We start from the raw sequence: 144179 nt of genomic DNA on the forward strand, positions 1-144179 counted from the left end.
TAGGATAAAAATGTGTAAGTCTTATGATTTGCATACTACTGCTTTCATACATGTAAATCACAAGAAGAAGCTTTATTCTCTCAGCACAATCATGGATATCTGTATCACATTTGCTGGAAAATACCTGGCAGAGTTAAAAACTGCTCGTTCATGGACCTTCCAACACTGCTGATGCACTGAGTATGTTACTCCAGAGTGTACTGACTGAATGATTTCTAGCTCCTTGAATGCTTGCAGAGTCTCCGTCAGGAGTTGGAGAGTGCACATATATAGTTATGGAGTGTGCAGAGTGACTTCTTGAAGACAGTGCTTGTACCGAGTGTTTGAGAGGACCTTCTTTTTGTGGTGTGTTTGTGTGTTTAGGCAGATGTATATGTATTTCACTTAAAGTTGGAGTGTAAATATGATAACTTGGGAAAAGTTGTACTTTAGCGATAAGGTCAAAACAAAATTAATGTTTTAACTACAGAAATACCTACTTCCAAATTCATGATGTGCAAGGGATTCCCAGTATGTAATTCATGAAAATGCTGACACCCTCCAGTATATATTTACTTTATATATATAAATATAATTATACAGATATTTGTATGGTACCCTAATACTCATGATATACTTTCATGATACACATCAAAGAATTTTCAAGATACTGTATTCTTACAGTATCTGCAGACCTGAACAGGGAGTGGAAACTGAAACTGTAAAGAGAACAATATTGACACATGATACAAACAAAATGGAGTCTTGTATCTTATACAAAAAAATACCCACTCCTTCACAATCTGTTGCCGACTTTTATCTAATGTATTTATATGTACAAACCCATGAATTCTCCTTGTGTGACCAACTTTACTGACAGAATGAAAAAAAATAGGTATGGACAGGAAGTGTATGATCGAGAGAGGAGGCAAGTTATACTCCTACGTATAAATAAATGGGTACAGCATAGAAGTAATCTACTGGTATAAATAATATACATCTTACAATAATGAAAAGCTAAAAACCTAAAATTATTGGAATGTTATATGTCTGTATCACAACACAGGGAACATCAGCTACATTAATGCAGCCAATACACACCCAAAGAATAATTCAGGTTTTAGCTGAAGTCAGACTCACATGTTCAAACTTGGCAATGATGTACAACTCTCTGATGCTGTACTTAATTTTTCTCTCCTAGCTAAATGGGAACTGCATGTAAAGGTAACATCCTGACATTAATCCTCTCATGGTCAGAATAACTACAGCTTTCTATTTTTTGGCCTGTCATAAGATTGTCGCTATTAGCCTTCTGATGGTCAGGACAACTCTAGAACTCTATTTCAGCTAATGGCAGACCATTTTATTCAGCTGTGTGAGTACCATAATGCGAGCCTTAGTGTTGAGAATGGTACAAGGAGGAGGGACCATGGAGGAACCTGGTGGACTGAAGACTGAAACATCCTAGGCAGATGTCATAAGTATTTAATGCAATAAGTTACTGATTGTGTATGGAGGAGGTATGCGAGATTATCATGAGGTATTTTTGTGGGTCAAGTGGAACAAATGAAAGTTGAATACTGAACTGGAGCATGACAAAATTAGATACCTAAGTAAAAATTATGATGAAAGGATGTCATAGATATCAGTAAAAAAAAAATACTGATTAAATAAATTAAAAACAATACTGTTCTGGGACAGGCACAAAAGATATATAAATAAATAAATAAATAAATAAATAAATATAAAACAGGTTACTGGTATTAATGTAACATGACAGCAGTCACACTTCTCCAAGCACAGGGCAGGGAGTGGATTCAAACCAACGTGTTAAGACTGAGTTATTTATATTAAAAAAAAAAAAAAAAAAAAAAAAAAAAAAAAAAAAGTTCCACCACACCAACAACTCTTCCTTTTTTGAAAGCACGGGAGGCAGGTGCTGTTTGGCACTTGTTAACCTGTTAATAATATATGTACATAAAAATATGTGCCACAGAGGGCCAACTAATGATTAAGTATTCTGCACTATACCTTTTTGAAACCTATTATTTTAACCTAAACACTGGATGGTTTTGAAGATACAAATCTCACGACTATATACATGTACTATGTTTTGCAAGATATAACTCTGACAGGATATAGAAAAGTCTAATCAAAAGTAAATTTCACTATATACTTCCAGTCTGTAACTTCTAGAAAAACTTCGCGAGGCAATCACTGGCAACCAGATATGGTGATTAATGCCCATATGGAATGACAGAAGTCTTTTGTTTCCAATATCCTATTAAACCTATTCTTATTATAACCTATAACTACAAACTTGGAAAGCTAAGGCCTATACTGTGGCTTGGAACTTCATGCATAACAATGTCTTCATGGTATACTGTTGTCGTGAGGAAATGTTCAGCATGGAATTCACTGGGTAACGTACAAAGTTAATAAATGCTAAAACTACTGGTGATTATGATGATGATGATAAACCACATGATAGTTTAGATGAAACAGGCACATCAGCTTCTTCCTGATTTTCAAGTGATTAAGTGACCTGCATTTGAACTGCAGAAAGTGTTTGTAAAATTCTAATAATTACTTTCAAGTATCTGGACAAATTACCAGTACCAGAGCCACTTTACACAACACGAACAGGTATAGAGATCAAAATGATGTCCACAGCAAATCAATTCAAAATCTGCTGTATGGTCGAATAAAAAACCTAATTTAAAACTGGCATATACACTGTATATGTGATATTGCTGTTTTTGGAGCATAGAGCATTTCCACAATATCGTAACCCAGATGCTCGGTAAAACAGCTTTCATTGTCATGTCACTGGTCAAACTAATGCCCAATACCAGGTACCCTTCAGTAACACCACCTGCATTATATGACTGTCAAGTTGCAATTGACATTATCTAAGTAAAAAACAAATAGCTACTACGTTAATCAAGCTGCCATTATACTGTGTGTCTTCAACAAAATGGAGTATCTTGTCTAAACTCTGAAACATCATCCATTAATTAATATACTGGCTGGTGAACAGCTGTCAGAAGCTCAGATCACTTATCACTGAGGCACACATGCTGGTTGTTTCTAGCACCTACACTTTTCCAGCAACACTATCTATATCACCAGCTAGTTAACTGGATTCAACTGATACAAAAGGAGAAGACTTCACTTGTGGCAACAGTTCAAGTGGTCCCATTTTCTCAGTGTGAAAAGCCTACCTAGTCCCCTACAGACTGGTGTAAGGGAACCCTGTTGGGCGCACTTGTGTTGGAGCCTGACCTGGGGCAAACATCCCTGGTTGCATGCAAGCCGAATAGAGTGGCTGCTGCGTTTGGAGGTTAAGAGGAAGCTGCACATGTGAATAGGCTGGGTAGTTGGTACTGATTGGAGCATGGGGCATAGAGGCAGGTACCCCAGGATGAGTGTTGGGGGGTACTGTGGCTGCAGCAGGGGCAGCAGTAACAGGTGGCGTATTTCGGGCATCCTTTGGGGGCTCCTGTGGTGGCTGCTGGGCCTGCTGCTGCATTACCTGTTGAGCACCTGTTTCAACTCGCTGTTGTTGTTGCTGATCTTGCCTCTGATTCTGTTGTTGCTGTTGCTGCTGCTGTTGTTGTTGTTGTTGCTGTTGCTGTGCTTGCTGTTGCTGCTGCTGGGCTTGCTGCTGTTGCTGCTGCTGAGCTTGCTGCTGTTGCTGTTGTGCTTGCTGTTGCTGCTGTTCCTGTGTCTGTGCTGCAGCATTCTGTGCTCCAGTTGTATTGTCATTATCATCATCATCATCATCACTTTGGCCACCTGAACGCTCTGCCTTCTTGTCCATCCGGAAGAATTTGACATTAGGGAACTGTTCTTTCATGAAGTGCCTAAAGGAAGAATAACCCATCACCTTCACATCTGGTTCAAAGTGTTCACAGTATTCTTTATAAGCATTGTGTATTTTCTTCCGGGTAATATCTGCAGGTAGATAAACTGGAGGTGATTTTCCAGATTTGTTTGGCTTCTTAGGAGTGTTGGTATTTGGGGAGTATCTAGCTATGTAGCTCTGGAGGAAGGCTGCAGCATGCTGGTAAGTGTCAAGGGGGAAAGTATTTGGAGGCTTCTTGCCATGGTTGCCATGCACCCTAGGAGTCACTCCATTCACCATTACATGTTTCCTGATGGCTTTAAGCTGGTAATGTGTGCAGTTCTCCAGGTAAAGAAAGGCATCAAGGCATACTTTCTTACCCTGGAACACGTAAGATGCCCTCAGTCTCTTTCTTTCCTTATGACGTGAAGTTTCCTCTGGATTGGCAAGACAAGCCATTGTTACTCCCATTAAATACATGTCATGTTCATTTTTTGTTAGCTCTGCAATATTCAGTCGGTGACGAAACACAAACTCTGGGTTCATATTTTTAAAGCAATTGTCTCCCTCACACTCACAACCCTTCCCAAAACGTTCCCTCACTTGGTCACTGTTTTCCTCTAACTTTGTGGGGTCAATGCCCTCTGCCAACAAGTCTGCTAGTTTTCTCTTCTTCTTAACTTCTTTCTTGATCTTAGGTTTAGTCTCCTGCTCCTCCGTGATGTCATTAGTGTTTAACGTAGTATCTCCCTCCTGGCTCTGCAGGTCACTCAAAGGGTAGCTAGAGTTCATTCCATTCTGCCCATCTGGTGATTTAAAAAATTTATCAAAATATAATAAATGAATTCCTTCCAACCTATACTTTAAGATTCTGACTGTACGCTGTAAACAGTCCTCATTATATAAATACTCTTAAACTGTACAAACTCTCGAATTCTAAAATCGGACTTCTAAAACCTATGTTTTCCAAAATATATTTTCATGCGAGAGGGGGCTTCTGATATTGCCTGTCCATGCACAATCAATGCATTTTTGAAGACAAGGCTATTTTTTGTGGACACATGTAAGAAAGATAATAACTATTAATAAAAGGAACTTCAATGAATTAACTGCTAATGGTGCTGTAGACTACAAATTATTTTTTCTCATTAGTTACCATCATGATTTTACACCAGAATTCTTCCATTCTCTGTAAAGCTTTTGCATCCAAGCATTTCCGATTTGAGAATTTGTACTGTACCATACCATAAGCAAATTAATAAATGAATACAGCAATGCTAGATAAACTCCAGTGCAATGCTTCCCTATGATTCAAATTTCCAAATGTTAAATAGCCATTTATGTCTTACGATAATGTCCAGGAAAAAAAAAAAAAAAGGGTAAATTTCAAGAAAATCAGGAAAAGAACTAATTGTGAAACGCTTTATCCAGATCCATTCGCACTGGGGAGGGAGGAAGAATCTAATTAAACTGTGACAAATTTCTTAAAACCATAAAATATCACTGGAAGATGTGTCTGTTACCCTTTGATCTTTGATATCAGTTCTGATACACACATACACCTACCCAAAATTGCCACTTGGCATTAGTGTTTCAAAAGATCACCCTCAAAAACCACTTAGCTATCTCCTCCCTATTTATGTTATCATCTCACTAATGGAGTTAAAAAAAAAAAAAAAAAAAAAAATTGCCATGCTAGCCTCTTCAGGGTCTAAGAATCTGAGGTTGGTACTAATGTTAGCTATTTAAATTACAGTTCCAAATCACCTCAATATTTTCATCAGGCATGTCTTCTATTTTCAAAATGATATTACACAATTTATTGTAGGACAAAAGATTATGTAGTAAACTGGTCATTATCTGACATCCCAAAAAAGCATTTTCCCCTCCCATTATCAGCATCTTAAATGAGTAAGCCTAATATTGTGAGGGATATTTAAAAAAAAAAAAAAAAAAAAAAAAAAAAACAGAAGAATCCTAGAGGTTATGAATCATATTCTTTTCACTGGTATACAAACATCATGGGTCATATCCTAGGTGGCTCTGGCGATTCTGTTACATTTCTTCCTTTGCAATATTCTGCACATTACAACTCAATACCCTTCAGTACTGTATGTCAGTGATGCAAATCAGGTTGATATAAAAATGATATACAGTACATAATGTACATGAGACTATTAAGGTGCAATGTGCAGACCATTAAAGAAGAGGTGCTAGAGCCTCCTATGCCACCTACAATACAGTCTCCCAAACAATAATATGGGGCAATGATATGACAAGAAAAAGTATCAGCATGTGTTGGTGGTGGTGTCTTACCTATATCAGTGGTGGACCATATGGAGTGCTCTAAAGGTGGAGGCTGTAGCTGTGAGAGTGGGTCAGCTGTCATATGTGCCAGCTGTGGGGGTCCTTGTGGTGGTGGCTGTTGTTGCTGCTGCTGCTGCTGTTGTTGCTGTGGTGGTGGCGGTGGTGGTTGTTGTGGCTGTTGTCCATTAGGTGGTTGCTGGTTGGTGGTGGCATTACTCTGGGAGGTTGGTGGGTTGACTGGGGGCTAGTGAAAATTGCACATATTAGCCCCTTCAATCCCATGATGTACCTTTTGAGTTTTAGTGTAGAAACTGATATACTACAGAAATTCAGTGTAGAAATGAAATGTTTTTATAGTGCAGTTAGTGTAGAATACCCTAATGAGAAGTGTATTGTACTAACATACTTGTGTCATGCTGTGTTTTAGTAAATGATGTAAGAATTAGATAATGTTAACCCTTACTATCCTATGATGTATTTTCTGGTTTATTCTTGCTACTGTCAAATGATTTATTTACCTTAGAAATTAGAAAGAATAAAATAGAAAAACACCACGGGACTGAAGGGGTCAAAGGAAATGTCTATGAGCAGCAACATTCTAACAGCAGCCTGGATTGACTTAACATGCAGATGGAAATTAAGTGATGGTTCCTGACGCAGATGCTGACTGGTATATTGGTGAATGGAGATTCTTAAACAGGTGGAAGAGTTTAAGCACCTTGGTGCAGCAACAGGGTAAAAGAAGTGTAGAATGGTTAAAGGTAGGGAGTTAAGGTCTTGATAGAAAACAAAAGAATGAGTATGGAGGCAGCAAGAGTATGAAGGTGTGACTGTGCCCAGACTAATGTACAGATGAGAAACTTATGAATGACGAGTTTGAAAAATCCAGTGAAAATACAGTAGTAGGTGCCTTGAATAAAGATAAGAAGTACTGAAATTTCTAGAAAAAATTTGAGTACTATTCTGACAAATGGGTAGAACAAGTACATTTAACCTTTCAATTGTGCTATTAGGATTCGAGGGGACCTCTGTGGTGGTGGTGGTGGGAACAGATTTTCAAAGATCCTAGTGCAGTAAGATCTCCATTATCTGTTGCCACAATACCTTGCCTATTGCAATATCCGACATTTTCTGCTCAGCTCTTCTGAAACAATATCCGGCGAAAATAGGCAATATCCGGCTCTGAAACTGGACGTAATTGGGGGTACTATGCATTTTTTGGTGGTAATGTTTATCACTGGGCTCAGATCCAACTGGTATACGGACAGATCCTGCAACATAGCAATACACACTAACCAATCACAATGAGTTGCAGAAGAAGCCCACCTGCATGGAATGCTAACTGTCGTTTTTTGCAATGTATTCAACTACTATTTGTTATATCAAAATTCTGCAAAATCCATGAGAAAGCTCATGACATGTAGAGGTGTATGGTATGTAAGGAGGACTACTGGGCCTTGGGAGCAGACTGTGAAACCTATGCCCAGAGCTGGAAAAAAAAAAACGACATATGCTTAACTCTTGGAATGTATTGCCAAAATTTGCACTAGGCTGGTGGGAAGTTATATAAAGGTAAGTTTTATTCCTGAACACTTTATTGTCAAAGCATTTCTGTACTTTTTTATGTGTTTTGCATAACTTACCTTATAGCACAGACATCAGCGAAGATTATGGTATACCATTTATACCAATATTTCCAATTTCCGGTGGCATATTTCGCCATGGAATTTTTTTTGAGCCTCAGGAGCAATCACTCATCACAAATAACTGATTTTCAAACCATCTTCAGGTTTTTGTTGACTTGTTGGTCATGCATTGTTTTCTTCATGTTTAACATTAATATGGATAATCCTATGTGTGTTCTGATGTCTCAGTATGACAGAATGACCGGAAAATAGTGCCAAAATTAGGAGGGGTACTGTACTTATAACAGTGCATAGGTTGGGTTTTTTGGTTTTCAATGTTTATTTTCATGGTTTTCTTTGTGTTTAGCATTACTTTGGATATTCCTATGTGTGTTTTGATGTCTCATTATGGCAGACTGACATGAAAACAGCGCCAAAATTAGGAGTACAGTACATTCGGTCACAAAAGTATCGGTGCACAACATGCGTGAAACATTTGGGACCACAGAACAAAGGTCACTGAAATATTAGTATCCGACCTACCACACGTTGGTAGCCCTGATGTTGGGAGGTGTTATATATCGCCAACTAACAATATCCTCTTGCAAACATATAGCAAATGTAATGTTTATATAGACACACACTGATGATACACCATCGCAGGAAAGCCTGGGAAACATACAAACACTCCAGGAATGTTTATGGAAGACTGTCTCCTGAGGCTTCCCAAGCTCTATCACACAACGACTCTCTCAACGACACCTTTCGTAACTACTTTACACACATGCAAATCAATCACGAAATGTCACTGATTAGAAAACTACAGGTCTCCTCAAAACCATTTCACCAGTACATCAGAAATAAGAAAGTAGGTGCACCCTCAGTAGGCCCCATAAGATTGGACAATGATGTGTTAACATCAGACTGTACTCAAATGGCAGAAACTTTTGCTACACATTTTTGTACAGTTTACTCAACTCATGCTCCTCACGCTCCCTTCCCTCACCAAACTTTTGAGGGTATCCTTGACACAGTGACCCTATCCTTGCAAGAAGTGAGAAATAGGCTCGCAGCACTGGACCCGAACACCAGTATGGGACCTGATGGCCTCCACTCCAGTCTTCTGAAATATTGCCCAACCTTAGCCTTACCCTTGTTTTTGATATTTCAAAAGTCAGTCACCATTGGTAAATTGCCACATGATTGGAAAAAATCCATTATCATTTCTATATTCAAGAAAGGCTCTCGACACAAACCTCTTAACTATAGGCCTATTAGCCTAACCTCTGTCTGCTGCAAAACCCTGGAAAGATTTATTACAGAGGCATTATACAACTACCTTGACACTAATGGAGTGTTGTCAAATGAGCAGTATGGATTCAGACAGGGTAGAACTGTAGATGACCAACTGTTACTCGTGTATAATGATATTACGGCGTGGGTGGATGCTGGGTATGTTGTGAATGTTGTCTTGTTTGACTTTAGCAAAGCCTTTGACATCATTAACCATTCGATACTCACTGACAAGCTGAGGCTACTTTGGGTCAGTGGTTCCTTGTTAACTTGGATCTCTGACTTCCTGTCCGGCCGCACCATGCAAGTGTCCGTGTCCGGCTGCGCCAGTTCCTCAAGGAATGTTCTCAGTGGTGTTCCCCAGGGATCTGTTCTAGGCCCCTTGCTCTTTCTGGTATATATAAACTTTCTACCCTCATACATATGCTCCAAATGTAAATTCTTTGATGACGACATGAAGATTTACCTCAAGTTGCGCCAAAACACTTGTTCCACATTAGCTGCAGATATAAGTACATGCCAGAAGGACATTGATATGGTCTACAATGTCGCTAAGTCCTGGGGTTTATGTTTCAATCTTGACAAGTGTACTGTTCTGCGATGTCAGAGAGGCCCAGTAGACTGGAATTCTATTGGCGCACTTCAGTACCATCACATGAACAACACCAGCCTCTCCGTAGAAACTACACACAAAGCCTTGGGTATCTTGGTTGACAGTTCACTGAAATTTCATTCGCACATAAGAAATACTGTAAAAATGGCAGCAGGCCCGTCAAATAATTTACTTAAGTCCACCCTCTGTCGAGACCGAGATCTTATGTTGACTTTATTCAAATCCCACATCAGACCCAACATGGAGTTTGGCTCCACTGTATAGAACACAGGCTACCACAGAGATCAGAAGCTCCTGGAGTCTGTACAGCGCAGATGGACTAAGCAAATCAATGGCCTGTCTGAACTCAGTTATGCTGACCGTCTGAAAAACCTGGGCCTGTATTCTGTAAAAGGGAGACTGATCAGAGCTGACCTCATTAAATGCTGGAAAATCTTCCATTGTCAGTCCCCAATTGCACCGCCTGAGCTTATTTCTCTTCCTTCATTAACTCACACCAGGGGCCATAGATTCAAGGTGGCCAAGCCCCGCACTTCAGCCGAGTGTAGACGCAGGTTTTTCAGCATCAGATGTATAGACCTCTGGAACTCTCTTTCAGATGATGCTGTTAGCGCTGACTCAGTTGCATCATTTAAAAAGTCCCTCCACTCACAACTAGGTCACATCCTGTTCGACTATATTGAATAACTACGACTCTTAATTCGAAGTCCTTCAAGTAGTGCAACTACCGTGCATATGGCACAAAACTCAGCCTCTAATCAATAGTCTATTCTGATGATGATGTATACAGGAAATGGGGCTGGCGTGCCAGCAGGTATGGGCTGCCCTACTTCTTGAAAAGCAGATTCCTACCGAGCCATACTGTTAATTGTAGTAGGGTAACCAACCAGGTGAGTAAACCAGGTGAGCAGTTGTTTGAACCTTTTCGGTAGGCATCGCACCCCCTGTGCACTGATACTTTTTTGATCTAGTGTACATACAGTAGTGTATAGGTCGAGTGTTTTTTGGTTTTCAGTGTTTTTATTTTCATGATTTTCTTGGTGTTTAGAATTACTCTGGATATTCCTATCTGTGTTTTGATGTCTAAATATGGCAGACTTACTTGAAAACAGTGCCAAAATCAGGAGAGGTACTGTACATACAGTAGTGTATAGGTCTGGTGTTTTTTGGTTTTCAGTGTTTTTTTTTTCATGGTTTTCTTGGTGTTTAGCATTACTTTGGATATCCCTGTGTGCATTTTGATCTCTATGTATGGCAGACTGACCTAAAAACAGTTCCAAAATTAGAAGGGGTACTGTACATACAGTAGTGTATAGTTTGGGTGTTTTTTGGGTTTTCCTATGTATGATCTGGTGTCAAAATATGGCAGAATGACCGGAAAACACTAACAAAATAAGGAGGGGTACTGTACATATAGTACACTGTATAGGTTGGGTGTTCTTTGGTTTTAAGTGGTTTTCCTGCATGGCTCTCTTGCTGTTCAGGATTACTTTGGATATTCCTTTGTTTGTCTGGATGCCTGAATGACTGGAAAACACCACCAAATAAAGCACAGGTACTGTACAAATAGGTTCGGTATAGGTTGGAGATTGGGCATAAGTAGGGTCTGGGTATGGTACTGAGTAGTGTTCATTATCCGGATGTTACCACTACCCGGATATGCCTTTGGCTCTTTTATGTTTGGATAAATGAGGGATTACTGTATATATACTGTGTGTATGTGTGTATATATATATATATATATATATATATATACAGTGGGCTCGCACAGTGCGCGTCACCGCAGTGCACGATTCGCCTTGTGCACGAGTGACCAAAAATCATAACCAAAAACCCTTTAATGCACGAGTTTACCGCACAGAATGCGAGGCAGAGGCAAGGAGTGGCTCAAAAATGACATTTTCTACTAATGTGCGACCACCCCTCACAGAGCGCATCACGTGTCGTCATGTTGATGCGCCAGATAGAGTCAAGTTGAGCAGCCTAGCGTGATGGAAGGCAGGACTGAGCTGTGTATGTCAAACATTAGCAAGATCCTTGCTGCCATGGATAAGCTCAAGGAAGAGGTGAAGGAACAGGAAGTGAGCAACCTAAGAACGGAGGAACTTCTGGTTGGTATCGACAAACTCTTCCGTTTCTACACAGACAGGCACAGGGAAGAAATAAACAAGAGAAGACAGACGCTCATAACAAGCTACACACAGCGGGCTCAAGTTGGTGAAATAGCGGAACCATCGACATCGTCTGCTCCTGTTCCTGTTGAGGATGAAGAGGATGCAATGTCAGAAGTGTCAGCATTGGACTTTGAAGGGTTTATGGCCGAAGTGAGTAACTTTGATGCTCCTGGGGAAGGTGATCAAGAGGCGTCTGCGGAGGGAAGTGTTGGTGTGGTGGGGAGTGCGGCGCTGTATGTGTTGCCGCGCCTCGGAACCCCTGTTATTTAAGGTCATCAGGCCTGTTGTCTACTGTTGTTAAGGTGACTACCCATATTTTTGTTACTGTAGCTATAGCTTTAGTACAATGTCTGAAACATATGACCTTTATTATGTCTCTAAGGGCCAAAAAATGTCCAGGTATGAGGGGGTACCATCCATATGTAATTATTCCCATAAGATTATGTATTCCTAGTACTGTATGCGAATTCCCAGTGCGCGAGCTCGTGCACCGCCCAATCTCTCGCACACTGTATATACATATATATATATATATATATATATATATATATATATATATATATATATACACACACACACACAAATATTTATATATACAGTGAGTCCTTGATATACGAAAGGGATAGGGACCAAAAAAAACTTTCATAATTCAAAATTTCGTATATCGGAATTATTGTCCCCACTGAAATATAAATATAAATGAGGGGATGCGTCCCAGGACCCCCTCGGACCCCCACCTAAACTTCACCCCCCCCGTTATGAAGTAGGCAATACCTGTATACAATTGTAGAGAAGGAGGTGGCCATATTCTTGTACATCTCCTTTTTCTTCGTCACAGTTCCAATGGTGGAAACAGCAAGGCCTAAAGCACGCCCATTCTCCAAGACTCCCTGCCCCTCCTCGTGGGGTCTTATAATTTCCAATTTCCTTTTCAGAATTAGAGTACGGTGCTGCTGTTTCTTTGCAGCGGGCTCCTCCAATGCTGGAGATGATGCAGGGCACTTGGGAGGCACGGGGAAGCAATACGAAAAGGTGAAGGGCTGCGAAAATATCCTCACATACAGTGAGGCTATGAGAGGAGGAGGGACATGGACTCAACTGAAAAGCACGTGAAAATTTGTTTACAAGAGAGGGGTTAGTTCGTTTTCTCTCGGCATGAGAGTGCGGCGCTATGCACCGGGCCCATTTTGAATTTTTCATACAGTATTCCATTAACCTCATCATAGTTGCCGGCCTTGAACAACACTTCACTGTTTAGGTGTGAATGACGTTGAGTTAGGGCATTATAAAAAACTGCGAACAATTACGGGAAGGGAACGAAGGTCACTGGTGTGTGTACATGATCCTACTCTACCATCCCATCAGTCAGGCGTTCTCTTCACTCCACGCTGATGTTTACATGCTTATGTTACAAGTGCCTAATTCTGAGTAAGTTTCTTTCAGCAAGAGAACATAATTTACCACCCTCAAAATAGTCAGAAAAATACAGTATAGAAGACAAACTAGAGGAATATGAACTGAATTGGTATGGTCTTTAGGCTGTATGCTTACATGAAAGATTATGGGTGTTACAATTTTAAGAGACGATATGGAACAAAAATGTTTGCTAATCAGAAAAAAATTACTCTTTCGTCCCACATGTTCTCTTAGGTTAGCATTCAGTTCCACATTCTTCGTTCGGTATCACTCTTCCCAATATATTTTGGACCAACTGAGCACAGTTATTTCTGCTACTTAGAGTTAGTGTACATTTACTGCTCATTCTTTGTTTGTTCTTATGTGTATGAGTGAAAGAGAGAGGACTGATACAAACAATGATGTATTCCATTATCGCTTTCATAGCTGCTGGCCCTTAACAACGCCTTACTGTACTGGTTTCAGTGACGTTGAGTTAGGGTGAGCTAAAAAAAAAAAAACTGTGAGCAATTATGGGAAGGGAATGAGGGTCACTGGTGTGTTTCCACGACCATGCTCTACCACCTCAAGCAGTCTGGCGTTCACAGTTCACTTCGTCCCAGCTGTTTTCAGTCAATGTATACATGCTGATGTAACACGCATCCTAATTTTATTAATTCTTACACGAATCATAGCAAATCACAGGATGGGTTTGGGGGGGGGGGGGGAAGCCAAGTGTGCCAGACAAGTCTTTTCACATATGTAAGAAAAAGAAATTGATTTTAGAACTTTGAAAAAATGGTCCCAAGGCCGACCACGGGAGCACGCAAATATCTGAACCCACAGCCATTAAGGGTGCTAAACATATGTTTTACTTTAAGCAGTAAAAGCACCTTACCAAATCAGTTCTTCCTGATAGTCTGTTATATTTTTCAGATTATTTCTGGATTGGTAAATAGAGCAAACGTTTCTTATTAAATCTATTTCCCCGTCATTTTCAGTTGTTCTCGTGTGACAACTCTTGTTTATTTCGTTAACATAATGGCGGCAAGGACTGTTCTTCCCTAAGTGTTTAACTAAACCTGGCCTAACTGAGTTTATCTGTACCTAATAATTTTAACCTAACCTAACCTCCAGTTGGGAAACAATATCCACCTATGAGCACGTTGAATTTCTTCCACTGCGCTGGAAACGATCGTAGGGGAAAGTGACGATAATAACAGGGAGGAAATTTTTCAGCAAGAAAAAGTAATTTGCCAAACTGAAAATTGTCAGAAAATAACAGAAACAAGCTGGAGGATTATGCATTGAATTGGTAAAGTCTTTCTGCTGCTTCAAGTGTACAATGAAAGACGCAAGTATCTTCCCGAAGTCTGACGAATATAGCGTGGAAAAATAGAACCATTTGAAACACGCACTAGTAGAAACGGGTTTCATTGTACAGTATTTTGCCTGGTGTAAATTTTCTTCAGACTGAACTAGGATGATAGTTGTGTCTTGCACTGTACATTTACCAGTAAATAAATCAATCTAACTACTGTATTTCCAATTTCCTCTCAAGAGTGAGAGTACGATGCTGTTTCTTCTTTGCACCTGGTTCCCCGGATGCTGGAGATGATGCAGGGCACTGGGGAGGCATGGTGAAAATACGAAAAGATGAAGAACAGCGAAAAACAGCGTAACGTACAGCGAAGCTGAGAGGAAAGGACGGATGTGACTCGACTGGGAAGCACATGAAAATGTGTTTACCAGAGAGGGGTTAGTTTGTTTTCTCGCCACAAGCGAGCACGGCACTGTGCAGCGTGCCCATTTTGAATTTTTCGTATTTCCTCTTGTATCGTTTTTCGTACCATCGAGACAGATATTTTCGTATTGTGGAATTTGTCCTTCATTTATCGCTTTCGTACCATCGGAAATTCGTACTTTGAGTTTTCATATTTCAAGGACTCACTGTATATATACACACACTGGTTTCTGGAATTTCAATGGGCATGGGTACCTAAAAATCACCGTGAAATTCAAACCATCAAAATTTAAACTGAACTTCTTATGGGAAAAATTAGTCTGGGTCCGGGGCTTCCGAATCTAACTATGTAAAATCATGATTTTTTGCTCACACCCCCTGTAAACTTTATGAACTATAATTGTGGCTAAGTAACTGTAGTTCTGCATTGTATTGCCATACTGTCAACAAGTGTATACTTGGTGTATTTCTGCCCTTTCCTCTACTGCCTCCTTTGACTGCAAAAGATTTAGAGGTGCCAGGCTGCTCTTGTCCATTACCACTGCTACCCAAAGAACCACTCTTGCTTGCCATCTTGAAACAGGTAAGTTGCGACAAAATACAAAATACATACAACTAAATTGCAGTGAAATGCATGTCCACACGTGGAGGGTACAGGCTGAAAGTGTGGCACTTGGCTGGAGAGGGCTGGCTGATGGCAGGACAGTCGCAAGATGGCCGCCGACAACAGAACATCACCTTGCACATGGCTCGTTGTTGTTGGTATCTACTCCCATCTGGGAGCTCTTGTCCTTGGTATAACTTTAGAAGTAACCAATGTTACCGATTTTTATTATATTACGTCCCTGAACTATTCTAACCAAGACTTACCTTTTAAGCCTAGTTTGAGTTGGGGGAGCTAATTTTGTAGGGGTTGTCATGTAGTGGCTTAGGTTAGGCTCTCTCTCAGTAGCGGATGAATGTCACGCCATATTGGCTGGTGCAGGCGTTTGCACTCGGTCTATGTCAGGCCCTAGGTTAGTTAGGTTAGTTTGGGTTAGTTTAATGCAGATTAGTGTGTTTTCAATTAATTTTGATCTTGATTTGGGGGGATAAACCCACTTTTGGAAATCTTACTTAAAATTACAAAAGGGGGAATTTCCCCCCAAAATGAAGGTCAAAACTACTTAAAACACGGTATTTTGCATTGGAAACCATAAAAATAATAATAAAAGAAAATGTTGGTTACTTCTAAAAATTTACCTTGTCCTTAAACAACGACTTTATTTTTTTCCTCAGTCTCTATTGTTCATTTCTATGTTGCTCCTTATATTCAACTTTACTGTACTTCTCTTCGATTCAGTATTTTGCCTACTGTATTTGCTACCACCTGTAATTTATTTTGTTTTAGTATTTCTATTATTGATTCTTTTCTTTAATTTCTCGTTATATCTTCGAGTTATTAAAGTTTTTATTTAATAATATTGTAAGTATAGTTATAGAATGACGGGGAATAGTCCAGGGTGCGAATTGTCCTGACGGGAAATCGTCCATGTTTTGATGGTGAATTATCTGATGGCGAATTGACTTGATGGTAAATTGTCTCGGAACCTTATCATCGTGTGCTCCACATATGAATAAAAGATGTTGATTTTCATTCTCTTCTTGACACGTGGCACATACGATGTTAGGTTAGGCTCATACTTTTCTTATAATTTTCCTTCATTTCTAGCATTTTGGTTTGCATAAAAAATATTATCTTTGCTTGTTTTGGTTGGAGTCTGGCCCTGAGATCACATGTCACATATGATATTAGGCTAGGCTCATACTTTTCCTTATAATTTTCCTTCACTTCTAGCATTTTGGTTTGCATAAAAAATATTATCTTTGCTTGTTTTGGTTGGAGTCTGGCCCGGAGATCAAGCCACATATGATGTTAGGTTAGGCTCATACTTTTTCTTATAATTTTCCTTCACTTCTAGCATTTTGGTTCGCATAAAAAATATTATCTTTCCTTGTTTTGGTTGAAGTCTGGCCCTGAGAGCATTGAAATGCACGATTTTGCATCAAAACGCGAGGTAGGCAGACCACTCCAAAATGCATCAAAATTTGATTCATCGTAATCTAAACTGTTGAAATTCGAGAAACCACTGTATATATATATATATATATATACACTGTATATATATATATATATATATATATATATAATATACAGTATATATATATATATATATATATATATATAGTAATCCCCTTACTATCTGGACGCCCACTTTCCGGACACCCTACTTACCGGACATTGTGGGCCTGGACCTTTGGAACCCAAAAATGGCCCCCCCCAAGAAAAAGAAAAAAAATCTGTTTTTTGTCCCAACCGTAATTTGAAATTGCTGAGCGGCGCCGAACAGCTGCTTACACCATGGCCCCTTCACCCCTTCCTTCCTCCCCCCTCCCTTGTCAGGGTTGCCATTTGGTATTTTTCATTACCTAATGTGGGCCAATTTGGTAATGAAAAATTCGTTTGGTAATGAATCAGAATAATGCATTACCAAACGGATTTTTCACATGTATGAGGAGACACAGGATGGAGATGGTGGATTGTTTGCTCTCTCTGATTAATCTGCTAGCCAACATAGCATGAAAATAAACATGATATTAATTATATGGAGAGTGATTACATGTATTTCCACTTGTATTTATAATTAGTAAAGAATAAATGCTAGCTTTACTATCTATCTATCTATCTATTGCCAGACGCCTCAATCCCGTTTGGGGTGGCCACAAACAAATCGCCTCCAAGTCGCCCTGTCCCCCGCCATTTACGAATTTGGTAATGAAAATTAAGGAGTTTGGTAATGTGGCCGAGTTGTGATCTGGCAACCCTGCTTCCCCCTCACCAACAGTTACTGCCTAACTTCGATTGCGAGCAGATGCTTATTGCAATGGATGCCACACGTGCACGTTTTTTGTGAATAAACAGTGAATAAACTGCAATACCATGCCACTAGACCACACGGGAATTTACAGTGTTGTGCAGTGTCAAGAAATTAGAATTTAGAATGCAAAGGATTAACTATGGAGTGCAAACTGGCAGCTGAAACTGGCTTGGTGCAATTAACAGAAAGTGCAATGTTAAACAATTATAACTCACAGTGCAAAGAATTACTGTAAGTGCAACACAACACTGGATTACTGTACGTGCTTCAAGAACATTTTCACCACTGCCAAAGCCTTAGAGAAGACGGCCACAGACGTGCTGTAAGTACCCTGGCTGAGATACAGTCACTTCCAATTTCTCATTCCTTGGTTCCTTTTCATTTATTTCATGCTTTAGTGGTAGGTGGTGGCGACCATCATCCACTCACTTGATGCAGTGCTGTCTACTTCTTCCTTAGCCTTTATCTTTCTTATTCTGTGTCTCCCCTCCTCTCTTCCTATTTCTCCCATCTGTCCTGTCACTTCTGATTGCTTTTCTTTCCTTTACAGGTGGCTTTACATTGAGTGACAAGCCAAATGGTTTCCTGTAAGTCAAGAAACCATTAACAACGCTGGGTGGTAATCATATAACCAAACCAAACGTGTTCCCTATGTGTCAACAAGTGGGTTGGTGGAGGGTTAGTGCCCCTCCCCATAAAACAAATAACTCAAAAGTCAAATGGTCACCCCTTACGGGATTATGGCGTCTGGCAACAGACAGACAGATTTATGTCCATTATTGATGTGAATAGGGTCTTAAACAGGTTTAAATAGGTGCTATGCATGTCCAGTAGGGAGTTATTGAGGTGACTTTCAAAGTTAGGCTGGGTTAGGGTCCTTCAGTACAAGTCCAGGAGGCTGGAGCCCACTATCCGGACGGGACCACTTTCCGGACATGCCTTTGGCTCTATTTCGTCGGATAGTAGAAGGATTACTATATATATATATATATATATATGTGTGAGGCCCCACGTGCAAGAGTATACCCATGCACCATTTTTTTAAAGTGGCAGAAATCGCGTTTAAAATTTTTACAACTTTGAAGAATGATACCGCAAAAACTATTTTACCTAGGATAATGGTGCTTACATCATTTTAAAGTTGATTGTCTCTACTTTATCCAAAAACTTTCTAGTAAAGGTACTATTGTTTTTATACAAAACAAAAAAAATTCGACATTAACATACAATGCGCTACTTTTATCATAAACTAGTACCCCAGGCCAATAGCTAGTGAGTTCCTTTATGTTGTAAGATGAAGTTCAATGTCTGTAGAGTGGTTAGTTATGAATTTGCCTGGGTATTGTCATAAAAAGTTTTATAAATTTTTCAAAAAAAGTATCAATACACAGCATTTTTTTTTTTTACCTGGTCCTCGTTGTTCTGTGTTTTTATGTGAACAATAGATATTTTACATTTATTAAATGCAATAACAAACAAAATAACACCAATAATACTAGGAATAATGATAATTTACATTAATAATCTTATTAATGAATACAGTGGTTGCACTTGATAAAGGGTGGCGATTAAACCCAAGGTTATATCTATGGGTTTTCGCCCTTATGTCTTGGGTCATACATCACGTCCACCAAGTCCACATGAAAGTACATACTCTGAGGGACTGTGGGATAGCATTAACTCAATCTTCGACAAGGTGGTGCATTGGTATATTCTTGCATGAGGGGCCTCATATATATATATATATATATATATATATATATATATATATACTGTGTATAAAATGGCAGTGTGGAGGAGGAATGGCAGTTGTTTAGGAGTGCTGTGGTGGGGCATGCAGAAGAGGTGTGTGGTGTGAGACGTGTGGGTGGTGGTGTAAGAAAAGGAAGTGAATGGTGGTGCGAGGAAGTAAGTATGGCTGTTGCTGAGAAGAGATGTGCATATGAAGTGTGGCTGCAGAGGAAGGATGAGATGTCATATGAAAGGTATAAGGAAAAGAGGAATAGGGCGAGAAGGGCTGTGCGTGATGCTAAAGTGGCAGCAGATGAGAGGTGGGATAGGCGGCTGACAGAGAATTTTCAACAGAATAAGAAAATGTTTTGGAAGGAGGTGAAAAGGGTGCGAAAGGGAGAGTCTGGGAAGGAAGAACGAGTAAAAGCAGAAGATGGAAGGATGTTAATTGAGATGGATGCAGTAAGGAAGAGATGGGCAGAGTATTTTGAAAGATTGTTAAATGTAGAGGAGGAGAGGGTGGCTGAGATTGTGGCGGATAGAAGGGTGCAGGGAATAAATGTGTTGGGAGAGTTGAATGATTCTTTGATCATGAAGGAGGAAGTGGAGAAGGCAGTAAAGGAGATGAAAACAGGGAAAGCTGCAGGTATGGATGGGTGTGCTGTGGAACGCCTGAAGGGTGGTGGAGTAACTATTGTTGACTGGTTAGTAAGATTGTTGAATGTGTGCTTTGTGAAAGGTATGGTGCCAATTGACTGGGCAAGTGCTTGTGTGGTCCCGTTGTATAAAGGCAAGGGTGATAAGTATGAATGTACTAGCTTTAGGGGTATAAGTCTGTTGATTGTTGTAGGTAAGGTGTATGGTAGAGTGTTAATTATGAGAGTTAGAGAGGGTGCAGAGAAAGTGATTGGTGATGAGCAGTGTGGCTTTAGGTGAGGGAGGGGATGCGTGGATCAGGTGTTTGCTGTGAGACAAATGTGTGAAAAGTATTTAACAAAAGGCAAGGATGTGTTTTGGGCATTTATGGATTTAGAGAAAGCGTATGATAGAATTGATAGGGAAGCTTTGTGGACTGTTTTAAGATTGTATGGACTTGATGGTAGGTTACTAAAAGGGGTGAAAAGTTTTTATGTAAACAGTAGAGCGTGTGTAAGAGTGGGAAATGCTGTGAGTGATTGGTTTCCCGTGAGAGTGGGGCTGCGACAGGGATGTGTGATGTCGCCTTGGTTGTTTAATATTTACATAGATGGTGTTGTAAGGGAGGTGAATGCAAGAGTTTTAGGTGGAGGTCTGAGTCTAGTGAATGTTGATGGTGGAGAGTGGAATCTGAAGCAGCTGCTGTTTGCAGATGATACTGCACTGGTGGCTGATTCAGAGCAGAGATTGAGACAGTTGGTAGAGGAGTTTGGAAGGGTGTGTGAAAGGAGGAAATTGAAAGTAAATGAGAATAAGAGTAAAGTGATGAAGTGTACGAGGTTGGTAGATGGTAGGGGGATGAATATAGTTTTGAATGGCGAGTTGCTTGAGGAGGTAGAGTGTTTTAAATATCTAAGGTCACATGTTGCTGTGGATGGAAGAATAGATGCAGAAGTGAAGTTTAGAATAAATGAAGTAGGAAAGGTGCTGGGAGGAATGAAAAAAATGTTTAGATGTCGTTCGCTTAGAATGGATGTAAAGAGAAGGCTGTATGAGGGTGTTGTGGTACCGACTGCGTTATATGGAGCTGAAACATGGAATATGGGTGTAGCAGAGAGGAAAAGTTTGAATGTAATGGAGATGAGGTGTCTGAGGAGAATGTGTGGAGTGACGCGTATGGACTGAGTGCGAAATGATGAAGTGCGAAGAACTGGAGTTGTTCGGGAGATGGCTGGTAGAGTTGAGCAGAGGGTGTTGCGATGGTTTGGGCATATGGAGAGAATGGATAATGAGCGATTGGTGAAAAAGATAACTAGATCTGATGTGAGAGGTGTAAGGCTGAAAGGAAGACCACGAATGGGATGGATGGACAGTGTGAAGAGAGCGCTGGATGCGAGAGGGATGTCTGTTGAGCAAGGAAGAGTGGCTGTGCGTGACAGAAATAAATGGAGAGAAATTGTGAATGAATAAGTGATGACGCAGCCCTGAGGGGCTATTCTCCCGCATTTGGTCTGATCAGCTAGTCAGGTCAGGTGCGGGTAAGGGGATGGGTCTGTTATGATGTGGCAGGGGTAAACCAGTTCTGCTGTTGGGCCCTGCTGCGGATGTCACTGATTGCATTGCACAGTTGACCCTTGTGCAGTGTGGTGCGGTGAGGATCTGTCCGTTCTCCCCTTTGGGGCTAAGATGCGAATGTATGTGTTTGAATGAATGAGTAAATGGGGAGTGTGTCGTCCTGTCTCGGCTACCTCCCTTTCCTTGGGGGAAGCTGCCTAGGTATATAGATAGATAGTGTATATATATATATATATATATATATATAATATTATATATATATATATATATATATATATACAGGTATATATTTTATATGTATATATAATATTATATATATATATATATATATATATATATATATAATATATATAATTAATATTATACCAGTATATATATAATATTATATATATATATGTGTATATATATATATATATATATATATATATATATATATATATATATATATACATACATATATATATATATATATATATATATATATATATATATATATATATATATATATATATATATATATATATATATATATATATATATATATATATATATATATATATATATATACTATCTATCTATCCACTCATACGCTGATGACTCCACCCTTCACCTTTCCATTCAGTTCCCGCAATGCCCATCTCAACAGTTACTTCAGCAAACAAGGGATGAGGCTATGGCACACCTAATGTCTGACTTGGCTCGTATCTCTGATTGGGGTAAAAATAATATGGTTGTTTTTAATGCATCTAAGACTCAGTTCTTACACCTATCAACCCGACAAAATCTTCCACAGGTATACCCACTAATGTTTAATAATATTCAGCTTAATCCTGCATCATCCTTGAACATGCTTGGGGTTTCATTTACTCGGGACTTATCTTGGAAAGATCATATTACATCTCTTGTAAAATATGCTTCCAAGAGATTGGGTGTGCTAAGCCGACTCCGCTCTTTCTTTACCCCTGCACAATTGTTGACTCTATACAGAGGTTTTATCCGCCCCTGTGTGGAGTACAACTCTCATGTGTGGGGAGGCTCCCCACATACAGCTCTTCTCAATAGGGTGGAGTCAAAGGCTTTCCGTCTCATTAACTCTCCTCCTCTTACTGACTCCCTTCAACCTTTGTCTGTTCACCGCACTGTTGCATCTTTATCTCTTTTCTATCGCTACTTTAATGGTCACTGCTCCTCTGAACTGTCTGCTTGCATTCCTCCACCTCTACGACGGGCGCGTGCCACCCGTCTGGCAGCAAACTCTCATCCCTTTTCTGTCCAACTCTCTAATGCAAGAGTTAACTGTTACTCCCAGTCTTTCATTTATGCAACAGGTCAGCTCTGGAACTGTCTCCCTCTGTCTGTATTTCCTGCTGCCTATGATCTCCAGTCTTTGAAATGCAGTGTGTCCAGGCATCTCAAAATGATCGGATCTTGAATTTGGCTCTCTATTGTATTTTGTTTTTCTCTTGGAGGGAACTGTTACTGCGGGCTCATGGCCTTTGGTTCCTTCTTCCTCGCATAAAAAATATATATATATATATATATATATATATATATACTGTATACAGTAAAAGTCCAATATTTCGGCATCCAATTCCCCGGCAAATCTGACATTTCGGCAGTTTTGAGAAATAGTCCCATTTACGAAAATCTCCGATCGTTCGGCAGATTCTCCGATTTTTTTCGTCAGTCTTGAAATTGTCCATGAGGCTCGCCAGCTAGCTACCCGCCTTTACCCGCCTTAGTGAGTGAGATAGTGAAAGTGATGGAACGAGTCTACCACTGCCATGAAGCTCAGAGGCTAGCTCTTTCTCCTATAGCATAAAGAGAGGACAAACATGTAGTGAGTCTAGCATGGGAAAGAGAATCTGTTTCGCCATTCTTCCGAGTTGTTGCCGTGCTGCTGCCGACTTCTCTTGATTCTTCTGTGTGCTTTGTGAACTTCATACCGAAATCCTCTGAAATTACTATTCGAGTGTGCTGTAAGCACCGTAACATCAGACAGGAGCTTTGTAACACCTGAGTGGACCAGCCGTGTGTTGTGAACAGTATAAACATCTGCGTGCTTTGAAAATGGCCTCCACGTGTGGAAAGTTAACTGGTGTTAGCAAGAAGCGTACATATAAGATGTGGACTTCTTCCAGCAGTAGCAGACTCCAATCAACCCCTTCTATTGTACATATGTAAATATGGAACCTACTATAAGTTTAGGTAAGTGCATGTGAACTTGTAGGCCTACTGTACCATTACATTTATATACAGTATGTTCACTAATTTCTTTATTTTTCATATTCATGTATAGTACTGTATTCATTACAGTATTGTACAGTATCAAACAGTATACAGTACTCTCTCCAAACACATTTGTAATGATATGAGTAATGATGATAGTGTTCACCGAAACATATAAGGTACTGAGTGGGTAGGGTTTTCGATAATTCGGCAATTTAGATATTTCGGCACTTGCCTGGTCCCATAGATGCCGAAAAATCGGACTTCTACTGTATATATATATATATATATATATATACACTATACAGTATATATATTATTGGTTGGATGAGAGCAGTTGTATTAGGTGGCAAAAATATGCACCTAATGCGGCCACTCTCAGCCACCAACTCCTTGTTGGACGGATGTGCAGGTGCATTGTCCTGAAGGAGGAGGGCCTTTACCTGGTCGTGCGGGATTCCCAGTGTGTTCGTCTGGTAATGGATGACCTCCTTGACGAAGCATTGGTGAAACCAGTCTTTGAAGATTTTGGCTGTGAACCAAACCTTCACAGAATGGTACCACATGACAGGAAGGACATCCATCACCCTATGAAGACACCAAGGCTGCTTTGCACGGCCAACAGTAACGGGCTTGAGCCGGTGCATGCCGTTAGCATTTGCAGAACACAAAGCAGATATCTGTTGCTTGCAAAGTTTGCAGCCAGGTACATGCCTTTCCATCTCCTCTGCTAGTGTTGTTGGCAGCAAGCAATAGAACAGACCAGTTTTGTCTGCACTGTAGACTTGACTGAGAATGAGGCTCTCCCCATCGATCAAGCCCTTCACCTTCTGCTGAAACTCCTCTACTCCCTCCTTGTTGGCATCCAGAGCTTTGTCATGAGCCTTACGGCTGGTAAGTCCAAGGTGCAACTTGAATGCAAAGAGCCAACCCTCAGATGCCTTGAAGTCTGGGATGTCATGTAACCTTGCGAACTTCTCGGTGGCAGCCTTCAACTCCGTACCATGCACCAACACACCAGCAGCACATTGTTGTCGGTACCAAATCAGCATGGAACGGTCGATTTCTGCAAACCAGGGAGTGTACAAAACCTTCCTCTCCATGTTACATTTGGTCTTCGATGCGAAGTCAGTCATGTACTGTGTGAGTTTGTCCCGGGATTTCTTGGTATCAAACAAGGTAGAGCAGGGCAGGTTAAATTCGTGGAGGATGCGAGACGTCGACCATCTGGCGTCCACCTTCTCCAACATCTCCCTCTTCTTCTCCATAGTCAGAACCACTCATTTCCTCTTCTCGGGTGGCGGGGCCATCATCACACACACGAGTAAGAGGCAGCAGAGGAAAAACAGGGCCTGCACGAGGTAGGGCACCACCACAAAAGCGAGCATGTGGGCGGCCATGGTGAGGGGCGTGCACTCATGACGATGGGTAGGCGGGAAATGGGGAGGAGGCAACATCGCCCTGCTGGACGTTAACGGAACTACGCAGCAAAACATAGCTGGTCAGTGCCGCACGCCAAGTTCAAATTACAGTTGAAAAAAATTTGGACTTTTTTTTTTTTTTTTTTTTTGCTTTTTGACGTTTTTTGGTCATTTTTAGGTTCCAAAGGCACGGGCCCAAAATGTATGGACATTGGGGTGTTCGGTTACTGGGTGTCCAGATATTATAGGGATTACTGTAAAAAAATATATATATATATATATATATATATATATATACTGTATATATATATATATATATATATATATATATATATATATATATATATATATATATAAGTAATCCCTCTAATATCCGAACGCCCAATATCCGAACACCCCCACTAACCGGACATAATCGTCCTGGGATCCAATACTGTATTCCCAAAATGGGCCAAAAACCGCAAAAAATTCGAAAAAAATCTGACTTTTTTCCCACCCGTAATTTGAAATTGCCGCTGGGCACCAAACAGCTGTTACACCATGGTCCCTTCACCCCTTCCTTCCTCCCCCCTCCCACTTCCCCTGCCAGGGTTGCCATTTGGTATTTTTCATTATCAAGTGTGGGCCAGTTTGGTAATGAAAAATTCGTTTGGTAATGAATCAGAATAATGCATTACCAAATGGATTCTTCACATGTATGAGGATACACAGGATGGAGATGGTGGATTGTTTGCTCTCTCTGATTAATCTGCTACCCTACATAGCGTGAAAATAATCAACATGGTGTTAATTATAAGGAGAGTGATTACATATATTTCCACTTGTATATATATGGTAATTAGTGAAGAATAAATGCTAGCTTTATGAATTTGGTAATGAAAAGTTAAATTTGGAAATGAAAGTTGAGGAGATTGGTAATGTGGCTGTTGCGATCTGGCAACTCTGTTACTCCGCCATCATCAACAGTCACAGCCTAACTCTGATCGAGAGCAGATGCTCATAGCAGTGCAAGCCACAGGTGCTTGTTTTTTGTGAATAAACAGTGAATAAACTGCAATACCTCACCACTAGAACACACAGGAATTTACAGTGTTGTGCAGTGTTAAGAAATTAGAATTTAGAGTGCAGAGGATTGCCTGTGGACTGCAAACTGGCAGTTCAAACCAGTCCAGGAACCAGGGACTTGTAAATACCCAGAATGTTTAATATTGTATAAATTCACCTCTAGAACCTCATTTTATGGTTCTTTTGCATTTATTTCAGTCTTTTATGTCCCTTATTGTTGTGATTTGGGTCTTAAATAGGTGCAATGCATGTCCAGAGAGAGCTGTAAAGGTGTTTCTCTGAGTTAGGGTCCATTAGTACAAGTCCATAAGCTGGGTCCCAATATCCGGACAGGACCACTATCCGGACCTGCCTATGGCTCTATTACGTCGGATATTGGAGGGATTACTGTATATATGTATGTGTATATATATATATATATATATATATATATATATATATATATATATATATATAGTATTTTTTTTTTTTTTTTAATGTGTCCGACTCTGGGCAAAGGCTTCAGGGCCTATATCTCAGGGGCAGTAGCCTATGCCAAGGCTCAGCAGTCCTCCTACAGCTCCACATGTATACTGTATATCTATCTATCTATCTTTATATATATATATATATATATATATATATATATATATATATATATATATATATATATATATATATATATATATATATATATATATATATATATATATATATATATATATATACACTATATATATATATATATATATATATATATATCTATCTATCTATCATCTATCTATCTATATATATATATATATATATATATATATATATATATTTATATATGTGTATACACTATATATATATATATATATATATATATATATATATATATATTTATATATGTGTATACACTATATATATATATATATATATATATATATACTATATATATATATATATATATATATATATATATATATATATATATATATATATATATATATAGTGTATATATTATTGGCTGAAGAATGTAATTGTAAATGTGTATAAAGGGAAGGGTGATGCCCTGGAAAGAGGAAATTATAGAGGTATAAAGCTTTTAGATCAGATAATGAAGGTAATGGAGAGAGTTTTAGAAGGTATGATTAGAGAAAGAGTGAATATTGATGAGATGCAGTTCGGGTTTATGCCAGGTAGGGGGACCATTGATGCCATATTCATTGTTCGACAGCTTCAGGAAAAATATATTGGTAGGAGAAGGGATCTTTATTTTGTTTTTGTTGATTTGGAAAAGGCCTTTGACAGAGTCCCTAGAGAGGTGGTGAAGTGGGCAATGAGAAAGCTTGGCTTGGAGGAGTGGCTGGTTAGGGTGGTTATGGCCATGTATGTGGGTTCTCACACCCAGGTGAGAGTGAATGGAGATTTGAGTGATGAGTTTCCCATGAATGTTGGTGTGCATCAGGGGTCAGTCTTGAGTTCCATGTTGTTTATCATGGTACTTGAAGCCCTTTCACGTGACTTTAGAAATGGACTCCCGTGGGAGTAGTTGTATGCTGATGATTTGGTGTTGACTGCAGAGAATGAAAGGGAGGCGAAGGAAAGGTTTAGGAAGTGGAAAGATTGTATGGGGCAAAAGGGTTTAAGGGTACATGCAGATAAAACAAAAGTGATGATATCTAGGGTTGGTGGCGGTACTGTCAAAGACGAGGGAGAGTGGCCATGTGCAGTTTGCCACAAGGGCGTGGGAAGTAATTCCATCTTGTGCGGTGTTTGTGATAAATGGGTGCATAAGAGATATAGTGGTATCAGAGGTAGACTGCGAGATAATGCTGATTTTATGTGTACGGCGTGCCGGGGTGAGCAGGTGGAGATCGTCAGACGTGAAAGGATTGAACTTGCTGGTGAATCTCTTGAATGTGTGGAAGAGTTTTGTTATTTGGGAGACATGTTGTGTGCTGGAGGTGGGGCTGGAGCTAGCTCTGTGGCTAGGGTGAGAAGTGGTTGGAAGAAGTTCAGGGAGCTCTTGCCTCTCCTGACATTGAGAGGGCTCTCCCTACGTGCTAAGGGGTCTTTGTATGCAGCATGTGTTAGGAGTGTAATGCTGTATGGCAGTGAGACCTGGGCAGTGAAGGAGGAAGACATTCGCCGGCTCAGACGTACAGAAATGACAATGATTAGGTGGATGTGCAGTGCGTCCCGTCGTCCAAGGCCTGGAGGGGCTGGGTTTACAATGGAAGAGTTGAGAGGTAGGATGGGACTGGAGTGTATTGGTGTTGTGATGAGGAGAGGTAGATTGAGGTGGTTTGGACATGTGGAGAGGATGGGGGATGATAATTGGGTGAGGAAAGTGAGACGTGTTAATATTGGGGGTGGGGTGATGAGGGGTAGACCGAGAAAGACATGGGACGAGGTCATTAAGTGTGACCTTAGGGTTAAGGGACTGAACAGGGAGGCTGCAATGGATCGTGCAGCGTGGAGAGCCGCCATTAGGTGACCAAGGCCGACACATGCAAGCATATTGGAGCCTTTAAAAAATAAAACGATATATATATATATATATATATATATATATATATATATATATAGTACATATATATATGTATATATATATATATATATATATATATATATATATATATATATATATATATATATATATATATATATATATATATATATATGTACACTCAACCCCCTACTATCGCGCGTTCAGCTATTGTGTTTATCTGCTATCGCGCACACATCAAATGGACAACCATACATGCTATCACGCACCCCAAGACCGCTATCATGCGTTGAGTTTGAAGACAGGCTAAGCGAAACTTATTCACACGGTACTTCATACGAGGTTTGCCGAGGATACGATGGCTAGTCGGAACGGTAACGTGGTAAAATTGCTGACGATACCACGTTTTGGAATGCATCTGAACGGATTCCTGCCAAGGATACGACGGGCAAAACAGTGAACAAAACCCATTCGACCCGAAAGAATATATCGTACTACAGCACTGAAATTTAGCCTAACACTGAATACTTATTAATACCTGTACTGTACTTTAGACTAAATATCAATTGTTTTGAAACCCATATAAAGAGTTAATATTTCCTATGCTGAGAAAACTGTGATGTCGATAAAGTAATCACATGTTTACAACTGAGACGGGGCCCTGGCAACAGTATGAGGAATGTGTGTGATAGCGTGCAAGTCTTGTTCCACTTAAATCTTCCTCGGTCGTTCCTGTTACGATGTACCGTGTGATACCCCCTTTAGCTGTGGACACTAAGAAATCATGGAGACAGCTAAAGAGATCTGGCGGCAACTAAGCCACTCCCAAGCCTCGGAACCCATCAAACCACCCAAGCCTTAATCCTTATAAAAGTTTGATGGCCTTTTATATTGTTTATTTATTCATTATACTGTAATTATTAAAATAATAATGCTTTATTTCATGTTGGAGGAGAGATTGGCAGGAAATCGCAGGCATAAAGTGGTTAAAAGTTAGAAAAATGGGCCACCGAAAAACCAATTAGTTGAGTGTGTGTGTATATATATATATATATATATCTATAAATACAGTAAACTCGCTCCGAACACGTTCTCGCCGAACGCACTCGCAATTATACGCGCTTAGTGCTGGGATACATATAAGACAACGTCAGATTAAACAACCATTATGAAAACTATAAATTTACACAAGAGAGGCCTTTGAAAGGCCAAATCCTCAAACATCAGCTCAGCACGCACGGTTTGTTTTGATCACGTGATGTGATTTGCTGTACTGCTTTTCCACAGTACTGTATTTGTAAGTTAAATATTTACAGTACTGTTCTGGTAAGTTTATGTGCAAGTTAAAGTACTATTAAATAACGTTCAAGCAAGAAATAGTCTTATAACCAGTTTATCTGACAGGTGTCAGAATATTGCCTTTTTTATTTGTTTGTTAAATATTTGCTGTACAGCTGTACTGCTATTCCACAGTACTGTATTTGTAAGTTAAATATTTACTATTCTAGTATGCACTTGTAAGTTAAAGCACTTAAAGAAAGTTAAAGCATTAAATAAAGCCTTGTAACCAGTTAACCTGATTTATATGATTACCCACAATCGGTGGGTTCCGAGACAATTCGCTGTCATGTTAATTCCCCATCAAAACATGGACGATTCCCCGCCAGGACAATTCGCACCCTGGATGATTCCCCGTCATTCTATAAATATACTTATATTAATTAATCAATACTTTTATAAATATACTTATTAATAATTTAAATAAAGCTTCTCTCAAATAAACGTACATAAACCTTCACCAAAACAATTACGTAATTCACTGTAAGCAGTTCGAACAAAGTCTTAAACCCAATTGTTTTTTCATATTTTCTGTTTCCTTATTCAATCATTTCAACATCATCCACATCTCCTTCATCATCCAAACTAACGCTAGTGACGTGAAACAAGCCCGCTGTGTTTGAATTTTCGGATAGATTTCAGATTTTTGTGGTTAATCGAAATGAGAACGTTTTAGTAAAACTTATGGTTAATGGCATATTACGATTAAAAGAATTTCGGATAAAAGAGACTCCACAGTATATACCCTGAGCTACACTTGACAGGTGAGAGCTCACTTCACCCACACAAATAATGCAGTCTAAGCAGGGTCTTGAACTTGGGTCAGCTGAACTGGGAGTTGAGCACTCTATAAACTATGCCACAATGTGTATTTACCTATTTGTATTTACCTATTTGTAGTATACAGGAATTGAGCATTGCTCGTGTTGTCCTGTCTCCATATCCACATTTATCAAGTCTACCTTTACACACATGAATGTTTTTCTCATGCACCACCTCTTTGTCTAAGTCGTTCCAAATATTTAAGTATTTACCTAATATACCTAATTGTGTGTGTGTGTGTGTGTGTGTGTGTGTGTGTGTGTGTGTGTGTGTGTGTGTGTGTGTGTGTGTGTGTGTGTACGCACGCGTGCTACTTGATGGATCTGAATGGAACTTCCACCATGAGTTCGTCAGATAACTCTGAAAGTCTTCCACTACAAACATTTTTGTCATGATCTTTAACGCCAGGGCAGGGGTGGGTGTCAGCCTGTCTCACCATATTACAATTTCTTAGAAATGCAAGGTCTGTCCAAAAAGGAACCAAACTTATTAAACAGCACACCAAATAGCTGGCATAGTGTGATCAAGATGGGAGTGCTGTGTAGCTGCAATTTTAAGCTTTAGTCTAACACTACCCACACTATGCAATGGTACGTAGTCACTGAGGTCCATGCACTTACGTGAACGTGTTTTTGTGACGGATAAATAACCTGCATGAACAACTAACTCACAGACAAACAGCCACCCCTTAGAGGATCATGGCATCTGGCCGTAGACAGATAGATAGACTTCTTAAGTAATTTACTTCTAATGACAAATAAAATACCCATATTATATTTAACCTTTAACCCCTTCAATCTGGATATGTACCATTTACATCATTCATGCAGTATCCAGACTCCTGGAGGGAGGGGGGGGGGTATCCGCATGGGCCATATCCGGAGAGTAGGGTGGCTGGGGGATGATAGCCATCTCATGCTTTGCCAAAAAGTCAAGGATATGGAGCGATGTGTGAGCAGATGCATTGTCAACATGCTGCATCCAGGTTTTGTCTGTCCACATCTTAGGCCTCTTCCTTCACACTGCCTCTCTCAAATGCTGCAGGATGCCCATGTAAAACTCTAAACTAACTGCCTGACCATGTGGAACAAACTCGCGATGAACGATGCCCTACCAATCAAGAGAGATGATCACATTTCAGCAACTCTGACGTGCTTCTTTTTGCCATGGTGATGAAGTTTCAACCCACTGTGGCAACTGCCTTTATGTTTGGACATCGTAGCTGTACACCCACATTTCATCACCTGTTATGACATTTTTCCAAAAGTAAAAGTTTTTCCCAAATTCAATAAGAAATTCTCATAAACACATTGCTCTTCAAGATCCTTCACTGTTCAACTTGCAACAAATTGTCAAGTGCACTAAACACACGTTCACTCAAATGCATGGACCTCATTGATTAAGGGATGTGGCGTGACACAGCTAGTATTTGACTAAAGCTCAAACACGTTGCTACGCAGCACTCCCATTGCGATCATGCTATGTCAATTTGTTGGTGCGCTATTTGAAAAGTTCGGTTTCTTTCTGGACTGACCTCGTAGTGAAAGGAGAGCAGATTGGCTCTGATATCTTAGTGCATGTTGTACAGTCGACAAAAAAAGTATCACACAGGAAGGGTACGATGATATCTGAAATGATAAATATAGTTCATGAATTCTCAAGATTTATCTATAGCCATCTTAATACACATATAACAACATAGACTAGAAAATGTCACAAACAGGTCATATGTATTGCACCCTTAAGAATGCATGTTTATCAACATGGGAAAAAAAACATCATTAATTTTCCAATAGCCATCATCCAGTGTCTCAAACTGTTATGCGTTGTGTGCACTGATACCGTACTTCTTTATTTGAGTGTACAATGAATGTAGTACAGTATTTGGGGAACATGACCCTCCCCCCTCCAATGATTCTTGGGGGGGTCAGCCCTCCTCCCCAAAATGAAAATGATCAGAAATAGGGGAAAGTGAGCACATGGGCTTCAAGGAAACTTCTCAACTCACTTTGTTTGGTTCCTTGATAATGTCTCTGCTATATAAAGCAATTCATCATTATATTTAAGGGGGATCAGTCCCCCTCCAGAACAAATACGGGATAAAATATAAGGGAAGTAAGGCAGATACAGACTGCTTTAATATCTTAGTACATGCAGAATGGGACAATGTGGATGAAACTCGTTACGCTTCATATACCCTCTGAAATACATTTCATTCACGTGTACCACCACTGTGATAGTGTGGCCTCTACATCGGGATGATAGATTCTTCTACGTCATAGTAATATTATTTTGATGGTAGGTGGGGGTGCCCATCATCCACTCACTCAATGTAGAGGTGCCATATGATCTCTACACTGAGTGACAAGCCAAATGGTTTCCTGTACCCAGGAAACCATTTACTACGCTGGGTGGTAACCATATAACCGGGGATTCGGGCAGGGTTAAGTGTCCCCCAGATTCCCCTATCCAAAATCACTTAATCATGGCGGTCGTTTCAGAGAGCCTCAGAGGGCCCTATACCTGCCCAGGGCCCCAACCAAATGGGCAGACTCGGGTGGCCATGTGGAATGTGAGAGGTGTGAATGAGGAGAGCAAGAGGGTGGAAGTGGCAAATGTGTTTAAGAGTGCGAGATATGCCGTGATGGCATTGTGTGAAACGAAGATGAAAGGGTGCGAAGTGGAGGAGTGGGAGGGTGTGAAATGTGTAAGATCGGGAATGAATGGGCGAGGAAGATGCAAGGAACAAGTTGCTTTGTTGATGAATGAGGTATGGCAGAGTGGAATGAGAGACTACAAATGTGTCAGCTCGAGGTGTATGTATGTCAAGTTCAAGTTTGAGAAGGTGAAAGTGGCAGTGATTGTAGCGTATGCACCGTGTGAGGACAGGAGTGAGAGACAGAAAGACAGGTTTTGGGATGAGCTGGGTGAAGCAGTGGGAGAAATGCCCAGGAGTTATAAAGTGATTGTGATGGGGGATATGAATGGAAGAGTAGGCACTGGTCCTGAGGATGACATAATGGGTTGCTATGGAGTACCAGGAGAAAATGATAATGGGAATCGACTAAAGGATATGTGTCAGGAGAGGAGGTTGTGCATTTGTAACTCATATTTCAAACACAGAGATGCACATAGATATACATGGTATAGAGGAAACAGGGATCGTGTTGAAAGAAGCCTGATTGATTACGTGCTCGTAGAGAGGTCGATGATGGGAATGGTTGCTGATACGAGGGCTGTGAGTGGATGATGTGGTCTGTCAGATCATATGATTGTGGTATGCAAGATCAAGTTGAGAGGAGTGAGGTGGATCAGGAGAGAGAGAGAGAAACAGTCAAGGAGAAAGACTGAAAATTGAGAGGCTGAGGATCAAAGAAATGGCAGATGAATACAGGACCAAAGTAGAGAACGAGTTAGAATTAATGAATTGGAATAAAATGGATCTGGACAGACTGTGGAGTGCATATAGGGACTGCTTAGTTAGGAATGCTAAAGCGGTGTGTGGTGTGGCAAGAGTAACAACAAAGAAGAAAGGTATGGCATGGTGGGATGAGGTGCAGAGAGCAGTGGAGGAAAAGAGGAAGAAGTGGCTAAAGTGGTTACAGGATAGGGGTTCAGTTGACATAAGAACTGAATATGTTGAGAGCAAGACGCACGTAAAAAGACTAGTGAAGAGGAAAAAGAAGGAGGTAAATGAGGATCTAGGAAGAAAAATGAATGCGAACTACTCTGAAAATAGAAAGTTATTCAGGAAAGAGGTGCGGAAATGTAGAAGTGAAAGCGGAAAGAAATGGGATGGTGTGAAGGATGCAGGTGGTAGATTATTAACCCATGGAGATGAAGTAAGGACCAGATGGAAAGAATATTTTGAAAGCCTGATGAATGGGGATAGAGAGAGCAGAGCAGCCGTAAACATGATTGGTTTTGGGGGTGTGCAGAGAAGGAATGCAGTGCCAGGAGACGTGACACTCGCACAGGTGAAGAGTGCTGTGAAGTGGCTGAAAAATGGGAAAGCAGCTGGGGTTGATGAGGTGTATGCAGAGATGCTTAAATGTAGTGGAGAGAATGGAATGAAGTGCTTGTTGGAGATATGTAAGAAGGCATGGATGAGTGAAACTGTGCCTGCAGAGAGGAAAAAGGCTGTGATTGTACCCCTGTACAAAAATAAAGGTGAACGAAGTGAGTGCAAGAATTATTGTGGCATAAGCTTACTAAGTGTGGTAGGGAAGGTATATGGAAGAATTATTATAGAGAAAGTAAGAGAGATATCAGAAGTCCTAGTGAGTGAACAGGGTGGCTTTAGGAGCGGCAGAGGATGTGTGGGCCAAATAGTTGCAGTGAGACAGATAGTAGAGAAGGCTTGTGAGAAGGACCATAAGGTGTTTATAGCATCCATGGATCTGGAAAAAGCATATGACAAAGTGGACAGAGAAGGATTGTGGAAAGTTTTGCACATGTATGGTGTAGAGGGTAAGCTACTAGGTGCTTCAAGAGTTTTCATGATGGGAGTGAAGCATGTGTCAGGGTTAATGCGCATCTAAGTGAATGGTTCACAATCAGTGTGGGCGTGCGACAAGGTTGTGTGATGTCCCCATGGCTGTTCAATGTATACATGGATGGGGTGAAGAGAGAAGTGAAAACACGAGTAATGGAGAGAGGGATGGCATTGGTAATGAATGGTGATGGATGGAATATTTCAAATTTGTTGTATGCTGATGATGCAGTACTGCTTGCAAGTACCAGACAAGAACTTGGTAGGCTAGTGCAGAGTTTTGCTGATGTCTGTAAGCGTCATTCCTTGAGAGTAAATGTAGAAAAGAGTAAAGTGATGGTTATTAAGAGAGAAGGTGACTCCCAGTGCAATGTAATAGTGAATGGAGAGAGACTGGAATTGGTGAGAGTGTTCAAAAACCTGGGTTCAGTGATAGAAAAGAGAGGAAAATGTGCAAAAGAAGTTGAAAGTAGAGTGACACAAGGTAGAAAAGTAGCTGGTGCAATGAAGGCCTTGATTAGAAACGGAGGCTTGAGTGTTGCAGCTGCACAAGGCTTACATGAAGGAGTGTTAGTGCCAAATTTAACATATGGATGTGAGACTATGGTGTGGTATGAAAATGACAAGTCAAGAGTAACAGCAGTGGAGATGGGACTGCTGAGGAATGTATGTGGAGTAAAGAGGGTGGATAGGATAGGAAATAATGTGATTCGTGAAAGATGCGGAGTGAGGAAGTTGGTGGACACCAGAATTGAAGAGAGTGTACTGAGATGGTATGGTCATGTGGAGAGAATGGATAACAATAGAGTGGTGAAGAAGGTACTGTATACCTGAGCGAATTTGAAGGAGGGAGGAGGCGAGGTAGGCCAAGGAAAAGGTGCAGAGATATGGTGGATGAATGTGTGACGAAGAGAGGTTTGGAAATCGATGAGGCTAGGGAACTGACAGGAAATCGAGCTGGCTGGATGAATTTTGTGATAAGTGCATGATCAGGGATTTTTGAAACCCCTTTTTAACGTGGCAGCGTCTGGATTGACTCTGTCGGATAACGTGGCAGCGTCTGGATTGACTCTGTCGGATACGATTATGTGAAGTTACAGAATGTGGTGAACGTTTTTGGTGTATCCGATAGAGCCAGGATTCCGGGGGCTTGAATGATGAGTGAATGGAAGTGTGGCCCATTGGATTGGGCAATTTTGGGCTGTCTGGACATTGCTACTCCTCACCCTGCCCTTGGGCGGGAAAGGAGGTCCGGATGATGATGATGATGTAATTCTTTCAAACTGACATGTATATAACAGGGATGGGAATGTAGTTTCCATGATTTCTCCGAATGAACAGGAAGAAACTACAATCCACTTTCTCTATATATCTTTCTATACGAGGTGCCAAGTTGCAGAACCAGCCAAGTGTCATAAACAAGAAACAGAGAGTATTGTCGTCAAAGTTTTGCAACTTTCAAATGCAATATTTCATCAACCAAGCATGCTATTAAGTTGGCTTTGGTCTTAAAATGTAGATTAAAGTGTTACATAGCTAGGATCAATTCACTTTCTCTATAAATTTTTCTATATGAGGTGCCAACTTGCAGAACCAGCCAAGTGCCATAAACAAGAAACAGAAAATATTGCAGTCAAAGTTTTGCAACTTTCAAATGCAATATCTCATCAACCATGCAAGCTATTAAGTTGGCTTTGGTCTTACAATGTAGATTAAAGTGTTATGTAGCTAGGATGCAAGGATTACTGACTATCTCAATAATTTCTTAATACAGTACTATCAAAGTTTTAACAGCACTCATCATATTCTGCTTCCTTTAGGACACATTCAGCTCCCAGTTTTCAGGATTCTGCTCCTTTTTCATAGGTGGGAGGGTGTATGGGACATCGACATAACTGTTATTGCTCATCAATATGCAGTAATAATCACAAAAACACCGAGAGGTAGGAAGGTAATCCTAGGTATACAAGTGAGGGGAGGCTGCAAGGGAGAGCATGGTGAGGGAACTGTAGGCATGCAGTGACTGGCTGTGACCAGTCTACAGTAGATGGTACATACTGATATGCATGATTGGCTGCAGGCTGCCACGTGGCCTGAGCAGTAGTCAGTGAGGTGGGGTGGTGCGAATGGTGTTTGGCGGTAGAGAATAAGAATTTTGACCATGTTAACACTTGCATCATTAGCTCTGCAGATAAAGGGATAATCGGGGAATATGGTGGTACACTTGGTAAGTTCTGCAACTCGGCACCTCATATAATACCTTGGTAGGAGAATAACTGTTCTTTAACTGATATAAAGTAAAATGTACACCCACGCACTATTCTGTACCCCCCTCGGTGGAAGGAAGTGGAAGTCAGGATTAGAGAGAGGGCAGGCGAACAGACAAATGTGAGAGGTAGTTGGAACCGAGCTATGAGGTGAATAGTGAGAAACCTAATGGCATTGGATTCGAAACATTTCCATGCTATTCACCCGCAAAACATAAAGCATTCATAACATACATAGCCTATATTATAACATAGACTACTATGTTATCATGGTGTCCTGTGAAACTGATCCAGACACGACCCATCTGTTTTGGATCTTCATCGTACAAATAAAGCACCGAGCCCATTGTATATAAGCTGCGACTGGTCATTATCACTGCAGTGATAATTTTTGTGAACATGTTATTCCTGGATTGTCTATAGCTATAATAAAGAATGATTGTGAATTTAATGCTGATTCCCACAGTAGCTGTGCGGATGGTCATAAATGTCGCAGTTATTTTATGTGGACGAATAAACCACATTGTGATGGGCAGCGGAGAGCATTCACCAATAATTTACTATAACAAGATGAAATTAGATGCAAACAACACAAAATATTATGAGACAAAGAAGATACAGCTGTGGTATCCTGCTACGCCACGTTATCCAGGCCTTCACCTCATATGCGCATTATTTTCCTTCAGTCTCTGCCTCTTTTACTACTCTTACTTCCGGTATCCTCGTACTGTGAGCTGTCATATTCCTTAGGGGGTTTCTAGTCGTCTGGTCTTATAATCCCTACTGTATTACATTATTCCTCACATCATCACTCCCACACAAACAATGTTAACTCAAGACTGCTGAATCTGTTACTACAGTATCATTACTGTATTGGCACTGCCACTGCTACTGTAATCCCCCCTTTTCCCATTGTGTCTAATATCCCTCACAATACTACTACAGTAAAAGTCCTATTATTCGGCAGCTGATTGTTCGGTAGATCCAACATTTCGACAGTTTTGAGAAATAGTCCCATTTACGAAAATCGCTGATTGTTCGGCAGATGTCCGGAATCATCTCGGCAGTCTAGGAAGTGTTATCTGTGGCTTGTAGGCCTAATGTTTCATTACACTTCTGTATGTTCACTAATTTCTATATTTTTATTCAGATTCAGGTATAGTACTGTATTGATTACAGTATTGCACAGTATCATACACTACAGTAACCATCCCCACCAAATTAGCGAGGGTTACGTTCGAAGCCCCCACGCTAATTCTTGAAATTATTTTATTCTTGATGCTTTCCTGAAAATGACACCGGTAATTGAGTAGCCCATGACCCACTGACACTGTAATGCATTAACCATAAATAAATGTTGCTTGTTAAATCAGTTTCCCTGTTGTTTTTAGCTGCACGGCTGTGACAGCTCTAGTATTTTTATTCCTCAGCATAATGGTGGAAGGGACTGTCCTGTTTAACTGAACCTAACCTAACCGAGTTTAACTGTACCTAATAATTTAACCAAATATAACCTAACCTAAAGTCAGAAAAATACTTAAAAATAAACTGGAGGAATATGAATTTCTAAGGTCTCTCTGATGAAAGTTAAACGTACATTTAGTGCTCATTCTTTTGTTTGTTTTTGTGCTTAACGTGAAAGAGAGAGCATTGATGCAAACAGTAATATATCCCATTAACCCCTTAATAACCTCCGGCACTGAACAACCTTTTACAGTACCGATGTCAGTGATGTTAAGTTAGTGTGAGCTATAAAGAAAACTGAACAATTATGGGGAGGGAACGAAGGTCAGTGGTATGTTTACATGACTACGCTACGATTCCAAGCAGTTAGGCGGTCGGTTAATCTCAGATGTTTTCGCCCATTTGGTAAATACACCGTAACTTTATCAGTCTTTCCGTGACTCATAGCGAATCATAGCATGGGTTTAGGAAGCTAAATAACACATTGCTAGGTGAGCCAGACGATTATCTTCCCATCTTTAAGAAAAATAAACTGATTTCAGAAGAATGGAAGAACTTTACGTACTCAGAGAGGGATTTAATTTCTTCCATTTTCTTATAAGATGTGAAGATAATCGTCTGGCGCACCTAGAAATGTGTTATTTAGCTTCCTAAACCCATGCTATGATTCGCTATGATTGACTGGAGAATTGATAAAGTTACGGTGCATTTACTAAATGGGCGAAAACATCTGAGATTAACTGACCCCCTGACTGCTTGGAATCGTAGCGTAGAGTCGTGCAAACATACCAGTGACCTTCGTTCCATTCCCATAATTGTTCACAGTTTTTCCATAGCTCACTAACTCGACATCGGTACTGTAAAGGGTTGTTCAATGTCGGAGGTTATTAAGGGGTTCATGGAATACATTACTGTTTCCATCAGTACTCTCCTTTGACATGTAAACAAAAAAACGAACAAAAGAGTGAGTGCTAAATGTAAGTTATAACCTTCATCAGAAAGACCTTACCAATTCAGATCCCTTTACTTTATTTTATGCAATTTTCCGACTATTTTATTTTGTTTGGAAAAAGTACTGTATACAGTACTCACTCCAAACATATTTGTAATAATATAAGTAGTGATGAGTTCACCAATACAAGTAATGTACTGAGCTAGTAGGTAATATTCTGTATCAATTCGGCCATCCAGGAAGTGTTATCTGACTTGTAGGCCTACTGTATCATTACCCTTGTATATGTTCACTAATATATATATATATATATATATATATATATATATTTCAGATTCAGGTATAGTACTGTATTGATTGCAGTATTGTACGGTATACAGTACTCTCTCCAAACACAGTTGTAATACCATAAGTGGTGATGACAGTATTCACCAATATATTTAAGGTACTGAGTGGGCAGGTTTTTGATTATTCGGCAAATCTAATTTCTCGGCATCATCCTGGTCCCATAGATGCCGAATAATGGGACTTGTACTGTACTGTGACCCCTACTACTACTACTCCACCATAAATCTGTATAATAATACATATGATTGTCCTTATGTTTGTTTATTTGCTAACCACATTGTCCCTGTCCCACCACTACTCCAGTTGCACCCCCCTCTCTCCTACCCATCATCGACTCTACTCCTCCTCAACTCTGAAACCACATTACCCCTCACCTCATCCTTGGGTCACCAGGCCTGTTGTTCACCCTTTACCAGTGAATATACATGGCATGCATTAATATCTTACTTCTATGATGGAACACATTCTATCCATTTCCCCTTTCTCTGAAATATCCATTCTAGGAGATTTCAATGTTCACCACCACCTTTGGATCTACTCTCCTTTCACTGATCCACCTGGGAACAAGCCTACATCTTTTCTATCCTTAATGACCTAGAGCAGCTTGTACAGCACCCTACCCGTATCTCTGACCGCCTTGGAGAAAGCTCCAAGATACTTAACCTCTTCCTTATAACTAATCCTTCTGCTTACACTCTCAATCTTTCCTCTCCGTCGGGCTCCTCCAATCACAACCTTATTACCTTAACCTGTTCTATCGCTCCGGTACGGCCTGCGGACCCTCTAAAGAAATATCGTCTGTGGCACATTGGAGCTGCAGACTGGGAGGCCCTCAGGCAATACTTCTTTGATTTTCCATGGAATGATTATTGCTTCCATGGCTGGGAGCCATCTGAATGTGCCTTGTGCATTATGGAGGTTATTCTCTCGGGCATGGAAGCATACATTCCCTTCTCATATCCTCTGACTAATGCAAGAAAGCCTTGGTTTAATCACGCTTGTTCTAATGCTGTCCGCAACAAGGAAAGGGCCTATAAAAGGTACCTGAGCTTACCCACCCCTGAATCACATCTTGTTTATGTTTCTGCCCGGAATCGTGCTAAGGCTGTTCTTCACTCTGCTAAAAATAATTTCATCCGTACTAAATGCTCTCAACTCTCCAACTCAAATTCTTCCCGCTCCTTCTGGCACCTTGCCAAAAACCTCTCTAACAACTTTACCTCATCATCCTTCCTTCCTCTTTTCTATTCTGATGGCTCTGTAGCTATTTCTTCTACTGATAAAGGAGATCTCTTCACTCAGACCTTCTCCTCCAATTCCACCTTAGACGATTCCAGTTATGTTCCTCCATCACTTCCCCCCTCAGACTTCCTTATGGCTGACATTAAAATTTCTTCAGCTGATGTATTTTCTGCCATCATTTGCTTCAGTACTAACAAGGCTTATGGGCCTGATGGAGTCCCTCCTGTTGTCCTCAAGAACTGTGCTTACACCCTGCCTAGGTAAACTCTTTTGCCTTTGTCTATCAACTTGTACCTTTCCTTCTTGCCAGAAGTTTCCTCTCATTCAGCCAGTCCCAAAGAAGGGTGACCATTCCCAACCCTCTAACTATCATCCAATTGCTTTAACATCCTGTGTCTCAAAAGTTTTCAAGTCAATTCTTAAAAAAAAATTTTTAACGCATCTTTCCTATCACAACCTTATTTCTGATTGTCAGTATGGGTTCCGTCAGGGATGCTCCACTGGCGATCTTCTCACCTACCTTTCATACTCCTGGTCATTCTCCTCTCGGGACTTTGGTGAAAGCTTTGCCACTGCACCTGACATCTCAAAGGCTTTCGATCGAGTCTGGCATAAATCTTTAATTTCCAAACTACCCTCTTACAGTTTCTATCCTTCTATCTGTGCCTTCATCTATAGCTTCCTCTCTGGTCGTTCTGCAGCCGCTGTTGTAGACAGCCATTGTTCATCGCCTAGACTATCAACAGTGGTGTTCCTCAGGGCTCTGTCCTATCACCAACTCTCTTCCTTTTATTCATCAATGACCTTCTAAGCTCTACATCTAACCCTATCCACTCGTACGTTGATGATTCCACCCTCCACCTTTCCATTCAGTTCCTGCAACGTCCATCGCAGCAGTTACTTCAACAAACAAGGGATGAGGCTATTGCACACCTAATGTCTGACTTGGTTTGTATCTCTGACTGGGGTAAAAATAATCTTGTTGTTTTTAATGCATCTAAAACTCTGTTTTTACACCTATCAACCCGACACAATCTTCGACAGGAGTACCCACTAATATTCAATAATATCCAGCTCAATCCTGCATCATCCGTGAACATGCTTGGGGTTTCATTCACTCGGGACTTACCTTGGAAAGATCATTTTGCACCTCATGTAAAATCTGCTTCCAAGAGATTAGGTGTGCTAAGCTGACCCACCTTCTTTACCCCTGCACAGTTGTTGACTTTATGCACGGGTTTTATTTGCCCCTGTTTAGAGTACAACTCTCGTGTGGGGAAGCTCCCCACATATAGCACTTCTCAACAGGGTGGAGTCAAAGGTTTTTCGTCTTATCAACTCTCCTGCTCTTACTGGCTCCCTTCAACCTCCGTCTCTTCGCCGCACTGTTGCATCTTCATCTCTTTTCTATTGTTACTTCCATGGTCACTGCTCCTCTGAACTGTCTGCTTGCATCCCTCCACCTCTACGACGGGTGCGTAACACCCATCTGGCAACAAACTCTCATCCCTTTTCTGTCCAACTCTCTAATGCAATAGTTAATAATTACTCCCAGTCCTTCATTTATGCAACAGGTAAACTCTGGAACTGTCTCCCTCTGTCTGTATAACCTACTTCCTATGATCTTCAGTCTTTCAAACGCAGTGTGTCCAGGCATCTCGAAATGGACAGATCTTGAATTTGGCTCTCTTTTGTACTGGTTTTGTTTTTTCTTGAAGGGAATGGTTTGTGGGCCCCTGGCCTTTGGTTCCTTCTTTCTTGCATTAAATAATAATAATAATTATAATAACAACAACAACAACATAGATCTGTAGTATTCCTAACATTACACATAAAAGCTGCAGACCGAAACGTGCCTATATTACGGAGCTCTGATATATTAACCACAGAACTGATCACAGACCATTCTTATCATTATCACTGGACCCGCCCTATAACACTTCACCATGGTAATACAACCCATTGTCAGTGGTGTAGTGCTAAACAAAGTAGTAAGGGAATGCATTTTGTGTTACTCTGATGGTGGGGGGGGGGGGTTACTGGCACATTTTATTTACCCTGTTTTGATACCAACCATTCCACAGCCTGCTTCACAATGGTGATGTGTAGCTAATCATGATTTCACACTCTCTAAGCAATACAGTTAATTGAATGCAATTTAAAAATATATTTAGGCTCACCTTGAACTCTTGCACTTGGAGATATTTTTAACAAAACTTCCAAACAGGGTCCTCAGTGAGATCCTTGGACTTCGCTGTTCTTGTTTGTGTATCAGTAGCTGAACGATGACACTTAAGCCATTTTTGTACATAGACGTCTGGTTTCCAGGCTGATAGTGGAGGGCCGTGAAGTTTAATAAACATGAGACTGCTCACATGGTTGATTAACAGTCTAGACCTCGTTTCCGTCATGATGAGGTTCATGCTACTAAAGCCTCGTTCGCACTCAGAAGAGCTGCATGGGATTACTCTTGAACATCCGATTAAAGGCTTCAGCTCTGGTGGAATATGTCGCCCACCGCTGTCTAGAAAGTCTTGGTATGCTATGATTGTTTTTGAAAATGGCAGTCTAAAACGTTTGCAAAGGGACTCTATTTCATTTTCTCCGAATCCTGCATTTATTTCAGCTGGCCACTGATCGACTTCTAAGGTATCCAGCTCAGAAATTATGTTTGGAATGGAGTCAGAAGTGTCCGGTTGTGACTCTGTTGATTCATGGGAAGAAGTTGGTTTGAATAACTGTTGTTTCATACTGTTTATGATACTGGTTAAAAACTGACCATGATTAACTGAAACAATCTTGTTATCAGTCAGTGTCGCTGACGCAAACTTCATTTCCTTAATGGCCTTCTCTGCTTCTAAGACTTTTTTACCCTTGTATTCCTTCACTGCTTCTAAAAATCGTATGCAGCAATGAATTAACTTGTCTGCACAAACAATTAATATATCCTTTTTGTGTAAGGACTCAGAAAGAAGAGATAATTCAAATAATATATCATACATAAGTCCCAGATCAAGGAGAAACTGTTTTGATGAAATGCATTTATGAAGCCCACTAAAGGTGCAATGGTCAACTTTTGATTGACTTTTATCAGCCCCACTGCTAACATGCTCAAAATGATAACACAGTGATGCATAGTCATTCCAAACTGCTGAAACTGTTCTGAAGGAACTTGAAACCCATCTAGTTCCTAACACTCTTCCAATTTTTTTTATCTGTTCATCAAGCTTTGCTGCACACTGCTGAATTTCTCTGGTTCTTAGGAGACTGACTGTATAAAGTGTACAGTTTATCCATAAACGAATGGAAATGATCAATACCGTGTACTGTACTTCAGAAATTGTATCTGCTACTCACAGTTCCAAGCGATGATTTAAGCAATGCCATACTATAATATTAGGGTACTTCTGCAAGTCATTAAGCCACACCAGAGTTTCTTCCCAACATTACACTGACACCATCACTGTTAAATGCAATAAGATTATCCTGAAGATAATTATGATCAAACCCATGCTCAGCAAGGCAAGTAAGTGTTCACTGTTTGTTTCTGTTGTTGTGTCTGGCAGTTCTAGCAAATCCAGGAATATAAAATGTGGATCATCTGGCTTGTTTGTTTCACATTTCAAATAGACTATGAAAGTAGTTTTGCTGCTAAGAGTAGTGGACTTGTCTATTAGAATGGCTATTTTTCCTTTTATTTCAAGGATGCGTTTGCAGACTCTTGATCTCATTTCTTGCACATCATGGTCTATTATATTTGTAGCACTAAATCGTGAATACAATCCTTGTGGAATGTCTGCACCATTTAATTCTTGCAATTGCAACAAATCATAATGGCCAGTATATGGTTTATCATTTTTGGCTATGTAATATGCAGTTCTAAATATTTTGCAGGTAGCCTCTACTTCAGATTTATTTAAACTGTATACAATATTTTCAAGTCGTTGTTCCTTTGCACTCTGGAGAATTTTAACAGCACTGATGTGTGACTGCATTCTTGAATGAAGCAAACATTTTTTTCTCAAGGATGATAGTTGGACTGATCTTGTGCTGCTGGTGAAAGAAACTGAAACTGAACTCCGTTCTTTGGAAACACTAGTACCTTATGATTTAAATGTGCCTAGATTGGTCACATTAGAGCATGCAGCACACCCAATTTTTCCGGAATCAAACACAAGCCACGGGTAAGCCTTTTTCATATCTTCCCACATCTCAGCAGTCCAAATTTCAGGTCATGCAGATGATGCAACAGCAGACTTAGTGGTATCATGTTGTCCCGGGAGAGTCACTTCACTGGAATATGATGCAGCACAAGTACTAGTAGTAGCTTGTGGACTTACTTTTCTGCACTCAACACCACTTGCCGAATTGCTTGCACAGTTTTCTGTTTGTTCTACTACTTTTTTCTTGGTAAAAAATGACTGTATTAAAGTCTGTTTCCTTTTTTCACTCATTTTTGAGGCGTGCGCGTGCATTCACTACGTGACTTGTTGAGTAACTAATTAAAACTGGCATCGCCACAGTATTGCTCAGCACTGCATGCAGTGTTGACACGTGCTGACTGCTAACTTGCTGAGTATGCCAGATTTTTCCAGAATTTACATCATTTTAAATATTAAAATAAATTTCTGCTGTTTATTAAGGGAATATATTATACCAGCAAATTAGAATAAGTTAACAGTATATAAATATGCAAATTAATATAAGACAGCCTGTTTTTATTATTTTACCAGATTTAATCATTTTAGGTATTTGGCAACCGAGGATACTAACGTCCAAGTGAGGGGAGCAGTGGCAGCCGCTGGCCAATAAGAAAGTAGAGGGACCGGCTATTATTTTTGTGAGTTTTTTCTTTTTTATGTTTATTTATTAACCCTTTCAGGTCTCCTAGCCGCTACACTCAACCCCGTGCTATCGCGCATTCAGCTATTGTGTTTATCTGCTATCCCGCACACATCAAATGCACAACCATAACATGCTATCATGCACCCCAAGACCGCTATCACGTGTCAAGTTTGAAGACAGGCTCTGCGAAACTTATTTGCACGGCACTTCATACGAGGTTTGCTGAGGATACGATGGTTAATCGGAACAGTAATGTGGTAAAATTGCTGACGATACCACGGGCATTTGGAATGCATCTGAACGGATTCCTGCCGAGGATACGACGGGCAAAACAATGAACAAAACCCATTCGACTCGAAAGAATAAAGTATATCGTACTACAGCACTGAAATTTAGCCTAACACTGAATACTTATTAATACTGTATTATAGAATAAATATCAATCATTTTGAAACCCATATAAAGAGTTAATATTTCCTATGCCGAGAAAACTGTGATGTCGATAAAGTAATCACGTGTTTACAACTGAGACGGGGCCCTGGCAACAGTATGAGGAATGTGTGTGATAGCGTGCAAGTTTTGTTCCACTTAAATCTTCCTCAGTCGTTCCTGTTACGATGTACTGTGTGATACCCCCTTTAGCTGTGGACACTTAAGAAATCATGGAGACAGCTAAAAAGATCTGGTGGCAACTAAGCCACTCCCAAGCCTTGGAACCCATCAAACCACCCAAGCCTTAATCCTTATAAATGTTTGATGGCCTTTTATGTTGTTTATTTATTCATTATACTGTTATTATTAAAATAATAATGCTTTATTTCATGTTGGAGGAGAGATTGGCAGGAAATCGCAGGCAAAAAGTGGTTAAAAGTTAGAAAAATGGGCCACCGAAAAACCAATTAGAAATTTTTCCATTGTTCAGTTCAGCTATCGCATATTCAGCTATCACGCGCGTTTGCTGTGAACAATTAGGCGCGATAGCAGGGGGTTGAGTGTATAGTGGCTTTCTCGGTAGGGGTCTCCTAGCCACTCCTGTGGCAGCATATTTAGGCATGAATGAAAACTGCTGCATGAGGCTGGTGAATGAAATAAGGATACGAGCCTGCTTCTAGCAGGCATGAGCAGATCATAATATTTTAGTTTAAACAGTCTGGGAAGAGCTAATCATGGTGGGTGGTTGGGTTGCACATATTGGTTTTATTATACTGCTGATCTGGGAATATTTTTACTATTTAGCTATCAGACAGTTCATTTAGCAAAAGAATATTGTTTGCAGTATATTTTTACTACCATCATCCACTCACTTGATGTAGTGCTGCCTACTACTTCCTCAGCCTTTATCATTCTTTTTCTGTGCCTGCCCTCCTCTCTTCCTATTTCTCCCATCTTTCCTGTCACTTCTCATTGCTTTTCTTTCCTTTACAGGTGGCTTTACATTGAGTGACAAGCCTAATGGTTTCCTGTAAGCCAAGAAACCATTTACAACGCTGGGTGGTAACCACATAACCAAACAATTAAGTGCTCCCTACATGTCATCAAGTGGGTTGGTGGAGGGTTAGTGCCCCTTCCTGTAAAACAAATAACTCAGAGTCAAATGGCCACCCCTAACGGGATTATGGCATCAGGCAATAGATAGACAGATAGATAGATATTTTTACTGCACTGGAGGATACATAGCTGTCACCTCCCTTGTTTTCGTTTCGTTTTTAAAGGCTCCAACATGCTTGCATGTGTCGGCCTTGGTCACCTAATGGCGGCTCTCCATGCTGTACGATCCATTGCAGCCTCCCTGTTCAGTCCCTTAACCCTGAGGTCACACTTAATGACCTCGTCCCATGTCTTTCTCGGTCTACCCCTCATAACCCCACCCCCAATATTAACACTTCTCACCTTCTTCACCCAATTATCATCCCCCATTCTCTCCACATGTCCAAACCATCTCAATCTACCTCTCCTCATCACAACACCAATACACTCCAGTCCCATCCTACCTCTCAACTCTTCCATCGTAAACCCAGCCCCTCCAGGCCTTGGACGCAGGGACTCACTGCACATCCACCTAATCATTGTCATTTCTGTACGTATGAGCCAGCGAGTATCTTCCTCCTTCACTGCCCAGGTCTCACTACCATACAGCATTACACTCCTAACATATACTGCATACGAAGACCCCTTAGCAAGTAGGGAGAGTCCTCTTAATGTCAGGAGAGGCAAGAGCTCCCTGAACTTCTTCCAACCATTTCTCACCCTAGCCACAGAGCTAGCTCCAGCCCCACCTCCAGCACACAACATGTCTCCCAGATAACAAAACTCTTCCACACACTCAAGAAATTCACCAGCAAGTTCAATCCTCTCACGTCTGACAATCTCCACCTGCTCACCCCGACATGCCGTACACATAAAATCAGCATTATCTCGCAGTCTACCTCTGATACCACTACATCTCTTATGCACCCATTTATCACACACACCGCACAAGATGGAATTACTTCCCACGCCCTTGTGGCAAACTGCACATGGCCACTCTCCCTCGTCTTTGACAGTACCGCCACCAACCCTAGATATCATCACTTTTGTTTTATCTGCATTTACCCTTAACCCTTGTGCCCCATACCATCTCTCCACTTCCTAAACCTTTCCTCCACCTCCCTATCGTTCTCTGCAATCAACACCAAATCATCAGCATACAACAACCCACGGGAGTCCGTTTCTAAAGTCATGTGAAAGGGCTTCAAGTACCATGATAAAAACATGGGACTCAAGACTGACCCCTGATGCACACCAACATTCACAGAAAACTCATCACTCAAATCTCCATTCACTCTTACCTGGGTGTGAGCACCCACATACATGGCCATAACCACCCTAACCAGCCACTCCTCCAAGCCAAGCTTTCTCATTGCCCACTTCACCACCTCTCTAGGGACTCTGTCAAAGGTCTTTTCCAAATCAACAAAAACAAAATAAAGATCCCTTCTCCTACCAATATATTTTTCCTGAAGCTGTCGAACAATGAATATGGCATCAGTGGTCCCCCTACCTGGCATAAACCCAAACTGCATCTCATCAATATTCACTCTTTCTCTAATCATGCCTTCTAAAACTCTCTCCATTACCTTCATTATCTGATCTCAAAGCTTTATACCTCTATAATTTCCTCTTTCCAGGGCATCACCCTTCCCTTTATACACATTTACAATTACACTCTTCAGCCAATCATCTGGGACAACACACTCATAAATAATCCTATTTATCAGGTCAGTGACTAAACTCACCCCTATATCGCCTGAGGCCTTCAGCATTTCGGGAGTCAACCCAGACAAACCTGCTGCCTTCCCCACCCTCATCCTGCCTATTGCCTCACTCCTCCATTTCATATCCCCCTTTCTCCACCCTCCTACCTCCCACCAATTCCCACCCCTCTACCTCCCACCCTTCCACTTCAGGGAGCTCTTGCCTCTCCTGACATTGAGAGGGCTCTCCCTACGTGCTAAGGGGTCTTTGTATGCAGCATGTGTTAGGAGTGTAATGCTTATGGCAGTGAGACCTGGGCAGTGAAGGAGGAAGACATACGCCGGCTCAGACGTACAGAAATGACAATGATTAGGTGGATGTACAGTGCATCCCTGCGTCCAAGGCCTGGAGGGGCTGGGTTTACAATGGAAGAGTTGAGAGGTAGGATGGGACTGGAGTGTATTGGTGTTGCGATGAGGAGAGGTAGATTGAGGTGGTTTGGACATGTGGAGAGGATGGGGGATGATAATTGGGTGAGGAAGGTGAGAAGTGTTAATATTGGGGGTGGGGGGTTTTCAAGAATACTCCCCTAGTATCCCTGCTTGTCGTAAAAGGCGACTAAAAGGGTTGGCGGAGGGTTAGTGCCCCTCCCCGGAAAACAACTAACTAAAAAAAACAAACAAGAAGCCTCGGACAAGGACTGACCAAACGATGACGACCCAGGACCAGACAAAGGACTTGGTAATGAGTACATGGAATGTAAGAGGAGCGAATGATGAGGTGAAAGAGAGAGAGATTGTCCAGGTGCTTGAGGGTGCGAAAGTGGATGTATGTGGAATAACTGAAACAAAATGGAGAGGAGAAAGCGTGAGAGAATGGGAGTATGGATGGGGTATATGTGCAGGAGTAGATGAGAATGAGAGGGCAAAGGAAGGAGTATGTATAGTTGTGAGTAAAAGATGGAAGAAGAGCATAAGACAGTATGGATCAGTTGGGTCAAGGATTGTGTGGGTAAAGTTGAAAGTTGGAATACAAATGTGGGCGATTGTGTGTGTGTATGCGCCAACGCAAGATCGTGCTAGAAGAGTGAGAGAAGAGTTCTGGACAAATGTGGAAGTGTGCATGGAAAAGTTTGGAAGGAATGAGAGAGTGTTTTTGATTGGTGATATGAATTGGTAATGTGAAGGTGGATGGAATAGTTGGTGAGTGCGGTGTGCCTGCTGAGATAGATGAGAATGGGAGTGCGTTAGTGGACATTTGTGCTGGGAGGGGGTTGGTGATAGCCAATACCCTCTTCAGGCATAAAATGATCCACGGGTATACATGGCGAGTAATGAGAAGGGTGGGTGGTGAACTGAATGAAAGGAAGGCAATGATTGATTATGTGTGTGTGGATGAAAGGATGCGAAGATGTGTAAAGGATGCAAGAGTGTATAGAGGTTGGGGGAGTGGACTCTCTGACCACTACTTGGTGGTGGCCAGAATTAGGATGCAAGTAAGATGGAGGAATAGAAGAAGGGAAAGACGAGAGGAAGGAGTAGTTGCAAGGAGAGTGGAAAGGTTACAAGAGGATGAGAAAAAGGCAGAGTATAAGAGAGAAGTGGAGGAATGATTGGGCAAATACGAATTGGAGCAGATGGGAGACGTGGAAGGTGTGTGTAAGATATTTACAGAAGAAATATGTGCAGCATGTGATGTGGTGTGTGGAAAGAAGAGAAGACGGAGGGGGGTGCAAGGAACAGCGTGGTGGACTGAAGAGGTGAAACAGGCAGTGGCACAAAAGAAGAAAGCATACAATGAATGGATGAGAAATAGGGGTGTGGAAGAAGTTGAGAGGCGGAAGAGAGAGTTATATGTGGAAAGAAAGAGAGAGGTGAAAAGATTAGTAAGAGAGAATAAGAAGAGAGTGGATGAGGAATTTGGAAGGAATTTGAGTGTAAAGTGGAGGGACTGTAAGAAAATGTTCTGGAGAGAAGTGAAAAGAGTAATACAGGGTGGAAGTGAAGTTAGTAGGGGAGTGAAAGATAAAAATGGTAGATTACTAGTGGGGAAGGGAGAAAAAGTGAGCAGATGGAGAGAACACTTTAAGGAATTGTTGAACATACAGGATGGAAGTAATGCGAGTATAAGTGGCTGGGGAATGGCTCGGAGAAGGAGGGAGGTGAGAAGACAGGAAGAAATCAGTAGGATAGAAGTTGTGGAAGCAATGAAGAAAGTTAAATTGGGGAAAGCCCCAAGAATTGATGGAGTGTGTGGTGAAATGCTGAAGCATGGGGGAGAGATAGTAGTAGAATGGATGTGGAAGATGTGCAGATTGGCCTGGGAGGAAGGTAGAGTCCCGAAGGATTGGAAGTCAGGTATAATTATTCCCTTGTACAAAGGAAAAGGGGAAAAAGAAGTGTGTGGTAATCATAGGGGCATTTGTCTTCTTAGTATAATAGGAAAAGTGTATGGTAGGATACTTATAGACAGAGTTAGAGAAAGAACAGAGAAAGTAGTTGGAGAAGAACAGGGAGGCTTTAGGAAGGGAAGAGGTTGTGTAGATCAGATATTCATTCTTAGATCTTTAGTGGAAAAGTTTCTAGAGAAGGGAAAGAAGTTGTATGCGGCTTTCATGGATTTGGAGAAAGCATATGACAGGGTGGATAGACAAGGATTGTGGAAAGCGTTAAGAATATATGGAGTAGATGGGAAGTTGTTGAATGCTGTGAAGAGTATGTACGATGGTGCGAATGCTGCAGTGCGTGTGGATGGTGAATTAAGTGAATTTTTCTCTTTGACAGTTGGTTTGAAACAGGGATGTGTCATGTCTCTGTGGTTGTTCAATCTGTACATGGATGGGGTAATAAAAGAGGTACAAGGTAGGGTAGTGGATGTTGGAGTGGCCCTGGTGAGAGAGGATAGTGTTTGGAAACTCCCTGTACTGTTGTTTGCAGATGATACTGTGTTGTTGAGTGAAGACGAAGGGGAGCTGCAAGTGGATGAGTTTGAGAGAGTGTGTAAGAAACGGAATCTAAAGGTGAATGTAGGGAAGAGTAAAGTGATGGTCTTTGAGAGAGGTGAAGTCAGTGAATGAACAGCGAGGTTGGATGGTGAGGAATTGGAAAATGTGAGTACGTTTAAGTATTTGGGTAGTGTGATGAGTAAGGATGGAGGTTTGGAGGGTGAAGTGCTTGAAAGGGTACAGCAGGGAAGAAAGGTTGCTGGTTCCTTGAAAGCAGTGATAAGAAACAGGGAAGTGAGCATGGAAGTGAAAAAGTTACTACATGACAGTATTGTGATACCAACTCTAACATACGGAAGTGAAGCTTGGACATTGTTGGAAGGACACAAGTCAAGAGTGAGAGCAGTGGAAATGAGTTATTTAAGAGGAGCCTGTGGAGTCACGTGGAGAGACAGGCTGATGAATGAGGATATAAAGGAGCGTTGTGGTGTGGATGTGGATGTGATAGGAAGAGTTATGAGGAACACACTGAGGTGGTTTGGCCATGTGGAGAGGATGGAGGGTGAAAGACTGACGAAGAGAGTGTATGTGAGTGAGGTGGAGGGGGGAAGAGGGAGGGGGAGGCCGAGGATGAGATGGAGGGATGGGGTGGAGAGGTATATGAGAGAGGGGGGTGTGAGTTGGGAGCAGGGCAGTGAAATGGCGGGGGACAGGGCGACTTGGAGGCGATTTGTTTGTGGCCACCCCAAACGGGATTGAGGCGTCTGGCAATAGATAGATAGATAGATAGGTTATGAGGGGCAGACCGAGGAAGACATGGGACGAGGTCATTAAGTGTGACCTTAGGGTTAAGGGACTGAACAGGGAGGCTGCAATGGATTGTGCAGCGTGGAGAGCCGCCATTAGGTGACCAAGGCCGACACATGCAAGCATGTTGGAGCCTTTAAAAACGAAAACAAAACGAAACTCTCCCTCCAATTCCCCACCCGCTACTTCCTTCACTCTCCTACCTCCCTCCGATCCCCCACCCCTCTACCTCCTACCCTCCACCCTTTACTCTCCCTCCAATCCCCCACCCCCTGCCTCCCGCCTACGCACATAGCTGCCGTGTCACAGGCAAGCAAGAGATTTCCGCGCTGTATGTCCACCACCATCCAATCCTGTCTTGCCCCATGAGAAACACAGGAGCCCGGGGCTAGGCAAGTTGGTCCTGACATTTAAGATGAGAGACCAGCCTCACTCATCCCTGAGTGGCATTACATGAACAGTAACCCCAACCACCCCTTGGATATAAACCTTCACCGGCTCAATCCAATTGGATTGCTGTAATTACCCACTAAACCACCAGGTGCCATAATTTGGTTATATGGTTACCACCTAGCATAGTAAATGGTTTCCTAGTGTACAAGAAACCATTAGGCTTTTCACTCAGTGTAGAGTCACCCATAGGCAGAAGGAAGAGGAATGAATGAAAGAAAGAAGGAAAGATAAAAGTGGGAATGTAAAGTCACCCGTAGGCAGAAGGACGAGGAAAGAATGAAGTAAAGAAAGACAGAAGAGGAAGGAAGGAATGGAGAGAGGAGAGGAAAGGGCAGACACCCGAGAGCAGCACTACATCGAGTATGTATCAATATTTATTAATTACCTGGGTGTTAGAGTGCCTGAGTGAGGGAAATAATTACAGATTTATGATTTTAGGTTTCTAAGGTTGTTTCTGTAGCCTTTTATACACGTACCATGCATTTATTTGTTACCAGGCGGACATACATGTGCAGTGAGTGTTGCCTTTTTCATTGACATATGATTTTTTTTTTTTTTTTTTTTTTTTTTAATGCGAGGAAGAAGGAACCAAAGGCCATGAGCCCGCAGTAACAGTCCCCTCCAAGAGAAAAACAAAATACAATAGAGAGCCAAATTCAAGATCCGATCATTCTGAGATGCCTGGACACACTGCGCTTGAAAGACCGGAGATCATAGGCAGGAGGAAATACAGACAGAGGGAGACAGTTCCAGAGCTGACCTGTTGCATGAATGAAAGACTGGGAGTAACGGTTAACTCTTGCATTAGAGAGTTGGACAGAAAAGGGATGAGAGTTTGCTGCCAGACGGGTGCTACGCGCCCGTCGTAGAGGTGGAGGAATGCAAGCAGACAGTTCAGAGGAGCAGTGACCATTAAAGTAGCGATAGATAAGAGATAAAGATGCAACAGTGCGGCGAAGAGACAGAGGTTGAAGGGAGTCAGTAAGAGGAGGAGAGTTAATGAGACGAAAAGCCTTTGACTCCACCCTATTGAGAAGAGCTGTATGTGGGGAGCCTCCCCACACATGAGAGTTGTACTCCACACAGGGGCGGATAAAACCCTGTATAGAGTCAACAATTGTGCAGGGGTAAAGAAAGAGCGGAGTCGGCTTAGCACACCCAATCTCTTGGAAGCAGATTTTACAAGAGATGCAATATGATCTTTCCAAGATAAGTCCCGAGTAAATGAAACCCCAAGCATGTTCAAGGATGATGCAGGATTAATCTGAATATTATTAAACATTAGTGGGTATACCTGTGGAAGATTTTGTCGGGTTGATAGGTGTAAGAACTGAGTCTTAGAAGCATTAAAGACAACCATATTATTTTTACCCCAGTCAGAGATATGAGCCAAGTCAGACATTAGGTGTGCCATAGCCTCATCCCTTGTTTCTTGAAGTAACTGTTGAGATGGGCGTTGCGGGAACCGAATGGAAAGGTGAAGGGTGGAGTCATCAGCGTATGAGTGGATAGAGTTAGATGTACAGCTTAGAAGATCATTGATGAATAAAAGGAAGAGAGTTGGTGATAGGACAGAGCCCTGAGGGACCACTGTTGATAGATCTAGGAGAAGAACGATGGCCGTCTACGACAGCAGCTATAGAACGACCAGAAAGGAAGCTAGCGATGAAGGTACAGATAGAAGGATAGAAACCGTAGGAGGGCAGTTTGGAAATTAAAGATTTATGCCAGACTCGATCGAAAGCCTTTGAGATGTCAAGTGCAATGGCAAAGCTTTCGCCAAAGTCCCGAAAGGAGGATGACCAGGAGTCTGAAAGGTAGGTGAGAAGATCGCCAGTGGAGCGTCCCTGTGAGACCCATACTGACGATCGGAAAGAAGGTTGTGATAGGAAAGATGCCTTAAAATTTTTTTATTAAGAATTGACTCGAAAACTTTTGAAATACAGGACGTTAAAGCAATTGGACGATAGTTGGAGGGTTGGGAGTGGTCACCCTTCTTTGGGACTGGCTGAATGAGAGCAAACTTCCAGCAAGAAGGAAAGGTACAAGTTGACAGACAAAGGCGAAATAGTTTGCCTAGGCAGGGTGTAAGCACAGAAGCACAGTTTTTGAGAACAACAGGAGGGGACCCCATCAGGCCCATATGCCTTGTTAGTACTGAGGCCAGTAATGGCAGAAAATACATCAACTGAAGACATTTTAATGTCAGCCATGAGGAAGTCAGAGGGGGAAGTGATGGAGGAACAGCACCGGAATCGTCTAAGGTGGAATTGGAGGAGAAAGTCTGTGCGAAGAGATCTGCTTTATCAGTAGAAGAAATAGCTACAGAACCATCAGAGTAGAAAAGAGGAGGGAAGGATGATGAGGTAAAAGTTGTTAGAAAGATTTTTGGCAAGGTGCCAGAAGGAGCGGGAAGAATTGGGGTTGGAGAGTTGAGAGCATTTAGAATGGATGAAATTATATTTAGTAGAGCGAATAACAGACTTAGCACGATTCAGTGAAGAAACGTAAATATTATGTGATTCAGGGGTGGGTTGGCTCCGGTACCTTTTTGCAGGCCTTCTCCTTGTTGCGGACAGCATTAGAACAAGCGTGATTAAACCAAGGCTTTCTTGCGTTAGTCAAAGGATATGAGAAAGGAATGTATGCTTCCATGCCCGAGAGAATAACCTCCGTAATGCAAGGCACACTCAGATGGCTCACGGCCATGGAAGCAATAATCATTCCAGGGAAAATCAAAGAAGTACTGCCTGAGGGCCTCCCAGTCCGCAGCTCCAAAATGCCAGAGGCAGACGTTTCCCTGGAGGGTCCGCAGGCCGTACTGGAGCGATAGGACAGGTTAAGGTAATAAGGTTGTGATCGGAGGAGCCCAACGGAGAGAAAAGATTAACAGAGTAAGCTGAAGGATTAGTTGTGAGGAAGAGGTCAAGTATGTTGGAGCTCTCTCCAAGGCGGTCAGGGATACGGGTAGGGTGCTGTACAAGCTGCTCTAGGTCATTAAGGATAGAAAAGATGTAGGCTTGTTCACCAGGTGGATCCGTGAAAGGAGAGGAGAGCCAAAGGTGGTGGTGAACATTGAAATCTCCAAGAATGGAGATTTCAGAGAAAGGAGAAATGGACAGAATGTGTTCCATCGTAGAGAAGTAAGATAGTCGAAGAATTTTTGATAGTCAGTAGAATTAGGGGATAAGTAAACAGCACAGATATATTTAGTCAGAGAATGACAGGAAAGCCGAAGCCAGAGAGTGGAGAATTCAGAAGAATCAAGTTCAGGAACACGAGAGCAAGATAAGTCGTTGCGTATGTATACACAACAGCCACCTTTGGCTTTGAAATGAGTATAAAGAAAGTAGGAGGATACAGAAAAGGGTTTGCTGTCAGTTGCCTCAGACAGCTGAGTCTCCGTTAGAAAAAGAAGGTGAGGTTTAGAGGAGGAGAGGTGGTGCTCAACAGAGCGAAAGTTAGATGAAAGGCCGCGAATGTTGCAGAAATGAAGAAGAAGAGAGTCAGACAGTGGTTCCAGGCACCTCGAGTCGTCACCGGGAGAGGGGCAGATGGCGGGGGCATTTATGGTCCCCCCCCCTGGGGACTCCGAGGCTAGGTGAATTGACGCCATTTTGGTAAATTTTGAATAGGAAGTGTAGTGTGTACTGTGCATGTAGTTTGGTGAAGATAGATAGAGAAATTTGTACTGGAGAGCATGCTGGCCTACTCTCTGTGTAACTGAGACACTGAAAAAGTTCAGCAAAGGGGGATGGTCAGGAACTAGTCCTGAGGGCTATATACTTCATGAGTTTCTCACATTTCCTGGTTATACTAATAACACTGTCAATTTTGAGAAATAAATATTTGATCACTGTCCCTACTGCTGCCTGTAAGTACACAGGATGCTATAGTTAGCAACGATAAAATAAACATACGTACATACAAAAGGCAAGCTTGTAGGCTTACCCCCATGTCTTCACCCCCACAGCCTTGGACAGTACTAAGCAAAATAAGAGCAAAGTAAAATAAATTAGTCAGTAGTAACTAGTAAGTAAGTGATAGTTTTATATGGATCTTGTAACTGTTTTGTTTGTTTTTTGTAAACATCTCAAGAATCATTCACAAATCATGTGAGAGATAATGTACATATGTTAGTGCACTGTTTTTTATGGAAAAACATGGAAACAAACAATGCAATCATGTCGCCTACACACCAAGAAATCACCTACTCACCGAGATGGCAATACTCATCACGCTACCACACACCACTTGCTAGGCAACTTCCCATCATTTTTGCAGCACTTCTATCGTGAGCAGAGCTCTAATGTTTTACAGGCAGATGTGTATTACTTCCTTGTGCATGACTATGATACCTTTTTCTTTATTTGCAAACCCTGACTTGAAAAAAAAAAAAAAAAAGCATCTCTCAAACGTGACCTTGGGACCTATTTGAGACCTGAAATGGTTAAGTAATACCCATGAATACTATAATTCCGCAAAATCACAATGCCTCGAAGTTTATACCCTAGCATTACCTCAGCAACTTAACTAAAGGAAAAGTAAATGAAACAGTTAATGATTCTTTTTCATATTTCTTTTAGTGGTAGAAATTAATTTAATTACATTAGAGACAATCGTAAATTTGGATTTTTTTTAAATAGTGAGGGAATGCCATTCCCCCTTACTCCCCCTCCCCAAAAAAGTAAGGGAATGCCGTTCCCATGCGTTCCCACAGCACTACATCACTGTCCATTGTAGTCATATGTGGGATCACTACAGCTGTCTGGGAAAAATAACATAGTGCACGACATGCCTACAACCCACTAAAATACACCTGTGACGTTTCACATCCATCCATCAAATAGCCTAGGAGAAGTTAGCGGATAAACAAACAAATAACTGGACATAAACAGAGGCCAAATGTCTCGCATCGGTATATGACAACCTGACAAAACTCATCCTGATTTGCAGGTGTCATCAATAGTTATAATAATAATAATAATAATAATAGCAGCAGCAGCAGCGGTGGCGACGGCAGTAGCAGTAGTAGTAGCAGTAGTAGTAATCACATGTTATTATGCATGATACAAAGGTGGACAAACACCGTAATCTCTCTGATAAAACACGTGAACACAGCTGTGACATATGAAACCAACCAGTGTCATAATACGCTGTAATGGTAGGGTTATAGTAATACCAAATTAATGTTTGACAGCAATCCAACCTTCTGTCATGGCAAACAGATTCTGCCTAGCGTCGACACATGCTATTTCAGTGTTTGTCCTCCTCTGTATCGTGCCTGATAATATGTCATTATTATTATTGATATAACTATGATGACACCTGCAAAGCAGGATGGTAACTGTTTTGCCAGGTCGTCATATACTGATGCGAGATATTCGGCCTCTGTCTATGTCCAGTTGTTTGTTTGTTTGTCTACTAACTTCTAGGCTATTTGATGGATGTGTGGGTTTTTGTATCATAATATATCAGAGCTCCATAACATAGGCACGTTTGGGTCTGCAGCTTTTATATGTAATGTTGGGAATACTGCAGATCTATGCTGCTGTTGTTGTTATTACTGTATTATTATTATTTTATTATCACCCACCTTCAGAAGCGGCAGTGATAATGTTTTTTCCTGCATCTGTGTGTGTGTGTGTGTGTGTGTGTGTGTTCATACCTAATTGTATCTTTACAGTAATGAGTCAAGCTCGTACTGCCTCGTTTCTAAAAAAAATTTTTATAGTACATATCCTTGAATTTATGAATTGTTTTGGTACACACTATTTCATTTGGTAGTGCATTCCACTGATCAACTGCCCTATCTGGGAAACTAAATTTCCTTATGTCTTCATCGCCTCTCTTTTTATGCAGTTTTTTGCAGTGTCCTCTGGCTGACGCATACCCGTATGTTATGTAATCATTTATGTCTACTTTCTCCTTCCCTGATATGCATTTGTATAGTGTAATCTTGTCTCCTCTTTTCCTTCTCTCCTGTGGTGTAGGTAGATTCAGTTTTTCTGGTCTTTCTTCATGGCTTAGATCCCTTAAGCTTGGTACCCATCCAGTAACAGCCCTTTGAACTTTTTCAATCTTATCTATGTCTTTTTGAGATGAGGATTCCAGATTACTAACGCATACTCCAAGGCTGATCTGATAAATGATGTTATTATCTTTTTTAGCATGTCTTCATTTATGTACGTGAAGGCTATTCCCATATTTGCAAGCAATCTGTTTTTTTTTATTGAGGCGAAGATGCACATGACAGGTTGATGATGAATGGCTGAATGCAACATGTCCGAAAAATATTTACTAACCCAAATTTCCTCCTCAGATATTTGTTGTCAGTTAATAATGCTAGATTATGAAGAAATGTTGCATTCAGCCAATAATCACCAATCTGTCTAGTGCATCTTCACCTCGATAAAAAAAACTGAGTATAGGTCCTTCTCTTTTTCTGATGTGTGTAGAATTTTGCTTCCTAACTTATAATCCCAATCAGGTCTTTTTCCACTGTTACCAAACATGATTACATGACACTTGTCCACACTGAATTCTATTTGCCACGTATTGCTCCATTCATAAAGTGTATTTTATTCTTCTTGTAGCTCTTTACATGAGTTTGTTAGTAATTCTCCTTTGTATTTTTGCATCATCAGCAACATACTTAGATAGCTTTCATTTCCAATGTTACTGTCTATATCATTTATATACACTAAAAACATAACTGGTGCCGGCACTGAGCCCAGTGGAACTCCGGAAGTCACTTCTGTCCATAATGAGTAATTTCCCCTTAGTACTGTTCTCATTTCCTTTTTTTTGAGAAAATCTTGCATCCAACAATGCAGTTTGCCTTCTAGTCCTCCTTGATGGTACAGTTTTCATAAAAGTCTTTGGTGCGGTACTCTGTCAAATGCTTTCTTGAAATCTGAATAGATACTGTCCACCCATCCTTCTCTGTTCTGTAATGTTTCTGTTACTCTATAATAGTGGCTCAACAAATTAGTAACACATGATTTTCCCTTTCTGAAACCAAACTGTCTTTCTGTTATCATATTGTGTTCTTCTAGATGATTTACCCAAACTTTTCTTATATGCTTTTCTAATGCCTTGCTTACAACACTGGTTAGTGATTTTGGTCAGTAGTTGAGTGGATTATGCATATTCCCTTTCTTGAATAAGGGAACAATGTTTGCTTTCTTCCAAATGTCAGGTAGTTTATTTTGTCCCAAGGATTCCTTGAAAATTAAAAATAATGGTTTACTTAACTCCTTTGCACATTCATATAGCACCCAACATGAAAATTCTTCAGGGCCATTTGCTTTTCCTTTGTCTAATTTATTTAGCTCCTGTATTTCTTTTTCTGATATTTGTATATCTGGTAGTGTGTGTGGACATGCATGTTCTATATAATCCCTCTCAAAATTATTTTCTTCTGTAAAAACTGATTGGAATGTCTTATTTAGTGCTTTACTACTATCCTTCTCTTGTGTGTAGGTGATCCCCTCATCTGTAATGGATTGTATTTTATCTTTTAATTTGGTTTTGCTTCTGATGTAGCTGTAAAATAGCTTCGGCTAATCACTACTTTTATTTACGATGTCCTCCTGAAACTGTTTTTGGGCTTCCCTCCTTATTCTTGCATAATCGTTTCTTGCCTGTTTATAGTTGTTATATGCCCTCTCACTATTGTGTCTTCTTTATCTATTCCACAACAAATCTCTTTTTCCTTTTGATTTTTTACATTCTGTCTTAAACCATTTTTTTTTTTTCTGCTTCTTTGTACTGTGGGATGTACTTCTGGACTCCTATTTCATAAAGTTAACAGAATTTTCTATATATAACATTTAAGTCTTGTCCTCTAAGCTCTTTCTCCCAATCTATTTCTAAGAAGTATTTGTTTAGGTTATGATAGTTGCCCTTTTTGTAGTTCAGGCTCTTTTTGTAACTTTCATTACTATTAACTATGTCATATGAAATCCTGAAGTTGTAACTTAATACTGCTTGGTCACTTTTGCTGAATGGAGGGTGATACGTTATATTGTCAATATCATTTTCTTGCCTAGTAAATATAAGGTCTAGTACTGATGGTATGTCAAGTCCTCTTTTTCTGGTGCTTCCTTTTACATGCTGTGTTAGGAAAAACTGCACAAGGTCCAGAAGCTTTAGTTCCCAACAGCTTTCCTGGCTTTTTATATATAGAGTATTCCAGTTTATATTTGTATTGAAATCACCAGTTAGTATAATTCTTTCATTTTTCTCCTCCATTCTATGTAGTAATGCTCTTAAACTTTAGATTGTTTTCTCTGCCAGGTCTTCATATTCTCCTTTTTCCCAAATGTTTGATCTGGGTGGCATGTATAAATCTGCCACAATTACTTTCCCTTCAGACATACTAATCTCTACTGCAATCAGTTCTGCCTGTGAGGGTACATCTAGTTCTATTTCTTTGACTTGCAGATTTCTCTTTGTTCCTCCTCCTTTTTCTAAGTTCCTATCTCTTCTCTATATATTGTATTCCTCTAGGTTTAGAGTATCGTTTGATATCCTTGGTGTTAATTTTGTTTCAGTTAGGCAAACAATATGTGGTTCCTTTTCTTTGATATAATAGTTTATCTCTAGTAATTTAGATACTATTCCATCTACATTTGAGTACATCAACTTAATCATTTTGTTTACATACTTGTCATGACTCGGGCCTACTACCTTTCTCCTTTTTATTCCCTCCTGTTTATGTACCACTTTTGAACCTGCAGTCCAATTACTTTGTAAAAAGCTGTTCTTCTCTTCCTCTGATCTTTCCTCATGCTTTGTTTTTGCCTCCTCCCTCTTCTCTTTTAGTAATCCAAGTTCCTCCTGAGTTAGGCATCTCTTTATCCATACATTTTTGAAGTCCTCTTTTTCCATAATTTGTTTGCATTTTTCAGTATTTCCTCCATAGTGTTTACACTCTGGCAGGTTACCTTCAGGGACCTTGATTTATTTCTCTCATATTTCCCTAGCCTTTTGTGTTCCTCTATGTCTTTACTACAAGTTTCCTCAGACACTTCCTTCAAGATGTTCATTACATTTGCCATCTCCTTTTTGTCTCTTGAAATCGTGTTTCTTATTTCTTCCTCCTCTATACCAGTGATTACTACAGATTTGTTGATGTCTGCTGAATCTTTGACCAATTTTGGATTGTTTTGGATTATTTTCTTCACTTCCTTTTTAATGCTTTTTTCTTCAACTCTTGTTTCTAAGTCTTTCCTTACTTTCACCATTTCAGCGTATGTGGTTTCCACATCATTTTTGCAGCTTTGCATCACTTCATTTACCTGGGTTATCTTCTCCTCAATATCACCACGATCTATCAGAGTGCTTGCCTGCCTTATTGTCTCTGTATCATTTCTGAACTCTTCCAGAATACTCTCATGGGTGACAACTGTGCTTGCCATTACACTAATCTTCTTTCTAAGTGTACCCACCTCAACTGATAATTCATCAATTGTTGTGTCTTTCTTATTAATCTCCTTTACTAAATTTCCATTTTCTTCCTTCTGCATGTGCAACTGTTTTTTAATTTCATCTATTTCACTCTGAAATGCCTTCTCTAGTCTGTGCACTCGTTCTACATGTTTATTATATGTCTCCATTTCCACAAGTTCCTGATAGAAATCATTATCCTGCTTTTTACCTTTGTCCCTTTTCTTGACTCCTTCCAAAGGTGATTTCCTAAAGATGGTGGCCATCTTCTGGTAATAACAGAATGCTTCTACTTACAGTTTTGCATTCCTCTCTATCGGAGACAAAACAGTCAACACTGAATCAGCTGATTTGCTTGTTCGGCATTGCTGCCTACTTCGTTGTTTTGTGTTGTTGGAACAACACTTTTACTTAAACTTCCTTTTTTTTCTTTATATTAGAACACTATTTAGTTGGACCTAGTACTGAGCTTGACTCATATAAAGATAAGCGGGCCTAGTTTGCCCTGGTGTGGTGTGGAGCGATGCGCGGCACATCTTCTCCTCTCGTGTGTGTGTGTGTGTGTGTGTGTGTGTGTGTGTGTGTGTGTGTGTGTGTGTGTGTGTGTTCCCATTATATCTCATAAATGGCTTGAGCTATCAACATGAAACCTTCAGATTATCAAGATATGGCCAAAATCTTGGATGAGTTCGAAAATGGACACTCGAGGTCAGGGTCATGGTCACCAAAATAACTGCCAAAGGTCAACTAGTTTTTATCTCCTGCCTTTAGCACCATTATATCTGATGAACGGCTAGTGCTATCAACATAAAACCTTCATGGTATCAAAATATGGCCTAAATTTTGGACTTGGCAAACAGCATATTCTGGCGAGCGATTAGCATTCGGCTCCCAAAAGCCTCTTTTTTATTAATGCATACCACATATATTCACCAGTAAAGGGTGAACAACAGGCCTGGTGGCCCAAGGATGAGGTGAGGGGTAATGTGGTTTCGGAGCTGAGGAGGAGTAGAGTCCATGGTAGGTAGGAGAAAGGGGGGTGCAACTGGGGTAGTGGTGCAGGGTAAGTGACCAGCTGTCGACGGTGGGATAGAGACAATGTGGTTAGCAGATACAGACATAAGGACAATCATATGTATTATTACAGTAAAAGTCCAATTCTTCGGCATCCAATTCCCCGGCAAATCTGACATTTCGGCAGTTTTGAGAAATAGTCCCATTTACGAAAATCTCTGATCGTTCGGCAGATTTTCCGATTTTTTTCATCAGTCTTGAAATTCTCCATGAGTCTTTAGAGCCTGTACAGGACCTTCTACTGCTGGGGACTTCTTCCAGCAGTAGCAGACTCCAATCAACCCCTTCTATTGTACATATGTAAATAAGGAACCTACTATAAGTTTAGGTAAGTGCAGGTGAACTTGTAGGCCTACTGTACCATTACATTTATATATAGTATGTTCACTAATTTCTTTATTTTTCATATTCATGTATAGTACTGTATTCATTACAGTATTGTACAGTATCAAACAGTATACAGTACTCTCTCCAAACACATTTGTAATGATATGAGTAGTGATGATAGTGTTCACCGAAACATATAAGGTACTGAGTGGGTAGGGTTTTTGATAATTCGGCAATTTTGATTTTTTGGCACTTGCCTGGTCCCATAGATGCCGAAAAACCGGACTTCTACTGTATACAGATTTATAGTGGAGTACTGGTAGGAGTCGCAGTGGTAGTAGGAGGACTACTGGGCCTTGGGATAGGCTACTGCCCCCGAGATATAGGCCCTGAAGCCTTTGCCCAGAGTCGCACACACACACACAAAAAAAAAAAAAAAAAAAAAAAAAAAAAAAAAAGTATTGTGAGGGAAATTAGACACAATGGGAAATGGGGCATTACAGTAGTAGTGGCAGTGCCAGTAATGGTAGTAACTGATTCAGCAGTCTTGTGCTAATGTTGTTTGTGTGGGAGTGATGATGTGAGGAATAATGTAATACAGTAGGGATTATAAGACCGGATGACTAGAAACCCCCTAAAGAATATGACAGCTCACAGTCCGAGGACACCAGAAGTAATAGTAAAAGAGGCAGAGACTCAAGGAAAATAATGCACGTATGAGGTGAAGCAATAGTTGAGGCCTGGATAACGTGGCGTAGCACGATACTACAGCTGTATCTTCGTTGTCTCATAATATTTTGTGTCGTTTGCATCTAATTTCATCTTGTTATAGTAAATTATTGGTGAATGCTCTCCACTGCCCATCACAATGTGGTGTATTTGTCTATATAAAATAACTGCAACATTTATAACCATCTGCACAGCTACTGTGGGAATCAGCATTAAATTCACAATCATTCTCAATTATAGCTATAGACAATCCAGGAATAACATGTTCACAAAAATTATCACTGCAGTGATAATGACCAGTCAACGGGCTCGTTGCTTTACTGTATTTGTATGATGAGGATCCAAAACATACGGGTCGTGTCTGGATCAGTTTCACAGGACACCATGATAACATAGTAGTCTAAGTTATAATATAGGGTATTTATGTTACGAACGCATAATGTTTTGCAGGTGAATAGCATGGAAATGTTTCGAATCCAATGTCATTAGGTTTCTCACTATTTGCCTCGTAGCTAAGTTCCAAACTACCACTCACGGTTGTCCGTTAGCCTGCCCTCTCTCTAACCCTGACTTCCACTTTCTTCCACCGAGGGGGTTACAGAAACTTTGGTGCGTGGGTGTACCTGAAATCTAATGAAAAATAATTATTTTGGGACACTGATGGAAGAAACACCATCTTTTGCTTTTTTTTTTTTTTTTCCTACTTTTCTTGCTCATTCTTATCATGGTAATCTTACAACTCTTTCTTCATACTTCCTTAGCAATACAGTCTTTTAAGTTTCCCATATCATTTCACTCCCATTTTCCTAGCTGGCCTTTCATATATCCTTTACCTTTCATCTTAAACTGATGATGCAGTTTGCGTATGAGGTTTGGTGTCTGTACTCACATGAATATTAATTCTCCATGTCACACACAGACAGAGTGATAAGTGGCAAAACTGAGGTTAATTCCCAGCACTTAGTGTTACAACAGACTAACGACAATGCAATTTGTTAATCTACTTTCATACTGATGAAAGGATGGACTATGTTCAAGTACTGATAAATGTCTGATATGGTACCAGTAATTTTAGTTTGCAGTTTTGCAGGACAAACGCTTGAGTCACCTATCCTTCCTTCTCAACAGCAATCAGCTTACTCTCACCTACATTTGCTGTCACATCTTGCTGCTCATGACATGCATAGGATTATCCACATGTAGAGTACATTCAACTTGAGTAACTTAGGCTATCAAATCTAATACAACAAGTATTTTACTTACATTACCAACCTGATATGTCATTATATGAACAGGTTGGGGATGGATATGCCACTGTGGGGGTGGATGTGGAGGTACCATGACCATTGGTTGGGAAGTGCTCGTTGATAGATTCTGAGGTTCATTCTGTGGACAGTAGATGGTAAATAGGCATCACTCCTTTTTAGCACCACTCATAATATTGATCAGCTTGAAATGAATTTTGGAATAATGAAATTAGTTGCATTATATTACCATTGCTTATGCAATGTGGGACCAGGCAACCATAATTTGACCACAAAGATATGAGTCTTTCTTTCTTTCATTCTTTCCTCCTCTTCTGCCTATGGGTGACTGTACACTGAGTGACAAGCCAAATGGTTTCCTGTACACCAGGAAACCATTCACAATGCTGGGTGGTAACAATATCACCAAATTATGGCACATGGTGGTTTAGTGGGCAATTATGGTGCTTTAATTGGATTGAGCCTGTGCAGGTTTCTATCCAAGGGGTAGTTTGGCTTTACTGCTCATGTAATGCCACTCAGGGATGAATGAAGCAGGTCACTCTCATCTTAAATGTCAAGACCAACTTGCCTAGCCCTGGGCTCCTATGTTTCTCATGAGACAACACAGGATTAGGTGATGATGATGATTATAGTATGGGGGGAGGAGGGGAGTATGAGCTGAGTAAGAAGCATACCATATTTAATCACCATGATGTCTATGAATGTAATGTACAGTCAATCATAAAGAAACAACACCCCATGAAAGAGGTTGTAGAAGTTGTGGCCTGTCAGTTCAGTCCATGGTGTGTCTGGCTTAAATACTGTACTGGGAGATGGTGTCCAGCAAAAAAGACAGATATCTAAAAATGCTGAAGGATACATTTCTTAATGATTGCTAATGACTCAGCCAGCACAATCATGTAAGAACTATATACGTTTAATATCACCCGCATCACCATCTTTGGCTTCTTTCCTCTTAGAAACCACCGATCAGGGGATGGCTGTGAGGGAAATGCTTCCAGGTTACTTTGCTCTCATAAAACACATACTAACACTATTCCTCTTCTTCCTACTCTCTCAGCAGTATACTACTCGTTCTCTTTTGCACTGCATTGGGGCGGCCTCTACCATTACTCTCCTTGATCTTACTTTCACAAACTTTCTTTAGTACCCTATGTGGATCCTTTGGATGTCCATAATATCAATATATTCCTTGTAATCCACTCAGTAATTCCACATCTACTCCTATGGATCTTTTTTTCATTCCATAATAACCATAAATTTCATTATTACTTAAACCATCCATCATCATTATGCTTGCAGCTGTTCTGAGAGTGTCATGTCTACAGCTTGTAACCTAGAATGTTCTCCATCACTCATGGCACAGGATCCACTCCTATACCTGTAAAAAAAAAAAAAAAAAAAAAAAAAAAAAAAAGGGGGGGGATTCTTGGTTCTCTTAACTTCCATACTAGTCATCCTACTTTTCAACACACAAGAAAGCTCTTTAATTACTCTTCTCCACTGAGGTAATCGCTCCTTAACCTCACCCTACATTTTGCCATTTACAGCACAAAATATAGCTCTCAAATATTTAAAACCACTGACATTCTCTAGGATTTTATCTCCCATTTGAATATACAGTTCATTGTGTTTCCTCTCTACTCTTGTACTGTCTGCCAAATCTACAGTCAATTATATCCTTTCACACACCCTCAGGCTACTTTTCTTCAGGTTTATTTTTAATTTTCTTTTTGTGCAAACTCTGTCAAACTCATTCATTACCTTCTGCAAATCACTCTTACTTTCCTCTGCCACCAAAACACTGTTGTTGAAATACAGGCAGGTTAAATGACTTGATTCATTACTATTTAACTTTAATTATCTTCCTATAACTGTTCTCACTTCCAATTCCTTGATCAATCCATCTATATACCATATAGAGTGAACAACCATGGTGATACAACACATCCCTCTTACATCTACATTAATGCTACACAGATCTCACAGCTTCAGCCCCACCTTCATACATGTGGCACTATCCTAATAAAAGGATTTTGTTGCTTTCAATGAACTGCCCCCTACAACATAATGTATCCTATATGCCTACTACCACAGTCTTTCCCAATTCACCCTGTCATAAATGAAACATTCAGCTTCATACTTTTTTGCAATGTACCTCTCAACAGAAGTCCTCAGTCCACCAAGTTCCTCACCTTTGTTATCTCTTGTTACACTACATATCCTCTCTAAGCACCCTATCATACACCTGTCAGTATCAACTGCAGTTTCAGTACCAGTGTTGGCAAGGCATCTAGCCTCCCACCCTACTGCAGTTGTATTCTGGATGAGGTATTACACTAATTCTCATTAACAGTCCAATCATAATCTGACAGGCAACACTTCCAATATTAAAAATAATTCTGAATGCTCAGTCTAATCATGCTACTGTCAAGAAACCATGGTAAAAACTCCAGATAACATACACTGTTCTGTCATGCCTGTACTTAAGTTCAGGTTCACTACACTGGCCAACCTAATGTACCTTATTCTAATGCACTACATGTAAATCAAAATTTCACATCCACTACATATGGTACTTGTAGCTACATTACAGTACTTCGGAGACAAGCAGTAATTACCATGACTAACTAGAGTACAGAACAGTGTAGTGTATAATTTAATAAACTACAACAAAATTAATATTCTACATCAGGGATGGCTTCACCGCATGGGGGATGGGATACAGTATCAAACAACATATATAAAGTACATTAGATAGTGCGGAAAGTGAGAAGTGTGAATGTTTGGGGTAGGGTTGCGAGAGGTAGACTGAAAAAAAGCTGGGACGAGGTTCAGTGTGTGAGCTCAGGGATAATAGACTGAATAGGGACACTGCCAGAGATCGGGCAGTGTGGAGAGCCGCCATTTGGTCACCAAGGCTGACACATGCAGGCATGTTGGAGCCTTGACAAATTACACAATGAGTAGATGTCTCATACTTCCTTTAATTATCTGCTAATCAGAAATATCTGCTCATTAATGTTCCTTTAAAATAAACTCTTCAATCATGATGGAAGTATCATTCACCATTGAAAACTGATGACTAATCCTTTTATTCACTCAACGTTTGTTACAAATGTGAGAGGACTTGTGCTACTGGTAGTTAATAAAAGCAGAAGTACAACTGGCCTCAGGAACAGTGCTGAAAACACCTAGCCTATGTGGTTAGGCCAAATAACTAGCAACACTGTCCCCAACACTGAAATTTCAAAAGTACTCTGTGTCCTACTCTAACATTTATGTTATACAGTATATGAATTTGCTGTACATTTTTCATACTGCTTTGTCTTTATATTGCAAGTAATATGGTAGAGTACATACTGTATTTTGTAACCACTTACAAGTACAATAAGCTAAGCTTGTGGCTGAATGGAACAGCTGTCTTATGGCTCCCTCCCCTCTTTCCTCCATCTCATTTCTCTCCTCTCCCTCTTCTTCTATTCTTACTTCTTTACCTTTCCCTAATCCACTTTATTAGCACTTCGATCTCTGCTTTTCCAGCATTCTACAATTAATGCAGAGATTGTATGGTGCTGCATCCGAACAATAAACCTTATAAACCCATAACTATCAATCTATTGCCAGACGCCTCAATCCCGTTTGGGGTGGCCACAAACAAATTGCCTCCACGTCGTCCTGTCCCCAGCCATTTCACTGCCCTGCTCCCAACTCACACCCCCCTCTCTCATATACTGTACCTCTCCACCCCATCCCTCCATCTCATCCTCGGCCTCCCCCTCCCTCTTCCCCCCTCCACCTCACTCACATACACTCTCTTCGTCAGTCTTTCACCCTCCATCCTCTCCACATGGCCAAACCACCTCAGTGTGTTCCTCATAACACTTCCTATAACATCCACATCCACACCACAACGCTCCTTTATATCCTCATTCATCAGCCTGTCTCTCCGTGTGACTCCACAGGCTCCTCTTAAATAACTCATTTCCACTGCTCTCACTCTTGACTTGTGTCCTTCCAACAATGTCCAAGCTTCACTTCCATATGTTAGAGTTGGTATCATAATACTGTCATGTAGTAACTTTTTCACTTCCATGCTCACTTCCCTGTGTTTTATCACTGCTTTCAAAGAACCAGCAACCTTTCTTCTCTGCTGTACCCTTTCAAGCACTTCACCCTCCAAACCTCCATTCTTACTCATCACACTACCCAAGTACTTAAACGTACTCACATTTTCCAATTCCTCACCATCCAACCTCGCTGTACATTCACTGACTTCACCTCTCTCAAAGACCATCACTTTACTCTTCCATACATTCACCTTTAGATTCCGTTTCTTACACACTCTCCCAAACTCATCCACCAAGCCCTGCAGCTCCCCTTCGTTTTCACTCAACAACACAGTATCATCTGCAAACAACAGTACAGGGAGTTTCCAAACACCATCCTCTCTCACAAGGGCCACTCCAACATCCACTACCCTACCTTGTACCTCTTTTATTACCCAATCCATGAACAGATTGAACAACCATGGAGACATGACACATCCCTGTTTCAACCCAACCTCCAAAGAGAAAAATTCACTTAGTTCACCATCCACACGCACTGCAGCCTTAGCACCCTCATACTGTACATACTCTTCACAGCATTCAACAACTTTCCATCTACTCCATATATTCTTAATACTTTCCACAATCCTTTTCTATCCACCCTGTCATATGCTTTCTCCAAATCCATGAAAGCCGCATACAACTTCTCTCCCTTCTCTAGAAACTTTTCCACTAAAGATCTAAGAATGAATATCTGATCTACACAACCTCTTCCCTTCCTAAAGCCTCCCTGTTCTTCTCCAACTAATTCCTCTGTTCTTTCTCTAACTCTGTCAATAAGTATCCTACCATACACTTTCCTATTATACTAAGAAGACAAATACCCCTATGATTACCACACACTTCTTTTTCCCCTTTTCCTTTGTACAAGGGAATAATTATACCTGACTTCCAATCCTCCGGGACTCTACCTTCCTCCCAGGCCAATCTGCACATCTTCCACATCCATTCTACTACTATCTCTCCCCCATGCTTCAGCATTTCACCACACACTCCATCAATTCCTGGGGCTTTCCCCAATTTAACTTTCTTCATTGCTTCCACAACTTCTATCCTACTGATTTCTTCCTGTCTTCTCACCTCCCTCCTTCTCCCAGACATTCCCCAGCCACTTACACTCGCATTACTTCCATCCTGTATGTTCAACAATTCCTTAAAGTGTTCTCTCCATCTGCTCACTTTTTCTCCCTTCTCCACTAGTAATCTACCATTTTTATCTTTCACTCCCCTGCTAACCTCACTTCCACCCTGTCTTACTCTCTTCACCTCTTTCCAGAACATCTTCTTACAGTCCCTCCACTTAACACTCAAATTCCTTCCAAATTCCTCATCCACTCTCTTCTTACTCTCTCTTACTAATCTTTTCACCTCTCTCTTTCTTACTACATATAACTCTCTCTTCCACCCCTCAACTTCTTCCACACCCCTATTTCTCAACCATTCATTGTATGCTTTCTTCTTTTGTGCCACAGCCTGTCTCACCTCTTCAGTCCACCACGCTGTTCCTTGCACCCCCCTCCGTCTTCTCTTCCTCCCACACACCACATCACATGCTGCACATATTTCTTCTGTAAATATCCTGCACACACCTTCCACGTCCCCCATCTGCTCCAATTCATAATTGCCCAATCGTTCCTTCACTTCTCTCTTATGCTCTGCCTTTTTCTCATCCTCTTGTAACCTTTCCACTCTCCTTGCAACTACTCCTTCCTCTCGTCTTTCCCTTCTTCTATTCTTCCATCTTACTTATATCCTAATTCTGGCTACCACCAAGTAGTGGTCAGAAAGTCCACTCCCCCAACCTCTATAAGCTCTTGCATCCATCACACATCTTCGCATCCTTTCATCCACACACACATAATCAATCATTGCCTTCCTTTCATTCAGTTCACCACCCACCCTTCTCACTGCTCGCCATGTATATCTGTGGATCATTTTATGCCTGAAGAGGGTACTGGCTATCACCAACCCCTTCCCAGCACAAACGTCCATTAACGCACTGCCATTCTCATCTATCGCAGCAGGCACACCCCACTCACCAACTATTCCATCCACCTTCACATTCCATACTTTACCATTCATATCACTGATCAAAAACACTCTCTCATTCCTTCCAAACTTTTCCATGCACACTTCCACATTTGTCCAGAACTCTTCTCTCACTCTGCTAGCACGATCTTGCATTGGCGCATACACACAACTCCCGGCCTCTGGTTTACCAAACCATAACAATAAGTTTGTTCAGACCGATGATGCCTTAAATAGTTATCAAGGATACTTTCAGGGAGCTTGGGTTTTTATAGTCGCTAACAATTCCAGTCATACTGGGTTGTGTCCTTTCCCAAGTAATGTTTTCTCCTACCTCTATTTGTACTATCCATTGCTAATATCACTTCCAACACATTATTTATTTAACTGAACAGCCCTACAGAGCACTGGAAGACAAACATATTTTACGAAGAATAGGTGAATATAACAATGGCTATCAGATGCTTTAAATCTTCAAACTGAGAGCTCATCTAGTAAGTCTGGACAAATGTTTACCATATTTGCAACAAAATACAAGGTATCCTATTCATTACTGTACTTTTATTCTTGCAACCTCAAAAGTCATCTACAGCCAGTGAGCTACTTATTTCCCTATAAACATTATGATGAATTTAAGGTACAGTCATCCCTCACCAGCTGTGGGTTTGTGATTGCCAGTTTTCACTATTTACAGGTTAACACACCATCTCAATATACCGTATGCTAGTTTCAGGTGTATTTAAGGCTGATTTAACGTTGTTTAATAATCCAAAAACACATTTTTATAAACTTATCTTATTACAACTGCAAATACTTTCCCAAGTACGGCTGATTCTAATGACTGGTGATGTTTCAAGACAATAAAATGGTTTTAGGCAATCAACAGATATATTTTGGCTGTAAGGATCTTCAGCAATGTTGGGTCTGGTTAGTACTTGGATGGGTGACCGCCTAGGAACACCAGATGCTGTTGGCATAACGTTCTCCCTACGTGTCAGGTGGGGTTGGTGGAGGATTAGTGCCCCTCCCTGTAAAACAATTAACTCTAAGCCCTTGGCCACCCCGTTTGGGATACATGGCGTCTGGAAATGGATGGATGGATGGATCTTCAGAGGAGCTTTGGTTATTCAGAGAAATTCCCCAATCCTGGATGTGCCTAACTCCTGTGTACTATGAGGGACAACTGTGGACCAAAAGAGAGAGGAGCAGCCAGGGTGAGAGACTGAAGGCCGAGAAGCTGAGGATCAAAGAAATGGCACATGAAAACAGGGCTAAAGTAGGGGAGGAGCTAGAATCAGTGAATTAGAATTAAATGGACCTGGACAGCTTGTGGAATACATACAGGGATTGCTTAGTTGGGAATCCAAAAGTGGTGTATGGTGTGGCAGGAGTAACAACAAAAAAGAAAGGTACGGCATGGTGGGATGAAGAGATAAAGAGAGCAGTGGAGGAAAAAACGATGAAGTGGCACGAGTGGATACAGGACAAGGGTTCAGTTGAAATAAAAACTGAATTCACTGAGAACAAGAAGCATATAAAGAGACTGGTGAAGAGGAAAAAGAAGGAGGTAAATGATAATCTAGGAAGAAAAATGAATGCAAATTACTCTGAAAATTGGAAGTTATTCTGGAAAGAGGTTTGGAAATTTAGAAGTGACAGTAGAGAGAAATGTGAAAGAGTGAAGGATGTACGTGGTAGTTTATTAACCCATGGGGATGAAGTAAGGATAAATGGAAAGAATATTTTGAGAGTCTGATGAATATGAATGGAAAGAGCAAAGCGACTGTTACCACAACTGGTTTTGGAGCCGTACAGAGATGGAGTGCAGTGTCATGAAATGTGACACTCGCAGAGGTGAAGAATGACGCGAAGTGGGTGAAAAATGGGAAAGAAGATAGGATTGATGTGTATGCAGAGATGATTAAGTGTAGTGAGGAGAGTGGAATGAAGTGCTTGTTGGAGATATGCAAGAAAGCATGGATGAGTGAAACTGTGCCAGCAGGGTAGAAAAAGGCAGTGACTGTACCTCTGTACAAAAATAAAGGTGAGTGAAGTGAGTGCAAGAATTATTGCCACAAAAGTCTGTTGAGTATTGTAAGGAAGATGTTTGGAAGAACTATTACACAGAAAGTAAGAGAGATATCAGAAGTCCTAGTGAGTGATGAACAGGGTGGCTTTAGGAGTGGCAGAGGATGTGTGGATCAAATAATTGCAGAGACAGATAGTAAAGAAGGCATATGAGAAGGACAATAAGGTGCTTATGGCATTTATGGGTCTGGAAAAAGCATACGACAAAGTAGACAGAGGAGGAATGTGGAAGCTTTGTGCCTGTAGATGGTCTGCTGCTAGGTGCCGTCAAAAGTTTTTATGATGGTAGTGAGGCATGTGTATCAGTAAATGGGCATCTAAGTGAATGGTTCACGATCAATGTTGGCATGGAACAAGGTTCTGTGATGTCCCCATTGTTGTTCAATATACATATATATGTATGGATGGGATGATGAGAAAAGGAAAAACACGAGTAATGGAGAGAGGGACGGTGTTGGTGATGAATGGAGACGGCTGTAATATCTTAAATTTGTTGTATGATGATCTTGTGCAGAGTTTTGTAGATGTCTGTGAGCATCATGCCCTAAATGTAAATGTAGAAGAGTAAAGTGATGGTTACTGAGAGAGAAGGTGACCCCCAGTGTGGTGTTACAGTGAATGGAGAGAGAGACTGGAATTGGTGAGAAAGTTCAAATACCTGGGTACAATGATAGAAGGAGGAGGAAAATCTGCAGAAGAAATGGAAAGTAGCGTGATACCAAAAAGGAAAGTAGCTGCTGCTATTAAGGCCCTGATAAGGAACAGAAGCTTGAGTGTTGCAGCAGTGTGAGATGTATGTGGAGTGTTAGGGCCAATTTTAATGATGTGAGACTATGGTGTGGCATGAAAATGAAAAGTAAAGAGTAAGAGGAGTGGAGATGGAACTGCTAAGGAATGTATGTGGGGTACAGAGTGTGGAGAGGATTCAGAATAATGTGATATGTAAAAGATGCAGTGAGGAAGTCTGTGGATACCAGAATCGACGAGTGTACTGAGATGGTTTGGGCATGTGGAGAGAATGGATGACAATAGAGTGGTGAAAAAGGTATAGCTGAGCGAATATGAAGGAGGGAGGAGAGGTAGGCCAAGAAGAAGGTGGAGGGATATGGTGGATGAGTGTGTGAGGAATAGAGGTATGGAGAGGCAAAGAGACTGACAGGTGAACAAACTGGATGGATGAATTTTGTGCATAGAAGCACATAACCAGGGATTTGGCACCCCATTTTAATGTGACAGTATTCAGATTGGCTCTATCAGATAGGTACCATATGTGTAAAGCTGCAGAACATGTTGATCATTTTTTTTTTTTTCCCCATCCGATGGAGCCAAGATTTCAAGGGCTTGAATGATGGGTGAATGGAAGCATGGCCCCTTGAACTAAGCAAACTTCGGCTGTCTGGACATTGCCACTCCTCACCCTGCCCTAGAGTGGGAAAGGAGGTCCAGAGGATGAAGATAATGACAACTGTAATACTGTACACAGTAACTGAGTTATGAGGTGACATTATTTCTGAGCACTTGGCCATAGTAAAAAGGTTTGAGAATCTTGAGATGGATGGTGTGTTGTTAATCCTGTCATGATGGAATTTATAGAGTAATATTACAGAGTCTGATAACCTGGAATGCATTTGTATTATATTGAACATGCAAGAGATGCCCTACACAAATACAGTAGTTGATTTCAATGTATATAAAGCAATATTGTGATGATAAAAATGCACATTAGGTTACATTACTAGAAAGGCTGAATACATGGAACCACGTAAGGGTGGATGCACGTGGGGTGCAGTATGGAAAGTTGAGACAGGAAGGAAAAGGACAGGACTAGGGCAGAGGTGCTGTTTCAAAGAGTATATACAGTAATTCTAATATTAGCCAATCATTTACAAACCTTACAGCCACTGTAATCATACTTGTTCCTGTGGTCAAATGTATATTGGTAAATCTGAATAGAAAATCATAGATATTCAAAGAAATCACAATATCCAAAGTGGCAACCCCTTCATTAAGTTTGTGACCTTACAAATCTGTATCAAACAGTACAGTACCGTACTTTACTGACCATGAAAATGGTATAAGAAATAAGTGTATTGTTGAGCTCATAACTTCACAACCATAAGCTAGAAGCTGTTGAAATACTTCTAGTTGCTTCACCTAATGTTTATATATATATATATATATATATATATATATATATATATATAATATACACACACACACACACACACAAAGAACTTGAGAGCAAAATAAAAAGATGTATTACAATTGGAAGAAATGCTTTCAGTAAACACTGAGACATCATGAAAAGTAGCTTCCCTGTAAGTATGAAAAGTATATACATAACGAATGTATAATTTCAGCTATGACGAAAGGTTGTGAGACCTGAAAACTGATAAAATCGATGGAAAAACAACTAATCCATTCTCAACGGGCAATGGAAAGGTCAATGTTGGGAATATCTTTCAGAGACAGGAAAAGATTAATGTCAGAGATATTACAGAAGTTATAAAAGAAAAGAAATGGAGGTGGGGAGGTCATGTAGCATGACTAAGAGATAACCGATGAAGCAAGAGGCTGACTGACTGGGCTCCAAGAGATAGTAGGTGTAGCAGAAAAAGGTCGGACAGGAGGTGGAGAGATGAGATACAGAAGTTTTCAAGGAAAACATGGCAGATTTGACTCAATCAAGGAATTCATGGAGAAGGTTAGGAGGGGCCTTTGTTCAGCAGTGGACTTGCAATGGCTGATGATGATGATGATGATATATATATCCATCCATCATACAATCCTACGTTGCCCCATGAGGAGCGTAGAAGCCCGGGGCTAGGCAGTTGGTCCTGACATTTAAGATGAGAGTGACCAGCCTCAATCATCCCTGAGTGGCATTACATGAGCAATAAACCCCAATCACCCCTTGGATATAAACCTTCACCGGTTCAATCCGGTGCCAAAATTTGGTTATATGGTTACCACCCAGTGTAGTAAATGGTTTTATATATATATATATATATATATATATATATTGTTACATAGCCTATGATTTCATCATCCTTTGTGTAATTTTAACGCGCAGTTGCTGCATGTTTGATCACGAGCGTGTTCTGCCTCAGTTCCCCCCTTCTACCGTTATAGTAGAGTAAGTCGTTCTCTCTGTTGTCCAGAGCGGGATTGTGAACTCTATGTCCCCATGGCTTTCATTTGCGCGTCCTCTTACAAGTTGTATCAGGCTCTGCCGGCCCCTATATAATGAGTTCAGTCTCTGCATCATTGCCACTTAGATCTGCTCCTCATTTTGTTCACATCTCTGTCCTCCCCTGTACAGATATTATTATTGTGAGTGCTCAAGAAGTCTCCAACCATCTAGCAGCTGTGTGTAATTTGAGTATAACTGTTGTTGCATTTTTTTCTTGTACTGTATAGCATAAGTTTAATTTGTAGGCTTAGTGAAGTTTTTGTAATTCATGTATGGATCTTTATGTCAGTCATTTTTGATAATAGTTTGTATCTGTAATTATTTATCTGGCATTCACTGAGTATTATCTGGTATCTCATTTCATCAGGGCTGACTTAGATAAATTTACTCTTGCTAATTTCGTGTTAATAGAGGCTATTGCAGTTAACCATATATTTAACCTGTTTATTTGCCATTACATTATCCTTATGAGTCCTGAATGTTTTGTTGTTAATTTAAGCATTAAACTTTAACTTGTAATTTTACCTAACTCTTTTGTTTTGAACCTGGAACTTTACGGGACAGTAGTGACTCTTCGTATTCTCACTTAAAGTGTACATTATCTTTCTCTGTTCCGTAACAATATATATATATATATATATATATACTGTGTATACATATCTATATATATCTATACTGTATATATATATATAAATACTGTATATATATATAAATACTGTATATATATATATATATATATATATATATATTTGTGGTAGGTGGTGGCGACTTCCTTAGTAGTGCTGCCTACTTCCTTAGCTTTTATCATTCTTTTTCTGTGCCTGCCCTCCTCTCTTCCTATTTCTCCTATCTTTCCTGTCACTTCTTATTCCTTTTCTTTCCTTTACAGGTGGCTTTACATTGAGTGACAAGCCAAATGGTTTCCTGTAAGGCAAAGAAACCATTCACAACGCTGGGTGGTAACCATATAACCAAACCATACGTGCTCCCTACGTGTCGACAAGTGGGTTGGTGGAGGGTTGGTGCCCCTCCCTGTAAAACAACTAACTCTGTCAAATGGCCACCCTTTACGGGATTATGGTGTCTGGCAATAGACAGATATATATATATATATATATATATATATATATATATATATAGTTGGTGGTAGGTGGGGGTGCTCACCATCCACTCATTCAATGTAGTGCTACTCTCAGGTGTCTGCCCTTTCCTCTCCTTCATCCTTCTTTCCTTCCATCTTCTTGTCTTTCTTTACTTCAGTCTTTCCTCGTCACGGGTGACTTTACACTCCCTCTTCAGTCTTTCTTTCCTTCATTCTTTCCTCTTCCTTCTGCCTGTGGGTGACTTTACACTGAGTGACAAGCCAAATGGTTTCCTGTACACCAGGAAACCATTTACTACGCTGGGTGGTAACCATATAACCAAATTTTGGCGCCTGGTGGTTTAGTGGGTAATTATTGTGCTCCAATTGGATTGAGCCGGTGTAGGTTTATATCTAAGGGATGGTTGGGGTTTATTGCTCATATGATGCCACTCAGGGATGAGTGAGGTTTATCACTCTCATCTTAAATGTCAGGACCAACTGCCTAGCCCCGAGCTCCTACGCTCCTCATGGGGCAACATAGGATTGGATGATGGATGGCTGGATATATATACAGTAAACTCTCAATTATCCGTTGTAATTCAGCCAAGCCCTATGCCAGTTAAAGCAAAATGTCATATATTGCATAATACCTCTCCCCCCATTGGCTCAACTTTCAGCATCGAGCGGGATATTGTGTTACTATCCGTCTTGACCTTATATCCTAAAACCTTTCCCATGAGTAAAAGATGAAAGGTAAGAATAAAATACGGTACTATACAGTATTGATATAGTACAGTAATACTGTACAATACCAGTTAACCAGGAAACTTGGGGAATTTATCTTCCTAGTTGCTTATTTTTCCCAGATATCTGATATACACTCTCATACACAGGCTATATTATTGCTGTGTACAGTAATACTGTACAATCCCAGTTAACCTGGAAGCTTGGGAATTTACATTCTCAGTTACCTATTTTACCCAGACATCTGATATACACTACTATACAATGGCTACGTCAATGTGGTATAGCCTACACAATATCACTTGTACCCAGGGCCACACAAAAAATTCCATTTGAAACATAACCTCCTCTTAAAGAGACTGATAGGTTTGCCAGTCATTAACCTATTGAATCCCAGGGGCGCTGGGCCAGGCAGGGCGCCAGGTGGCTACTAAGCGTACCGCCCTCCGTCTATCGGCTCATAGTTACGAAGCTCATAGGTCCCTACCCGGGGGTTCCCTACTTTATGAAGACTTGAAAAATCCGAGTTCTGTCCAGTATTCCGGACACCGGGCTCCAATGGGTTAAACACACCCCATACACATAACACTCATGATTGCAGGGTCTTGCACGAGTGCAAATTACACACAGTAAGTTCAATTTGTTAAACATTATTTGTTATTTTATTGTTCCTGGTTAGTACTTGGATGGGTGACTGCCTGGGAACACCAGATGCTGTTGGCATAACGTTCTCCCTACGTGTCAAGTGGGGTTGGTAGAGGATTAGTGCCCCTCCCTGTAAAACAATTAACTCTGAGCTCTTGGCCACCCTGTTTGGGATACGTGGTGTCTTGCAATGAATGAATGAATGAAAAAAATTCATAAAATGTGGAAAAATACACTTAAGCAATTAATCTTGAACATTTATTGGTGCGCTGATGATTAGGAATGAAGTGTTGTACTGCTGAATTATCACGACTCCCTTGGCCAGTTGTGTACAGCCATGGCCCACCACTTAATTTTTCAAATGCGTTCTAAGATGATTTTATACATCATCTTAGAATGCATTTGCACTGGCACAGGAGATATAATCTAGCTGACAGAAATGAAGGTTTGCTTTGTTGTATAAAATTACTGTGCTTATTATTCGTACGTACTTCCTGTATTATCTGCAACCCAGCTGAGTGGCGAGTGAGCAATGAAGTATGGTGGTCAGGCAAGGGATAAACTGGTGGGCTGCGTCCCTATTCATACCCGTGATTAAGGGAGTCATGATAATTCTACTGTAAACTTCTTTCCTAATCATCAGTTCACCAATAAATGCTCAAAATGTATTTCTTTAGTTTATATTTCCATGCAATTCGTAAGTACTTACTGTAAAATCTGCAAAAACAGCTAAGAGGCGAGTGAAAGGTGGAGTGACGGCAGTCAGTTAAGGAATAAATTGGTGAGCCATGGTTGTTTGCATAACTGTGAGCAAAGGAATCGTGATAATTCTACTGTACAACACTACTTTCCAAACCATCAGTTCACCAACAAAGGCTCCAAATTTCTTTATTTTTCTATGTTTTTATGAGTATCATTTAACAAAATGGACCTGCCAAGATACTGTAAGATGTTGCAAGCTCGTTGGTATTTAGGGTCAATTTGTTAGGTAGAAAACTGTACAGGTATCACACACTTTCTGCCAATGAAGAGCAAGCCTTTATCTTCAATGGATTTATCCATCTTTCTTTTCTCAACCCTTCATCCTAAAAACTTTCTCATGAGTAAAAGATGAAAATTAAACAAAATACAAAACAGTCTTAGCACCAGGGTTTTGCCACTGCCTGGCCAAGGCACATAGATACTTCACTGAATGAAATCCATGAGAGACAAGAAGTGTTGGCTCAGTGTGCCAGGAGCCACTCCTGCAACGAATTCTGATTGGATTGCGAGTTGCAAGTGTTCTCATTGGCTGGTGCGTTATGGGGTTTTCCCGGGCCCCGGCTGGCTACCGCGTATGAGTGGTTGATACCCCTTGCATCCAAATATTGCACAGAACCGTCAGTTACTTCCTGCTTCAGTGCCAGGTGTTGCATAATTTTGCCAGATATTGCTTTAACCTGTGAACTGCTCTATACAGCCCAGGCTGTTCCGAGTGCGACTGCTCAATGCAGCCCTGGCCGCGAGGGTGCAAGTCAAATATAGAACCACGGTGACCAAGGCCGACGCATGCAAGCATGTTGGAGCCTTCAAAAACGAAAATGAAAATGAAAACGAAAACCATACTTTCCAATAGGGTATCAGACACTTCGATGTTCTTCCACGGCTTTAGGAAGGTAAATATTGAGCTAATAATTTCTTACTATATACTCTGGCATGTATTCTCTCAATTCCTAAGACAAAATTTGGCCCTTGGGAAATTTTAGTTTTACCCCAATGTCTGAGCACCAAAGACACCTCCAAAAATCCGCCATGAGCAGTTAACGGGTTAATAGACCTGAGCCAACAATACTGGATATTGTGTTGGGCCGGATATTGCAGCAACGGATAATTGAGAGTTTACTTGTGTGAATGTACTGTATATATATATATATATATATATATATATATACTGTACACATTAAACCCTCTACAATTCGGATTAATTGGGTGGAGCCCTATGTCGAATTATCCAAAAATCCGAATTACTGAAGCTCATGCTTGCCCCTATCCCCAAATCACACCCACACTCACTGAAACATGGCTTTTTCACAAAAACATTGAACAGTACAATACCGGTATATTATTACCTTATACTCAAAGATTGCACAATAAATAAAAGTGTCAAACCTTGATAACGAAGACTTGCAACACAGTAGCAGAGTACAGTACACTTAACTGTACCAAAGGTACTGTACTGTTCTTAAACATTACATTTATTACTACACTTATCACTACAAAAACTGTTCACGTCCACTTATCAACGGAACCCTTTTCGGACTTGTCTCACTTAATTCGAATTTCTATCCGAATTAAAGTTATTTGTCTGGTGGTCAAAAAAGATCCGAATTAACTGATTTCCAAATTATTCGGGTTCGAATTTGGGAGGGTTTACTGTATACATATATATTACACACACACACACACACACACACATACACATACACACACATACACACACAAATAGGTAAATAAACACACATACACACACAAACAAAAAATATCATCAGTATATTCCTCACCTGTGTTGTGCGAGGTGCTCCAAGAATGTTAAAGGAGCGCAGGACTTCACTGGCTTCCTTCTCAGCCTGACCATGTCCATCCATGCTTCAGTATGATGTGCTGAGTGTGATAGGTGGTGAGGCAACCCCAAGTGGTGCTGCCTCCACAATGCTTCAGAGCAGGGTTTGAAGGAGGGCACACATCACTGCATGCAACAACAATGAGACCAGTAATTTTAAGCTGATGCACTAAGTCTAAGGCAACATCCTGCCACCAGTAAAGTTATGTAGTAGCTAGCTTTTAATATGAGATTACTGCACTACCAGTACAGTCGGCTATTCTAATATTTACATGGTATGAAATGTTGTAAAAGAGGCTGATCACCTAACTTACCGAACATTAAAAAAACTGTAATCAAACATATATAATTTTAAATTGGAACAAGTCATATACACCACAGCTACTCTCTACAGTTTTATTCATTTTGTACTTTAACTGTTACTTCTAGCAGCTGAAGTTCCTCTATCTTATAAAGTATATATATATATATATATATATATATATATATATATATATATATACTATAAATAATTATATATTATATATAGAGCACGTTGTGACATGCAACTTCATGAAAAATCATCCCAGATGAAATACCGGTACGTCTGAAAAGTTTAGTTTTTATAAACAAGATCATAATACAGTACTATGAAAATCAAAACCCTTCACATTACGATATTGTTTATCACTTGAATCCCATTATGCCTTTTTTAATCACACCATCACGACGATTTTGTGAGACTAAATGGTTAATTAAAGGCTATATCGATTTCGCCCAGTTCAAGGTATATTCTCTGCAAAACAGAGTAGTCTGGAGATTGCATAACCGTTGTAAATAGTACGTCACTCGACTGAAGAGGTAAAGGTTAAGCATAATGTAAGTACTTTATTAGTCATTAGAAATTGCTTAAAAAGTACATGCAAGCTATTTATCCGGCACACAAAAAAGTTCACAACAGAAATATTTACACACTGCTGCGGTACGTCAAAACATATCTTAGCATACTACAACTACTCGTACCTCATTACACCTTGTTTTACTTATCATAACGGGAACGGTTTTCTCAAGTCACAAGCCTCACCGGTCATAATGTAACAGTGTTTCAAAGTTTTATAACCACTGCTACAATATTACATTTACCACAATGCGTCATAATCGCATCACAATTCTTCATTCGGTATCGCGTAAGTAGAGAGTACCCAATGAACAAGGTCTCCATCCCGAAGTATGGGGATATGGTACTGGGCAATTTATGCACTGTCACATGTACCAAGTTCGCGCATGCTCAACGTATCTTATGCACAAAGTAATCTGTACCGAATACCTGTTTTGGGTTATACTACTGAACGTCACATCTTTAGGTAACCTGAAGGAAAAAGTGCATGCAAAAATCAAATTGTCCATCTACCATAGGAAATCACCCACTTAGCTATTACCGGTATGTGCCCAAAGACCAGTGGTACGAAGTACTTAGTGTATAAGGTACTAATGTGCATGCAAGGGCTTGGTCCGCACTCTTCTTATATAATTTACATGTACAGAAATGATGCAGAAAGTATGACATTTCTGGAATACAGTACCAAGCTATGGTAGGGGAAGAAAAAAACTGACGTCCTTTCTTTTCGCTCCATAAAATAATTCGGTAGGACTGATGCTCCGTCAACAATGTTACATTTGTGTGCATAGATTACTAGCAAATAACTCGCTTTTATAATATTATCACCCTACTCAGTATTACTTTGACATTTAATTTAATTTAGTATAAGCTTTATTCAGTGTTCGAAACGGCAGCGAATTTGAGGGGGTCATCAGCCTCGAGATTAGGCGCAGAAAAGCGTAACAAGATGTTAGTTGGGTGATGCAAGGGTCCAGCTGGGGGGTGGGGGGCATAACAAGTCTGACTTTAACTGGGTCAATACGCAATGGATAATGGACATCAAAACATATTCTAAGGTTCAGGACGCAGTATTCTGATCATGGACATTTTCTTTCTTATATGTATTTTTAAAAAACATGCATTATAAATTTGTTACCTTCAAACTCTGCCCTCAATCAAGAGAACAAAGGATGCATATTTTCTAAGTTTTCTTTCAAATGAGGTGAAATTAAAATAAGAAATAAAGTCCCATTATCTCAAGTGTTTCCGTTCCGTTCCGTTTAGCCACATCACAACGTGAACCTGAAGTAACTTAAATTTATTCTTGTAGACAATGTGTTGACAGGTTACAAATGTCTATGTAATAATTTTCAAAATGGAAATTGCAGTTACAATATTATTAACTTATAGGATTACCAAGTATAAAATAAATACTTGCTTCGTAATTATAATGAACATATCTTGTTTGAGGGGGTCTTTTACGAGCCAGGACGGGTCAACCAGAAAATCTATTTCCATGGATAAGTGTATCGGAGGTGGTAAAGCCCCCTTAGCCCCCCATCCCCAAGCATTTCGAACACTGGTTGTATTGATACTAGATGCTATTATAGTAATGTTCAAACTCATTAATACAATTTCCAAATTCCAGAAATACTTAAAAAAAAAAAAAAGACAAGATTCTTTTCACGTTACCATTCATGGTTGTCCGGTAGTTACAGGACCCTGAAAACCCACTCAAATACTTAACTAAACACCTGGTTGTAACGTGACCTCACCTCTTGCCTCTTCCCCCCCTCGCAGGCCTAACTTGACATATCTCACTTCCTCATATCTACACTTTAAAACCGGCTATATTATCCCGCTACACCCCCTGACCTTTTAAACAAACAAAAACAACGACTCCCTTATCTGGATCGACAAGCTGCTTTAAAATCCCCCAACGTGCCGCCAAGTCCATTATCACTCATTATTTACGGGGAATAAACGTGAAAATGTGTTGGTGGTAGTAGGAGTACAGCACGCCACCCACGCCTGTCTCCCTACCTCATCCCCGCGCCACTCTCACCACTAAAAAATGAACCGGCATTACTTAAAACTAATTTCCCACACCCTTTAAAACCTAACTCTCCGCCTCTTCTCCCCTTATAAACCTATTTGGCACTCTCTGACACACGGTATTTTGGTCTCTGGCAGCGCTGGCGGATAAACTTGACCCTTACGATCACTAGCGGATAATAATTTGGTCCTTACGTGCGCTCATCTGGGTCGAAAGTCGTGTACGTGGTAATGGCGGAGGAAATTCTGCCCTAGCGACACTCACCAAGGGCGAAGTCCCCGTCCAACATACTTACATTTTCAACTTCCGTTCGGCGATCACCTCAGCGGGGTCGTACACTTCCTTCTTGATAGATAAAGTCGCTGACAACTACGGCGGCGATGTTGAACGATGTGAAAATGCCCCAGATTCAAGGATTAGCCTACAAATATCACTCAACTTCACGAACAAAGAGGCGAAAATGGCGGCGTCTGTTGCCCGGGTGAGTCCACTTCCTATCCAGTGGGGGAGGACGCGACAGAAATCTTCATCCTCCATGTCTGTGCCATTATTAAGAGGCCACTTGGTGCTCAGCAGAGTCCACGGGGTACGTATAATCCGTATAAATGCCTTACACTCTAAATGTATGACTGACACTTCCGAAAACTGTTATTTAACACCTCCAGGTATGTTAGATAGCATGATAGAAAACGCGGCTAGTCGGAATAAGAGAGAACGAAGGCGACGAGATCGATTTTAGCGGGGACACAAACACTCTACGCAGGCGCAACCTAGCGCTACTATGTATGTATCCTCTTTGGTTTGTATTCGGTCGAAAGTAATCTCAGATTAATACCATGGCACACTGAACCAATCCTCTCTCTGAAATATAAAACTATTGTTCAGATTTAGTACCAGCGCCACAAAACAAACCCTCATATTCAGAAAACTAATTAATTATGGAACTATAAATAATCTGCAAAGCTTCCGATAAACGGATATGAACTCGAGAAGTTATCATGGGAAGCGATAACGTTTGTAAGGCGATGCCATAAAACGTCTTCACCGAACGAAGATGTCAGACCTTTAGAGAAGATGGAGAGTGGGAGAAAGTGAGAAAAGGGAAGTGTTTAAGTCAATTTCCTGCGTCAAATACAGCACTTATTAAAAAAAAAAAAAAAAAAAATAGGTCAATTAATTTTTCACATGAAGGCAATCATGTATTTGGTTTTGATGTTCAATAAAACTATAAGGTTATACAACCACAGTTTATATAACAATAACATACATTACAAAGGTTAATAAACAGCACAATTGACAGAAACATGAATATTCAGAGATTTAACTTTTCTCCATTTAGTAATTCTGCATATAGCTATTTTGCTGAAAAAAATGCCACAGTTGAAAAATAGGGGGGGGGAGGGGTTCCCGTAACCCTCTCTGAATCATCACTGGTTTCCTTCTTGCAAAAGGAGGAAAAAGGGGATTCTTGGTACACTCCACACAAATATCCCGCCAATAACTTATTCAAGGTCACAACGAAGATTACCACGAGCACTCAAACACGAATTAACCCTCTCGAGTAAAATTATAATGATCTGGACAGCGTAATTACTGCTACCGGCACCCGATTTTATTCAGCTTGGGCGAAGCTCCCCGTCATCTTAGGAATTTAAACTTTCAGTAACATTTTCAAGACTTAATCTAAATTATTTTGCCGACTAACAATTGTATGTTACGGTCTAACATCGTGTGTAATGTGTTTGGCTAGGAAATGGCCGCGTGACATGCTGGTGTAAGTTAACCATATAATTCCCATGGCTTTTGTATTTTTTCATCCTACCACAAGACAATTTTATCTAGCTTAGGTAATACTCTTCCAACTGCAGGGGTGAGATACAGTCTTCATGAATCCTTTCAGTGTGTATAAAGTGCTCTCCTAAGCTGAGTAAATCCTTTGGAAATGGCAAGAATATGTCACCTGACTGAGGAAGTGGGCACACACTGGAGGAAATAAAGTCGGTATAGGTATGCCTCTTACCATGTCTTTAAACATCTCCTTCCAAAGACGATAAATTCGTCTTGATGAAACAAAATGATAAAGGAGAAAAATGACACTGAAGTGAACGGGTTACGGGGCGTTTGTATAACCTTCTTGCTAAGTGATGGCCAAACGTAAACCAATGGAGAGGCGACATGACCAATTCCTACCTCGCAGCTACAGCTCATCGAATTTCAGGCAATCACGACCTATTCCAGTAAAGGGTGTGAAAATTTTTTCAGGTGTAAACAAACTGACAACAGTGAGATTGTTTCTAACTTTAGGCTATTCTGTACGAAGGCCTTCCCAAGGCTGAATAAAAATCGTTCCAAGGCAGCAGAAATTCACTACAGAAAGAGGTCATCATAGTGAAAGGAAAGAAAGACAAGTCAGGCTTCAAGATTTTAATTTTCTCCGTACATTACTTACAACATAACACCTTACACTGCTTTCCCAGTTGATGCTGCTAGTTAAACTGATAACATTTGCTCTGGTAATGAGTAAGCGCACAGCAGGGATGGGCGATGGGATAAGAATGCTGATGAAAATGATGTGCACAAATTAATCAGGCTTCATACTATCCTAGTCCAGATTCACAAACGATTCTCTCTCTCTCTCTCTCTCTCTCTCTCTCTCTCTCTCTCTCCTAAATTATTTAAAAATCATGGGCTATGACGAGAATAGGGCAGATACATAAGTCTGTGAAACAAAAAAATGATTCTGTAGTAGGCTGTGGTATGGTGTGTGTTTGGTTATGTGACTGCTGCTAACAGATATTACCTGTAAGCACCCACCTTACATCTTCATGACAGTCTTGCCGCACAAACCCACGACAAAGCGCCCTCCAGACATAAGGCCAGTACCAAACCGACTCAGACATCGGGTCATCTCTTATAGCCTAATGAACCAAATTCCGTTGCTACTCTCCCCCCACCCTCACCCCTTCCTGTCCTGACTGTGATTTGTTATCATAAGAAGGATATGGTGAGTATAAAATGTTTCCTTGTCCGCTTTTCACGCAAAAGCAATCTTACGAGAGAAAAATTATACCACGATACTTTATTTCGCAGGAAGCAGTACAAGGAAGATTGAAGAATCTTCCCATGACCCAGTTTCTTCCTGCAAAAACAAGTCCTCGTTACGACAAGGAACTGAGCTTATAGTTTATGAATGCAATGTTTAGTATTACGTGATGGAATGTTTTTTATATATCCATGCAGGGATCATTTCGCTAAACTATTCTCACTGCTCCTTCTCTTTCACTCATGCTTTCCTAGTTACGTCAGGGAAATGATAGTTGGTCTGTTTATGAATTCCATCCTGTATACCGTACCATCAAGAATATTTCCATTATTTAAACGGAGTAATAATTCACTGAAGTCAGCTGCAAGAGATATGCAGATCCCGCACAAGAAGATAGTGCAAAATACGGGGATAACATGACTCGATTTTTATTTTTATTTACTTTTTATTTTTTGTGTCCGACTCTGGGCATAAGCTTCACAGCCCGTTCTCAAGGCCCAGTAGTCCTTCTACATTCCATAGGCTACATGCAGTAATATGCTTCCATTTAATTATCGTTACTGTTTTAGTTCTTTCGCACAAACTTTCCGAATTTCCACAGGGAACAACTGATGGTATTTTGGCTTGTGCATCCTTCCCATGATATTTGCACACGGCAAGCCGATCTGACCCAACCTACCCAGTCCAACTTAACCTAACTCAGTCCAGTTCAACCCAGCCTAATCTACTGTACCTTACAATGCTCTAACCTAACTAAGTCTTATCTAACTTAACCTGCCTTGGTCTAACCTGCCCTAACCCAACCTGCCCTGCCTTGCCCTGGCCTAACCTAACCTAACCTAACATAACCAAACTTAATCAAACCAAATTAAACCAAACCAAATTAAAACAAGCCTAAACTACCCTAAGAGAGGTGGCCTGCAGTCCTAATGGACCCAGGTTCGAATCTCCGCTGGGACAGGGAACAGTATTAAGGATCTGAATATCATTAAAGCAGACTTTATTGAGCTATGAGACGACCTGTCGACATGTAAAAATACCCCCGCTAATATCAATACACCATTCCTGTATGAGGCAGCTCTAGCATATATTCAATATGGACTGTGGGTGTTAGCGCCGAAGTGGTGACATGTGGAGGTGTACGGACGTAGGACAACTGGACCTTGGTAACGGGCTATGAAGCCTATGCCCAGAGTTGGACACATTAATTAAAAGAAAATCAAATTTAACCTAATTTTTCCCTTCCTACTCTTCTCTATTCTACCTTACCCTCCCGTACCCTACCCTAACCTAACCTGACCTAACCAAACCCTGTCCAGCTCTACTCAACCAAACCGAGCCACACCCATGTCAAACCAATCCAACCCAGCCCTATCCAAAGCAACCAATCCTAATTCAATCCAAACTAACCCAGCCATATCTAATGTACTGTACACCCATGAACCAAAGTTCGCTGACATTCCCCTGCCAACATAGTGTCCTTCCTCCTATATTTTTCATTTGTCCCCAAACGACAGTGTCCTTCCTTCTAAAATTAATTTATTGTATACTTCATATTGCTGTCACATAAAAACAGTTCATGAATCACCTTCCACTGCCACTGCTGGCATAGAAGCGTCGGTGAACTTTTGCTCATACCTTACCCACGGCCCAGTAAAACAGGTCAGCCATGTGGACAGCTATAGTAGCCGCAGCGAGAAATGAACGCTGTGGTGGGACAGGCGGGATGACCTGGGATTCCTCCACTGTTGCCATATCCACATGTCACCGACCATAGAGGTAGGATGTCACCGACCATCGGCCACCGCTGCAGCCCCGCTCCATGATCCTTACCCTGTGTCTCTGGCTTTCTCTTTCTCTCTCGGTTTCTATATAAACTGGTGTATTTCCGAAACTAATTATGAAATTATTATGACTTTTGTTCCACACCACCACTGAGGTAAAAATCAAGGAGAGTTTTCTGTATAAAGGTTTCCCCCCCCTCCTAAATGTGGCATATGAGCGGGGGAGTGCGGCCTTGCCGATACCTCCGCCTGACCTATAATTATACACTCGCCAGAACTGACCTGCCCTCAGACAAGGGGGGGGGAAACCTTTATACAGAAAACTCTCCTTGATTTTTACCTCAGTGGTGGTGTGGAACAAAAGTCATAATAATTTCATAATTAGTTTCGGAAATACACCAGTTTATATAGAAACCGAGAGAGAAAGAGAAAGCCAGAGACACAGGGTAAGGATCATGGAGCGGGGCTGCAGCGGTGGCCGATGGTCGGTGACATCCTACCTCTATGGTCGGTGACATGTGGATATGGCAACAGTGGGGGAATCCCAGGTCATCCTGCCTGCCCCACCACAGTGTTCATTTCTCGCTGCGGCTACTAAATATGCCTCCACCGCGCGTGACGTCACGCTCGCCACTGACTCAACTCAGGGGTCCAACAACCCGCGCATTTTCACAACATTGTGTTAACCAGCTCCATGCTGCCCTTAGTCGCGCTTTCTTTCTTTCATGTATTCTTTCTTGTTTAATTGTGGCAGACACTTTTACTCTTCGGAATTAACCGATCCCGACCAAACTTGAACACAAGTTGTGTCCGCAAGGTTTTGGTTGCGTGGCCAAGGAGCGGCTAATTTTTTTTTTTTTTTTCTTCCGTACTTTTCACGTTTTGATCTGTAGAAGCATTACTATCGGGGGCAGAAAGCTCTGACTTCTTTGGGTGTAATCTTGGGGTCATTCCCTATCGGAAGTATGCCATCCATTTTTCCCCTCTCTCCTTTAGTTTTTGAGTGGCAACGCTGTGAAGATTGGCCTCAGCACCCAGTACCGGATTTCAAAAATGCCTCTCTGTAGTTGCGGCGCGCGAATCTGAAGGTGTCATCATCGTGCCCTGGCAACCTACCCTTCAACAGTACGTTCGATTTTGTGTATAATATGATACACACGTGATTAGCGTATGATATGATCGTGTATAACAATATTCGTGTATAATATATTCGTGTATAATAATATGATTCGTGTATAATATGATACGAAATCGGACGCGCTGTTGACTGGTAGGTTGCCAGGGTATGATAATGACACCTTCAGACTCGTGCACCGCGACTATACAGTAGTATCACAGTGGCTTGATGGAGTTGAAAGAGTGCTTGCTTATAGGCCTTGACTAGTACTACAACTTTCTATTGTACACCTGTTTGCTACACTGGCCAGGTCAAGGGTCAAAGGTCATCAAATGTGAAAATAGCTAAAATCATGACTATGCCACGCAAAATGCTAAGGTTCTGAAGATTATTAAGCCAGGGCCATGATTCATGGGTGAAATGTTGCACTGGAGTACCTCCAGACAAAAATGACATTTAGAGTCGAAACTCACTTCCAGTTGCTGGCAGCGTCACCTAGAAGCTGTACCTCTGGTGGGCCATTCTGCGAATTTCAAGTTCCGTAGCTCCACAGCAGGTGGATGGAACTGAATGAAACTTTGACTGCTTATAGACGTTCATGAGTACCACATGTGTGCTTCGTACATGCATGAATTATATCCGCCAGGTCAGGGGTCAAAGGTCATCAAGTGCAGAAAATATGAAAAGCGCTAAAATTATGACCTTGCCTTCCCGAAATGCTAAGGCTCTGAAGATTATTAAGCCAGGGCCATGATTCTTGGGTGGAATGTTGCGCTGGGGTACCTCCATATTGAGGTGACAGCACTGAAACTCACTTCCGGTCGCTGGCAACGCCACCTATAATTTATACCAAAGCTTGGTCCGCTTAGAGCTGGGCATCATCGCCTACAGGCTTGTTTATATGTTTTGTTCATTTGTTTTTTACTTAGTTTCCTACATATTATTCTAAGCTCGATATGATTTCAGCACCTAATAGAAGATTTTCTTCTCTAAGATGATGCTTTTCCTTTTCTAGTGTCTTTACTGTCTGATTTAGTTTATCTTGTTTGTTATGGTACAGGTTCTCTTCATTTCTGCTTGTTTTACAAGAGGTATTGTCTACTTCGGTGCCAAAACTGTTTAACATCTTTCTTAATGTTCTCTTCAGTCCACGTTTCTCTGCTCCTTCAGATCTCCCATTCAACTCCTCTGGTATCCTGGTCACTGGAAAAATAACAAATGAAACATTACCCCGTTTACTATGCCTTTCTATGCCTTTCCATACAATTAATAATGATTCCCAGTAAACATGATTATATATCAGCCCAATGAGATCGTACTGCACACATAATGCTATACACACACATTGCTCAACCTTCACAAATAATTCTGTGCCCGCACAAATAATATCATACCCGCTTCCATAATGCTGTACTTTCACAAATAATGCTGCAGTATCACACACACAGCTCAGCCCCACTACATATGGCTTTACCCTCACATATACACACCTCTATTGCTGTGCCTTTACAAACAGTGCCATACCTGTACACATAATGCTATACCTTCATACATAGTGTTGCGCTTCACAAACACAGTTATGCCTCACTACACATTGCTCTACCCTCACACACACCTCTGTTGCTGTACCTTCACAAAAAATGTCATACCCACACACTCTCCTCTCCTTTCACGGATCCACCTGGTGAACAAGCCTACATCTTTTCTATCCTTAATGACCTAGAGCAGCTTGTACAGCACCCTACCCGTATCCCTGACCGCCTTGGAGAGAGCTCCAACATACTTGACCTCTTCCTCACAACTAATCCTTCTGCTTACTCTGTTAATGTTTTCTCTCCGTTGGGCTCCTCCGATCACAACCTTATTACCTTAACCTGTCCTATCACTCCGGTACGGCCTGTGGACCCTCCAGGGAAGCGTCGTCTGTGGCATTTTGGAGCCACGGACTGGGAGGCCCTCAGGCAGTACTTCTTTGATTTTCCCTGGAATGATTATTGCTTCCATGGCCGGGAGCCATCTGAGTGTGCCTTGCGCATTACGGAGGTTATTCTCTCGGGCATGGAAGCATACATTCCTTTCTCATATCCTTTGACTAATGCAGGAAAACCTTGGTTTAATCACGCTTGTTCTAATGCTGTCCGCAACAAGGAGAGGGTCTACAAAATGTACCGGAGCCAACCCACCCCTGAATCACATCATCTTTACGTTTCTGCCCGGAATCGTGCTAAGTCTGTTCTTCGCTCTACTAAAAATAATTTCATCCATACTAAATGCTCTCAACTCTCCAACTCGAATTCTTCCCGCTCCTTCTGGCACCTTGCCAAAAATCTTTCTAACAACTTTACCTCATCATCCTTCCCTCCTCTTTTCTACTCTGATGATTCTGTAGCTATTTCTTCTACTGATAAAGCAGATCTCTTCGCACAGACTTTCTCCTCCAATTCCACCTTAGACGACTCCGGTGTTGTTCCTCCATCACTTCCCCTCTTTGACTTCCTCATGGCTGACATTAAAATTTCTTCAGTTGATGTATTTTCTGCCATCACTTGTCTCAGTACTAACAAGGCATATGGGCCTGATGGGGTCCCTTCTGTTGTTCTCAAGAACTGTGCTTCTGTGCTTACACCCTGCCTAGGCAAACTCTTTCACCTTTGTCTGTCAACTTGTACCTTTCCTTCTTGCTGGAAGTTTGCTCTCATTCAGCCAGTCCAAAAGAAGGGTGACCACTCCCAACCCTCCAACTATCGTCCAATTGCTTTAACATCCTGTATTTCAAAAGTTTTTGAGTCAATTCTCAATAGAAAAATTTTAAGGCATCTTTCCTATCACAACCTTCTTTCCGATCGTCAGTACGGGTTCCGTCACGGACGCTCCACTGGTGATCTTCTCACCTACCTTTCAGACTCGATGCCTTCATCGCTAGCTTCCTTTCTGGTCGTTCTATAGCCGCTGTTGTAGACGGCCATCGTTCTTCTCCTAGATCTATCAACAGTGGTGTTCCTCAGGGCTCTGTCCTATCACCAACTCTCTTCCTTTTATTCATCAATGATCTTCTAAGCTGTACATCTAACCCTATCCACTCATAAGCTGATGACTCCACCCTTCACCTTTCCATTCGGTTCCCGCAACGCCCATCTCAACAGTTACTTCAGCAAACAAGGGATGAGGCTATGGCACACCTAATGTCTGACTTGGCTCGTATCTCTGACTGGGGTAAAAATAATATGGTTGTTTTTAATGCATCTAAATCTCAGTTCTTACACCTATCAACCCGTCAAAATCTTCCACAGGTATACCCACTAATGTTTAATAATATTCAGCTTAATCCTGCATCATCCTTGAACATGCTTGGGGTTTCATTTACTCGGGACTTATCTTGGAAAGATCATATTACATCTCTTGTAAAATCTGCTTCCAAGAGACTGGGTGTGCTAAGCCGACTCCGCTCTTTCTTTACCCCTGCACAATTGTTGACTCTATACAGGGGTTTTATCCGCCCCTATGTGGAGTACAACTCTCATGTGTGGGGAGGCTCCCCACATACAGCTCTTCTCAATAGGGTGGAGTCAAAGGCTTTTCGGCTCATTAACTCTCCTCCTCTTACTGACTCCCTTCAACCTCTGTCTCTTCGCCGCAGTGTTGCATCTTTATCTCTTTTCTATCACTACTTTAATGGTCACTGCTCCTCTGAACTGTCCGCTTGCATTCCTCCACCTCTACGACGGGCGCGTACCACCCGTCTGGCAGCAAACTCTCATCCCTTTTCTGTCCAACTCTCTAATGCAAGAGTTAACCGTTACTCCCAGTCTTTCATTTATGCAACAGGTCAGCTCTGGAACTGTCTCCCTCTGTTTGTATTTCCTGCTGCCTATGATCTCCAGTCTTTCAAACGCAGTGTGTCCAGGCATCTCAAAATGATCGGATCTTGAATTTGGCTCTCTATTGTACTTTGTTTTTCTCTTGGAGGGAACTGTTACTGCGGGCTCATGGCCTTTGGTTCCTTCTTCCTCGCATAAAAAAAAAATAATGCTGTACCTACACAAATAATGCTGCAGCTTCACACACACACACACACACACACACACACACACACACACACACACACACACACACACACACACACACACACACACACACACACACACACACACACACACACACACACACACACAGCTCCGACCCACTACATATTGCCCTACTTTCACACACACACACAGACACACACACACACACACACACAGACACACACAGACACAGACACACACACACACACACACACACACACACACACACACACACACATCTCTGCCTCACTACACATTGCTCTGTTCTAACATACACACACCTCTCTACCACCATACACAGGTGAAATAGTGATACAGTGTAGACTAGTCGAAACTAACCATCTGGCAAAAAGAGAGATGGGACAGCTTCCTTCTTCAGTGCTTATTGGCTTATCGGCCTTCTAATACCAAATAATCGATAGTTCGTGTCACCTGTTAAATAATTTTCAGTGACGTGTATAGAGCATTGGGGTGCATTGTTTAGATTCACTTTCTGCATGAAAACAAGCATTTTTCCACTTCTCTCCGCATGTTTTTTCTCTTGGAAGACTAAAATACTATACTGAATTTCTCTGCCTTTGTCTTAGGCTTGGCGTTAAAACAACCATATACAGAACAGTTACTTGGCATTTTTATGGATTACATGAACATACGACGAAAACGAAACAGATCAGAGAACCCTCATAATTCGATGCCCGGATACAACTGAGAACGGGATGTACACAGCCAAGTGAGTGGCGAACGTGACGCCATGACCTCCTCCATCTCCCTAAGAACCTGCGTATTGGCTGACCACGGGGCCATGACCTTACCTTACCCCACCCTACCTTCCTTATTCTGACCTGCCCTAATGTAACCAGCCAGAATGTCCCAGCACTAGAACTTGACTCTCCCGACATTGTTCCACTTAAAAATACAGACAAGGTACGTGAAATCCATCCTAGACAATTTACCTACCAACAAAGCTCCAGGCCCAGATGGAATTCCGCCAATTGTTTTGAAAAAGTGTTCCCCAGAACTTGCCTCTGTTCTTGCAAAATTATTCAGACTATGCATATGTACTTCTTCATTCCCTAATTCATGGAAAGAAGCCAATATCCACCCAATTCCAAAGAAAGGACGTTCCTCTGACCCCTCTGATTACAGACCAATACCTGTCACATCTTCTCTAGGTAAGGTTTTTGAAACTGTAATTAATAAGCACATAGTTAAACATCTTGAATCCAACAACTTAATTAGTGATAGACAATATGGTTTTCGTCAAGAAAGATCCACCATTGACATACTCAATCTCCTGACTCATACCATCCATCAGTCAGTTGACCTACATGGTGAAACTCACGCAGTAGCCCAGGATATTTCTAAAGCTTTCGACAGAGTGTGGCACCGTTCCCTGTTGTCCAAACTCCCTTGCTATGGACTAAACTCTTTTGTTCTTTTGATTTCCTCATATCTTAGCAATAGAAAAATAAAAGTAAAAGTAGATGATGTATATTCCACTTTCCACTCAGCTAACGCCGGCGTGCCGCAGGGATCAGTTCTGGCACCAACCCTGTTCCGCGTTCATATTAATGATCTCTTATCTGTCACCCACATTCCCATCCATTCATATGCAGATGACTCAACACTTCGTAGTTCATTCACACTCAGACATCCGTTTACAAAGTCCGAAATCTCTACCTTTCAACTCAGTACAGCCATCTCTTTAAATCAAGACTTATCCACGATCTGTGAATGGGGACAAAATAGCCTTGTCTCATTTAATGCTAGTAAAACTAAATATATACAATTTACTAATAGACAGGTATTGCCAGAATCGTACATTACCTTCAATGCTACAAATATTCCCATTTCCAAAAGTATTGAAATTCTCGGCGTCTCGCTTAACAATGCCCTCAGCTTGACCTCTCATGTTAGATTACTTGCTAAAACCGCCTCAAAGAAACTTGGATTATTGTACAAAGTCCGTAACTTCCTCACTGACGAGCAGTTAGTTATAATTTGTAAGAGTTATGTGCGCTCTCAGCTTGAATACTGCTCACATTTGTGGAGTGGATGTGGAGAGGTTGCATTAAAACAAGTAGACAAAATTCAGAACAAAGCTGTTAGAATTGTTAATAACCCTGCTATTACTAATAAACTACCTCCCTTACAAGGAAGGAGGAATGTTGCCTCCCTTGCGTTATTTTACAGATATTTCTATAGCAAATGCTCAGACGAAGTTGCGTCCATGGTGCCACCTCTCCATGCCTTCCCTTGTGCTACACGGGCAGCTGGCAGCGCTCATGACTGGAATGTCACTCAGCCTTACTGCAGAATTTCTGCCTATCAGAATTCTTTCATTCCCCGAACTGCATCTCTCTGGAACTCGCTTCCCCAGAGTTGTGTCCCTCCAAACTTCAACCTACTGCTGTTCAAGTCTAACTGTTACAGATATATCATGAACAGAGGACACCAGTAATCTGGTGCATGGATTTTTTTTTAATTCATTTGTTTTTCCTTCCTCTGTTCTGTTATTAAAAAAAAAAAAAATGTATACACGAAATCCAGCCTTACCCTGTCTAACCTACCTAACCAAACCTGCAATATATTTCCGTGTAATCATCATTTCACCCGGCCATCCTCATCGCTTTTGCTCTTTCACGCAAACCTTCCTAATTTCCACCCGCGCTAAATTGCATACCTCTTAAAATTTGCATACAGTATACATCCTAAATGAATTGAATCGAACGTCGTGTTCTAATTTGCACACGGAATATATTTTACATGACATTTTACAACCCGGCTGAGTGAATCCCCAGTAAATCTATCCACACCATTAACCCCTGCACCACGACGACGTATTAGCCTCGGTTCTCTGTACTTCCAGCCGGTTATATTCAGCTTAACCCCTCCTGTATGATGATGTGGTTGTCATATTAACCCATTCAGTCTGATCACCTACTTTTATACTTACCTTCAGTCGACTTTATTGAGGTCTGGAAAGACTTCTCGACCTAGGGGGATGGGTATAGATTTTCACTGCCTTCATCACTGCCTAAGGTCTCCAAATGAATAAGATCGTCTGGAGTCATCATGAACAAAACCACATAATACATCACCGGCTTCAAGGGGTTAATATGGCTGCCAGCAGAAAATTACGATTAAATTAAGATCTCTATTCGCAAGGAGGTTACTGAAGGCTATATCTAACCCAAATAGCTCGAAAAGATATTCTAAAATGAATATAATCGAATCGAAATAGAAGGAATACTGCTACTACTACTACTACTACTAACAGACACTGGATTGAGGAGGTAAAGAAAGACCTCTCATACTGAGGGAGTTAAAGAAAACCATATGTAACTTATCTGGTTCGAAGTCTCTTTTAAGGTAAATAACTTCGTCTGGTGATAGCATATACTGTATATATATATATATATATATAAAACGTTATCGGACAGAAAGGATTAATATTTATGTCTGAATATAAACAATTAAACCTTTAAGTACGATGGCAGTACTGTATTTTTATTGCATTCTTTCTTCATTTAGCCAGATTTATTCAGGAAAAAGGCATAATGCAGGATGTGTCTGACTCAATCACTTTTGAAAATCTCCTTTCAGGTAGATATCATCTGGAGAAAGAAAGAGCAAAATTTAAATGACATTGTACGGTTGGAGTGGTTAAGGATTTGTGTATGTATGTATGTATGTACAGTAGGTGTGTGTGGTCGATAACCAGCCTGCACACGCCTTTCTACTTTCATTAAAAAATCAAAGCAGACTAACCTTTCAAATTATCATACAGTAATGATAGCTCATACTAGGAAGAGACCACCACCATCATCTACACCACCATTAATTATTAACAGCATCCTGACTTTTTTATTTTTAATACATTTAAGGGTGTGGTGAAGTAGGTTTCAGATGACAAGGAATGAGAATGCAAGGAAGAAGAAGAATTATCAACAGCATGTAAAGTGAAATGGGTCAGACACTTTTTCACATAACATTCCAGCCCTTGGAATCGTGGCTTCACCGCACAGCCGTAAGCAACTGCATTTTTCTTCTTTATAGATACGCTTCACATAAGCCTGCACCATCATGCAGTAATAATGCCGTGTCAAAGCCTACACAACTACAGTACTAATCTTAGTCTGCTGTACTCACTGTCCCCTGAATAAAATCGACTGGGGATACCTGGAATTAATCACCAGAGAAGACCCTACCAAACTGAGAGGGTTAAATGTATGGCATTAATTTTTTATTTAATTTGTTTTCCTTCCTCTGTTCATCTTCCGTAAAAAAAAAAAAAAAAAAAAAACTGACTAACGTCCACTGCCAAGAGCTACACAACCGTACATGATGCCATCCAACTCATTATGACGTATTTTATTTGAAGGGAAGGACAAAACTGGCAATCACACTTAACACAGTTTCATTGGCATTGAGGGCCCTCCAAGCGCACACTTTATTGGCACGGCTTAAAGCTGATAGGTTAATGCTCACCCGCCTGCCCTTATATTGCGTCCGCCTTAACCCCTTCACCCAGAGGGCCCACAACCGTATCCTATGTGGCATAGGAGATTTCGTAGCTTCTGTTCCTTAGCAATGTGTTCTGCATAATATATCACCTCAACATGCTCTTGTATGCTATTAATGGTTTTATCGTCAATATAGTTTGCATTTGCGACACACAAGAGGATACTGAAGTGTTACGTGCACAATAAATCAGGGAATGTCACGAAATATCCAAAGCCACTCAGAATACGCCTATGGTTTCTATTTTACCTACTGCCACATACCAATAGTTATTCAATTTGGAGGAGTACCATATTACTGAATAAAATCATCCGAAGGTAGCAAGAAGAAACAAAGTCATTGGATTAGAAGGTAAGGACCCACTTCTCGTTACTTTCGAAGGCAAGAGTATATTTTTTGTATATTACGTTGATATGCTCTGTGGTATGGTTTATGGAAACTATGTCGATACGAAAAATGGATGCATATCAGAGGGGTATGAAAGAATAACATTAAAAATAAATCGCAATGGATGAGATGCCAGGGAGTTTCCAAAAATTACAAGAATGCGGCCACGTCAGACGACTGAACTCAGTTTGGAAGAAACATTGCCTGGTGGAGAGGGTAGATATTATTTCCAATAACCCCTCCGATGGCACTCTCCTAACATGAGTAATATCGTCTGGTGGCAATAAGTTGAAAGGGAAGCTGCACCATCGTAGTGAAGGGTTATATTCCACGATTCACAAACTTTCTGCAGCTTAGATTACATATACCTTTGTCTTCATTCATAAAATTACCAAACACTTCACACCATTACTAGAGCGAATAATAATATGAATAATACTCGAAAACAAATTGACTCGCGTATTACAGTGTTTGCCTGTCATGACGACTTGTTTATCGTTCAAACAGTTTAGGCTTCTTTATCAGAACGTCTCCTGAGTTATCTTATGACAGCGCTGTATGAAGTCGGCCATCTATAACATAGCCAGGAGTTGTTTTTACAAAGCATATTTACCATTTTACAGGATAACAGTTCTTCATGACGGTTAACTACAGTATTATCATAGACAGTTTTTTTTTTCTTGTTTTGTCACTGTAATATTCACGGTAATTTGATTGCGGCTTGCATGGCAAGTGCAAGCGCGGAGACAAATGTATATACAGACAATCGTATAGAGTGCCCCAGAACTGTAGGTGAAGGAAGGTCACACCATCTTCAGCCTAGGGAGGGAAGGAGGGGATAATAAAAATAAAAACAGGAAAAAGGAGCACAATAAATTCTTATGATTCCTTCTGAGACCCTATCAAAAACTCTATTAACACTCACTCCTATGACTCACTTTTGACTGAATGAAATCATCTGGGATCTGGTGATGACACGACCATTAAAGGGTTAATATCTGGAATGATCTTCCATACAATATTTACTTTTAATTATCTGTTCATTCCACTGAGAAGGGGAACTTAGAATTTACAGGCAACCCCCTCCCCCCTTTAGGCCCGTGGACATGTACAGGACTTGTCTTGTCGACCAGTGGCCGATAACAGTCTTCATCTACCATAGCTGTGTTCTGAAAACAGGGCTTTTGTCAATATTGCTTTAAAATGTTTGGGTGCTGGGTAGGCCTGCTGGCAGCTTTAGGGAACATTTTCATTTTTTTGTTTGTTCTTTTCAACTACCATGATTCACTTCATGTTATGTCCTCTCCCTTCCAAAATATTACTTCCCACCTTTGTTATAAAGATGCATTTTTCCATTTTCTGTGTATGCTCTTTATCGACTGAATTACTCCCACATTTGTGAATTTTTCTGCAAAATATAATCAGAGCATTTTGCAGCCATAATTCATCATAGTAATTCAGTTCATTGGCAGGAAAATAAATATTGATAGTCATCAAATTTCGTGGAATAATCTACACATTTTCATTTTTACTTGACCCGCAGGAGAGAGAGAGAGAGAGAGAGAGAGAGAGAGAGAGAGAGAGAGAGAGAGAGAGAGAGAGAGAGAGAGACCCCATTTTTGGTTAAGTAATTACAATAGTCTAGATATTCGTTCCATACTTTGTTATACAATCAGACCACTTGTTTTTTCTAGGAATAGCACACACACACACACACACACACACACACACACACACACACACACACACACACACACAACGACTGCCCCCCCCCCTTCCCCCGTTTACCCGCATTACCCTGTCTTTCCTTCAGTAATTCTTTACATGTCTTCTTGGGACGGGTTCACTAAAACAACGGTAGAGTCTTCGCTCTCAGTTAATTGTCGCTGGTGTGCGTCAAAACTACTGTTGTCACACTTACCTGACGCTGCCCTCCAGCATATACTCCACGTCGCACCCTCTTACCTGGAATAAAAAAAAAGTTCGTTGAAGGTAAAATATATATATTTAAAGCCATGACATGTTGAGGGACTGTAAAGGGTGGTGGAAAAGGGATGAACGATAAATTCAGGTATTCTGGAAAAAAATGAAAATGACAGAAAGCAAAAGCAACTACCCCTCTGAGAGTGTAATTGAAGTGGAGGGGGGAGAGGGAGGATGAGGCCAAGGATGAGATGGAGGGATGGAATGGAGAGCTAGCCTATATGGGAGGGAGGGGTGTGAGCTAGGAGTAGGGCAGTGAAATCGCGGGGGACAGGGCGACATGGAGGCGATTTGTTTGTGGCCACCCCATAAGGGATTGAGGAGTCTGGCAATATATATATATATATATATATATATATATATATATATATATATATATATATATATATATATATATATATGTATACATATACATACATATTCACACAGACACACACAAATATATATATATATATATATATATATATAGTATCTATCTATCTATCTATCTATCTATCTATATATAGTATATATATATATATATATATATATATATATATAGTATATATATATATATATATATATATATATATATATATATATATATATATATATATATATATATTGAATAGACACACATTACGTGCGTGTGTACAAATGTCTTTTACGCTCCTGACTGGGAATCGAACCGTAGACCTCTAGGTCACCAAGGCGTGATAGACGCTAAGCTTGCTGAATTTTTTGACGAATCGGCAAATCAGTTATGGAAGGCTATATTTCAGTCACAACACATTAGGATAGTTTCTCAGCCCAACGCAAGTCGACAAGTGACATAGCAGTTTTATTCTATCCCAGACACAACACGAGCGTCCATGTATGTTGGAGAGACACATTATTACAGGTGTGTGTACATATGTTTCTTATGCTCCTGACCGGGAATCGAACCCCAGATCTCTAGATAGAAGTCAGGCACTGATGACACTCCACCACGGCGTGATAAAAGCTGAGCTAACCGAATTTTTTGGCGAACCAGGTGAATCAATTATGGGAGGATATATTTCAGGCACAACACATTAGGATTATCAGCCCCTCGCAACTCGGCAAGTGACAGGTCTGAGGTTCGATTCTCGGTCAGGAACGTAAAAAACACAGGTGTGTATATATATATATATATATATATATATATATATATATATATATATATATATATATTGCCAGACGCCTCAATCCTGTACGGGGTGGCCACAAACAAATCGCCTCCACGTCTCCCTGTCCCCCCCGCCATTTCACTGTCCTGCTCCCAGCTCACACCCCCCTCTTTCATATACCTCTCCACCCCATCCCTCCATCTCATCCTCGGCCTCCCCTTCCCTCTCCCCCCCTCCACTTCACTCACATACACTCTCCTCGTCAGTCTCTCACCCTCCATCCTCTCCACATGAATATATATATATATATATATATATATATATATATATATATATATATATATATATATATATATATATATATATATATATATATATGGTAAAGTGTGTGTTTTCGTACACTGGAGAGCGAGGGTTCGCGCCCTGCCCGGGTAATAAACATTGCAAGCGTTCTCCTGGCCATGTACTGCTTTGATGGACACCAGGGGTGCCGTGTTTGAACCAGTGTCGCCTACTGTAAAGTATTTTTGCACCCACTTAGCTTGCGCGGGCCGATTACACTTGGTTCACAGACTACACACCCATCCAAAGCCACTACAACACTACATTCACACTTACAAGCACTTCTCACCCTACATACAATCTCTACCAGACAGCCTATGCCACTTGGTAGAGATACACTGGCTCAGGGGCGTACGTAGAGATTTGGGGGCCCGGGGGGCTAGGTTCTTTGCGGGGCCCCCCTCCTGGAGGGGGGTCCCGCAAAGAACCTAGTCCCCCGTCATTCCCAAAACTTATATAACATCTCAGCCGGGATTGTCGGAATGATAAATATATATATATATATATATATATATATATTTAAATATTAATAAAAAGGCTTATAAATTTTTAAGGCTTTTTGGGGCCCCCCTCAATTAGGGGCCGGGGAGGCAGTTTCAAACCGCCCCCCCCTGCCCCCCTCAGGTACGCCACTGCATTGGCTGTATCGTCCCTACTTCGGCCAGGATAGGCCGGTCCTGCAGTGGATGCTCAAATGGCTGATGAAGATATATATATATATATATATATATATATATATATATATATATATATATATATATATATATATATATATATATATATATATATATATTCGCTAGTACTGCTGTAGTATACCACAATCTGAAATCTTTTTACATATAATGGACAACAGGGAAAGTACAGAATTGGCTCGTTTATGACCGAAAAATGCTAAAGCGCCTTAGATGCATATCATAACATGCGCTACACTGTAAAATGAAAAGTAAGCCAATAAGTGTGTGCAATTATCATTTATTTTATGGCTTAGGAACACTATGGAAAAAAAACTTGTGGCTGAAAAGAGGAAAAAGGCAGGACATTTTAGCCAGCTACTAGCGTTATATCAGCCAAATTGGCAACATTTACCAAGTGACGAAAACAACTAAGGTCTCTCTCTCTCCATTACAGGTTTAATAGTATATTAAATTTTTCGAGAAAAAGTGATGGAAACTGAAATACCAGATTTTGGGGGAATTTTAAAGAAATTTTGACACGTAAATGGAGGACATGTCCGGGAAAATCCGGACGTATGGCAACCGTACACACACACACACACACACACACACACACATATATATATATATATATATATATATATATATATATATATATATATATATATATATATATATATATATTGTACAGGTTGCAAATAACTGTTAAACATGTTTTTAATCCTTGCACCATAATATCCCATGTTTTTATACAGGGTGTCCGAAAAGTTACTGTGCAATGGAAAAGACATAAGTAAAGTTTTAATACAAGTGAAGTTTTACGTACGATATTGCAGTTTCTCCTACAGCAAATGCTGGAAATGTCCCCCAGTGGCCTGAAGACATGTCTGAACACGACGCTGTATATTGTCATACACATTCTGAAGGATGGCAGGATTTATCTGTTCGATGTGTTGGGTAATTGCCGTCTTCGGCTCCTCCAGAGTGTGCGGATTGTTCTCGCACACCCGTCCCTTCAGTGCACCCCAGAGATAAAAATCCAGGGTGGTGAGGTCTGGAGACCTAGCAGGCCAGATTCCATGGGAGATTATGTGATCAGCAAAGAAGTGTTCCAAAAACTTTAGTGATGCACGGGCCACGTGTTCAGTTGCCCCATCTTCATGGAACCAACCTTCTTCAATCCCACGCTAACTGAGTTAGCCTATGAGTGGTTCCAGAATGTGCGTGCGGTACTGTTCTGCGTTTATGGTGTCGTTGAAGAAAGTTGGCCAAGTGACACGTGTACGACTTAAGGCACACCATACTCTGACCTGATCATGTAGAGGAATTTTCTTTAATTCACAAGGGTTTTCAGTGCTCCATAGAGAAGTGTTCTGGCTATTCACGTACACAGAAAGATGAAACCATGTCTCATCAGTGAAGAAGGTTACATCAAGGATGTCCTCACCTCTGTCCAGAAGAAAGTTCTGAAACCAGTTACAGTAATCAACGTGGGACTGGTGATCACTCTCTCTCAGCTGGTGCACTACTGACACCTTGTATGGAAAGAACTTCAACTTCTGCATCAGAATGTTGTGTGTTGTACTCTTTGCCACATGGGCGTGTTGGGATAACCGTCTTACAAACTTCTTTGGACTCTTCAGCACCATTTCCTGGACCTCAATAACTTTTTCTTCTGAGGTTGAGGGCCTACAAGCTCGGGGAGCGTCTCCAACACTGCCCATTTCGCGAAATTTGGCTATCAAATTTTGCACGGCTATATATATATATATATATATATATATATATATACACACGGCTATATATATATATATATATATATATATATATACACACACACACACACACACACACACACTAGCAGGGGTACCCGGCATTGCCGGGCCGAAAAGACGAACACATTAATCCTATTTGTTCTAGTTCAGTCTTTCTTTCTACTCCAGAAAAACCATGTACAGTCTCCAGCAAAAATAGTGCGACCGGCTCGACGAGCAGGTTGGTATATGTGGCACCGCTGCACCCCCAGTTCCACCCCCCCTTCCTCGTTCCCATTCATTCGTCTACCCTCCACCCTCCCCACATCCAAGTGCATGACTCGTATTGTGTCAACCACTCTTCCATCATCCATTTGTCTGGGGAAATAATGGTTTTGTTATGATAACGAGTAAAAACAATTACACTGTGCTTTAATCCATAGTATAGTTATTTATACACCACGATCTGAACATGTGGTGATATACTGTAGTATATTCGTATGACAGTGAGGCCTTTAATCATACAATTTGTCAATTTGACGGTTGTATCCAGTCAGTGTGTAACATTAAACAGTCAGAAGCTAGAAGTAGATGTTTGTAGTGGTCGGTGGTGTGCTCCTTCCCTTGCTCGACATAATCACTGTTACTTTATAAACTCTGTTATAGGTCATTACCATTAGTTACTACTAATAGCCAATGTGTGATAATAGCAAAGTGTTGCTGATAAGTAAAACACATGATCAATATTATCTTGGTTATTGATGGCTTAATACATGATATCGAATAACGTTGGGTAACAGGGACTGGGTGACAGCTTGTCTGGTGGTCAAGCCAAGGCCATGACGTGGTTGCTGGCATTACCAATGGTCAGTCAATATTTAGATGCCATTCATTGCTGCTGACAGTATTATAAGTATCAAGGTCAATTTCATACACAGGACAGCCAACAGTAGAGTGAGCCGCGTGGTGTGCTGACCCAGCGCACACCATACAACCAGGGCCGGATTACCAGGTATAGGCAAATTGGGCAACTGCCTGCCAGGCCACAGCCTGCCACAGGCCATCCAGACTTCCAGAGCGGAATAAATATACGCTTTGGGTGTCCAGATAAGTGCCATCACCCATCAGGCCATCAAAAAAGGCCATTATAGGTCATACCAACATTTCACTGGAAATAACGAAAAAAAAAAAAAGATCTGTATGTTGCAGGCCAACCGTCTGCATTGCCTACCGGGCAACACCATGGTTAATCCGGCATTGCATACAACCAACCCCCTCCACCCCTTGCCTCAGCCACTTATCGCCACTCACTCCAGCAAGAGATCCGCCACCACCTGATAACAATATCAGGAATGTAACCTTGCCTTGTATGGTTATAACTGCAATAGGGTGTAATTTGCGATTCACACGTTTATAACACGACGTATTTCGGAAAAGGTAACCAATAACTAAACTGGCCGAATGGATGATCTGCATAGTAACCAAACAAACTTTTCTCGATTGCCGCTTACGCTAATCAAAATTATCTTGCCATACAACATATAATTCAGTTTATTTGTTTTCAGTGAGAACGTTTCCAACAAAGGTGTGACGGGTTACAGTTCACACTGGTCATTGTTGCTAATAGCAACGTAATAGACGTAACGGTCAGGACAACCTTATGATTATTTGCTCTTCAACTTGTGTCCCATGTCTGTTTCTACTTTCCTCTATCTCTGAGTGGCCATGGTTTTTCTCATTAACTATCGTCAGCTGAAACGTCAATTGCCTCAGAGAGAGAAGGATGTCAAAATGGACAAACGGTTTTGGTTACGCAAATATTTAATAAGGAAGACTAATTGACTACCGGTATATTTAAGAACACATTTTATAACGATATGAAACAATGGGTCAGACATTGGATTTATATGATACTGGAATGTTGTGGGTAACTGGGGGAGTGATCAGGTAACCCTGCCAACACCGAGTAGGACCACCCACCACCTTTGCTATCGCCCTGTTCCAGTTGCCCTACAATAACATGTGGTATAGTGACAATAGTGAATGTTTTACTAGAGATCTGGTATTTTAGCGTGACTTATCCTGCAGAGATAAAGGCTACGTTCAAACTAATGTATTATAATCCGCTATTGCACTGCATATCTGAGTAAATAACATAAGAAAATAAGGTCTTACCGTGTACTGATCATTAAATGCTTATTTGCCATATCGTTACACTATAAATATCTCTATTATATGGCGCAGTGGACAATATTGTAATGCACAACTCATGGTGATAATAAAAACGTGTTTATGAACATTGGTGGAAAACACACACACACACACAGACACACACACACACACACACACACACACACACACACATTAAAAAGGAAGTGAAAAGAATAATCCAAAACAATCCAAGGTTAGTCAGAGATTCAGTAGATATAAACAAATCTACAGTAATCACTGGTATAGAAGAGGAAGAAGTAAAAAACAAGATCACAAGAGACAAAAAGGAGATGACAAATGTAATGAGCTTACTGAAAGAAGTATCAGAGGAAATCTGTAGTAAAGACATAGAGGAACATAAAAGGTTAGGGAAATACGAGAAAAGCAAGACAAGACCTCTAAAGGTGACTTTCCAGAGTGTAAACACCATGGAGGAGATACCAAAAAATGCAAAGAATCTTATGGAAAAAGAGGAGTTCAAAAATGTATGGATAAAAAGATGCCTAACACAAGAGGAACTGGAATTACTGAAAGAGAAAAAAAAAAAAAAAAAAAAAAAAAAAGGGAAGATCAGAAGAGAAGAACAATTTTTTTTTTTTTTACAAAGTAATAGGATTGCAGGTACGAAAGTGGTACACAAACAGGAGGGAATAAAAAGGAGGAAGGTAGTAGAACCATGTCATGACAAGTATATAAACAAGATGATAAAGTAGATGTACTCAAATGTGGATGGAATGGTATCTAAATTACTAGAGATGAATGATTATGTCAGAGAAAATGAACCACAAATAATATGCCTAACTGAAATAAAATTAACACCAAGGATATCCAATGACATACTAAACTTAGATGAATACAATATATGGAGAAGAGACAGAAATTTAAAAAAAGGAGGAGGAATTATAATATTAACTAAGAAAAACCTAAAAGTCAATGAAATAAAACTAGATATACCATCACAAGTAGAACTGACTGCAGCAGAGATCAACACATCTGAAGGGAAAGTAATTGTAGCCAATTTGTACATGCCACCCAGATCAAACATATGGGAAAGAGACGAATATGAGGACCTGGCAGAGAGTACAATTCAGAGTTTAAGATCATTACTACATAAAATGGAAGAGAAATCGGAAAGAATTATACTAACTGGAGATTTTAATACAAATATAAATTGGAATACTCTAGATATAATTAGCCAAGAAAGCTGTTGGGATCAAAAGCTCCTGGATCTCGTGCAAGAGTTTTTCCTAACGCAACATGTGAGGGAAACCACCAGAAAAAGAGGACTCGATGTACCTTCAATGCTAGATCTAATATTTACTAGGCAAGAAAATGATATTGACAGTTTAATATATCACCCTCCACTCGGCAAAAGCGATCATGCAGTACTAAATTACAACTTCAGGATAGCATATGACATAGTTAACAGCAATGAAAGTTACAAAAAGAGCCTAAACTATAAAAAGGGAAATTATCAAGAGCTAAAGAAGTATTTCTTAGAAGTTGATTGGGAAAATGAGCTTAGAGGACAAGATTTAAATGCTGTATATAAAAAATTCTGTGAATTTTATGAAATAGGAGTCCAGAAGTACATCCCACAGCACAAAGAAGCAGATAAGAAAATACAGAAATGGTTCAATACAGAATGTAAAAATTCAAAAGAAAGAAGAGATTTGTTGTGGAATAGATACAGGAGACACAATAGTGAAAGGACGTATAATAATTACAAACAGGCAAGAAACGATTATACAAGAATAAGGAGGGAAGCCCAAAAACAGTTTGAGGAGGATATAATAAATAAAAGTAGTGATCAACCAAAGCTGTTTTGCAGCTACATTAGAAGCAAAACCAAAGTAAAAGATATAATACAATCCATTACGGACGAGGGAATCACTTATACACAAGAGAAAGATATTTGTGAAGCACTAAATAAGAATTTCCAATTAGTTTTTACAGAAGAAAAAATTTTTGAGAGGGACTATGTTAAACATGCATGTCCACACATACTACCAGATATACAAATAGCAGAAAAAGTAATACAGGAGGAGTTAAGTAAATTGGACAGAGGGAAAGCAAGTGGTCCTGATGATATTTCATGTTAGGTACTACGACAATGAGCAAAGGAGTTAAGTAAACCATTATTTTTAATTTTCAAGAAATCCTTGAGTCAAGGTAAACTACCTGATATTTGGAAGAAAGCAAATATTGTCCCCTTATTCAAGAAAGGAAATAGACAAAATCCACTCAACTACCGACCAGTATCACTGACCAGTGTTGTAAGCAAGGTATTAGAAAAGCTTATATGAAAAGCTTGGGATAATCATCTAGAAGATCACAGTATGATAACAGAAAGACAGTTTGGTTTCAGAAAAGGAAAATCATGTGTTACTAATCTACAGGGTTCAGTGCTGGCACCAATCATGTTTTTAGTGTATATAAATGATATAAACAGTAACACTGGAAATGAGAGCTATCTGAATATGTTTGCAGATGATGCAAAAATACAAAGGAGAATTACTAACACAGACTCTTGCAAAGAGCTACAAGAAGAATTAAATAAACTTCATGAATGGAGTAATACATGGCAAATGGAATTCAGTGTGGACAAGTGTCATGTAATCAAGTTTGGTAAAAGTGGAAAAAGACCTGATTGGGATTATAAGTTAGGAAATAAAACCCTATACACATCAGAAAGAGAGAAGGACCTAGGTGTGATTATCAATAACAGACTATCTCCGGCTGACCACATCAGCGAGAAGGTACGGAACATGTATACACTGCTTGCAAATATGAGAATAGCATTCACATACATAAAAGAAGACATGCTAAGAAGGATAATAACATCATTCATTAGACCAACCCTGGAATATGCATCAGTAGTCTGGAGTCCTCATCTCAATAAACACATAGACAAGATTGAAAAAGTTCAAAGGGCCGCTACAAGATGGATACGAAGCTTAAGGGACCTAAGCTACGAAGAAAGACTAAATAAACTGAATCTACCAACACTACAGGAGAGAAGGAAAAGAGGTGACATGATAATGCTATATAAATGCATATCAGGGAAGGAGAAAATAGACATAAATGATTACTTAACATATGGAGAAGCATCAGCAAGAAGACACTGCAAAAAACTGCGTAAGAAGAGAGGTGATAAAGACATAAGGAAATTCAGTTTCCCAAACAGAGCAATTGATCAATGGAATGCACTACCGAATGAAATAGTGTGTGCCAAAACAATTCACAAATTTAAGGATATGTGCGATAAATATGGTTGAAGACACGGGAGTGTACGAGCTTGACTCATTCCTGTAAAGATACAGTTAGGTAAGAACACACACACACACACACACACACACACACTATCCACCCCGGCAGAGCCGTCGACCCCGGGCCCATCTCCACATGCCCCCACCACAACGTGTGATGGCCAGCTACCCCCCCACCCACACACCACCGACCACTACTAACATCTACTTATAGCTTCCGACTGTTTAATGTTACACACTGACTGGATGCAACTGTCAAAATGATAAATTGTATGATTAAAGGCCTCACTGTCATACGAATACTACTACAGTATATCACCCTATGTTCAGATTGTGGTGTATAACTATACTATGGATTAAAGCACAGTGTAATGTGTTTTTACTCGTTATCATAACAAAACCATTATTTCCCCAGACAAATGGATGATGGAAGAGTGGTTGAGACAATGCGAGTCTTGCACTTGGATGTGGGGAGGGTGGAGGGTAGACGAATGAATGGGAACGAGGAGGGGGGGGGAGGTGGAACTGGGGGTGCAGGGGTGCCACATATACCAACCTGCTCGTCGAGCCGGTCGCTCTATTTTTGCTGGAGATTGTACCTCTTATGTCTTTGTAGAGGGATTATAAGAGGTCCGGGAACTTTCTATTTAAGCTTTCGCAGACTAACACACACTATTTGTGCGCACTTGTTTACAATTACCAGTGACCTCAAATGACCTGCGACTGGTGTTCTCAGATAACTTGAGAGGTCAATCTCACATAACATATGTCCGAACTGGAGGTTGAGTCTCCATGCCAAAAATTGGGCTGCAGGGGTACCCGGCTTTGCCCGGGCCAAAAAGGCAAACACTCTACCAGTGACTTCAAACGACCCAGCTCTGAATTTTGACTCCCCTAAAACCATTCTTGGGTCACCCTGATTCAGAATATATATGGGTCTGGGGGTCTCTGCCCCTTGGTTTGGGCGTGATTGAAGGACAAACAATGTGGCTCTTTTATATATATATATATATATATATATATATATATATATATATATATATATATATGTGTGTGTGTGTGTGTGTGTGTGTGTGTGTGTGTGTGTGTAAGGGAGGTGAATGCAAGAGTTTTAGGTGGAGGTCTGAGTCTGGTGAATGTTGATGGTGGAGAGTGGAATCTGAAGCAGCTGCTGTTTGCAGATAATACTGCACTGGTGGCTGATTCAGAGGAGAGATTGAGACAGTTGGTAGAGGAGTTTGGAAGGGTGTGTGAAAGGAGGAACTTGAAAGTAAATGAGAATAAGAGTAAAGTGATGAAGTGTACGAGGTTGGTAGATGGTAGGGGGATGAATATAGTTTTGAATGGCGAGTTGCTTGAGGAGGTAGTGTTTTAAATATCTAGGGTCACATGTTGCTGTGGATGGAAGAATAGATGCAGAAGTGAAGTTTAGAATAAATGAAGCAGGAAAGGTGCTGGGAGGAATGAAAAAAGTGTTTAGATGTCGTTCGCTTAGAATGGATGTAAAGAGAAGGCTGTATGAGGGTGTTGTGGTACCGACTGCATTATATGGGGCTGAAACATGGAATATGGGTGTAGCAGAGAGGAAAAGTTTGAATGTAATGGAGATGAGGTGTCTGAGGAGTATGTGTGGAGTGACGTGTATGGATCGAGTGCGGAATGATGAAGTGCGAAGGAGAACTGGAGTTGTTCGGGAGATGGCTGGTAGAGTTGAGCAGAGGGTGTTGCGATGGTTTGGGCATATGGAGAGAATGGATAATGAGCGATTGGTGAAAAAGATAACTAGATCTGATGTGAGAGGTGTAAGGCTGAGAAGAAGACCACGAATAGGATGGATGGACAGTGTGAAGAGAGCGCTGGATGCGAGAGGGATGTCTGTTGAGCAAGGAAGAGTGGCTGTGCGTGACAGAAATAAATGGAGAAAAATTGTGAATGAATAAATGATGACGCAGCCCTGAGGGGATATTCTCCCGCATTTGGTCTGATCAGTTATTTCAGGTCAGGTTCGGGTAAGGGGATGAATCTGTTATGATGTGGCAGGGATAAACCAGCTCTGCCGTCGGGCCCTGCTGCGGATGTCACTGACTGCATTGCGCAGTTGACCCTTGTGCGGTGTGGTGCGGTGAGGATCTGTCCGTTCTCCCCTTTGGGGCTAAGATGCGAATGAATGTGTTTGAATGGATGAGTAAATGGGGAGTGTGTCGTCCTGTCTCGGCTACCTCCCTTTCCTTGGGGGAAGCAGCCTAGGTGTATATATATATATATATATATATATATATATATATATATATATATATATATGATCGATCGTGCGTAACGGCATTGCCTGGGATCCTGGATGGCCACTCCCATTATTGGAGAATCCCTGGGTCTCATTTTAGCCACTGAACCTCCTTGAGCCCATTTCCCCAGGGATATATATTCCCCGTGGACCTATTCCAACCACGAACCTATTTCTCCACAATCCACCTACCCATCCACCTACTCTACCCATTCACCCATCCATCTTCTCACCCACCCTACCCACCCATTCACCCACACTCACCCACCCATCCTGCGTCCCCACTCACCCACCCACGCTGCCCCACTACACCCACCCACATTCCCCCATCAGACCCACCCAACCCTGCACACCCACCCTTCCCCATCACACCCACCCACTCCAACCACCCTCCCCTTTCACACCCCTCATCCACTCAACCCTGCCCACCCCACTAATCCGTCACTTCATTCGACCCTTTGTAGAATGATGATTTAGTGTGAAGTAAAAAACTCTGTGGTAATTGGTTACCAAGTTTCCATCATGCTGACCATTATTTCTACGTAGTTCTAATCTTGGCCATCAGGGGCGCCACTTTTGCAACTACAGCGTACACATCAAAATTTGTTGTGACAAGTTACACGTTTTAGAACTGTTTCAAGAGTTCTGACTGCACCCGCTCGATTTGCATAGAGAACAGGGATATATATATATATATATATATATATATATATATATATATATATATATATATATATATATATATCAATCCATTCATCCATTATCCTATGTCGCCCCACGAAGAGCGTAGGAACGCGGGGCTAGGAAAGTTGGTCCCGACATTTAAGATGATAGTGACCAGCCTCACTCATCCCTGAGTGGTATTACGTGAGCAATAAACCCCAACCACTCTTTGTATATAAACCTGCACCGGCTCAATCCGACTGGAGCACCTTTAATTATCCACTAAACCACCAGGCGCTGTAATTCGGTTATATGGTTTCCCCCCACCGTAGTAAATGGTTTCCTGGTGTACAGGAAACCATTTGGCTTGTCACTCAGTGTAGTCACCCATAGGCAAAAGGAAGAAAGAAGGAAGAAAAGAAAGACAGAAGAGGGAGTGTAAAGTCACCCGTAGGCAGAAGAAAGAGGAAAGAATGAAGGAAAGAAAAGGAAGGAAAGAAGAGAGGAAAGGGCAGACACCCAAAGCAGCACAACATCGAGAGAGTGGATTGTGAGCGTCCCCACTACCTCTTATATATAAATAAATTAATATATAAACATAATAAATCTATCTATCTATATACCTAGGCTGCTTCTCCCAAGGAAAGGGAGGTAGCCGAGACAGGACGACTCACTCTCCATTTACTCATCCATTCAAACACATTCATTCGCATCTTAGCCCCAAAGGGGAGAACGGACAGATCCTCACCGCATCACACCGCACAAGGGTCAACTGCGCAATGCAATCAGTGACATCCGCAGCAGGGCCTGACAGCAGAACTGGTTTACCCCTGCCACATCATAACAGACCCATCCCCTTACCCGCACCTGACCTGACTAGCTGATCAGACCAAATGCGGGAGAATATCCCCTCAGGGCTGCGTCATCACTTATTCATTCACAATTTCTCTCCATTTATTTCTGTCACGCACAGCCACTCTTCCTTGCTCAACAGACATCCCTCTCGCATCCAGCGCTCTCTTCACACTGTCCATCCATCCTATTCGTGGTCTCCCTCTCAGCCTTACAGCTCTCACATCAGATCTAGTTATCTTTTTCACCAATCGTTCATTATCCATTCTCTCCATATGCCCAAACCATTGCAACACCCTCTGCTCAACTCTACCAGCCATCTCCCGAACAACTCCAGTTCTCCTTCGCACTTCATCATTTCGCACTCGATCCATACGCGTCACTCCACACATACTCCTCAGACATCTCATCTCCATTACATTCAGACTTTTCCTCTCTGCTACACCCACATTCCATGTTTCAGCCCCATATAATGCAGTTGGTACCACAACACCCTCATACAGCCTTCTCTTTACATCCATTCTAAGCAAACGACATTTAAACACTTTTTTCATTCCTCCCAGCACCTTTCCTACTTCATTTATTCTAAACTTCACTTCTGCATCTATTCTTCCATCCACAGCAACATGTGACCCTAGATATTTAAAACAATCTACCTCCTCAAGCAACTCACCATTCAAAACTATATTCATCCCCCTACCATTTATCAACCTCGTACACTTCATCACTTTACTCTTATTCTCATTTACTTTCAATTTCCTCCTTTCACACACCCTTCCAAACTCCTCTACCAACTGTCTCAATCTCTCCTCTGAATCAGTCACCAGTGCAGTATCATCTGCAAACAGCAGCTGCTTCAGATTCCACTCTCCTCCATCAACATTTACCAGACTCAGACCACCTAAAACTCTTGCATTCACCTCCTTACAACACCATCCATGTAAATATTAAACAACCAAGGCGACATCACACATCCCTGTCGCAGCCCCACTCTCACGGGAAACCAATCACTCACAGCATTTCCCACTCTTACACACGCTCTACTATTTACATAAAAACTTTTCACCCCTTTTAGTATACCTACCATCAAGTCCATACATATCTTAAAACAGTCCACAAAGCCTCCCTATCAATATCTATCATACGCTTTCTCTAAATCCATAAATGCCCAAAACACATCCTTGCCTTTTGCTAAATACTTTTCACACACTTGTCTCACAGCAAACACCTGATCAACGCATCCCCTCCCTCTCCTAAAGCCACACTGCTCATCACTAATCACTCCCTCTGTACCCTCTCTAACTCTCATAATTAACACTCTACCATACACTTTACCTACAACACTCAACAACAGACTTATGCCCCTAAAACTTGTACATTCATACTTATCACCCTTGCCTTTATACAACGGGACCACACAAGCACTTGCCCAGTCAACTGGCACCATACCTTTCTCAAAGCACACATTCAACAATCTTACTAACCAGTCAACAATAGTCACTCCACCACCCTTCAGGCATTCCACAGCACACCCATCCATACCTGCAGCTTTCCCTGTTTTCATATCCTTTACTGCCTTCTCCACTTCTTCCTTTGTGATCAAAGAATCATTCAACTCTCCCAACACATTTATTCCTTGCACCCTTCCATCCGCCATAATCTCAGCCACCCTGTCCTCCTCTACATTTAACAATCTTTCAAAATACTCTGCCCATCTCTTCCTTACTGCATCCATCTCAATTAACATCCTTCCATCCTCTGCTTTTACTCGTTCTTCCTTCCCAGACTCTCCCTTTCGCACCCTTTTCACCTCCTTCCAAAACATTTTCTTATTCTGTTGAAAATTCTCTGTCAGCCGCCTACCCCACCTCTCATCTGCTGCCACTTTAGCATCACGCACAGCCCTTCTCGCTCTATTCCTCTTTTCCTTATACCTTTCATGTGACATCTCATCCTTCCTCTGCAGCCACACTTCATATGCCCGTCTCTTCTCAGCCACAGCCATACTTACTTCCTCGCACCACCATTCACTTCCTTTCTTACACCACCACCCACACGTCTCACACCACACACCTCTTCTGCATGCCCCACCACAGCACTCTTAAACAACTGCCATTCCTCCTCCACGCTGCCATTTTCCCGATCTTTCACTGCGTTCCACTTATCTTTCAATTTCTCCTGATACTCTATCTTTTTCTCTCTTTTATCCAACTCACTCACTTTCAAAACCTCCCTGCCACACCTAACCCTCCTAGCTCTCACCCATCTCTTACCTACTCTCAACTTTCCCTCCACCAGGTAGTGGTCAGACATACCTCCACCCTCCCCTCTCAGAACTCACATCCAACAATCTTCCTATTACATTCCTAGACACAACCACATAGTCCATCAAGGCTCTATCAACAACCCTTCCACCCTCCTGTCTCACCCATGTATACTTATAAATATCTTTCTTCTCAAACAGCGTATTCCCAATCACCATTTCTCGCTCAACACACATCGCTATCATTCGTTCCCCATTTTCATTTCTTCCAGGCACACCATGCATACCAACTACGCCTTCAACTGCTACATTTCCCACTCTAGCATTCAGATCTCCCATCATTACCACATTCACATTCTGCTCCAAAACTCTGCAGACACTCATCAACATCATTCCAGAAAGACTCCTCTCTTGTTCATCCCTTTCACTACCAGGCCCATATGCACTCACAAACACCCACAACTCACGTTCAAATTTCCGCTTTCACCCACATCCAGTCTCGATGACACCTCCTTCCATTCAATCACACACTGCTGTACTTCCGGACTCACTAACAAGGCCACACCTTCTCTTGCCCTTCCTCTATCAACACCTGACAATCTTCCATTCACACTTCCAAACATAGATTCCCCCTTCCCTTTCATCTTCGTTTCACTCAAAGCTAACACATCCAACTTTCTTCTCACAAACATTCTCCCAATCTCCTCCCTTTTAGCCTCAATTGTACTACATCCACGCACATTCATAGACCCAATCTTCAGGGTACGGGGATAACTCCATCCCCCATCCCTTTCTCTGGCCTGTCTCTTTTTAGGAACTAAAAAACAGAGGAGGGGGTCCCTAGTCCCCTCACCCCGCCCCTTTTAGTCGCCTTTTACGACACGCAGGGAATACGGTGGCAGTATTCTTCCTAACACAACCTGGCCGCAGAGTAGTAGTACCACCCCATAGTGCGGTCAGGTTGTGTCCCCCCCGCCACAGGGGGGGACACAACCAAAACAACAGCTTTCAACTAATTGACCAGTACATTTAATTTTAAGAGATTATGAATATATGAAAAATTTGGGGACTTTGTTAAGGCGTCAAAAGCATAGTTATAATAGACATAATATACATACGTGTCCGCACTATAACATGGTGAAGGGGACAAGATATGCATGGTAGCACTGACCCTTAAATATAGTACGAGACATCGAAATTCATGACTATGCTTAGGATTTTCCATTTAAGTTTTCCAGAAAGAAGGGTATGGTCATGAAGGATGTCGACAAAACACTTTGCTGATAGATGATGGTTTTTTATTAGCTCGCAATATTTCCATACGTACTAGTTGACACCAGGGAGACTGGACTTGCTCCAGGTCAGGGCAAGGCTTGAAAAATACCTGAAAGCCAGGCAATGTCCCTGCTGGACCCAGTCGTAACGGTAAAATACTATGCCAGAACTTGGCTGAAGTCCACTCACAGACTTAAGCCCAAACTTACACCCCTGAAAGTGTTAGAACTTTCAGGTAGTTTCAAGCAAATTACTGTGATGAAAGTATTATACTTAATGTGAAAAATAAAAATATAGGAGTATATCAAGGAAATAGATTTTGTAGCTGCCCTTTGACCACCTAACGTTTAGTTGTTAGGGTGATACTGCACAGGATAACTCATCACCATTATTTCATAAATACAAAACAATTTTTAGTACCCGAATGGTGTACGTGATTGCATTCATATATATATATATATATATATATATATATATATATATATATATATATATATATATATATATATACAGTATATATATATATATATACAGTATATATATATATATATATATATATATATATATATATATATATATATATATATATATATATATATATATATATATATATATATATATATATATATATATATATATATATATATATACATATATATGTATATACAGTATATATATATATATATATATATATATATATATATATATATATATATATATATATATATATACATATATATAACAATACATATAAATACATATATATATATATATATATATATATATATATATATATATATATATATATATATATATATATATATATATATATATATATGGAGCCTCTGTGGTACAGTGGTAAAGTGTGCGTTTTCGTACACTGAAGAACGAGAGTTTGTGCCCCGCAAGGGTAATAAACTTTGGGAGCATTCTTCTGGCCACGTACTGCATTGGCGGACATCCGGGGTACTGTGGTTGAACCAGTGTCGCATACTTATGCTTGCACCCAGTCGGCTTGTGCGGGCCGATTACACTTGGTTCACAGACTACAGAGACATCCAAAGCCACTCCAGCACTACAATACACTTACAAGCACTTCTAACTCTACATACAATCTCTACCAGACAGCCTAAGTCACTTGGTAGAGATACATTGGCTGCATCGTCCCCGCTTCGGTTGGGATAGGCCGATCCTGCAATGGACACTCAAACGGCTGATGAGATTATATATATATATATATATATATATATATATATTTATATATATATATATATATACATATATATATATATATATATATATATATATATATATATATATATATATATATATACAATATATATATGGTACATTTATATATATATACATATATATATATATATATATATATATATATATATATATATATATATATACAATATATATATACATTTATATATATATATATATATATATATATATATATATATATATATATATATATATATATATTAATATATATTATATATATACGGAGAAAAGTTTCGGTGGGAATGTAGGAACAGGTTTTTAGTCCTGCAGACTTTGATGGAATCTGAAGACAATGATATTAATCAAATGTGGAGAGAGGTAAAAGAGGTTTTGCATGAGAATGCTAAGGTTACTATTAAGAAAAAGAGAAAAACGAGAAGGAAAAAGTGGATGTCAGATGAAACATGGAATGCAGTTCAGAAAAGGAAAGAGGCTAAGTTAAGAAGTGAAGAACATGTTGATGGCTAGATAGCTGAAGTACTTAGGGCAAAGTACTGGAGTTTACATTCTTAAGTAAAAAGACTCGATAGACGTGATAAGAGGAGACTATATGATGAAAAGGAGACAGAGATAGAAATTAAATTAAGTAAAAATGACGGTCAGAGCACAAGAGCAGCGTATCAGGCCATAAAGGAGTTAACTGGGACTGAAAAGAGAAGGAAGGAAATACCTGTACGAGGTAGAAATGGTTATTTGATTACTAAAGATTTGGATATAAAAGGAAGGTGGAAAGAGCACTTTGAATCTGTTCTAAATAGACCAATCCCAGCTGAAAAGGACATTTTGCCAGCCGAGAGAAATTTGGAGATAGAAACAGGGGATATAACTTTGGAAGAGGTAGCAAAAAATATAAAGGAGTTGAAGAATTTTAAGGCCCCAGGAGAGAATGGAATATTCCCTGAAATGCTTAAGGTGAAAAATGACGAGTTGATGAATGGGCTTTTGAAACTTTTTACTGTGGCTTGGGATAATGGTGGAATTCCAGAAGAGTGGAAAAATGGAGTGATTATAAAAATACCAGAAAACGGAGATTTAAGTGTGTGTGGCAATTGGAGGGGGATAACTTTGACACCTGTAGTTGCAAAAGTCTTTTCCAAAATCTTGTTGAACAGAATAGAGCCAGTAATTGATAAAATTTTAAGAGAAGAACAAGCGGGATTTAGAAAGGGTCGAGGTTGTAATGATCAAATTTTTACTGTAAGGCATCTAATGCAAGAAGCTAATGAGATGAAAATGCCACTTAGTATGTGTTTTGTGGATTTTGAAATGGCGTTTGATAGTGTTTCATGTGGAGCTGTGTTGAAAATTATGAGATTCTATGGTATACCAGAAAAGTTTGTAAATATTATTAGAAGCCTGCATGAAGGTAATTTTTGTAAGGTAATGGTGGGTGGTTCTTTTAGTGATCCATTTCAAGTTAGGTCAGGAGTGATTCAAGGAGGAGTTCTTTCGCCATTGTTGTTTGTTCTGGTTATGGATTATGTTATGAAAAAGGTTGTAAGGAGAACAGGTGCAGGAATTAACTGGAAAGAAAATAAGAAGCTGATGGATTTGGACTATGCTGATGATATTGTACTGACTTGCGGAAGTATTTACGAGATGCAGAGGGTGCTTGATTGTCTGGTGGAGGAAGGAGAAAAAGTGGGATTGGTGATAAATTGTGGAAAGACTGAAATTATTAATATGAACGTGGAGAACCAAATCGATTGTGTAATTGGAAATAATGTGGTGAAGAATGTAGAAAACTTTAAATATCTGGGAACGATTGTATCATCTAATGGATCATTAAACAATGAAATTGAGGAGAGAATTAGACAGGTTTGGCGAGCTGTTGGAATGTTGAAATCTGTTTGGAGTAATAATATGCTTTCGGTACATACTAAAGTGAAAATTTACAAGTCCATGGTTAAACCAATTTTAATTTACGGGCATGAATCATGGTACAGTACAATTGGAACAGATCAGAAAGTATTAGGATTTGAGAATAAAATACTGAGAAGGATTCTTGGGGTAAAGTGGCAAGACAGACCTAGAAATGCAAGAGTAAGGGATATTTCGAGAGTGGAACCACTTAATGAATATGTGAGACTGTCTCGCTGGAAGTGGCTGGGGCACATATACAGAAAAAAAGGTAGTTTAATACAGGATTGGCCAGAGTGGACTGCTAGAGGAAGAAGAGGTAGAGGTAGGCCGAGGGAAACCTGGTTGAGGACAATGAAAAAAGAGGCAGGAGAGGAGTGTTGGTGGGACCTGAAGGAGATGGCAAGAGACAAATATTGGTGGAGAGAGTTCATTGAGGCCCTATGCATCCCGTGGGGTGCCACAGGAAATGACTGAAGTTGATTTAATTGACAGTATATATGTATATCATATATATACCTATATATACATATATATAATATTCTGTATATATATATATATATATATATATATATATATATATATATATATATATATATATATATATATATATATATATATATATATATATATATATATATATATATATATATATATATATATACACACACACACGAATGCATTCACATTAGTATAATTATGTATGTGTGAATACTTGTATATGAATATATAATTACCTATATCTATATCTATCTATCTATCTATATATTTATATACATACACTTTCACAGAAGTATATGTTTGCATATATATATATATATATATATATATATATATATATATATATATATATATATATATATGGAGCTTCTGTGGTACAGTGGTATTGTGTGCGTTTTGTACACGTGTGAACCAGGGTTCGCGCCCCGCCAGGGTAATAAACTTTGGGAGTGTTCACCTGGCCACGTACTGCATTGGCGGACACATGGGGTGTTGTGGTTGAACCAGTGTCGCTTACTATAAAGTATGCTTGCACCCAGTCGGCTTGCGCGGGCCGATTACACTTGGTTCATAGACTAAACACACATCCGAAGCCACTCCAACACTACAATTACACCTACAAGCACTTCTCACCCTACATACAAACTCTACCAGACAGTCTAAGTCACTTTGTAGAGATACAATGGCTGTATCGTCCCGAGTTCGGTCGAGATAGGTCGGTCCTGCAGTGGATACTCAAGCGGCTCATGATATATATATATATATATATATATATATATATATATACTGTATAACAAGCTATCTACCTATCTATGTATATATCTACATACTGTACACTTGCGCACGACTCGAGTATATGTATGTGTGTTTGCATGTATGTATGTATCTCTATCTATCTATCTATCTATATATATATCATCCGGACGTCCTTCCCCACCCTAACGCAAAGTGAGGAATAGCAATGTCCATACAGCCCGAACTGGTCCAGTCCAATGGGCCACGCTTCCGTTCACTCACCATTCAAGCCCCCGGAATCCTGGCCGTATCTGATACCCCAGAATCATTCACCACGTTCTGTAGATTTACATAAACGTATCCGATAGAGTCAATCCGGACGCCGTCACGTTAAAAAGAGGTGCCAAATCCCTAATGATGCGCTTCTCCTCACAATGTTTATCAACCCAGCTGGATGTATTGTCTTTTCCCTAGCTTCATTAATATATATATATATATATATATATATATATATATATATATATATATATATATATATATATATTGCCAGACGCCATAATCCTGTAAGGGGTGGCCATCTGACTTTGAGTTATTTGTTTTATGGGGAGGGACACTAACCCTCCACCAACCCACTTGATGACACGTAGGGAGCACGTATGGTTTGGTTATATGGTTACCACCCAGCGTTGTAAATGGTTTCTTGGCTAACAGGAAACCATTTGGCTTGTCACTCAATGTAAAGCTACATATATATATATATATATATATATATATATATATATATATATATATATATATATATATATATATATATATATATATATATATATATATATATATATACACACTGGTATATGTATATATTTACGTGTGTATCTATGTGTCTACCTATCTATTTATCTATATATATACAAAGAGAGAGAGAGAGAGAGAGAGAGAGAGAGAGAGAGAGAGAGAGAGAGAGAGAGAGAGAGAGAGAGAGAGAGTAATAAAAAGAATGTAAAGGTTAGGTAGCCTATAAGAGAGAGAGAGAGAGAGAGAGAGAGAGAGAGAGAGAGAGAGAGAGAGAGAGAGAGAGAGAGAGAGAGAGAGAGAGAGAGTATTAAAAGGAAAGTAAAGGCTAAGTAGCCTACAATATATCCCTACTATCCCTTTCGGAGAACTACAAGACGTAGCCAAAAATTCAAACCGTTCATTTGGACTTGCTTGAATACAGTGCTTTGGAATGACTACAGGCCGTAGGCAGACTGCAGAATACAGGAATCGGTTGGGCTGTTCCAGAACTGAGCAGCTGTGTACCTGAGACATCGTGAATACCAGTTGACTTTGGCATTAGAAAGTTAGACAGAACAGGATGACTTGTAATCAAACGGGTGCTGCGTACCCCCTTTATAGGGCAGTTGCCGTTGATGAGCCCCAATCTGTCTGGCCGAGCAGACCCATCACGTGCAGGCAAGCAACCACCCCTGTAGGACCGACTCGTTTAGTGAACCGATGTTCCCTTGTGGCCGACAGCTTCCCCCGATAGCGAGGCGTGGGGAAAAGTGTGAAGGTTTGGCTCCTGGATGGATGCCTTCATCTGTGTTTCTTAAGCCACGGCCACCACAGTAAGTTCCACGCTACCCTGTTTTTTTTTTGGCTATGTGGTTACCACTCGACGTTGTAAATGGTTTCCTGGGTACAGGAAATCATTAGGCGTGTCACTCAGCATAGAGTCACCTGAAGTGGGAAGAAGATAGATAATAAGTGACAGGTAGGACAGAGAGAGAGAGAGAGAGAGAGAGAGAGAGAGAGAGAGAGAGAGAGAGAGAGAGAGAGAGAGAGAGAGAGAGAGAGAGAGAATGTAGGCGGTTAGTGAAAGGAGGGGATTTGAAATGAAGTTCCTTTGACTCCACTCTGTTTACAAGTGCGGTATGTGTCGAGTCTCCCCGACACACACACACACACACACACACACACACACACACACACACACACACACACACACACACAGGTATGAATGCCTGCTGAACCAATTAAATAACTATGTTGCTGTTAATGGAAACATGGAGTAGGCTTAAAGATTTCTCTAAGCAAGATCTCCAGAATGGGACACTCAGCAAATATAGAGGTGAATGAGTGAGTTGTGCGTTACTGAAGGCAAGGGAATGGTCGAGCTGAAGATTGTTTTAGGTACAATATTAGAGAAAGTGGGCTTCTGGGGCATGACATCATTGAGGTTTTTAATGACTCAGAAATAAACGATAGAAAAATCAGTTCCATATATCACGCCTCTTCGGTTGGTCCTTGCAGTTACTATTATAATGAAGACTTTGAGAAGCGGAAATAGAATGGCGAAATTTAACTAACAGTATATGAGTGAATACTCGTAAAATTAGGAGTAGTGCTCAAAAGATAAAATGATGAGTATTAGGGAGCTGGATGGTGAAGGGACACAAATTTGAGAAACACCACACCACTGTTTACAGCTTAAGGAGATGAGCGGTGATCATCTGTAACATCAGTTTAGTACAGATTGATCAGGGAGGGACGCGTGAAGTGAAGGGACAGATGTCGGAGGGAAGTCTGGAAATTAAAGGTGTTCACAAACTGGATGAAAGGCCTTATGTATCACGCAACAGTAATCTGATTGAAATCCTGAAAGCAAAATGGCAAGATGTCGAAAGTAATATGTAAGGATCACCAGAGGATTGACCCGAACAGAACCCAAGTTATCTGAAGGAAAACTGTAAGAAGTTAAATACTTCAGAAATTTACTGTTAAACATAGGCATAATGTCTTTGTAAGCACAAAGATTAAAGGAACTTCACAACAGTCAGAGCACTGAGACTCTCTCTCTCTCTCTCTCTCTCTCTCTCTCTCTCTCTCTCTCTCTCTCTCTCAGGGAAAGACTGATAGGGAGGTGCTGATTGTACAGTCCATGCTGTAAAGAGTTTGAACATGGTGGCATCAACTACGGTAGCACAGGTTTGAGGACAACAGACGGGACCATGTCAGGAACATATGCTTTAAAAATTATGGCAGAGAGAGCTGGCGTTACGTAACTTTAGCAAATATTTTAATATAAAGATGTAAAAGTAAGAAAATGGTGGAGATGCAAAACACAGAGTCCAATTAGAGGAAGAGACATCAGTAGTAATCTATCAAGAAAAAAATAAAGAGGAAGAAACAAAAATTTTGGAGAAATTTTTGGCTGCAGGTGCCAGAAAGAATGAGATACGCTGAAACTAGAAAGCTTCGTACACTTGAAATACATAAAATTATTTTTGGCAAGATGATCAAATTCAGCACTATCGCGGGTAGAAACAAACTGCATGCAATTCAGGGGTATGTTGGCGACGGTTCATTTGAGTCCACATCCTTGTTATGAACAAGATGAAAGCAGATGTGATTTTTTTTTTTTTTTGGGGGGGGGCTAAGTAAGAAGATAATATAAATGGATGGATACTTCCATGCCTTGAAATATACCTCTCACATTTCGTTTTGCACGTTCAGAGTTCTTGGCCAAGGTACTGACTCAAGGCCACCAAATCAGCAGTGTCATGTTGTAAAAGATGTCGTTTCCCGGGCGTCCTGAGGCCTCGCTGGACTGATATAACAGATAACCAAGATAAGATTATGATCGGAAGAGCCCAGTGGAGAAGAGAGACTGAATAAGCAGAAGTATTTATTGAGAGGAAGAGGTCAGTTAAAGACGTAGTACTCTCAAACCTCATGTTCACGGATACAAGTATAAGTACGATCGTTGCGAACACGCTGTTCATAAGGGCTATCTTATGTCTAGATACCCCCCTGGGGAGGACGGGGGAGAATAGGTCCTACTTTCATAGTATCCCTGCTTATCGTAAGAGGCAACTAAAAGGGGCCTTTTTTGTTTCCAATCTTTCCCTCCTTGCTGTCCTCATCTTCTCTGCTGTCCTATCGCTCCTTGATATTTCCATGTTTCCTCGTGTCTTTATTTTCCCTTTAGGCTACTACTATAGGATTAGACGTTTGGTTTCATGGCATGAATGGTTTAAGGACCTCCCACTGACGTCGACCCTTCCAAGGTCAAGCCTAGCAACCAACTGACCAATCAAGCCACTTCAGTGCCAAGCCACTTCATCGTCAAGCCACTTTATCACCAAGCCACTTCATTGCGATGCCACGTCAATGCCAAATCCATTTCAATGCTAAAATTTCTTTAATGCAAGACCACTTCAACGGCAAGATCACTTCATCGCCAAGACCACTTCAATGCCAAGACCACTTCAACACCAAGACCACTTCAACACCAAGACCACTTCAACACCACGACCACTTCAACACCAAGACCACTTCAACACTTAGAACACCTCAACACCAAGACCACTTCAACACAAAGATCACTTCAACGCCAAGACTACTTCAACACCAAGACCACTTCAACACTTAGAACACTTCAACACCAAGACCACTTCAACACCAAGACCACTTCAACACTTAGAACACCTCAACACCAAGACCACTTCAACACCAAGACCACTTCAACACTTAGAACACCTCAACACCAAGACCACTTCAACGCCAAGACTACTTCAACACCAAGACCACTTCAACACCAAGACCACTTCAACGCCAAGACTACTTTAACACCAAGACCGCTTCAACGCCCCACTTCAACTTCAAGACCACTTCAACACCAAGACCACTTCAACACCAAGACCACTTCAACACCAAGACCACTTCAACACCAAGACCACTTCAACACCAAGACCACTTCAACGCCAAGACCACTTCAACGCCAAGACCACTTCAACGCCAAGACCACATCAATACCAACACCACTTCTACGCCAAGGCCATTTCTACGTCAAGGCCATTTCTCCATCTCCTTTCCCGTTAATGTTCCATTGTTAGTCATATTTTTCCACTGAATTTGTGCCATATGGTCTTTGATATCTCTTGTCATAAGTCCATTTTCAAATAAATTATTTTTAGATATGAGGAAGGAGACAAAGGATAATAATAATAATAATAATAATAATAATAATAATAATAATAATAATAATAATAATAATAATAATAATAATAATAATAATAATAATAATATTTATAATAATAATAATAATAATAATAATAATAATAATAATAATATTTATAATAATAATAATAATAATAATAATAATAATAATAATAATAATATTTATAATAATCATAATAATAATAATAATAATAATAATAATAATAATAATAATAATAAATTACTGTCAGTGGCCCCAGTAACTGGGTCTGGGTGAAGAGACGGTGTAGTTGAAAGAGATGTTTTGTTCAGAAGTTAGGGGAAATGCCATGAATGTTACAGAAGTTATAGGAACTGAGTCAGACAGCGATCGAAGACATGTTTTGATCGCCTCTGGGAAGCTGGCCACTAGCAGGGATATTTTTAGTACATCTGCATGGACCTAACATATATCCAAAGGGGGAAAAAAAAGGAGGGTGTCCTCATTTGAATGAAATCGTCTGTTGGTAGTAAAAAAAAAAAAAAAGTCCCAACCAGCCATTAGTGGCTAAATGAAATGGACTGCCTGAGACTGGCTTTAACATACCCGCCTATTCCCAAATTAGTAAGCAGACATAATATTTGTAACTTATGCTTAATTGTAAGGGATGAATTTACATATTTTCATGTAGATAACCCCGTAGAAGTTAATGCAGCCGAAATGTCCATATATATATATATATATATATATATATATATATATATATATATATATATGCAGCCGGAATGTCCATATATATATATATATATATATATATATATATATATATATATAGCCTCAGTGGTAGAGTGTGCGTTTCGTACACGGGTGAACCAGGGTTCGCGCCCCGCCAGGGTAATAAACTTTGGGAGTGTTCACCCGGCCAGGTACTGCATTGGCGGACACAAGGGGTGCTGTGGCTGAACCAGTGTCGCATACTATAAAGTATGCTTGCACCCAGTCGGCTTGCGCGGGCCGATTACACTTGGTTCACAGTCTATACACACATCCAAAGCCATTCCAACACTACAATTACGCTTACAAGCATTTCTCACCCTACATACAATCTCTACCAGACAGCCTAAGCCACTTGGTAGAGATACATTGGCGTATCGTCTCGATTTCGGTCGGGATAGGTCGGTCCTGCAGTGGATACTCAAACGGAAACGGCTGATGTTGATGATATATATATATATATATATATATATATATATATATATATATATATATATATATATATATATATATATATATATATATATATATATATATATATATATATAAAGTAGGAGTATAGTGTTTGTGGGAGTGGGTGTGCAGTGTTGACCACCAGGATGAGTTATGCCGGACTGTTAGCATATACATTACACACATCCATCATAGCCAATAAAATGAAACAATGAAACATCCCATTAAATTTAGTAATCAATTCCAATTCATCGCATTCGTTACGGTGACGTATTTTAAAATTTTATTCTTGCTACTACCTGACCTTCTGGTGAGTTTAGGGAAGGTATCTCTAATCGAAGGTAATGAGGGCTCTACCTAATCCTCCCGAGTTCTGAAAGTCTCTCGCCCGCGGAATAAAGTCGTTTGCAGTTAGCATGACACAAAAGGCGTTCTCGGGTTAAAGGGGTAAAGAAAAAAGGAAAGTTTTACATTTGGTGGCAGTGTGCATGTCAGGATTCCATTTTATAATAATGGGGTTGGTTTACTTGAACCTGACACAATGTGATCTGTATTTTAGAAGAATTACGCTCATCTATGTAAACGTTAGTCTGGACCTTTTTCTTTAATGGCTGTCAGTCAATATACATAAAACTGAGAGACACCTTTACTATCAATCCACATCTTTAGGATTTATGATACTGCATTATGTACGGTGTGTCAGTAGACGTTCCAGGAATGTGTGTTATTTTTCTTTCACACGTAATGGGAACAGGCATTATGCAAACACGAATGTAAACGACATGATAATGTAGCTGGCGAAAGGAAAGCATGTAAATTATTGATCAGGACACGAAACGGAAATTTGCCAGTTGATTATATGGGAACAGACCAGTACGAAATTGGAATCGACCAGTAGATCAAGTAGGTGTTTCTTCGGCAGCCATTTGGACAGCATTTAAAAAAATAAAAATGTTGTAAATAAAGAGGGTAAAGGCGAGGATAGTGGCGTGTTGGAGTGGCGGGGTGTGGCATAATCCCTTCACCACTGTCACACACAACACTATAATTTTTATACACCTACCTTAGCTGCTTAAATCCTGACCTCTTAATAATAATCCTGTAAATTATATTCATGCTCACCTTATTCCCATGATCACCAGCTGTCAGTTGATCCATTTACTGTATTCATCTATCTGTCTATCTATCCACCTCTCTATATCAGCCAACACTATCCATCTATCTACTATCCATCCATCTATATGTCTATCTGTTTATTTATCAACAGATATAATTATCTAAAATATTAGTCGAACTATCTGTCTACTGTATTTATCTATTTATTTATCTACATATACAATTATCTATATCAGTCGACCTACCAGTTAATTTGTCTATCAACCTGTATAATTATCTGTTATTTGTCTATCAACCTGCATAATTATCTATTTATCAGTCGACCTGTCTATCTGTCTATCTGTCAGTCCATCTATCTGTCTATTGTCTTACGCCGAATCCCTGAATTAATCCTGCATTATCGCTCCAATAACGCCTCAGAGAGAGGCCTGATTCCGCGAGACGACTAAAGGTCTTTTGTATCATGAAAAGCTATTGAGGCAAGTTGTTTTTGTTGTTGTTCTTGTTGTCTACCTGATAGATCAGACCCATCAACCGCAGACAAATAACAGCCCCTGCAGGACCATCCCCTGCTGTAAACTTGTTCCCATGCGGCTGACTGCACCTTGACACAGCGGGGAGCGGGAATTATTGTGTAGGTTTGGTTCCTGGAAGGACGCTGCATTTATGTCTCTCCACTCAGTTAACTTGGGCACCATTGCAGACACACAGTCACCAGTCACCCTGTTACTTGGTTGTATGGGTACCACCCAGCGTTGTAAATGGTTTCCTGAGTTACAAGAAGCCATTTGGGACACCACTCAGTGTACAGGCACTGTAAATAAAAAAAAATAAAAATAGTAAATAGTGACAGCAAGGATGGGAGAAACAGAAAGAGGTTAAAAGACACAGAAAAAGAATGAAAGGCATGAAGGAAGAAGCAGGCAGCATTACATCAAGTGTATGGCCGATGGACGTCCCCGCCTGCCACCACAGAGGGCGGCAGGTTTGTCATCTTGTCATCTATCCTTAAATGAACGAGCCTACAGCAGCCTCGCCTCGGGCCACTACATCTCAAAGGGAGTGTTTTGGAATTGCCTGTTCTGTCACTGTCTCTCTTGCCACTCCTTATCGGCCTCCTTCATGTTCTCTTCCACTGTGTATGTTTTACTCTTAGAAAACATCATTAGAGTTAGGTTGAGAGAAGCACTTACCGAGCTATAAACTCTCTCTCTCTCTCTCTCTCTCTCTCTCTCTCTCTCTCGTTATCTAATGTCATGCAGTCTTATCTAGGACCAGAATGTTTACAGTCCATTATTTCTTCACACATCAAACATCACGTTGCTTACACACACACACACACACACACACACACACACACACACACACACACACACACACACACACACACACACACACACACACACACACACACACACACACACACACACACACGGTATATACACGTGTACTCACACACGCACTCAGACACGTAGCCTGCTGCACACTTCAGTGGAGTTGTCTGTCTTAACCCACGCACGCAGTATACAAACGCAGTGTCTACCTTGTTCTTTACCTGTCTGTCAATCTGTGTAACTGTCTGTCTTTATAACTATTTGATTTTTCCAGTGACTTTGTTTTCTTAGGAACCCCGTAATGGAAGTCCTTTTGTAATGTTAACCCTTTCGCTAGAAGTCTGCCGCAAAGTTATTATTATCGTGTGACGGTAGGAAGAACCAGCGTGACAGACACCATCGTAGTGAAAGGATTAGTTAGAGCGGGGATTGTTTATAACCCTTTCACTTCAAGAGGCACACACTGACTCAGATCGTGGGGCGGCAGCAAGAATACAGTGAAAGACAGGTTACAATAGTGACGAAGTTTATGGTGATTGAGAGGACGCCACTAAACTATAATACATCGTCTGAGGGTAGCAAGAAGAAGGTATAATTAGTCACTACTGAAGGAGTAACTGTGGCGCTGTGAGGTACAACACACTTCCTCATGTATTCTTGCACTTTATTACATCTCATGGTTACTTGTTCCCCCATGTATCCTACCCACCACTGTACTACATACGTCCATTTCGTCATTCACACCTCTGTACATGGCCATTATTATTATTATTATTATTATTATTATTGATACTATTATTCTTTTATGCAAAAAATAAAAAAAAAACTTAAGTATTAGTATTTTGCCAAAGCGTATGATACAGACGGCCATGTTCTTATCCCTTCTACTTCTTAATGCCAAACAGAAGGAACACAAGACCGAGAGCTTGCAAAACTTGTTTCTTCTAGAGAAGGCTGAAAAAGGTAAAACCAAGATCCGTTCAGTTCGAGATGCCTGGACACGGTGCGTTTATGAAACTGGAGGTCATTGGCAGCAGGAGTAACAGACTTAGGAAAAGTGCTGCAGTTGCATACGTGAAAGACTGAAAGCACCAGTCAGCTGTTACATTATAGAGTTGAACAGGAAAAATATAATTATGTATCCACATGGGTGCTGCGTGCCAGCCATGAGGGGAGGAGAGGGGAAGAAAATGTTAACAGACAGCAGAAGAGCAGTGTTGGGTGTCTCTTCGCTTATGCAACAGTGTGGTGTCTGCAATAGCGTGGTGCTTGCAGTGCTGAAGTGTCTGCAATAGTGTGGTGTTTGCAAGAATAAAATATTGCTATTCGACAACTGGAGTGAAAAGGGTGAAACTGAGGGCTACAAGGAGCTTGAAATGAACGAATTTTGATTATGGTTTTTTGATGTTGGTTTACTGTAGGGAAGGGCGCTATTTTGAAGGTTCCTTGCCTTAGGTTGTTTTGGTTTTCTTAAAAAAAAAAAATCTTCAATTTCTGACATGTATTTACCGGGCAGCTGCGATCAATAGATGTAGGCAGGAAACATGCCACATTACGGAGCACATCCGGTAGCGGGGCACTAAAGTCAAACACGCTGGGTCTTACAAATTACGGTTAGAAATTGAGATCATGCTTACAGCTTCGTGATCTCTGTCTCAATACAGTGTTCGCACGTGACGTCCATCACACCGTTACGCAGCTGCTAACGGCCCCTTGTGTGCCTGTGTCCACCATCACCACCCGCTTCCTGTCTGTGCGTGAGGAAGGTGGGGGTGGGGGTGGGGGAGGAGGCAATACAGTGTCCAGTTTTGTCAAAAACAGGATACCAAAATTGTACCAAATTTTTACATAAAGTCTATCTATCAATTACCAGTCGTGTATCGGCTTGTAGGAATTCCACCACTAGTCACTAATATATCAGCTTATTGGAATCCCACAGCTGATCACCAATTTATATATCAGCTTAGACGTGACAGCATTGTTCCAAGCAAGGTTATCACGATATAATGTTTCGCCTGGTCGAAATCACTTACGGCTGACACTCTCCACAAAATGTCTTTTCACACACTGGAGATGGTGGGAATCGGTGTAGATCCTGTTGAAGGAATGGCAGAGGTAGCGTGTGCAGGTGACAGAAAACTGAGCAGGTTTATCTCTCTTTATTGGACACAGAAAGATACAACTGCGACACAGAGAGAGCTCAGAGTAAATACGTCCCTCTCGTTTGAATGATAAGTGCGTTCTGCCCTAGCTTTCTGGCTTCCCTGCTGGGAGTGGCCCTGAGGTCAGCATAAATACAGAGGTGCCAAACCCTACAGACAACTGGGATTTATATGAACAGAAGCATCACAACTTTACCATGCACATTATACACCTCAATAAAGTAGTATTGATTACATTAAAATATACCAACAGGGTAAATATTTCCCCCAAGACTTTAAACATATACAATTCATATTTCTCTATAGCCTTCCGTTTACCCTCGTTGTTTATGATAGAAAATGCTGGGCTTTGCAAGTCTGATCGCTCATCTGTTCCCATGCCACACAGTAAGATGGTGTTTGGTTGATTATCATCACACTATATTACACACTCGTTAATTATGTTCAAACACTTTGTATGTAATATGTAAAAATAGTGTGAGACTACAACTCATCATGGAAACGATGTCTGGCACCAGAACATTGTCCGGCCACACCTTTTCGACGTCTCCGTCGACACTGTTGTCCTAACTACCGTGTAGTCTAACCAATGTGCAGGGTAGCTAACTATGTAGGCAAGTCCATTTGCGATCCGCGAGTACGGATCCGTGGTTTTAGTGGGTTTCTCATTCGGCCTCGAAGATAGTAGCCCCAAACACAAACACAGGACAAGACCACAATAAGTAGAAGACCAACTCCATGACCAAAATAGGAAGGAGAAAGGTATGAAGGGAGATAGGACAGTACGTATGGTTCTAAATCAGTCTTGTTCAGGTGGGTGAGGAACTGTATTCTCTTGCGCACATGACACAGCCTATTCACATTCAAGGTAGAAACGCTGAATGAAGGTAAAAAGGGTCGTAACTGGGACGAGAAGTTCACCGACAAGGCTAGATGGTGCTTGTTAGGTAGAACTGCTATCTCTTTACTGTGCAGCTTACAATATCCGGGTGCAACATAGTACCCCTTTACCGTAAGGAAATGGTTTTGTGAGGCACATGTGACTGTTACGTCCTCTGTCTCAGGAAAGAAAACGTATTGTTTTGCGTGTACATGAGCATGGAAAACTGACTTCAATTGAATGGGTTGGAAAGTGTAATGTTGCAGTGCAGAGGAAGTGTTTGTGTCCAAGGCCATCTTACACTTCTCTACCCCTGACGGAATGAAGACAAAATGGAAAGCAGGACATACATGGAGATCAAGAAATGAGGCCTTACACATCTCAAATTCATCCACAGTCGTTTCTGCTATATACCCTTTGTCATCCAACACAACTAGTACCGCTGGTCCCTCATTCAGAATGACAAGTGTATTGTTAGTAGTAGCAAAAAGGAAAGGAATGAACCGCCATGCATGGTATGTTACAGCATTCCTCATAGGTGCCAATATCAGGATGCCATCATGGGTCAACTGGGCCTCTAACAATGGGTAATAATATTCCAGTTGACTCATATCAAAAAGCGGCGTAAATCCATGCTTCACCATAGCTACGTCAAGAGCATTGATTAAAATGTGAGTAGGAAGCAATAAAGCATTAACCCTATTCAAACTTGAATCAATTAAGCTGTCCACCATATTGGCTGCATACGACTCCAAAGCAGTGGTTGACTCATCGAGAGCGTGTAAATACTCAGCGATTACCACTAAGTTAGTCAGGGTTGGTAGGTTGGTTTGGATGTTGTTCACAACTCCTACGAGATGGTTGGTAGTCTTAATTATCTCGTTAGCTTTGTTAGTGAACGCACCTAACTGCTCATAAGTGTGTACAATTAGCCTGTTATTTGCCTTAGCCGCCAATGCCAGATGATGCATCTGTCTGCCCAATTGCACTACGTCCTTGTCTAGCGCCGTACCGAAGAGCTTTTGGGACAGGATACCTAGGAGATCCACAAGTCCTCTCTTAGTATGTGCATGGACATGCTTGGAAAGATCAGAATTTGCATTAGGTAAAGCAACATCTAATTTAGTTAGCCTGTCTGTGAGCCTATCTATATGTCTTGTTTGAAGCTCAGTTATACCATGCAAGATTTGTACCAGAGCTTCACTGTCCAAGGTCGTCAACTGTGGGTATCGGTTAAATAACTTGCCGACTTCCGACAGTTGCTGTCTGGGTGAAACAATCCCTTAGAGACCTCTTTAACAGTATCTGGAACTTGGAGATATCCTTCCATTGGATAGTAGACTCATACTGCATCCTCTACCACCACTACCTCTCCAAGTGGGGTCTTCAGTGCTCCTGGCATCAATGCAGTCATGTCCGTGTCCGACGTCATTCCATAGGTCCACTCCAAGCAACGCGAGAGGAGTACAAGTGCGAGACACATGTCTGTAAGAGAAGATACTCCCTTAATTGCTCTTACTGTAGGATCGTAGCTTGCTGCGATACTTTTGGTTAGGGACAGGTACGGACGACGACATAGACTGCAACGAAGACAGAGGGGACAACACATCAGATGATTGGTTAGTTAGGCCTAGCTCTTGGCTTACTGGTTTGATCCTGTCAGCATGTACTACCTTCTGAGTTCCATTAGCATCATCCCTTATTCGATAAGTATGTCCACGTATGTGTTCCACAATGGTATATGGTCCACAGAACTTAGGTTTGAGCTTGGAAGTTCTCTCAGGGTTATTGATCATAACCTTCTGGCCTATCTCCAGTGTCTTTTCTTGACTACCTTTATGTTGTTTCACCATCATCTCTGCTCTTGAGGCTTTTAATCTTTTTCATACTTCACTATGCACTGTATGCATTGGAACTTTGCAAGCTGGACTTTGGCATGATTCTCTTGATTATACACAGGGGTAGGAGGTCCAGCCAGCAAATCATAAGGTAACACCTTCTCCTCTCCATAAAGGATATAATGAGGAGATTTCCCCATTGACACTAATTTCTGAGGAGTTGATGGCCGCCGCTACATGTGGTAACCAGTCTTGCCAGTTATCCTCCAATGAGTTGATCGCTGGTCTCAAGACTTCCAGTATCTTCCTGTTTGTCCTCTCTACAAGGCCATTGCTCTTGGGACTGTAAGGCGCAATAAAGACTTGTCTTACCCCATACGTATGACAGATTTCCTCTAACACTTGGTTAAGAAATTCACTGCCATTATCGCTGAGCAATACCTTGGGTGTAGAGTATGGACAAATCACTGAGGTTACAAAAGTGTGCTCCACCTCCTCTGCAGTTCTCGTCTGTAAAGGTGCTAAACAGTGAATCGTGAAAAATGGTCCACTGCCACCAGTACATATCTTGAGCCTTGATGACTCCTTGGTAACGCTAAGAGATCAGTGGAGACTGTATCCCACGTTTTTTCTGGTAGGGGATACTCCAGAATGGGAGTCAGAGGTCCAGTCGTTCCTCGCATTTCCACGCACTTGACACATTGACTAACGTGGGCTTCTATGTTCTTCCTCATGGTCGGCCAATAGTATTTCTTTCTTGCCTCACATATGCATCTATTACGTCTGGGATGACCTGCTTGAGGTATGTCATGAACCAACTGTAACACGGCTTGCTGTAGTGTAGCAGGAACAACCAACTGATACATAGTGTCCTTCCCTGGGGACTGCTTATACAAAAGGCCCCGTTGAAGATGGAAGTGAGTCATCGGTACTGGAAGTTCAGACAGACAAGACTCGTCACCAGACTCCAAGGCATAGATGACTTGAGACCACATCGTATCCTTACATTGTTCTGCTTTTACCGTGTCCGGGGAATACCCAGAAAGAGGGATATCCTCAGATATGGCAGCAGCAATGTTTCTACTCATAGCATCGGCAACATTTTGTCGGCCTGGTAAATATCTGACCTTTGGGTCAAACTCCATTACCTTGCTGAACCAACACACGACCTTACTGTGCAAGTTCTTCCCCATAAACAAGTCGCGTATGGGTGCATGGCCCGTTAAAACAATTATCTGGTACCCAAAGATGATATCCCGGAAATGTCCTAACACCCACACAACTGTTAATGTCTTCAAATGTGTTGCCAAATAATTCTTTTCTGGGGGTCTTAGTGCCCTACTGGCATAAGCAATGGTGTGCGTTTTGCCTTCCTCATCCTTTTGCTCTAACACTGCTCCCAGTCCCAAACCTAAGGCATCCGTGCACAGATAAAAAGGTCGAGTATAATCAGGAAACGCTAACATGGGTGCCTCTGTCATGGCTTTCTTGAGGTCGTTGAAGCTTTTCTCTTCCAATGGTCCCCATTGCCATGCAGCATCCTTCTTAAGTAGCATCGTCAATGGTGATGCGACAGCAACATAATTGTGGACAAAGCTACTGTAGAAACCAGTGAGCCCTAGGAATGAGCGAACGTCATCCTTGGACTTGGGTGTAGGGAAATTTACCATGGCTGTAACCTTATCCAGAAGAGCCTTGATGCCATCGGCATCAACTAAGTGCCCTAGAAATCTAACAATTGCCTTTAGAAAATCACACTTCGATAGCTTGATTTTCAGACCCACAGATCTCGTTTTAACTTACTAAAATGAGTGTCCATGTCTTTGCTCACAATTATTAAGTCATCTAGATACGCCAGGAAGTCCTGCCCAATCATGTCACCAAACTATTGATTTATTATCCTCTGAAATGTCAAAGGAGCATTACTTAGTCCAAAAGGCATCCAGAGAAATTCAAAGTGCCCATGGTGAATGCTGAAGGCAGTGATGGGACGCGACTCTTCGGTCAGCTCCACCTGCCATTACCCTGACGCTAGATCCAGGCAGGTGAACACGGTATTTCCTTTACCCAAGGACTGCAGTAAGTCTCTGAGCTGCGGAATCGGGTAACGATCCAGTATCCAGTATGCCGAAAATCCACAACAGGTCTCACCACCGTCCTTTTAAAGCACTAGGAAGAGTGGTGCATTCCAAGGTGAGGAAGAAGGTTGAATGATTTCATCAAGAAGCATCTTTTCAACTTCCTCTTCCACTGCTTTCCTTTGGCTGTGTGGTAGACAGTATGCAGGCACATATATCAGATTTGTACCAGGGCACAACCCAATATGATGCTTCACCATGTCCGTCCCACCCAGCGGTTCTCCTGGATGTGCCACTATGTTGGAGAATTCTTTAAGAAATGCTAGGAACTGCATTTTATGGGCAACATTATTTGTTACCTTCACATATTGTACTAGCAGCTTTCCTCTCCCAAGACGTGTAGGTTCCGAAAGAGTCATTGTTTGTGATGTGACTACGGGAGAGATCACCGGTACATCGTTGACTTCTTTTACAGGGGCACCATAGGACATAAAGTCGCCTATATAACAACCATCTCTGAGCTTAACTGCGCCACCACTCATACTTGCAATGAAGAGGGGTGTCTTCTGGTTTGGCCCGACACTACTCAGGGTGGACTCCAGCGACAATGCCTTATGTTTTATGGTCTGTGGTAAACATGCCACATCAGGTACTCGGACAGGAATTTTGCAGACAGTTTGACTGGGTAAGTGGTGATTCCCACTCGCTATAGCCCTGACCTGCTTCCAATCCATACCCTCTGTTTCGTGTGCATCTGGGGACTCCCTTAATGGTTCACTTGTCGGGGTCACAACTGGTTGAACGGCTCCTGGTTGGATGCCAGTCCTAGCTTGTGTTGCTGAGGGATTAAGGCCTACAAACTCCTTTCCATTAAAGGAAATAGAATGTCTCTGAGGGTGTATGATCACGTTATACTCCTCCATGGATTCAAAGCCCAATAATCCATCAGCTGGCAGAGGGAAATCCTCAACCACATAAAATGTAGCACGTAACACAGGAGATCGTATATCTGCCCTCATTGTCAACGGTACCTGGCTTACGATCTTCATTTTACTCCCTGTCACACCTGTCAAAATGACATCAGGTGCTGACAATGTCCAACTGGCTTGAGGTATCAAACGTTTGAGCCTCTCCAGTGCTTTACTAGATATAATGTTCGCACATGCCCCAGTGTCCACTATCAAAGACACCTGGCCTTTCCCTATGATCCAAGGTATCAAGAGCAAATCCACCTTTTTAATAGCTGACACACACGCATTGGTGGATTGTACAATTTTATTTACTTTTGCTTGCGGCCCTGAGCTTCCCCTGAACTAGCTTGATTGCCAAGTTTTTCCCGATTGGCAAAAAGAAATGGGCAACAGTCCGAAGAATGAGGACACTGCCCATGGATGACACAACATCTTTGCACTTTTGGCTTTACAACCTTGGTCTTTTGCTGTGGAGAACTAGTACTAAAGTAGGACTCTCCTAAGTTTGCGGCTGTGGTGTGGCCCGCACCTGTGTACAATGGTGCCACGTTTCCCCAACTTGTGATGTGAAACGGAAGCTATTTATGTACAAGGCAACACAAATACGATAAATTCAGATGAATAAAACTTACACTTGTGTATTTTGATGGATGAATCAACAGTAATCTTATTATGCATAAAATATTTATACAGTAACACAGAAACATGGCATACATATTGTACAGTGTTGCTAAAAGAAATTGTAGTCACTTTTAATGTTTTTTAGCGTAGTTTTAGGGTGGGTAATAATATTACAGTTATGGATATAAGAGAATGAGCCTGAAAAAAGAAGAAATATGCCAATATCCAAAGGAAAAGAAATAATTCATATAATTCTTGTGAGTGGCAACACTGACACACCCAGTCTGGCCTAAGGTAAAGTACAGTACGTACCTCCATAGACCCAACCATAGCTTGTACAGGTGTTGCTAGGGGAAAATGCTCACATTTACTGGCTTTTACCGTAATTTTAAGGGTGAGGAATAATCACATTTATAATCATAAGCTAATATGTAGGACAAAATAGTAGGCATATGCCAATACTGAAGTAAAAAAAAAAAACATTATTCACTCGCGAGCGGCAACACTTCCACACCCAGTTGGTGGCCTTGATCTCAGGGATGGTGTGGAAATGATGTCAAATTTACAATATATACAATATTATGTAAAAGAAAATATCCAAAATGTCTCTTGCAATAAAAGAGAGAGAGAGAGAGAGAGAGAGAGAGACGAGTGGTGGTGGTGGTGGAGGCATTGTCAGGCTCAGAGAGAGGTGGAGGAAGGGGAAAGAGAATGAATGAATGAAAATCAATCATGGTACTGCAATAATGGGTCATCTGTCGCCGTATACAAAAAATGATATCACTAAATATAACAAAACCAAATTAACAAACGAAAGCACAATTATAAACAACTTATAAAAGAATCAAAAGTACTCAGGGTGGCTCACATCTCCCGCCAGGAGAGAGAGAGAGAGAGAGAGAGAGAGAGAGAGAGAGAGAGAGAGAGAGAGAGAGAGAGATAACGGTATAGAAAACGTGGCAACACTGTACACAGGTGCGGGCCACACCACAGCCGCAAACTTAGGCGAGTCCTACTATAGGTTGTTTGTTGCCTACCTGCTTTTCAGTACTAGGTCCAGACGTGGTGGGCGGTTGGCCTTGGGTGCCTGACGAGCCGCCTTTTTAACATGCCAACACTTTTTATCTATCTGTGTGACCAGCTTTGTTACACACAGTACAGAATCTTCCAGCAGGGCTTTTCTCTGTGTGCACAGCTAAGACACTACCACCCTCTCCTTCTGCCCTTGCTTTTAGCTTAAAGCTTATTTCAGTCAAGGCTATTTCAGGAGGTCTTTTGATCTGCCTAAGTACCTGAAGTCGCCTAGTAGGGGTTAAACAAGACAAGAACTGTAGGTACCCTAACAATCTAGCTACCCTCTCAAAAGTCAATCCCCAAGCTGTGTCTCCCCAGCCCGAAGATTGCAAGGCTTTGCTAGCTTCTGCATAGCATCTGCCTGCCTTCACCAAAGCCTGGCTTTCAGTACAGTTAGGATACTGCAGTGCTCTATTCACGAACCTAAACACCCAAGTGTCCGACATGTGCCATTCACTTGCAAAAGTGTTAATTAGGGCTTCCTTAAACTTTTCATATTCATGAGCAGTAGGCTTGGTTTGAAATAATGAGGCCTCTAGCATTTCAGCTGCTGGGGAATTGGGCTTAATATTTGCTTCAGTATGCCAAATCTTTTCCCTGTCACTAGCAAGCTGCAGCCTATGTATCTGAGCCTCACAGTCTCGCAGGAATCTATGAATGTCGTACTCATCTTCCCCAGTAAACTGTAAACTCGGTTGTACTGTAGGTAGCACCTTTATACAATCTGGTTTCGAAGGTGCCTGAGTAACAAATAGTCCTTGGGACTGTCTCACCGGCGCTACAGGAGGTAAAGTTGAAGGAATGCTAGCAGTAGCCAGATTAGTGGTCGCCATGTTAGGTATTTGCCATAAGGGAGGAAGATTCATCTGAGTTTGCATGCCAGTACTGTTAGTATTCATGCCCTATGGATTACTACAAGGATCCTGGGCTTGCATGCTGATACTGTTAGCACTCATGCCCCATGGATTAGCATAAGGAACATTAGCAAATAAATGGTCTTGTCCTTGCTGTCCAAAGGTTAATGGTGAACTGAACATGCCCGAGGTGTAAGTGGGTGTGTGAGTGGTTACATAACTAGCAGAGATTATTGGACCTTGAGTATCCTGAGTGACCATGGGTGCTGTTGTAGCCTGTTCAATGTTCCAAGTCTCTTCGCTAGGAGTACTCTCATTAGCAAGACAAGTGGCCATTTTGGACCTAACTGAACTTTCAGGAACTGTAGAATACGAATGACCAGAACGCAAATGTCAAGTCCCCACTATCTAGTTCCGAAGAAGTGTCCTGACTATCTTGAACCCCGAGGTTTCCCTCACTCATGTCCTGTAAGGTTTGGATGTTCTTATCCAAAGTCTCAATCCACTCACATAATTCTGAGTCTGATTTACTTTCCATCATGGTTGGTTTGTCTGAATCTCCCCTTAATTTTCGTC

General features: G+C 40.8%; 1 protein-coding gene across 1 annotated transcript; it reads right to left on the reverse strand.

Moving 5' to 3' along the window:
- Positions 1 to 3211: 3211 nt before the first annotated feature.
- LOC145400932 (uncharacterized) lies at positions 3212 to 83599 on the reverse strand. Its single transcript, XM_080273297.1, has 4 exons — positions 83516 to 83599; positions 67089 to 67202; positions 6143 to 6377; positions 3212 to 4632 (listed from the first exon to the last, which is right to left on the reverse strand). The coding sequence occupies exons 1-4, from the start codon at positions 83597 to 83599 to the stop codon at positions 3212 to 3214; spliced, it is 1854 nt and encodes a 617-aa protein (XP_080129423.1).
- Between the last annotated feature and the right edge of the window lie 60580 nt (positions 83600 to 144179).

Source organism: Coenobita brevimanus, chromosome 54, assembly GCF_032717465.1.
Source record: "Coenobita brevimanus isolate Jiangsu-jjx chromosome 54, ASM3271746v2, whole genome shotgun sequence".
Lineage (NCBI taxonomy): Eukaryota > Metazoa > Arthropoda > Malacostraca > Decapoda > Coenobitidae > Coenobita > Coenobita brevimanus.

Coding starts and splice junctions, on each gene's coding strand:
- LOC145400932 (XM_080273297.1), bottom strand. CDS start 83,599: ATGGATGGACATGGTCAGGCTGAGAAGGAAGCCAGTGAAGTCCTGCGC. Junction 6,378..67,088: donor TTCATATAATGACATATCAG/GTTGGTAATGTA, acceptor AATTTTCACTAG/CCCCCAGTCAACCCACCAAC. Junction 4,633..6,142: donor ATGGTCCACCACTGATATAG/GTAAGACACCAC, acceptor TTAAATCACCAG/ATGGGCAGAATGGAATGAAC.